Genomic DNA, 144,179 nt, shown 5'->3' with positions numbered 1-144,179 from the left:
ATCCTAGGTTGCATGAGAGCCAAGCTTCCTGTTGTAATCCTTTTAAAAGTTTATATGAGACATGTTTTGCACTGTAACTTTCAAGTCCCCCCGTTCCATTTCCCCCCCAGAAATGTTTCAAGCCTACCAAACTGATTGAGGCAGTAGGGTTGCCAGCTCCAGGTTGGGAAATACCTGGTGATTTTGGGGGTGGATCCTGAGGTGGGTAGGGTTTTGGGGGGGAGGGACCTCAGCAGGGTATAATGCCATAGAGTCCTCCTTCCAAAGTGGCCATTTTCTCCAGGTGAACTGATCTCTGTTGCCTGGAGATCAGTTGTAATAGCAGGAGATCTCCAGCCACCACCTGGAGGTTGACAACCCTGTTGAGGCAGTGATTTTAGGCATTCCAAAGAAGTGTCTTAGAAATATAGACTCCATAATGTAAGGTTGCTTAGCGCCTTCTGTGACATTGTATGGAGATTCTAGGGCATATCTGAGATCCTAACTAGCCCCCAGGCCCTGATTTCTCCTACTAGGGTGTGGGGTTCCAGCTGGGGTTGGCAATCCCTCCCCCTGCACTGTTTTTCTGAGCTAAAATGGTCCTGGGTAGTGCTATTTGGCCTATTAAGGAAATCCCCACAACTCACATCTACTGCAGGTGGGGGCTCTTGAAACAACCTGTGTACTCTGGAGGAGAAAGATGACGACGACGAAGAAGAGTTGGTTTTTATATGCTGACTTTCTCTACCACTTAAGGAAGAATAAAATTGGCTTACAATCACCTTCCCTTCCCCTCCCCACAACAGACACCCTGTGAGGTAGGTGGGGCTGAGAGAGTGTCACTAACCCAAGGGCACCCAGCTGGCTTCATGGGTAGGAGTGGGGAACCCAATCCAGTTCACCAGATTAGCCTCCGCCGCTCATGTGGAGGAGTGAGGAATCAGACCCAGTTCTCCAGATCAGACTCCACCGCTCTAAACCACCACTCTTAACCACTACACTATGCTGTAATGTGTCAATTGGACTCTAGCTTCAACTTGTATATGAAACCGGAACATTAAATCTATCGCATAGATATATCCTCAGAGTGTGCAGTGCCTTGGGGCAGCCTTGGGCAGATTTCAACTGGCTTTGAATTATTTTCAGGAAGGTGAAATTTTATGGTATATGTTGGAGCATTTTTTCCCCACAATATTGTTTTTTTCTCTCTCTCTAAATGGCAGTCTTCCCTAAACCTTACTAGCCATATGATGTTTAGATCTGAATACACAGATTTATAAATTCATTTTGGTTCTTGCAGACTGTTGCTTCACTGCCATCTCGCCAATCTTGTTTGTGCCCCCTTTGTGGACTGGTGGAAGATGTTTAAGAGGTTGGCCAAGCAGCTGATATAGGAGCTGGACTCCGAAAGGAAGCTAATTCCTCTGACTAGCCTGGCATATGCTGAGAACTTTCGGCCCCTCTCTTTGGTGACGAAAGATCCTTCCAAGTTGCCTTGGCATACTAGGAAATATTCCCCGACCCCTTTCAAGTTGGCAGACATACTCCAGGAAGGAGCAACGATGGAAATAGGTTGGTTGTTCACAAAACACCTTTGTGGGTTTGGGGTCAGGGTTGGGAAATTCCTGGAGATTGAGGGGAGGTGAATGGAAAGCATTGGGTTTGGGGAGGGACCTCTGCGGATATAACACCACCCAAAGGAGCTGTTTTGTCCAGGGGAACTGATAGCTGTAGTCTAGAGATCAGTTGTAATTCTGGGAGATCTCCAGGCCCCACTTAGAGGTTGATAACCCTAGGAAGTTCATGGCAACTCACTAGAAACAACGTGCATTCTGACTTTCAGGACAGATGCCCTTCTATTCAGCTAGCTGGTGGTATGGGAAAGCCAGGAGCCCCAGTAGGGTTGCCAGTTCTTGGTTTGGAAATACCTGGAGATTTGGGGGAGGGGGTGAACATGGGGAGGGTGGGCTCTGGGGAGGGACCTCAGCAGGATACAATTCCATAGAGTCCACTCTCCAAAGCAGCCATTTTCTCCAGGGCAACTGATCTTGAGCATCTGGAGATCAACTGTAATAGCAAGAGATCCCCAGGTGCCACCTGAAGGTTGACAACCTTAAGCCCAAAGCAAATCCACTCATTCTTAATTACAAGGATGAAGGGATGCCACTATGGAAAAATGGAGTAAGCACAGACAGTCCTATGGGGACAAACTAAGGGGTCCTACAGTAAGATCCACACAGGCATGAGCAACATGAAAAGAGTGCATAGAAAGAGTTTGTTCTAGCTCATTATGTCCACATGTATCAGGAGCCCAGCAATCGTGTAGATCCTCCTGATACACTCAGTCACCTTGCTGGCATAGATGGACCTCCAGTTTCATATATAAGCTGAAGCTAGATGGACCTTTGTTCTGATACAGCCTAAACATAGGGTTGCCACCAGGCCTGAAGAAAAATGTCCTGTCCCTTTAATAGGGGATTAATGGGATTTTAATTACCAGGTGATATTATTTACCTCCATGCTATGAAAAGCTTCAACTGCCAATTTCCACAAATTATCAGTATAGTAATAAGCAGATTTACTGAGAATCCTGCTGAAATCTACTCAATGGGGCTTACTTACAGGAAAGTGTTTTTAGGACTGCACTGTAAGCCTTTATTAAAGGGGTAGGGCATATTTCCCCAGACCTGTTGGCAACCCTACCTAGACAGTGGTGTGTTCTTGGCTGCAGAGAACCAGAGATACAAAACAACAACAACAACAACAAAACACATTTTACATTCATCCTTCACTGAGCACAGAACTGAAGAAATGGATCAGAACATCATAGAAGATTCATGAAACACACACATACACACCTGCTTTTGCAATCTCAGATGGGCAAGGTGGAAAGGAGCGTTATTTAGATCTTGGTGAGCCTTCTACATAGTTATATTTGGCTTGGTGAGTCATAGAAGGTCTCGGTTTTGCACACAAAAGATTCCCTGGTTCAGTCCTGAGCATCTCAATGGGTCTAGATTTGGGAAAGACCTGAGATCCTGAATAGCCACACCCAATCAGAGGTGATTATACTGAGTTAGATAGGCCAGAGATCTGACTTGGTGTAAGGTAGCTTCATTCCATTTGTACAGATCTGGTCCACGCACACCCCCCCACACACATAGGTCTTTTATGCTTGGCTGATTCCCTTGCAATCATCCCTCCGGTGACTTCAGGTCTTTGTTTGGATTATGCATGCCGTTTCTGACCATCAGAGGTCGCCTCGCTCTCCCCCTGCGTGTCCCCATGTTTTGCCCACGTTTTCAGAGACCTGTTTTATCTCAAATTTGAAAATGCGGGCAAAACGCAGGCAAACGCAGGGGGGAGAGCAAGGCGGCCTCTGACAGTCAGAAGTGGCATGTATAATCAGCACAAAGACCATACACATTTCCTGCTTTATTTCTCCCTACCTGGATATTTAAGCGGGCCTTAGTTGTCACTGGGATTTCATACGGATAAATCCAATGAAAGGGTTCTTGATTCTTGAATCTTGGAGTTGAGACATGGAAAGACACATTTTGAACAGGGATTTTATATTGCCTTCTGCTTTTGCAGAGTTGAAACATTCCAAGCCCCTACTATTTTCTGCAAACATGTGTAAAATGTCTGGAGCAAGTCTGGACCTTAAGATAAAATCTGCAGGCCTGGACATCGGTGGTTTGGGTGCCACTTGTTTATCTTCTTCGCCAGTTTTTGTGAGGAAAACCTACGTGGACACCGGAGACCTGTGGTGAGCATTGTTTCTTGTGTTGCTACCAAAGGCTGGGGGATGAGGGAACAGAATGCAAAGAGGATTCTTCTCCATGCTCTCTTGGGAACACTTGCAAAACAGGGCAAGGAACTGCCAACCTGGCTTCAAAGCTATGTGGAGTAATATTACAATATTAGCCCTCTTGAGGCATTCAAAGCATGGACATTTTGCATGCACAGAGAGGAATGGACCGCAACCACATAGCATGGCTGCCCTTGGACACTCATATATACGGTAGAAATGCTGAACATTTTTGCAGGGAATGTGTTTGATAGTTGAACTTACCATGCTCGACTGTGACAATCAGATATGAGCCGAACACCAGGTCCATTCAGTCTGTCACCAAACAACTCCAATACTTGCTGAACAGGTTTGTATCTATATATTTTTTTCATAACCATGCATGTGAAAAAATACTGCCAATCCAGATTGGCAGCTATTAATGTCAGTCAATGATTGGATATTTTTGTAAACCACAGCATTTATTTATGACTGATTTATATGATTTGTGACTACTTTGGGGAGGGCTATGGCTCAGTGGTAGAGAGCATCTGCTTGGCATGCAGAAGGTCCCAGGTTCAATCCCCGGCATCTCCAGTTAAAGGGACTAGGCAGGTAGGTGATGTGAAAGGCCCCTGCCTGAGACCCTGGAGAGCCGCTGCCGGTCTGAGTAGACAATACTAACTTTGATGGACCAAGAGTCTGATTCAGTATAAGGCAGCTTCATGTGTGTGTTCACTTTAACTGTCTATTTAAACAATTCTCTGCCAAGTGGAGCAGTACATAGGCAGGGGAGACAGAACTTTTGTGAGTGTATGTGTGAACATGCATGCACAAAGAGCCGATTGTGCTGTACTCATTGTTAGGAAATCTTATGGAGCAGCAGCCTGCCAAACAACCAGAAACAAGTTGGCAATAGAAAAACAGTCAGTCGAAAAATCAGGTCCCTGATCATAATTAGCAAGCAGTACATGAGCGAAGATGTGGTTATTCAAGCATCCCTAGTGTACAGCTGAATGTGGTTCCTCAACACATGTACAAGAGCTAAGTACATATTTGCTTGCTGCAAATGTTTGGCTGCTCACAACAATGCCTGGTGGTGAGGCCAGAATATCCTGCTCTGCTACACACGCTGTGTATGATCTGGGGTAACAACACAACTGTTGTATGATCTGGGGTAACAAAAGAGTTTAATGGGGACTAAATAAAAGAGGAATTAGACAGAGGTTACACAATCATAAACAGGGATTGGAAAGGAAATTTTCTCGTTCTTACAATATTACAACTCTGGTCCACCCAGTGAAATTGATTCACAAGAAGTTCGGGACTGAGGGCTTTTCCACATTCTCATTTTCCTCGGTTGTAAGTGGGACAGTGGTTAAGAACGGCGGACTTTAATCTGGAGAACCGGGTTCGATTCCCCACTCCTCCACATGAAGCCTGCTGGGTGACCTTGGGCCGGCCACAGTTCACAATTCTTTCAGCCCAGTCGGAGGCAGGCAATGGCAAACCACCTCCAAACGACTCTTGATCGCTATTGTTCTCCCCGTGCACACACACACACATACACACTGTGACTTTTTAAAAAGTCAAATTTCATGTCTGGGTTTCCACTCACGTATAGTCTGACTTCAAGTTGCTCCAGGGCTCCTGGGAACTAGGCTGGGGAGACCAATGGATTCTGCAGGTGGGTAGAGCCACTCTGCATCCTGGAAGGGCATCAGATCTATGCCACCCTGATTTGGCTCCTCATTATGGGCAACAGAACACAAAGTTCTGGAGGTTCATCATTCTGGTAGTAGGGGCTAACATTAGGGGCTAACATTATCATATAATGTTATATGATCTAAGATCATGTTATATGTTATATATATATATGTTATCTCTCTCAGATCATGTTATATGTTATCTATAACTTAGATCATGTTATATGATCTTTTAACATAGAAATCTAAGGCCTCTGTGTCTGACATAATGCCTTTTTTAATTAAGTGACACGGACCCCAAGGCTACATTGTCAGTGGCAAGATTTATTTCAGTCCTCCTATCCCTCAAACATTAGATTTAAAATCACGCTGCTCAAGATCAATGGCTCAAGTAGCTTCTAAGTGATAAAGGAAAGTAGCTGTCAGGAGCAAGCCATGAGAATGGTATGCGGTAGTGCGATTGTGCTGCTCCCAGGTGCTGTTGTGCTGTTCTGTCCAAGGCCAAGCTGTGCCCCGTGTTTAGTCTTCCTAAATTCCCATACTGTTGCCAAGTGCTCCTTCCTGCCTCTGGGAGGGGGGTTGCCTAGGTTACCAGTTATCTCTTTGTGCTTTTCCATAAATGCCATGTACCTTGCCTTTGCCCCTTACTAGTGTCCTTCTGAATATGGCTTCTGAAACCTGTCGATGATAACCAATAAAACTGCTTTCGTGGATTTGCTGTCTGCTGGAATCTGTTTATGGTTTGCTGCAGGGCTAGAGCTCAATGCTCCTAGGCAGAGGCATGCGGGCTAGGCAGGTGGATGGGAGTATGGTCTTGCAAGCTGGTGGAGGAAAGATATATAGCAGGTGGGGGCATGTGGGTGGGTGGGCCAGAAGGGTGATGATGTAACAAGAGATTCCCTCCTGCATCCTATTAGGGGATCAGAACTAAACAATTTTAAAGGCTTTGCCTGTGCAAAACGGTTTAGCAGCAGAATTCTCCAGGATTTATCAATTAAAGGCAATTTACAACCTTTAACTCTGATAATCCTGATGCGGGTATGTTAGATCTCAGAAGCTAAGCAGGGTCGGCCCTGGTTAGTATTTGGATGGGCAACCTCTAAGGAGCGTCAGGCAATGGCAAAACCACCTCTGAACATCTCTTGCCTTGAAAACCCTACAGGGTTGCCATAAGTCAGCTGTGACTCGATGCCGCACACACACGCAACTCTGATAATACAAAAGAGTAGGGAGTAGAGTTTGGTTGTCTGAACTATTAACCAGTAAACCAGACAGAACACCTGTGGAAATGTTTATCTTTTATTGAGAAAATAAAATATTCCTTTTATTGAGCAAGTCAGAAAAAAGTATAGGAATGAAAAAGTTAACCCTACAATTACTGTGAAGAGAAATGCTAAAATTATCAAAGTTCCTAGCATTGCTAAATGATATTCTAGCAAGTAATCATTTTTAAAGCTGCGACTTGATGGCACTTTACACACAAACAATAGTTTTTAAAAGCAACTCAGGTTTCAGCTTTTGTCTCACTGCTTTTAAGAATTATCAGAAATCCAAAATTGTCTCACTTATTCTTCTTCTGAAACTTCTATCCAGAGAAATCTGATTTGCTTGTCACAGGAGTGCATGGTTATCGAAAAATATAAATCTTATCTTTCTCTAAATCTGATAGATTATAATCATGTGATCATATCTAGATAACTGATTGGTTCACAAGTAATATCTGATAATCAACATAAGAGCAAATAAACCAATTAGCATGTGCATTTGAGTTACATCTGCTATAGCAAGATAAGAAGGCCAATCTCAACTCTTAACCTCTATCAAAAAGCAATGAATCTAATTTTTCTGTAACTGTTTCAACTAACTGTCCATGATGAAAGTAGCGACAGAGTTCATGGATAGTTGAAAAGTGCTTGAACTCTCCGTTAACTTGCAAATTCAGCAAGAAGAGTAGTGATGTCATTGCTACCGCTACAGTGTGAGTGGGGCAAATGTTGGTGGGCAGAGGAGAGTCCCTGACCCCTGTCTTCCCTTGGCCCCTCAAAATCTGGAACCGGTCCTGCAGCTATGGATCCTTTCCTTGATCCGTTCACAATTTGGTACAAGGAACTTTGCCGAACCCTTAACAATCTGTCCTCCAATCTCCAGGGCCTGGACACAAGAATAAAAAGGAAGTACCTGCAGATTCCCCGCGGCACAGTGGTGGCCTATGTGGTTGAGAAGCTCCACACCCCTGAGGAAGACTTATGTGAGTGAAAACTGTTGTGCACACATGTTGAAATGGGGGGGGGGCTTTCACAAGGGATATTAGGGTTGATAGGCGGCCACCCAGCTCCCCCAGGGGACAGGGCAAGAGGCAGACATGATGTTGCATGACATATCAACATCACGTCCGGGTGAAAACGTGATGCCAGAGCATCAGCAGATACTCTGGACTTCCCCCCAAACTCTGTGGAATTACCATAGGGTTTGGGAGACACTCCAGAGCATTGGCTGATGCGCTGACACCATGTTCAGGTTTCACCCAATGTGATGCCAATGTACTAAACAGTATCATTTCCACCACCGTCCTATTTTCCCCAGCAGCCCAGACCCAAGGACAGGTGGGAGGGCTGGACTGGCAAGGGATCTCTTGCCCAAAGCGGACACATGGCAAGGCTGAGGCATATGGTGAAAGAGAATTTCTCTCCCCTTAACCACCTTCTGTCCAAACTTGGAAGACTCACAGGGGTATTCTTCACGGAGATTTGCTGCTGTTTCGATGCTGATTTGCATCGGATGCAAATTTTGTTTATTCACTGCAGATCCGTGTTTTCCCCCACTGAGCAAAATAAGCTGGGTTAAAAGAGAGGCAATCCAAACCACTTCTGAGCCGTACTTTCCAGTAGAAGACGTTTTGTTGCTCGGATGCCCATGAAAAAATGTTTGCTTTGCTCCCCGGGACGTCTCCTTTCTCCTCCCCCAAGAACGTTGATTGGCTGGGGGAGTTGCATCGCACCGGCAGGAGGGAGACCCAAAGCAGACTGGCTGCCCCTCTTCAAAAGGGTGATGGGGGTTTTGGCTTGGATTTGCCGCTCTCAGGATACCCCCCCCCCCCAACACACACACAGGATCATGGGAAGAGTGGGCGGGATTAGGTGGATTTGGAGCGGTGAGTCATGAGCGGCAGCAGAGAAGTGCGCTGTTTCTCCCATGAAAAATTGAAAATGCCTCTGGATGGGGGGGAATCTGCTCTGCCATGAAAAAGCTATTTAAATCGGTTTATTGTTTGCTCTTATTCAAAACCGAAGCAAAATCCACCGTGAAAAATACCCCTGTGTGTTGGGGGGGGGGGTATCCTGAGAGCGGCAAATCCAAGCCAAAACCCCCATCACCCTTCTGAAGAGGGGCAGCCAGTCTGCTTTGGGTCTCCCTCCTGCCAATGCGATGCAGTTAGAGTGGCAACTCCCCCAGCCAATCACCGTTCTTGGGGGAGGAGAAAGGAGACGTCCCGGGGAGCGAAGCAAACATTTTTTCATGGGCATCCGAGCAACAAAACGTTCTTCTACTGGAAAGTATGGCTCAGAAGTGGTTTAAATTGCCTCTCTTTTAACCCGGCTTATTTTGCTCAGTGGGGGGAAAAACGGATCTGCAGTGAATAACCAAAATTTGCCTCCGACGCAAATCAGCATCGAAACAGCAGAAAATCTCCATGAAGAATAATAGAGAAATCCCAGCGCGGCTGCATGTCCTGCATCCGAATGCCAGCCACATAGGCCTAGAGGTTGAGCAGTGCTAAGGGGAGGCAGGGGAAATTCTCATAAATAAAGACAAGCCCTTCTTCTTCTGGAACTGTGACAAATCTCGAATGTTGATTACCTCTAAGTAGGGCAATATGTAGGTACTACATCCGAGTAGCAGAGCTCTGGTTTGTACTGAAAGCAAGGGTGAATAATCCACGGTGCACGTGTTGAGCAGCAGCCCAACAGACCATTGTGCCTGCCAGGGATGCTCCCTTTTCCCATCATAAAACCAGAGGTTTAGTCAAGCTGGGGAATGACAGGGTTTTTCAAACCAAAAAAGGTTGCTTATTCCTGACCTAGAAAGTAACAGGTTTAACCCCCCCGCCCCCTGGTTAAAAGATCCCTGGGCACAGAAAGAAACCTCTCTGCCTGGTATGCTGGAAAGCCATGGTCTTGTCACTCCGCCCAGTGGTGACCAAGCCCAGTCCTGCTTACCTTCCAAAGAATATGTGGAGCCAGAGAAAGGTGCCAACAGGGTCCCCTTATATCCATTTTCTCTGGTGAAAGCCAGAAGCTCCTCCCTTCACAGAGCTCTAGAAATGAACGCAGCAAAGGAGCCAGCGTGGTGTAGTGGCTTGGAGCAGTGGACTCTGATATGGAGAACCGGGTTTGATTCCCAGCTCCTCCACATGAATTGCGGAGGCTAATCTGGTGAACTGGATTTGTTTCCCCACTCCTCCACATGAAGACAGCTGGGTGACCTTGGGCAAGTCACAGCTCTTGCCCCACCCACCTCACAGGGTGTCTCCTTTGGGGAGGGGAAGGAGATTGTAAGCCGGTTTGAGTCTCCCTTAAGTGGTAGAGAAAGTGGGCATATAAAAACCAACTCTTCTTCTTCTACTACTTCTACCTCTGAGGTAAGCTCCTCAAGTCATACGTTTGGAAGCTAGGCAGGTCAGGTACTTGTATCCTGACTCATGTCCACGTATGTATTCAATATGGTATGACCATAAACAGAGAGGTGCCGACTCAAAATCAGGAACCACGCGCATCTTTGTCAGCCCCTCTCAGTGGGCAGATTAGAAGGAGATGGGCGGATTTCCCAAATAAAATTGGAAACCAAGTCACATGTGTCACGCTATCATTTTTATCTCTGTCTTGTTCCCATATTCTGCTTGAGCCAGGGTTGCCAAGCACGGCCTAGCATCTGGCAGGAGATGAGGGAGGCAGGGACTTATGGTTGGAGGGAGGCGATCGGTGTCCCTGCCACAATGACATCACTTCTGGCAGGACCCAGAAGTCAGGTCATTGCGCCGGGGATAATGCTCTAGCCTGAATGCGAGAGCATCACCTGTCATGATGATGTCACTTATGGGTCACACCAGAAAATGACTTCATCATGCTGGGGATGCTGATTGTCCCCAATTTACCTGGGAATTTCCTCCTGCCGTCCATCTGAGCAACGATGGGCAACCGCAGTGGGATATGCACCTTAAGACCCTGGACCCAACCTAGGGTTGCCAACCTCTAGGTGGTGGCTGGAGATCTCCTGCTATTACAACTGATCTCCAGGTGACAGAGATCAGTTCCCCTAGAGAACATGGCCACTTTGGCAATTGGACTCTATGGCATCGCAGTCCCTCTCCAGACTCCACACTAAAATCTACAGATATTTCCCAACCCGGAGCCGGCAGCCCTAACCCAACCTGTGTTCTCCATAGTGTGCAGATCAGCTGTTTGTCTGGGCAATGGCCTGACTCCAGTCCTGCTTTGCGGCTCCTCCTCCGCCTTGCCCCAAGGCGTCTTTCTGCCTGCCCACCTGTCCGCATCCTTGTTCCAGCTTCCCTTTTTGCACAATTATCTGAGCTTTGCCTTCAGCCTGCGTTGGATTTCTATTTCCAGATTGGTTCTCCGGTGTATGCAGTGGACACACCTCTGAGCCGGGAAGAGAGGTCATTAATCCTAACTTAGCACTGAAAGGGGCCTGCCAGAATTCCCCGATATTTCCTTCATAGAAAGTGCTGGTGAAAGAGGCGAGAATTGCAATTGCAATTGCAAATCTGTCCTGAAATCTGCCGCAGACAAGGCTGTTGTAATCAAAAATCCTCTCAAGGAGAATTTCTGACCAATTGGCCGAAGGAGGCATTGCTGCCAAGTGGTCCTCTCAGACCTCTCCCATCTTCAATCTCCGACAATATGTTTGGCGGCAGCAGTGGTGGCGGCGGTGGAGTATCGGGTGTCTCCCGAGCTGCTGCCTCCCTCTGCCAGCGGGAGCAGCAGAGGTTTTCCTACCAGAGGTTTAATTTCATATACCCAGCCAAGGAGGTGTTTTTCCCCAACCCCGCCGTGATGTCAAGCCAGATCAGGGAAGAGCCTGGAATATTTTATTTTTGGAAGACATTAAAATACGCTCTTGTTTCATGCCTTTTGAGCGTTCGAAGCACACTTCATGCATATAACCAGAACAATCCTTCCAAGAATCCTATACGGTAAGCCGGTATTAACCCCTATTGCGGGGTGGGGTGGGGTGGGGTGCGGCTCAGAAAACAGCAGCTCTCCTGCCCCAGGTCCTCCGCAGGAATTCAGGCCGAGTGAGATTTCAACCAGACAATTCCTAGCTCACCGGCCTGGGGCCAGCATTTAGTCGCTCAAAAATCTCACTGGTCATGTTTGGACAATAAGGTTATGACAGTAACAGATGATTTGGTATCACAAGTCACAACATGATTTAACGTCCTAACATTCTTGCTACACAGACACACTGCATTGGCAAAGGAAGATGTGGATTTTTTTTGGGGGGGGGGAATAACAACACTTTCTGCTGACAACTCTCCCCTTTTCCCTTTCAACTTTATTTAGCAAGATTTTGCTCCGTAGAATTTAATCCGGACGTTTGTACATTTCAGGCAAACCACGTGGTTGTTGGGGCTGTAGGTCCCTGGGTCACAGGCCACTGCAAAGCGAAAGGGCAAACAGACACCCGGTCAGGAAGAAAAATGGTTAAGCTTCACTGAGGCTGTAAGAGCTGAGAGGCAGAAGGAAAGAAGGACAGACATGTATTAATAGGAAGGCATACCAAGGCAGGACAAGGCCTTTGTCTTGGGCTGCCAGCTCCAGGTTGGGAAATACCTGGAGATTTGGGGGGATAGCCTGAAGAGGGGAGGGTTTGGGGAAGGGAAGGGACTTTATGGGGCATACACAGCACTCCCCCCCCATTCAGGTATCTTGGTGCTTAATGGCCTGATTGGGGGGTATATTTCTATTTATATATCTATCATTTTATCGGTAAAACGAATATGCTAGACAAAAAAAAAATTAACAGGCTTGTGTCCTGGGTGTGATTCTCTACTTTTAAAATGCTGCAATTGCTCAGTTAAAAATGAACCCCTGAGATTGGGAGAGAACACAGCTGGGCAGATCCCCCCCCCCCCACACACACACACACACACACACGTCCTCTTAAAGATATAAAACCCTTTTTCTCCCTGTTTGTGAGTGCTTGCTGATTCATTGAGCTAGCCTGAAACAAATTAGTTGGTGGTGTGTGTGTGTGGGGGGGTGTTTTTCCAGACCCAACTCTACTTTGGCTGTAAAATGACCACACAATTACAAATGCAAGAATCCCTCTGCAGGGCTGCCGGGGCTGGTAACATATTTCAAAGAACACACTACAGCCAATTCCAAAGCAGCATTGTCAGGGTGGAGGGACTCAGAAGCTCTGTATTTCACTGGGGATGAATCATTGAGAGCAAGATACTCCAGGAAGATCTTTGGGGCAAAAAGACCCCATGAATAACAGTTTTTAGAATTCGGATCAGAAAGCTGTGCGGCAAACCCAGCACAAATTTCCCCTGCATAAATGGTGTTGGGTATTAGAGAGCGAGCTTTGTTACATGTCAGACAGTTAAGGGGTTAATATTGTAACTAACCAAGTGGTCAGTTTTGGTGGCCATCGCGGCCGTGCCCGAGGGTCACGTATACAACTATTTTGCATGTTTAACTGCTTTTGATTTCTTTGTTAGAAGAGAAAGTAGTTGCACACTTTTGCTTCGACTGCTAAGCAGGCAGGATGGGAGGCTCTCCTTTCGCTAAGGATGCCTACTCATAAGTAAGCTTAGTGCCTTGCCAAAGGCTTTTGGCAAGTATAGGAAACATAGAATGTAGACAGGATTAATTATTTTGTATCCCAGTGATATTTTTCCCTACCCTGAGTTAGAGTAAAGATTGTTTAACACAAAGACAAATGCTTTGTGTCTTTTGTGCATGTGTGTGATCTCAATTCTCTATAGTTCAAGAGGAACGATCCAATCCCTCTGAATTGGTAGCAGAAAATTAAGCATCGGGGTTCCCTTTACAGGAACTGGGGCCCCGATCTCCCTAATAAATGGCCTAAGTGTTTTTTTAAGAGTTGCCATGTTGGGAAATTGGAGATTTGGGGTGGGTGGAGCCTGGGGAGGGCGAGGTTTGGGTGGGCAGGTTATAATGCCATAGAGCCCACCCTCCAAAGCAGCCATTTTCTCCAGAGGAACAGGTCTCTGTAGTCTGGACTTCAACTGGAATTCCGAGAAATCTCCAGTAACTCACCTACATCCTTGGCTGATAACCCTACATCCTATATATATTTTACCTTGAGGTCTTTTCCACAATGAAGTTTCTTGGAGTCCTGGCACAGTACAGAGGATTCTGGGACACCCTTTCCCTGTGTGGCTCACCGGACCAAGCCTATGGAACCTCACAGCCACCCAGAGCAAACTGAGAGTTTGCATCTAGAAGAGACACCCCCAACAGTCTCCTACAGCGCCCCACTGCAGAAGAGACTGGTAATGGAGGGTAAGGCTGGTTTTTAGGGGAGCACATCTGGCATTAACTGATATACTTCCAATAAACCTCAGAGTTCCCTGTACAGCTATGAAAATTACTATCCGATACCAGTTTACTATACCCAGTGCATATCTGTAGTGCAGCTACGGATATTTCAGCAACTGAAGATGCTGGAGATAAATTCTAGAAAATATTGGAGGTAACATTTAATCACAAATCTGGCTACGATAGTCCTTTGTGAAATTCTCCTGTCTTATCTAGCAGGCACAAAATGTTCAGTGCCGTCCTAAGCAGAGTCCGGCCCTTCTCAGCCCACTGACTTCAACAGAAGGGTGTTAACTCTCCTCGGGATAGCTTAGGAGGTGGCAGAAAGCGGCAAGCTCTTCTGGTGGCTTTAACGGGCAACCCAAGTGGAGACTTAAGGAAGTTCTGACCACTGGGTGACTTTGGACAAGTTGAACTCATGAACCACATGAAGCTGCCTTATACTGAATCAGACCCTGGGTCCATCAAAGTCAGTATTGTCTACTCAGACCAGCAGTGGCTCTCCAGGGTCTCAGGCAGAGGTCTTTCACATCCCCTACCTGTCTAGTCCCTTTAACTGGAGATGCCGGGGATTGAACCTGGGACCTTCTGCATGCCAAGCAGAGGCTCTACCACTGAGCCACGGCCCCTGCCCAGTTGTGCTGTCTCAACCTAACCTACCTCACAGGGTTGTGGTGAGGAAAGGGGGAGGGGAGAAACCATGCACCCTGCCCTGAGGAGAAGGGACAGGATAAAAATGGAACAAATACCACAGCAATTCGTGCAGTCGCTGTGGGTGACGTCGTTTTTCCCAAATCCTGGGTGACAGCTGTCGAGGCGAGTGACTTGGAAACTGTGGTCTATGTAATGAATGGCAGGGGTGTTCTGAAACTCAAGTTTCATGACGTACGACTGCTTGCGGAAAAACTCTTCAATGAGCCATCGGGCCTAAAACACACAAAGATATCACGATTCCTTATACGGAGTCAGGCCACTGCTCCCGATAGCTTAGTATTGTCTATTCTGACTGGCTGCTGCTCTGCAGAGCCTCAGGGGTCCTTCCCAAACCATCTACGTGAGAACCTTCTACATGAGAGCCAGCGTGGTATAGTGGATAAGAGCGGTGGTTTGGAGCAGTGGAGTCTGATCTGGAGAACCGGGTTTGATTCACCACTCCTCAACATGAGCAGCGGAGGCTAATCTGGTGAACTGGATTTGTTTCCCCACTCCTACACAGCTGGGTGACCTTGGGCTAGTCACATTCTCAGCCCCACTTACCTCACAGGGTGTTTGTTGTGGAAGGAGAAGGGAAGGTGGTTGCAAGCTGGTTTGATTCTCCCTTCAGTGGCAGAGAAAGACGGCATATAAAAACCAACTCTTCTTCTTCCTCTTCCTCTTCTAAATAGAGATGCCAAGGACTGAAACCCCCCCTCCCCCCTGAAATTGGCTGCACAGAGTTTTAACTTTTGCAGACCCTTGGGATGGAGCCGAACCCTGAAGAATGGTGATGCTAGCCACTCACTCTGACAAGTTTTCCCCCTCCCTTCAAATCATCTTCAAACAGCAAAAATAGGGACAGTGATTTACCAGGGACAGGGACCAAAAAAATAAGGCTATCCCTGGAAATAGGGACTGTTGGTAGCTGCGATATGGAATGTAAATTCCCTCCCCCCTCAAAAAAGGTGGAATATCCCAGTCGCGTAGGAGGCTGAAGTTGGTTCCTTATTCAGGAGGCTGAAGTTGGTTCCTTATTCCCAGTTCGTTCCCTATTCCCAGTTCCTTATTCACATTGCCTAGTTCCTGAATGATTTTGAGGACATTTCAAAAGCTCTGCACCCCAAGATATGGATTGGACCACCACATAGCATACACACCCACATTCAGGGGACTGTGCCCTTCGAGAAGGCGCAAGCTGGGTCCTGGTCCAAAGTCCCCTGAATGTGGGTGTGCATGATATGTGGGGGCCCAATCCATATCTTGGGGTGCAGAGCTTTTGAAATGTCCTCAAAATCATTCAGGAACTAGGAAATGTGAATAAGGAACTGGGAATAGGGAACGAACTGGGAATAAGGAACCAACTTCAGCCTCCTCAGTTGCGTTCAGTCCCTTTCAGGGCGACCACTGGCTTTCTGCTAGGATTGCCAACTCCAGCTTGGAAATCCCTGGAGGTTTGTAGGTAGTGCCGGATGAGGGCAGGATTTGAGGGGGGGGGGGCGCTCAGTATTGGTTTGTTTGTTGGATTTCTATGCCTACCATTCCTGACCAAGACATGGTCTGGACGGCTCACAGCCATTACAATACAATTACAAATAACCATAATTTACAATGAAAACGAGATACATAAATTTAAAAAAATGGGCACCCTCGACTATAAGCAGCATAAAACTATGACAGGAACCACATAACAACACAAAATAATCACCAGCAAGAAGGGAAAGGGAAGGGAGGTAGGCAGGCTGGAAACCGTCACTGTGCTCCACCATATGCCTGGTGGAACAGTTCAGTTTTACAGGCCCTGTGCAATGTGATGCCATCAAGTTCCCTGTCCCAAGCTGCCATTTCTTCCAGGGGGACCAGAGTCTGGAAATCCATTGTAATACCAGGAGAAGTCCAGGCCACACTTGGAGGTTGGCAGCCCTGCTGAGTCTCCCTGGCCCACCTCCCCCTTCCTTTTCCGGTTTGCACAACTGCCCTCCCTGTTGGGCAGATTTTCTTCAGCTGCCTGAGCTCCCCTCCCAACTCCCATCCTCCCTTCTAACATTCCACAGGTGAACATTGTACAGAATATTGTACAGAAATATTGTACAGAATATTGTACAGAAATATTGTACAGAAATATTGTACAGAATATTGTACAGAAATATGGCTAAAGAGGCACGGAAGAGGTGATGGTCATAGGGTGGCATGCTAGGGGGTGAGGGTTGCCCACCCAAAATACCAACACAGCAAGACAAGATTATGACTATTTCATGTGTACAGAAGAGTTCATGCTAGGAGGCAGGAGGGGAAATACTGTGTATTTTGCAAGCATGTGAAAATGTATCTCCCCCTTTTCCATCTAGGTAGCATTTTGGAGTGTGTAGTTGGACCCCTCTGCCCTGTTAAGGGCTTCTTGCTGGCAAGGCAGTCTCTAAGCCGGCATCAGAGCAGGGCACTGCTTGCCCAAAATGGATTACCCGCAGAGTTTGGGAACTGTTTTATTTCAAGCCTGGGCAGGAAGGGGTCGGCAGCTGACTGTCCGCCCCTTAGTCTAGAAGGTGTGCCTGGCTTAACAACAGCCCCCAGGGGGAGGAAGGGGGGACCCTCTTCCTCCAGCTCATCAGAAACTGACTGGGAACCTCGGCGTGCCAAGCGCAAAGGTCAACCCGATAACAAGAAAGGCAGGAGCAAGGTTACAAAAAAGGCGAGGGTAGCTGATTCCGATTCTGATTCCTCCACATCCGATGGTGAGACATCTTCCTCCAGTGATTCCTCTCAGGGCAATGGGGAGGATTATTGGCTAGCGGCGGCTGTGCCAGGCTTACCAGCTTGGTCCCTTAGGCGCAGGCGCCGTCATGCAAAAAGGCGTGGGGCCATGGAGGCTAGAGACGTGTGGGAGCCAGCACAGCTAGACAAGGGTTTCTTCCTCCCTCCCACGTTTCAGGATGAGGAAGACCCCCCAGGGATCCACCTTCCCAGGAGGTTAAGGGAAGACATTCTCAACTGGTACTACGTAGATGTACTGCGTCTCAGTAAGCTGGAGGTAGAGGAAGGGCGCAGATCCAGGCCTTCATCGAAGGATAAGAAAAAAGAGATGCAGGGAGCGATAGACAGGTCGTTCGACAGGTGGTTGGCCGGCTATAACATATTCGCAGGAGTGGTGGCCTCCGTCTACCCTGAGCGGGGGTGGCATCTTCTTAACCATCTGGGTAATGTTTTGAGAGCCAGAGCCTTGGCAGGCGATTCAGCCGCCATCGATTACGTTGAGTCATTCAGAAAGCGGGCCTTTCAGAATGAGAGAACCCGCTGGGACCTCATCAACGACAAGCTCTGGCTTGTTAAGGTGGGGCCTCACATTAAGGGGAGGACCAAGAGCTATAGGACCACCTGGGCAAACAGACCATGGCGTGACACCAATCGCCGTATATGTTGGGACTATGGTCTAGGAAAGTGCCAACGTAAGGCATGCAGGTTCGAGCACTGCTGCGAGACCTGCTCCGGCCCCCACCCTCGCTCGTCATACACTCGTGGCAATTCCAGTCAGCCTCCCTTTCGAGGAGGCAGGTCAGGCCCCGGCAATAACAAAAAAGATGGCGGTCCTTCCACCAACTCTTCCACATCCAACAAGTGAATGGGAAGCGTTAAGGGACCTGGCACTCCAATAAAAAATGACGCCTTACGATCATTACTGATCAGCTATCCTAATAAAGCTGCAGCACAATATTTGATGAATGTGTCGTGGTGCAGGTGAGGAGCGAGAGCTGTAAGCGTAGTCTGGGGAACAGTCCAAGGTCATTCACAGTGAAGGCAGAGTCCGAGATATCAATACAGGCAAGGGAAGCCCAAGGCGTTAGTCAGAGCCAGTCCAAGAAGTCAGGATACCAGGAATCCAAAGGATAGCAGGGAAACAAGGCCGGTACACAAGGAGGTTGGTGACAAGTTGCTTGCCCAACAGCCAAGCCTAATTGATGGCTTAAATCCCTTCCCCTGCTGCTGTAGCAGCCAGCTGATGCTGATGAGGCTGAGTTCCCAGGTGGAGCTTCAGCCCTGCTCTTCCTCATCACTGCTACTGGGGAGGTTCCTGTGTAAAGCCTTCAGTCTAGCACTCTGCCGTCTCGGCTGCATTGCCAGACGAACCTGTTTTCTTCACTGCTCCAGTGACCTTGGCGAGGCCTCTGGAGACACTGCATGTTGCAAGGTGTCAGGCCCAACTGGAGTCCTTGAGCTGGCAGGCTGCAGGCATGGTGAGTCATCTCCTGATTTTGGCTGATCCTCTATTCTGGCCTCTACTTCCTCTTCATCAGAGGAGGTCTCTGCAGGCTGACTCTCTGCAGGCTGACTCATGACAGAATGGCTTCATGGCCGGTTTTCGAATCCCCTTTTTTAATGCTCGAGTTCCCACGGAGGTGGGTAACTTGAAATCTGCCAAAGATATGCCAGAGGTTGTGGCCAAGAAAATCATGAAGGAGCTGGAGTTAGGCAGAATAGCAGACTCTTCTCACCACCTATCCCCAATTTAAGGATTTCCCCGCTGGGGGTAGTGCCAAAAAAGACGCCAGGTGAATACAGATTGATACACCACCTGCCTTATCCAAAAGGGGCTTCTGTCAATGATGGGATTCCAGCTGAACTCACTTCTGTGAGATATGCTTCTTTCGACCACGCCTTAAGTTTAGTTCGCACCTGCAGCCATGGCGCCCGGCTGGCAAAATGCGATATACAGTCAGCCTTCAGATTACTCCTGGTACACCCGGATGATTTTTGTTTATTGGGTTTTCAGTTTCAAGGGTCCTCATACTTCGACAAAGTGATGCCAATGGGGTGCTCTGTGTTTGAGGTGTTTAGCACTTTTCTGGAGTGGGCAATTCAACACCGAACGGGGGTTTCCACAGTCACCCATTACCTGGATGACTTTCTGTTTGCGGGGCCACAGAACAGCCCATTATGCGCCAACTTATTAACCTCCTTCAAGGAGTTGGCAGAGGAGCTGGGAGTGCCATTGGCCTCTGAGAAGACCGAGGGACCCACCCCGATTTTAACATTTCTGGGCATCGAGCTGGACACACTAGCAGGCACGTCCAGGTTGCCTGAAGAAAAGCTTTTGGCTCTTCGGGCCCTGCTTGCTTTGGTAGGCAACAGGGCAAAATGCACATTAAGGGAGATGCAATCCGTGATTGGCCACCTTAACTTCGCCTGTAGGGTGGTAGCCCCGGGCAGAGCCTTTTGTGCCCGTCTAAACGGTGCCACTCGGGGGGGGGGGGGTCACCTTTCCACACCATCGCATTACAGTGTCCAGAGGCATAAAGGAGGACATTAAAATTTGGTTACAGTTCCTGAAAAAATACAACGGTACCTCCCTCTGGCAGGGTTTCTTAGAAACAGGCTGTGACTTGCAAGTCCATTTCGATGCAGCCGGCAGCATCGGCTTCGGGGTATACTTCAACGGGCAGTGGTGCACCCAGCGGTGGCCTGACGGGTGGTGGGGGTCCGACATTTGTCGAGACTTGACCTTCCTGGAGCTATTCCCATTGGTTGTAGCCGTCTCTATTTGGGCTAGGGCTTTCTCGGATAAGAGGGTCCGTTTCTGGTGCGACAATCAAGCAGTGGTGAGAGTCGTTAACAGGCAAACATCAAGGTCTGAAAGAGTAATGCAATTAGTCCGGCACCTGGTATTAACATGTTTGTCACATAATAGCACCTTTGTAGCACAGCATGTACCTGGCTTGGACAACTGCTTAGCCGATGCGTTGTCTCGTTTTCAGCTCGACAAATTCCATAGTTTGGCACCAGAGGTGGATCGCCTTTCACTTCCCTGCCCGGATGAGCTGTGGGCTCTTGGGGACACGTTATCATGAGCAGCATTTGAAACTCAATTGCCCCTGCCACGGTCCGAGCATATGACAGAGCCGCTGCGCAATTTCAGGGTTTTCAGGGGGAATCAACACATGGTCAATCACAGAAACCATGGATCTGCAATATTTAGCGCATCTAAGAGAATCCGGGTACGCTGCCAGGACCATCGGAGTTCACATAGCAGCCATATCGTTCTTTTCTAAAGCCCACGGGTTTATCGACCCCTGTGAGTCTTTCCATGTGAGGCGAGCCGTGAGGGGCTGGCAGCGAAACACGCCAGCAGTCAGAGATGGCAGAAGACCTGTCACTATAGCCTTGCTGGCAGGAATTAACTCTTGTCTCCACAGGACATGCAGGTCACCTTACGAGTTCGTTCTGTTCAAGGCAGCATTCACCATCGCCTTCTTCGGGGTGCTCAGGGTCGGAGAACTAGTGGCCCAATCCCGCTATGATGGGTCTGGGAGGGCACTAAGGTTTGGAGATGCATGTATGTCAGCTAGGACATTAACCTTGGTGATAAGGAAGTCCAAAACGGACCAGGGCGGAAGAGGGGCATCGATTCAACTACATGCCACTGGAAAAGTGGGACCTTGCCCACACTGGGCTTTGCGCCAGTTTTTAGCTGTGTGCCCGAGGGGCGAGGGATACTTGTTTATCCATGCTGACAATACGCCATTGACAAGATATCAGTTTGTTAAAGTGTTTCGAACCATGTTAAGCAAGTTGGGTTTCCCTGCATCGGAATACGGGGGACATTCATTCCGCATTGGAGCAGCCACGTCAGCAGCCGGTGCTGGCATGGCAACGGAACGGATACAGGCCATAGGCCGCTGGCGGTCAGCGACATACAAGAATTATGTCCGGCCTGACCGGGCTTTCCTTTAATTGTGCTTATGAGCTTCAGGACGCTGTCGAACGGTGTGGATCGTGGGCCACAGTATCGTTTTTTGGTGTGGTCATTATGCTACAGCAGCTGGATGGGGATGACATTTGGGCCTGGAACATGATGTGCAGATCTTCTGGCTGGGCCAGCGAGGCATGTGTTGGCTTTCTTTCCTGCTGGTGATGCTACAGTGGGTACAGGAGTACGGGGCTCCTCAAGCCGTGGTTCTCCAATTGGGGGAGAATGACCTCTGCAGCTCGAGAGGTAAAGACCTGGAAAGGCAAGTAAGCAGGGATCTGGGAGCTTTGGCGAGAGCTTGCCCAGGCATGGTGATCTTCTGGTCGGATTGGCTGGAAAGGAGATCTTGGAGAGGTGCCCGCAATGTCAAGCGTATCGATGTGGCAAGGAGAAAGGTCACCAACGCAATTGGCAGAGCGGTGGCCAGATTGGGCAGAACGGTAATCCGACAATGGGACATTTCTTTCCGCTTGGCGGCATTGTACCGTTGGGACGGCGTGCACCTCACCAGCTGGGGCATGGATTTTTGGCTACAGAACATCGGGGCGGGGGGGCTGATGAATTGGCTTCAGCTGTGAGTGGTGGCAGAAGCTGCACCAGCCTGTGAGTTTGGGGGCCCAGCGCAGCTTTTTGGCGGATAGGCATGGAAATGTGTCAGTTGGGGGGAAAAGCGAACTGGAGGGGTCGCTTTCCTAACTCAGGCAAGCAACAGGTAAACACCCAGTGGCAATCGTCCTGGTGTTTTCTTGGTCCCCGCAAGGGTTGCCCACAGCGGGACCGCTGTGGGCTGGTTGGCACACCAGGCTGCATTGGGGTCGGCCTTGGTACCTGACACATTGTTCCTGCTGCGCCACATAGGGGTCGCAGCTTTTGCCAATTCCAAGTTGTGGCCTATTACCTTCCAAACTATCTATCAATCCTTTTATAATAAAGTATGATGTATGTTGTTGTTTAATAAAGTTGTGTTGCATTAAATTGCTCATTAATGTCTTCACTTATAACTCTAGCGCGTTGGCCTTCCCTCCCATTTACCCCTGGGTCTGCAAAGCTTTTTCCAGTTGAACACCAGCCTGGTTTATTTGGAGAGTTACACTGAGACAATCTCCATAAACGTTGGTCTTTCGATTTCAGTTACCTCCTCTCACACAATCTCTCACTCAGTCTCCAAATTAATTCCCCCAACTCTCAAGGAGACTACCTACTTAGGGTAACAAATGCCTAAGTTTGACCAACAAATATCTCTGACCTTTTGGACACGGCTGTTCGTCACATCTTCACAGTCAGGGCCGGTCTGTTGGCAAACAGCTTCCCAGCCGGGGGCAAAGGGGTTGACTGTAAGAGGCAAGGGAAGTGTTTTTCCAGATGAATATTCAGTTCCCTCTGAATTACACACCAAGTAATGAAAGAACCACAAAGAAGAAGTTAGGTCTATATTTGAACTGTAGTCCTAAACTTCGTTTCAGTTAAGTCCTGGCGAGTGGAAAGGGACTCCCAGGTAAGTCTGTGTAGGAAAGCAACAAGCCTCCCAGCGACACCATCTTTCTGGCCTGCAGGAGTATTGCTAGCAAAGGACTGTTGAGCCAAGAGATGTATAGGCTGTGTTGTAGCTCCATCTTTGGGCCAAAAAGGAGAAAAAATATCTAAATTTCGATGGGGAGGAGGGAAGCAAGTGAGGAATACAGAAACGTTCGGCTCCTATTTAACTATACTTGCACAGCATGAACTGAAGGCAATTTTTTTTGTCAATGCCCTGTGGTATGAGAGAACACCTCCTGTGCTGAAAAGGAACCCCTCTGTACTGTTTAGGATTCTGGAGCAGATGCTTTGGTGAAGGCTGCCTCCATGTGGTGAGGATTCTCCATTTTGCATTCATTACTACTTGCGAATGGAGAGGCATGCACACCGGCAACAGAGATTCCACATAGGAGTTTTCAGTGTATTTTCCTCCCTCAGCTGCAATTTTCCCTATGTCCCCCCCCCCAGCTTTTTGAGGGCTCCCCCCAAAAAAACAGTAACTTTTATGGAGCTATAATGATATAGCACTCTAGCAATTACCATTTTTAAAGCCCTCCAAAGGCCCGTGATGGGGAAAATAAAGGCCATGAAGGTTTGATGGAAGAAAGATAACTCCAAAAATATCACAGCAAAGCAGCTTTGAGCAAAAAGGGTACCAAAGACCCAGGGGGAAAGGAGATTAGAGCAAAACTTTGTGTGGGTGCTCCAAGAAAACAAACAACAAAAACCTTGACCCAGAAGAACCAGGTAACCAGGAAGGTTGACAAAAGGCCTAATAACAGAATGAATACTAATTGGTTACATATGATTAATTATCCAAAACAGATCATTAACCTGTCATGGGTCAGCCTGCTGAAGTTTCTGCCAGAGATCCGTCTGCTCAGGCTTCCTCAGGAGTAGAAGAGTTGGAAACTGCTGCCGGTGACAGGGAGGAACCACAGCAGGCAGAGCAGGCGCAGGCAGATGACTGTGCCCCATGCCTACAACCACCCAGGGCAGAGGACTCACCTGGACCCAGCAGCAGTCCCCCCACCACCACTACAGCAGCAATGCCAAAGGGGTAGAACCCTCCTCCTCTAGCGGAGGAGAAGTGCGAGACTGCAAGCTCGGCTGAGAACCATGTCAGCTGACAGCAATGAGGAGGATGAGCTCCCTCCAGAAAGGACTGCTGAGTCAGAGGAACCAGCAACAGCTGGGTCCTTTTCGGCTATTTAAACAAACCTTAGCAGGCCAACTGATATGGGAACAACTTGTGTTTTCACTCCATGCTACCTGTGAGTTACTCACCTGAAACCCTCCATGATTTCCCCCCTTTTAATATACAAATCCAATGCCTCTGTGACTGACATAATGCCTTTTTTACTAAGCGACAGGGACCCCAAGGCTACATTGTCAGTGGCAAGATTTGTTTCAGTCCTTATATCCCTCCAACACTAGACATATGCTGCTCAAGATCAATTGATCAAGGAGCTTCTAAGGGATAAAAGGAAAGGAAACCCTCCATGTATCTTTGACTGTTATCTTGCGCTGCGTTTATGTGCTTCTGACTCTCAGCTTTGAACTCAGACTTCTCTTGACCACCCTCCTGTGCCTCTGGCCCTGGGACCTGACATAACCATTTCTACCTTTGGGGAAGGCCTTGTGGCCAAAACGTGTTTGGTTTTCATGAACTATTTTTTTACTATTTGTGATGTGTTAAAGTTTTGGGTAATTTATCCTGCGTAACCCATTCGTATTCATTTTGTTGTTAGGCCTTTTGTCAACCTTCCCGGTGACCTGATAATCCAAGAAAAACAAAACGACACCTTCCCCTCTTGACAGCATGATAATGCATTCGGACTGCGCTCTTCCAAAAAAGGATCGTGGCAAAGCAGCTTTGGGTTTGGCCTCCCGAAGACAAGGAAAGGACACAATATCATGTGCATGCCCCCCCATTAAACACATTGGACACCAGAATGGAGGAAAACCTCAGGGAGGAAGCACAAGACCTCAATTCATGTTGGTCGATTCATGTTGTCTACATCATGTGGGGGCTTAAGCCTCCCCGCCTCCCCCGGTGCTGGTTTTCTGACTGGGGAGCCACTTTTTGCCTTGTTGGGGAAACTTCTGTGAGCTAATGGGCTTACGTGTAAGGTTCCCCTACATGGCAACAGTGTCTCTCTGGGGATCACAAGAAGTTGGGGAAATGATGTGGGGGGAAGGCAGCTTAAATCCCAGTCTCTGCCCAACACAGTCATGATATGAATCAGGCCCCCAAATGCCTAAGAGTCTAAGGCCATTTATGGAGGGTCGATTTTGATGCTAGCTCAAAGCTCTTTTTAAAAATGGGTCCTTTAAAATGCATATTCACGGTCCCAAAGCAAAAGGAGAAAATCCACCCCCCCACTCACCTGCTCCTTCATTCCTTCCATTAGCAACTGCCGTTTGCATAGCTAACACGTGGCTGTGATTTTGCATGCTTCCTTGAGGGGATTCTTTGAGGCGGGGGCGGAGCAAACACAAAAGGTCGTGTTAAACGATCTCTTAAGAAATGTGAAGCAGGTCTGTGCCTGTTCCACAGTCACTTCCTGAATGACCGTTCAGTGTGAAAAAAACAAAAAGAAATATGCTGGGCACTTCAGCCTGGAACGTGCTGCTAATTACCAAGCATAAATGGTGTATAAGTTTCAAGAGGGAACTTCCAGAGGAGGTCTGCTTGATCTGGGGGCATACCCATAAACAGTGTCATGTGTAGCTAACCCAGAGCTGCTGAAAGCACAGAGGCATCACTCGTGATATTTCCCCAACTGCTCTGCAGCTCCCTGTAGACACCTAGCATTATTTCATGATGATCTCTCACTCACACACACACACACACACACACACACAATCCATGCTGTTACCTTGAAAAGTAACAAACAGCTCATCCATCAGCATATGTTTGGGTATCTTGACGGAGTGACATTTGTACGATGAATCTATGACATGGCAGGTCAGGTGGGAAATCAACTGGTTTAGGACTTTCTCCAGCTCTTTGAAGAACTCTCCGTTGGCTACCAAACTGCAGTCCTTGGCGGCAAAGTGAACAGATACTTGATAGGTGTAATCAGGTTCCCTGTAAGCTTTTAAAAAACAAACAAAAAGAAAGCAAAGGTGTAGCTGGAAACATCGTATAATTTGTTTCTGTTGATGATATTAATCTGTAAAGCTCCTACAGTAAAGCAGGATTTAAAGTAGGATTTTAAAGTACTGCCAGTGTGGTGTCCGACAGGGGTCTGGGAGACCCATGTTCAAATCCCTACTCTGCCATGGAGGCTGGCTGGGTGACCTTGGGCCAGTCACACACCCTCAGCCTAGCCTACCTCGCAGGGTTGGTGTGAGGATAAAATAGAGCAGAAAAGAATGATGTAAGCTGCTTTGGGTCCCCACTGGGGAGAAAGGCAGGGTATAAATGAAGTAAATAACAATACATTTGTACATACAATAAAAGACACAGACCCTATGGGAATTTCAGTTTTTAGGCCAGACATCAATTATCTCAGGGTCTACAACAGTGGTTCCCAACCTTTTTTTGACCAGGGACCACTAGGACTTTTTTGTTCGGTGCAGGGACCCCAAGGTTCAAAATAAAAATTCTGAGAATTTGAAAATAAACTTTAATCATAACTGTTAGTTAAACATTAAACTTAGAATAATATTTGAATATATATATTTTATAATAGAGAACTTTTAATTGAAAATATTAATTTATTATGGGTTTATAACTTTGTTTCTCGGACCTTAATTTAGTTCTCGCGGACCCCTGGGGGTCCACGGACCCCTGGTTGGGAACCAGTGGTCTACAATGATACAAGGTGAGGTGGCGCCCTCAGGTGGCAAGGTTGGGGGATGGCAGCCCCACCTCACTACTCATGTCCACCATCCAGGAACAACTGAACTCCTTACCGTTTCGTTCCCCAAGGATGTTTAAAGAAAGAGTCGCCAGCTGTGGATGCCCAGCGCATGTGAGCTTGGGAATCCATACTGGACATGCACGGCTTGCCAGGTGCCCATGCTGCCTTTAGAGATTCCCCGGGGAACAAGGGGGTAATGAGCTGTTCTAAGTACCTGGAAGGGGACAGGAAGAGATGGAAAGGCAGGAAGAGGGGGGTCCAGTGTGGCACCAGGCAGTTTCCTGAGCTAAACTGTCACTCCTACTGCTACAGTTTTATTTTTAAATTATCCCTTTCCATTGCTGCATGTCGGGGGGAAAGCAGAGTGCAGAGGGACACCCCCATCCACCCACACACAATGCGGAGCACCCCCTGCTCCTGTGAGGTGGAGTAAAGCCAGGATTGGCTCTTTGGTTTGGGGAAAAAGGGAAATGGGCATCAGGAAACGGGCCGGCAAAAGCCATGTTAGAGCTCACTGGCGAAGAAGAAGAAGACGAAGAAGGAGGAGGAGGAGAGTTGGTTTTTATATGCTGACTTTCTCTACCTTTTAAGGGAGAATCAAACTGGCTTACAGTCACCTTCCCTTCCCCACAACAGACACCCTGTGAGGTAGGTGGGGCTGAGAGAGAGTGACTAGCCCAAGGTCACCCAGTTGGCTTCGTGTGTAGGAGTGGGGAAAGAAATCCAGTTCACCAGATTAGCCTCCTCTGCTCATGTGGAGGAGGGGGGGGAATCAAATCCAATTTTCCAGATCAGAATCCACTGCTCCAAACCACCGCTCTTAACCACCACACCACACTGGCCTAGAGCAAGGGGGGAGGGGAAAAGGACAAGGCAAGGACAGGATTAGTTTCTCTTACCATAAACCATAAATTTATATGCCTGGAGTTTTTCTTCTTCAACTTGCATCTCCCCTTGGACAACTCTGTAAGAAAGCGTGCAAGTATAAGATCCGGACATGCGCTCATTAAAATCGAGCAGCATCAACTTTCCGGTCTCTGTGAGATTCACGTAGCTTTGACCTGAAAAAGAAATGTGAAGCCAGGTCAACAGTTGTACTGTGTGGCCTTAGCCACCTCCATAGTGTAATGCCTGAAATCATTATATGCTATGGGAAATGTATTGGAAATGTATTCTCTGATTTGAAATATATTCTTTGTACTCAATAAAGTATATCTGCACTCATGAACATGCCACACTCAGCATATTAGAGGTGGCTTGTATAGTTACACCAAGCACTTGCATATGTTACAAGCCTCAAGTATAAGAGGCCCACTGTTGCTCCTTAGTTAGAAGCTAATTGAAGAATCCATAGATGGCTTTAGTATGCTTGCATAAGCTGGTTTTCCAGAGATAAGAACCAGCTAGGAACCCTCTTAGTTAGCCTTGGCAGCTGCCAGGGTCCAAGATAAGAAGAACTGCAGCAATTTAGGATCAAATAGAGAAGTACCTGGGAATATGGGTCTTCACTGCTCATTAGTGAGAATGAGATCACCATTTCTATATAACGCCTCCAAATCTCTAATAGGGTATTCAAATCCTTAAAATATCTATTATTGGTTCTATGTATTGACGCCATGTATTTCGTCTTTTGTACCTCCCATTACCAAAGATTATATCCGTGTTTGCACTCCTTTGATGTTTGTGTGAATTGTCCTGCGCATCTGGGCAATTTTCACCCGGTGTGTATATTGGGCCTAATAAACAAACTGCTTTGAACTATCAACCTCCTACTGTGTTATTGTCATTGGGAATTGATACAATAATACAGGCATATCATTTGTCACACCATAGCAAAGGATCTGGGTTCACCCCCAAGAAAAAGGGGGCTTGTGACATTGCCTTCTGGCCTAGGAGTAGGGTTGCCAACCTCCAGGTAGTAGCTGGAGATCTCCTGCTATTACAACTGATCTCCAGCCGATAGAGATCAGTTCCCCTGTAGAAAATGGCCACTTGGGCAATTGGACTCTATGGTATTGAAGTCCCTCCCCTCTCTAAACCCCACTCTCCTTAGGCTCCGCCCCAAAAACCTCCCGCCGGTGGCAAAGAGGGACCTGGCAACCTTACCTAGGAGACTGGCCGCCAGCGGAAGCTGAGCAGGCACCTTGTAAGCAGAGGCGAAAAGAATTCAGACTGCTTTTCGTTCAGCAAAAAGAAGGCTGAGGGCTTAATAACACATTAGGATTCTTCTGCAGTCATTTTAAACAACATTTCCCCCCTTTGAAAATGCAGCCTGGAAATACTTTATCCTGGAAGAGAATGATGGCAGGAACAAAAGAGCGGGAAACTATAGCACTTGCATCTCCTGCCACTGGAAAAAGCTACCACCTTTGCTACTTTCCCCCCCAGCTGGGGGGAAAATATAGATGCCTGTAAGTTTTCCCAAGCAGAAGTAAAAACAGCTTACGGGTGTAGTGGTTAAGAGCAGTGGTTTGGAGTGGTGGACTCTGATCTGGAGAACCAGGCTTGATTCCCCACTCCTACACATTAAACCCGCTGGGTGACATTGGGCTAGTCACAGCTCTTAGAGCTCTCTCAGCCTCCCCCTCCACCGCACAGGGTGTCTGTTGTGGGGAGGGAAGGCGACTGTAAGCTGGTTTGATTCTTCCTTAAGTGGTAGATAAAGTTGGCATATAAAAACCAACTCTTCTTCTTCTTCAAGAGGGGAAACAGCAGCGGAGGGAAGGCATCGTCATTTAAGCACAGAGGGAACTGGAAGGAGTGCAGTTCAGTCCATGGATGGGATATGAGATCACTCCAGTCTATAAATGTGTAAGAAGGACATTCAGGGGAGGGGGTCTAGCTACATAGCAGAGCGAAAAAAAGCAAAAAAGTCAACAGCTGTCAATTCGCCTTTTGCAAATCAAAGTAGGAAATCTGATGGTCCTGTTTCGAGACAGAGCCTGTGCCCTCTTTTTCTAGAAATCAACCCTAGTAGCTCTCAGTAGAATGTCTAGAACTGATGAGATGAAGTATCAACTCTGCTCTGGTTAGACCTCACCTAGAGTGTTGTGTTCAGTTTTGGACACTACAATTTAAGAAGGATGTAGACAAGCTGGAACATGTCCAGAGGAGGGCAACAAAGATGGTGAGGGGTCTGGAGACCAAGTCCTATGAGGAAAGGTTGAAGGAGCTGGGTATGTTTAGCCTGAAGAGGAGAAGACTGAGAGGGGATATGATAACCATCTTCAAGTACATGGAAGGGCTGTCATATAGAGGATGGTGCTGAGTTGTTTTCTGTTGCCCCAGAGGGTCGGACCAGAACCAACTTTCAATCAATGACAAGAAAACTAAAGTGATGGCCTTCGGCAGGCACAGAAGGGATTATACCTGGTCTATAGGCAGGAAAGGAATCGAGCAGGAAAAGGCCATTAAATATCTGGGGGTGTCCTTTCAGGAATCTGGACTATGTGTAGAACACCATAGGTCAGCAGCGAGTTTGGCTGAAAGATCCTCCAACAACATTACTGAAATTGGTTCTTGTAGGTTATCCGGGCTGTGTAACCGTGGTCTTGGAATTTTCTTTCCTGACGTTTCGCCAGCAACTGTGGCAGGCATCTTCAGAGTAGTAACACTGAAGGACAGTGTCTCTCAGTGTCAAGGGTGTAGGAAGAGTAATATATAGTCAGAAAGGGGTTGGGTTGAGCTGAGTATTGTCCTGCAGGTCCTTCAGTGTTACTACTCTGAAGATGCCTGCCACAGTTGCTGGCGAAACGTCAGGAAAGAAAATTCCAAGACCACGGTTACACAGCCCGGATAACCTACAAGAACCAATGAACTCTGACCGTGAAAGCCTTCGACAATATTACTGAAATTCTTTAGAACAAGGGAAGCATATTTGGTTCCGGCTGCCCTAAAATTATTTCAGGCGAAGTTGATTGCCCAGATGTTGTATGGAACCTTACTGGGGCCACCGTCATCCAGTTTTGTGCCATTGGAGAGAGTCCAATCTAAGTTTCTTAGGGCAATTTTCCAACTCCCCTGTTGCGTCTCAAACTCAAGGATTAGGCTAGAGGCAGGCACTCTGAAGGTGGAGGCCAGGATTGCTCTTTCTTCCATTCTCCTCTGGCTAAAAGTACATTGGGCCACAGAAAGGCTCTTTCCGCTACTCCGCAGTGACAACTTTAAATCCAGGTGGTGGCAGTCAACTGTAGGGAGAATCAACATCCTAGGCTTTGCCCTGTAAGTCTGCTGGAGCAGGGAGCAGGCAAAGCAGGAAATCAAGCAAAGGCTAGTTGACACTGAACGCCAGATAGACCTCTCGAACTCCCCAGCATTTATGGCACCTGACAGGTCTATATTTGTCCTAGCACCAGCGGAGTATTTATCCCTGCTAGAGGTGAATAAGTATAGGAGGGCCTTTACACTGGCAAGAAGCACAGCCCTACCTTCAGCGATTTTAGAAGGCAGATATAAGAAGGTACTGAGATCAGAGAGACTCTGTCCCTGAACGTTGGGAGAAATAGACAACAGTCGAACATGCTTTCCTTAAGTGTCCCTGTAATGAGGAAGCTAGACTAAAGTTCATAGTTCCCTCACTTAAAAAACTATTGCTAGCTCTGAAGAGGGGAAAACCAAGTACTTACTTTGGGAGGGGGATGCCTCAGTCACAAAGCAGGTTGCTAAATTTGTGCATTCATTTGTAAGATTCGCTCATAGAGTGGGCCTCGGAAACTTAAATGAATATTAATGTTTTAACTTCTCGCTGTGTAAGGAATTTTATATTGTGAGTATGCCAGGTGCCTTATAACTTTATATTTTATAAGGGTATATATTTATTGTTGTCTGGCTGGTGCGGTATCAATAATCATTTACATTTTAGAGCAGTTCTTCAGTGGAACAGGCTTCCTCAGGAGGTGGTAAGCGCTCCTTTCCTGGAGGTTTTTAAGAAGAAGCTAGATGGCCATCTGTCAGCAAAGCTGATTCTATGACCTTAGGCAGATGATGAGAGGGAGGGCATCCTGGCCATCTTCTGGGTATGGAGTAGGGGTCACTGGGTGTGTGTGAAGGTAGTTGTGAATTTCCTGTGTTGTGCAGAGGGTTGTGCAGACTAGATGACCCTGGTGGTCCCTTCCAACTCTATGATTCTATGAGATCTGCAGGAGGGTGCAGTACTGACCGCTTGGAAAGAGGTCAGACCTGGTCCCCCCTGGCCACCGGTGGGGAATGGAGGGGAAGGGTGGCCAGATCTAGGTTGAGAAACTCCTGGAGATTTGGGATGGCGCCTGGGGTGGACAGAGACCTCAATGGGGTACAATGCCATAGAGTCCATCCTACAAAGCAGCCATTTTCTCATGAGGGAATGATCTCTGTCGTCTCTGGAGGTGAGCTGTAATTCCGGGAGATTCCCCAGGCTCCAACTGGAGGCTGGAATGAGATTCCTCCTGAAGAAGGCATCCCTAGACCCAAATGTCCTAAACTACCATCACCTAGTGTCTAACATTCCATTCATGGGCAAGGGTCTTGAGCAGGAAGTAGCTATTCCAGGTGCTCTTGGAGGAGATGGATTACCTAAACCCATTTCAGTCTGAATTCAGGCCTGGCTTTGGGTTGGAAACAGCCTTGGTTGCCCTGACTAATGATCTCCACTGGGAGAGTGACAGGGAGAATGTGTCCCTGTTGATTCTCCTGGACCTCTTAGGGTAGGATTGCCTACCTATGTATGATGTACACCATCCTGAGCTCTTTGGATAAAGGGCAAGGGGGGATGTATTAAGTAAATACATGAATAAATGATGACAATAAACCTCAGCATGCTCTCACTTTGGGGTGGGTTTCAGGGGGAGGACTTACACTTAACTTCCAGGCCTGTCTGACTCTCAGTACCTTCTTTTTTTTTGAAATTCAATCCTGGTGCTGGAACTAGGGTTGCCAACCTCCAGGTGGTTGAACTCAAGCAAAATCAGCACAAGCACAAAGGCCAAAATATCTGGCACATAAACGCCACACTTGGAAGTATGCTGAATATCTGTATTGTCAAAAGACAACTATGCAACCACAGTTGACATAAAACAAGAATATGCATATAAGCTCATAGAATTTACATGGAACACAATGCATTTAAGATGTCAAGAAAAGCAACGGAGCATATACGACGCAATGGGCTTCCGGTAAATTACCCATTTCATAACGGCTTGGTCAAGCTTCAATTTCTTCCGTATGCTTGAAAATTCTGTGAAATATAATATAAAACTCAATACCATGCTCAATACCTGCTTCCTGAGCTGTAACTCCAAGGGATCCCCAGGTCCCACCTGGAGGCTGGCTTCCCTAGCTCTTGTCTCTTTCCATTTGTGATTTAATGCAATTCGAAGAGAAACTCACTTTCTAGATTCTGTCCCTCCGGCCCGATCCATAGGTAACTGGGGTCTATGACTTCACTTTGCGAAAGAGTCAAGTCCATGCAGACTAGAAAGGGGCTATCTCTGTGCATTTTCACATAGACATTTACTGGAAGACAAGAAGATGAAACAGAAACAAATGGTTGCTACAGGGGCCTAAGGAAAAGCAGGTGGACCCAGGGAGAAGGGACCCTAAACTTCTCCCCAACACGTTTATTTCTGCATGGAGAGAAATTCTTCTATTGCAGGAGTAGCCAATCTTGAAAGCCCTACCTGCTACCTGAGGGCCTAATTCCACTTTGCACCATTTCCCAGCCCACACCAATTTGTATCAAACCAGGCATTCTGAAACCTCGGCATACTCTATCAGTGTACAAGAATCCCCAGTAGGGCAAATACCACCCCCTTGGGGCCATTTTTCACTGGGAAAACGGTGTGTGGGGGAGAAAAGACTGGAGAACCCTCTCGTGTGCCATGGTACAAATCCAAATCAGGGTTGCATATGCCTAGGATTAAGTTCCCAGCACAGAACCCGGAATACATGTTTCATCACATGGGCCCAGGGAGGAAGAACAGCATTTATCATTCCATTAGGCCCATAGGGGAGTATTCCCCACCATGGCCCACGCCATGATCCTCCAAATGCAGCTGGATGGGGTGACCTCTGTCTTAACATTTCAGCATCCCTGGATTTCTTTCTCTTGCATTTGTGAACTGAGCTTTTGATTCCCTAGGCTTCTCCCCTTGGAGTTCAGGTGGCCAACTGTCTGGAGGGAAAAAAAGTCCTTTCCCTTTAATAGAGGAAAGTCACAGCTGACTTATGGTGACCCTGTAGGGTTTTCAAGACAAGAGATGTTCAGAGGTGGTTTGCCATTGCCTGCCTCCACATGGGCTGAGAGAGTTCTGCGAGAACTGTGACTGGCCCAAGGTCACCCAGCAGGCTTCACGTGGAGGAGTGGGGAATTGAACCCAGTTCTCAAGATAAGAGTCTGCCATTCCTAACCACTACACCATGCTGGCTCTCTAAAGGCATGCTGTGTGGGTGTGTGCGCCATCAAGTCATAGCTGACTTGATGGCGAAGCTGTAGGGTTTTCAAGGCAGGAGACATTCAGAGGTAGTTGGCTGCCTCTGCATCATGGCCCTGGTAGTCCTTGAGGTCACCCATCCAAATTCTTACCAGGGCTGACCCTGCTTAGCTTCTGAGATCTGACGAGATCAGGCTGGTCTGGGGCTAACCAGGTCAGGGGTACAGGGCTTACGGGATTTTATTTGTCAGGTGATGTTATTTATCTACCTGCCATGAAAAGCTCCCCTGCCATTTAGAATCATAGAGTTGGAAGGGGCCATACAGGCCATCTAGTCCAACCCCCTGCTTAACGCAGGAACAGCTTAGAGCATCCCTGACAAGTGCTTGCCCAGCCTCTGCTTAAAGACTGCCAGTGAGGGGGAGCTCACCACCTCCCTAGGTAGCTGATCCCACTGCCGAACAACTCTTACTGTACACATTTTTTTCCTACTATCCAGCTGGTACCTTTCCACTCGCAATTTAAACCCATTATTGCGAGTCCTATCCTCTGCTGCCAACAGGAAGAGCTCCCTGCCCTCCTCTAAGTGACAGCCCTTCTGATACTTCAAGAGAGCAATCCTGTCCCCCCTCAACCTCCTCTTCTCCAGACTGAACGTTCCCGAGTCCCTCAGCCTTTCCTCGTAGGGCTCGGTCTCCAGGCCCCTGATCATCCTTATCGCTCTCCTCTGCACCCACTCGACTCTGTCCGCATCCTTTTTGAAGTGAGGCCTTGAGAACAGCACACAATACTCCAGGTGCGGCCTGACCAATACAGTGTATGGCGGAACTATGACATCTTGCGATTTGGATGTTGGATTTCCAGACATGAAGCCTCTGCTAAGGCACAGGACATTTTTCTCCAGGCCTGTTGGCAACCCTCGGTAGCAGTGAAGAACTCTTTGCCCAGTAAGCAAAAAAAAAAAAAAAACCTGAAGAATGGCACCTAGCCAAGGGCTTGCATATGCCTAGGATTAAGGCAAGATTCAGATACCTGATGCATGCCATTGAAACACTTTTGAATCACACACCCAGGCAATGGTGAAGGATTGCTTCCCTCTCTGTATGGGTCAGATGCAGAAAAAGATTCCAAAAATATTCCCCGTAGACGTGGCGGATGAAATTTGCAGATTCTGCTTACATAGAATATCCCACATTCATTTGTCACTTTGAGGCCAGAAATGAGGGTGGGTTGGGTTGTAATTTTTAAAAATAATGTTTTTAAAAATAAAGGTGGATCTAGTTATGTTGTTGACCAGACTTTTAAAATGCCTCTTCTAAAATCTGGAGTTCTTCCATTGAACTTTTGTCAGGCTAGGAATGAGCTGTATTTTTTTCCTTTGGCGATTCACTGTTCATATATAAACACACACACACACACACACACACGTTGCATAGCCTTCATTCTTGAGATTAAACATAAAATGTTACCTTTATGTTCCGTGTTGCCATAAATATAATTCTTTGTAATGAACTTAACAGAATACGATTCCTCATCTGCTCCATTTTCTACTGCAGGGGAAATAACAAGCATTCACTCTCATATAACAATATGTATACCGAGCTGATGTGTGGATTATGCTTGGACTAGAGACCCTGGGGTCAAACCTTGACATACATTTACACGGAGCTCCCTGGAGAATTTAGGGCTATGACTGCTCAGTCTAAGCTAACTTACAGGCTATTACAAGGATCAAAACTCCTTCACGGAGCTCCTTGGAGCTCACGTTAGAAATGTGAGAAATTAACCCAATTAACCCGTTAGAAATGTGAGAAATTAAGAGGCGGGATAGGAGAGATCATTTAGTCCACAGGTGGTAAGGAAGGGAGGGACAGTTTCACTTCTGAATTCCATCTTGCACACTATTGGCATTAATGCATGAGCAGTCCAGGCACATCTGGAAATAGGGTTGCCAGCTCCAGGTTGGGAAATACCTAGAGATTTTGGGGGGTGGAGCCTGAGGAGAGTTGCTAAACCCAGTTGCTAAAGCAGCCATTTTCTCCAGGGGAATTGATCTGTATCACCTGGAGATCAATCATGATATTGGGAGATCTCCAGCCACCACCTGGAGGTTGGCAACCCTACCCAGACCACACCTTTAAACTACTGAAACATAGTTGTAGAAGTGTTTGCTGGTAACATGGACATTAAACGTTTTCAGGACGTTTCCAACATCAGAGGGAAAACAGTGCCAACACGAATAAATAAAACTTGCAGTCACTTCTGAAACCTGTCAGAGGTGGTCTTTGGTTTCTTCTGCACCGATGCCTGTGTTGCCTGTGTTGCCCATACTAGCCGTGCCGGAGCCGGCCCGTACAAGCGGTCAGGCTCTTGACATGAGTCAAGGCCCTGCGGGGTGTTTACATTGTTGCTCTACTGTTCTCACTCCCGGTTTCCCCCCGCCGTCTACCTTGGCCTTGAGCGGCTAACAAGCTGTAGTCTGTTTTGGGTTGCTTCGCTCTCCTCTCCACCAGACACTGTTATCATTCCCTGTCCTGTTATCAATCCCTTTCCCAAGCCTGTTAGTTTTCGCACCTGTGATGTAATCTTGTAACCATGCTTTAAGTATTATCCTGTAGCCTGGCCCGCCATTAGCAGCTTTGAAACCTGCAAGTTACCTTAGCTGTACCCGATGCTTCTACAATAAAGTGTTCCTGCTTCTGACTTGGCTGTCTGAGCGAGTGGCTTTTTGGGAATTGCCCAGGTTGGCTGGAGAACCTGACATTAAGCTGCTAATCCTCGCGCTCTGGATCTCACTCCCATCCTAACGTTGGGGTGGCTATGGCAGGAGACGGGGATGACAAAGCTGAAGGGGACAAGGTGACACCAGGTGAGACCGATCCTAACATCCCGAAGGAGAAGCCGGTGGGAGAAAAGCCGGTGGGTGAGAGGCCGGCCGGAGCGGGTACTGGGGCCAAACAGAAGGCGTCCCGTCTCAGTACCTGGCTGGACTCCCCTTCCCCCTGGGTCCCATTGGGGGTTACGACCACCCGACAGAGGCCAGCGATCTCCGGGTTGGAGGACCTGGAAGGTGATGCAGTACGACGGGAGTCTCTCTTACGGCATGAGTGGGAAGAGGAACGTCGGCATATGCAATACGAGAGACAGGAGATGTCTGACCGTATGGATGCTATGTACGCTGTGATGCAAGACATGGCACGGGAGCTCGATGATTTGCAGCGGAGGCCGCCACAGTCACAGCAGCCCCAACAGCCCGTAGGGGTAGGGCAGCCGGTTGTGCCGGTGCTGCCCCCGGGGGACCACCCCCCTCCAGCTCCGCCGCACGGACGGGACTTGAAAATAACGTTTGATGGGTCGAGTGACCTGCTGTCTTATTTTTTGATCCAAGTGGATGTGTTCATGCGAGCGCAGGGGGACACCTTTCCCTCCGATGAAAGCCGGGTTCAGTATGTTGCTTCGCTGCTTCAAGGTGAGGCTGCGGCGTGGATGGTACATCAATATGAACTCCGCTTCTGTATATTACGAAGTCTGGATGACTTCATGGTCGCTCTCCAAAAGCGCTATCTCCCATGGGAACGGCTCCTCATTAGAGGGGGGGCTGCCATGACCCGTTGTGACTAATACTTTCCCTTATAGGCCCAACACTGTGCTCCCAGTTTCCATTCGTGCCAATTTACCTGTTTGCTCTGTATACCTGTGGTGTACTAATAAATCAGCTCTCTTTTGGACTTCTCGTCTCTGGATGCTGTAAATGATCACAAAGTCTTCATTAAGCATGATGGGTGGGGGACGGCCGTTTCAAGAATATTTCTTCAGCCCCATTTCCAGTCAAGTATCCAAGCTTAATAAAATTCTATATTTCATGCGGTCAATTCACCAGTTCCCGTAGGATACTCCAAAGTGTAGGCAGCAGCTAAGCTTAGCTTAGCTAAGGAAATGGGGCTGAAGAAATATTCTTGAAACGGCCGTCCCCCACCCATCATGCTTAATGAAGACTTTGTGATCATTTGTACATGTACCTGATGGACTTTTTAAACTATTTTCCTACATATATATACTAAGAAGATTGTACTATTTATTGACTGCTTCAAACACGCCTTGTATATTTTGTATATATATTGTTCATTGTCACTTTTTGTAGTCCACTGTGCTTGTTGAATTGTTTTGAAACACAATACACGTTTTGTATCATTGTACTGTATTTTCTCCGTGCCCGTTTCCAAACCTTACGGTATTAGCACGGAGGTGCTCTTTTTTCTTCTTTTGCTAACCTCCAGGTGGAGGAAGGAAGCCACTGGCAGGTGTATCTTTCCGAAGTGAAACCCAAAATCAGAAATTCAAACAAAGAAGCTCATCTGGAGCCTTGTCTCCCGATAATAGAACCGTGTGCTGATGAAGCCGCTAACGCAGCGGTGAAAACGTTGAAGTTAATCCGGACTGCGTTTCACACAAACCGTTTTTTTCACCGTCCTTCTTATGGACTTTGCTTGTTGAAACCTTTTGGACCTTATTAAGAACTTCAGTGAAGATTGTTGAAGACTCTGTGAGACTCCTTGAGAGCTATGTATTCTTCCTGTTTGTAATGTCTGTTGTTTGTTCACTGTGCACTTTTTCACTGTACTAAACTTAGGTTGCATTTACGTTGTTTTGGTACTTATTTTCTCTCAACCTCCAGGTGGTGGCAGGAGATCTCCCGCTATTACAACTGATCTCCAGGCAACAGAGATCAGTTCACCTGGAGAAAATAGCCGCTTTGGAAGGTGGACTCTATGGCCTTTTATGCAGGGACGTTTCCCTGCAGTCACCCCCGCCGACTGCTTTGGGGCTTCCTTTTGATTATGCATGCCTTTTGATTATGCATTTTGCCCACATTTTCCAGGTTCTGGCTAAAACAGTATCCGGAAAACCACGGGCAAAACATGCAGGGAGAGCAATATGGTTGCCAGCCTCCAGATACTAGCTGGAGATCTCCCGCTATTACAACTGATCTCCAGCCTTTAGAGATCAGTTCACCTAGAGAAAATGGCCGCCTTGGTAATTGTACTCTATGGCATTGAAGTCCCTTCCCTGCCCAAACTCTGCCCTCCTCAAGCTCCACTCCAAGTGCCTCCCACCATTGGCAAAGAGGGACCTGGCAACCCTAGAGAGCCAAAGTGGTGTAGTGGTTAAGAACAGTGGTTTGGAGAAGTGGAGTCTGATCTGGAGAACCGGGTTTGATTCCCCACTCCTCCACATGATCGGAAGAGGCTAATCTGGATTTGTTTCCCCACTCCTACACACCAAGCCAGCTGGGTGACTTTGGGCTACTCACACTCTCTCAGCCCCACCTACCTCACAAGGTGTCTGTTGTGGGGAGGGGAAGGGAAGGTGATTGTAAGCTGGTTTGATTCTCCCTTAAGTGGTAGCGAACGTCGGCATATAAAAACCAACTCTTCTTCTTCTTCTTCTTCTTCTCCTCCTCCTCCTCCTCCTCCTCCTCCTCCTCCTCCTCCTCCTCCTCCTCCTCCTCCTCCTCGAGGCAACCTCTGATGGGCGGAAAAGGAAGCCTTGAATCAGTCGGCAGGGGTGACCACAGGGCAATGTCCCTGCATAAAAGGCCTATGTCATTATACCCATTGAAGTCCCTCCCCTCCCCAAACCCCACTTTCCTCAATATCCAGCTACTTCCCAACCCAGAGCTGGCAGCCTTAGCTAGAATGGTGTGTAGGGTTGCCAGCTCTGGGCTGGGAAATACTTGGAAATTTGGGGGGCTGGAGCCTGAGGAGGGTGGGGTTTGGGGAAGGGAAGGACATAGAAGGAGTATAATGCCATAGAATCCACCTTCCAGAGAGGCCATTTTCTCCAAGTGAACTGATCTCTGTTGTCTGGAGATCAGTTGTAATAGCAGGAGATCTCCACCCACCACCTGGAGGTTGGCAACCCTAACGGTGTGTGTATGAGTGTGTGTGAACCACGGGTGCTGAATTCGTCAAACAAATTTATTACCTTGGTCCAGGCCGGTGACAGGCTTCAGCAGGACTCCCACAGCAAGAAGGAGAAGTTGGGGGCTGATTTGCAGGGGAAGGGACAACCGACCTCTGCCCCCTTGCATGGTGCGAGAGAGGGCCCATCCTATCCTCCTACTGCAGGCCTTCTCAGCCTTCTGCCCATGGGGGGAAGGGGAGAAGAGCCTCCTTGACCCAGTCGCGGTTCCAACAGCTGCTCCAACAGTCTCCTTAGCGAACTCACCAGTAATCATGGCTACCTGCCCCCCTCCCATGGCTTTCAAGCAGGGCTTCATTCCAGAGAACCTCGGGTTTCCTTGGAGGCCATTATGCAGCAATAAAGGAATATCAGTGGGTTCTAGGGCAGCATTCACACATTGCTGGGTACAGTGTTTGCCATTGCACAAAAGCAATTGTTTGCCACTGGATAGTCTTGCTCCCACACATCAAACCTTGTGGTGAATCGTCACTTTTTTCTTTTTTTGCTGTCAAGCCACAGCTGACGTATGGCAACCCTGTAGGGTTTTCAACACAAGAGATGTTCAGAGGTGGGTTGCCAATGCCTGACTCCATGTCATGCCCCTGGTATTCCTTGGAGGTCTCCCATCCAAATACTTGCCAGGGTCGAGGCTGAGAGTGGCCATTAATGCATGGGCATGTGCGGATTTATTTGTCTCTTTGATACTGCACGCTTTCCCCCCGAAACTGCAAACATGGGGAAAAGGAGCGCCTTGCCTGAACCGCCGCTCTGCTCTCCTCCACCCCGCCGTCCCCGGGCAGAGGCGACATGAAGCCGGCAGGGTGGTGGAAGGAGCTGCCTCTGCCGGGTGGAGGTGAGAGGAGGCCGGCATCGGGTGGAGAGGGGGAGAGGGGGAAAGGGGGCCACGGGGTTGGGGGGTGCCGCTGCTCCTGCTGTCAGGCCTGCCAGGCTTCTTCCAGCAAGGGAGTCGACCAGGATGCTGAAACACTCCAGGAAGCTCTCATGGTTGCAGTAGACTTTAAATTAAAGTCGCTGCAAACCAGCCCTTTGCAGACCCGGGGAAGTTCCGGTATTGGGTGGGTTGATCACACAGGCCATGCATGTTGCCTCGTAAGATTTGTCACAAGCCAGGGAGTTTAGCAGGATAAACGCCCATGCGTTAATGGCCAGTGTGTGACGGGCCCAAGGTCACCCAGCAAGCTTCCATGGCAGAGTGCGGATCCCAAATTGGGCTTCCCAGATGCTAGTAGTCCAACACCTTAACCACTACACCCCACGGGCTCTCTTATGACAACAATAATTTGGTGTAGTGGTTAAGGTATGCGATTAGGATCTAAGAGAGCCAGGTTGGAACCCCCACTCTGCCGTGGAAGATGGCTGGGTGACCTTGGGCCAGTCACCCACTCTCGGCCTAACCTACCTCACAGAGCTGTTGGGAGGATAAAATGGAAGAGGGGAGAGTGACACACACAGCCCGGAGGCCCTTGGTGGAGGGGCAGGATGAAAATATATGGAACGAACAAATAATAGTGCAACGTCCAGCGATCACGCTCTCAGTTAGGGTTGCCAGCCCCAGGGTGGCAACTACCTAGAGATTTTGGGGGTTGAGCCAAGGGAGGGCAGAGTTTGGGGAGGGGAGGGTCTTCAATAGAGTATAATGCCATAGAGTCCACCTTTCAAAGCAGCCATTTTCTCCAGGCGAACTGATCTCTGTCGCCTGGAGAAGAGTTGTAATCATGGGAGATCTTCAGCCACCACCTGGAGTTTGCAAAAATAAACAGCAGGAGCTCGATTCTATTCAATGGCAATTCTATAAGATACAAGATTTATGTTATACAAACAAAGAGATCATGTGTAAACACCCATAAATGTGAACTAAACAAACGGTCAATAACAAAACATAGACAAACACTATATACATAATACACAACGTTCTTGTTGCAAGCAATAAAGCTACAAAATGCTAATCAAAGTTCATAAGCTGAGTGATGCAACGAGGACGGTATCTTCTTAATGCCTTACGGCTAGAGGTAAGTAAATGTGGCTTATCAAAGAAGTCTTCACAGCCAGAGGAAAGAAATATTCAGGGAACGTTTTCCGGATTAATTTCAAACGTTTTCGCCCACCGCTAGGGGGCTTCATCAGCCTTAAATCCTTGACTTGAGAAATGATTTAGCCCGTAGAGGCATCGCTGATTTTTCAAGCCCGATGAGGCAATGTGAGGTGATTATGCCATAGAATTTTGTTTGTATAACATAAATTTTGTATATTATAGAATTGCCATTGAATAGAATCGAGCTCCTGCTGTTTATTTTTGCTGGCTGCCTATTTTACAGCACAGGTGTTACCTTTCTGCCAGTACCACACCACCTGGAGTTTGGCAACCCTACTCTCAGTTCACAAGGAAAACTGTAGGACACATGCAGGTTATCATCCTCTCTTGAAAGTAAAAGTTCTTGTTATCACCATCCAACCATACCTATTTGGAAGTCTCAATTTCCCTATAACAGAAAGTTGATGAAAGATGGCTGGAGTCCCTTCCTCTGCGAATGAGTAATAAAAATAATTATGCCTCTTGAGTGCTTAGGGTTGCACTAGATCAGCCACCTTCCCCCACCACCTGGGGACGCTCTGCTCCTACACAATACACACCCATTTCCTGTTCTTGTCCAGCCCTGAATGTTACTATTACAATCACCCCGACCCCTTTTTGAAGCAGAAGCATTTCTGGTTGGGAATCTTCCTTTCTTTCTGAAAGCCAGGCACATCGGAGAACCTAGAAAAGGAGCAGCTATTGCTGAGCATGATGGAAGGTGAGATTTTGCTGGAATTCTGGCGGGGTTTAGTTTAGTGAGACATCCTTAGATTGTTTTAATTTGCAAGCAATGCTTTGATAACTCCTCTCCCCATTTCTGATGGTTAACTTTGTTTCAAAGTGTTGCCTTTCTCTCATGTCTATCCCTGCTAATAAAAGTAAATTCCATCAGGTGAAATTTGCCGAGAAAAAAATTCAAAAACAAACAAAAAACAAGGGATGCAGGCAGCTATTTCTGAACTAACACCATATCCCACTCTGTGGAAATTATGGGGAAATCCATTCTGTTGTCTGATTTTTCATAATTTGCTTATGTTCCCCCCCCCACCCCACACACACACTTCTAGGATTATTGCAACCGCCTATATAAATAAGAAAAAACTGTAAACCTTCTTGGATTACATGCAAAAGATAGATCACGATGGGTAGCCGTGTTAGTCTGTCAGTAGAAAAGAGCAAGAGTCCCGTAGCACCTTAAAGACGAACAAAATTTCTGAAGAAGTGAGCTGTGGTTCACAAAAGCACATACCCTGCCAGAATATTTGTTAGTCTTTACGATGCTACTGGAGGCTCTTATGCTACTGGAGGCTCTTACGAGGCTCTTATGCAAAAGATAAAAATTCTGAAATAGCCAGGTTTTAAAAAGTCATCCTCTGTCACCTAGATAGATGCTAGCTTATTCCTGGTTATTAAAATGGGGTGAATTTCTGGGGTAAGAAGGTAATATATAAAATGTATAAAAAGCCTTCCTTCAAAATACTTAAGGAGGCAAAGTTCTGGCTCTGTTAGCTGTACAAAATGCAAATTAAAATGGCAAAACAGGTTGATCACTGGCTACAGTTTGGAAATTTACTTTCTCCTTTACCATTTTTTTTTTTAGTAATCAAATGTGGGTTCATTTCTATTTGTATTTAAACCCACACACAGAGAGACAGACATGTGCATGGAGATCCAGCAAAACCCCCAATTTTTACAGACCAAAACTGTCACATCAGGTTAACTGGTATATAGCACACATTACAATTATAATTCTCTACACACTTGCTTGGGGAAAAATCTGACTGACATCAGACACAGGATTTACACTCAAGTAAACATACCCAGAATTGGTCTGCAGTAATAGTTCTCATTCTCCTTTAATTAAAAAAATGTTTGTTCCCGTATCCATGAGCACTGCTGAATTGAAGGTTTTAATTAATATTTCTTCTTTCAAATTCAAAATTTCAGGAAAGCCCTTTGGTTTTCAAAATTTTTGGCAGCTATATTTTTGTTCAGTGTTCAGCCATCTGCCCAATTGGTTTCAACAGATAAAGTGTGTTTAGATTAGAGCAACCCCGGGAATAGTTTGGATTTCCAAAAAATTTGTCACACTGTGAAAAGCACAGGTAGTTACCAAAATCCTGGTATCAAGTGCATATAACCCCATAATGGCTGAGCTTTATTTAAGGCATCCTACCTCCTGAGTAGAAATGACTAGATCTTGTTTGTTTACTTCATTTATACTCTGTTTTTATTCCCAGTGGGGACCCAACGTAGTTTATATTGTTTCATCTCCTCTATTTTAATCCTCACAACAGCCCTGTGAGGTAGGTTAGGTTGATCTCATCTTTGCGTTGTCTTGATTTGACCAATGACATTTTTCTTGATCATGAACTGTTCCGCTGAGGACCCATGGCTCCATCCACACATCATTGGATGTTGCATTATTGTACATCGTGGCAATCATTTGCAACTGAATTGGCTTGTCTGCACAGGATAATCCACTTGCAAAGGGTCACACAATCCATTGATATATGAATGCACCCTGAATATCTATAGCACATAATCTTCATTTGCCTCATCAGTGATCCATCCTTTCTTTCTGAAATCTGGTAGGGTGGTAAAATAGCATTGTCAAGTTTTTCTGATTTTTTTTTAATGTCAAAAGCAAGGGAATTTGTAAAAGTTGCATTCCTTTGCATTCAGCCATGTGGACATCTTTCTTTCTTTCTTTCTTTCTTTCTGTCTTTCTTTCTTTCTTTCTTTCTTTCTTTCTTTCTTTCTTTCTTTCTTTCTCATTTACACTCTGGCTTTCAGATCTGATTCTAAGTGGTGTTGTTATAGAGAAATTAGAAGGGGCCTGTGTGTTGTGGGTTTGTGTGTCAAAAGGCAGCTGGGCCTGTCTTTGCAACATCACTCGTTGTAAAATCTGCTTTTAAAACAGACGCCCATTTTGCAGTTGGATCCTGGCCGGTCGTCATCCCTTGCCATGGCTGCCCTCCCTGCAACGCTCTCAGTTCTTCCATTCCCCACCACTGGCTGAAAAACGAAATGGCGGCCCCTGCCATTTGCGCCGTATTTCTTCTCCTGCGAGCGCGACAGCCGCAAATGGTGACGATGGTGAGGCGTGAACACCTCACCATCTGTATCATGAAGCTCCGACCAATTCTTACTTTGAAGAAAAGCAGACTTGGGGAAGCTGTGATTTTGAACAGAGGGGCGGTCTTATGGGGGGAAATGGGATCTTAGCTCTTTCCCCATCACCTGGTTTTTAGGGTTGCCAGCCTCCAGGTGGGGACTGGAGATCTCTAGGATCTACACCTGATCTCCAGATGACAGAGATCAGTTTCCCTGGGGAAGATGGCTACTTTGGAAGATGGGCTGTTTGGCATGGCCCTGATGAGATCCCTCTTCTCCTCAAACCCTGCCCTTCTCAGAATCCACCTCTACATGTCCAGGCATTTCCCAACTCAGAGTTGGCAAGCCTAGTTTTCACACAAAATTGGTTCCAAGCTGCTTTTCGCCACTGTGGCGTTCCAGTCCCCATGGAACTCAACGGATCATCCCCCCCCCGCGAAGGGCAGAAGTACAGCTGTAATTTCATGGTGGGGAATTTTTTAGTAAGAGGGCAGGGCAATTTTTGTCAAGCAGGAGGGATGGAAAAGCCTACCTTCCCATTCCCTCCTGCTATACCCTTTACTCAAAATGGCAACCTTGCTCTGCTGATTTTTAGATGTGGTTCTCAGACCTCAAGACAAAGATCTAGTGTGGCATTTTTTATAGAGGCATCTCAGAGAGTTGCCAAGCTCCAGGTGGGACCTGGAGGTCTCCTGGAATTATAACTGATCTCCAGACTACAGAAATCAGTTTCTTTGGAGAAAACGGCTGCTTTGAAGGGCCGGCACTATGGCATTATACCTGGCTGAGGTCCCTCCCCAAACCCTGCCCTTCCCAGGCTTCACTCTCCCCAAATCGCCTGGGATTTCCCAACCTGCAGTTGGCAATCTTATGAGATATAGCGTAAGCCTTTCTGTTCTGTGGCTTGGCTTTTGTACCTTCATGGCTCTGTGACGGACAGTTAATATTTAGTAACATAGAGGGGTTTCCATCATCTTATGTCCATCCCTCGGAAAAGCTGTACCTGCTGGGTGTCTGCCTGATAGCTGTTAAAAGCACAGGAACCATGCAAAAATAAATAAATAAATATTGCAAAGACCTGAGAAACAAGGGTGTTTTTTTTTTTAAAGGGGGGAGGTTTATAGCATTTAAAGTGGTTTGCTTAAGTGCAGAGAGTTGCTTTATTTTGTGGTTGCCCAAGTTTCAACTATACATGTTCTGAAGATATGTCCTCTTTCCGTGCACTGCTTATGAAGGTGAGGATGGATGAAAGTGAGAAATGCTCCCTCTCTTTGTTGATTTTTCTCATAAGTTCTAACATTAGTGGACAGTGGCTGAAACGTCCAAGAATAATATGTTGTCTACCTCTGAAACAAGCTTGCTAGATTTCCGTGCAGGAGTCCGAGGCCTGGCTCACACGTGCAGGAAAACCAGGGGATAGAATGAACTTCAGTCTGCAGCTAGGGGGAAATTCCAGTTTTCAATATTCTCCCCCCCCCAAAAAAAACACACACACACAAATTCGTTGCATATAGAAAAATAACACATCAGGGAGAAAAGTTCTACCCACTCTACTCGCTTGCTGAGCTGATTTTCTATTTTTGAGAGGTTTTTTTAAAGCCTAGGAGAGGTTTCCAAAATGTTTCCACCTGCAGCTTGATGCGGTACAATCCTTTCTACCACCTCTGCTCTTTGCCACCCATTTATCACCTTCAGCCCCTCTCCATGGGCTTCAAAAGTTACATCTTTGAGGAGGAGGATTGCCAACCTCCAGGTGGTGGCTGGAGATCTCCTGGAATTACAACTGATCTCCAGGCGATAGAGATCAGTTCAACTGGAGAAAACGGCCGCTTTGGAAGGTGGACTCTATTCCCTATTGAAGTCCCTCCCCTCCCCAAACCCCACCCTCCTCAGTAGGGTTGCCAACCACCAGATACTAGCTGGAGATCTCCTGCTATTACAACTGATCTCTAGGTGACAGAGATCAGTTCCCCTGGAGAAAATGGCCACCTTGGCAATTGGGCTCTATGGCATTGAAGTCCCTCCCCTCCCCAAACCCCGCCCTCCTCAGGCTCCACCCCAAAAACCTCCCACCAGTGGCGAAGAGGGACCTGGCAACCCTACTCCTCAGACTCCATCCCCAAAATCTCCAGGTATTTCCCAATCCTGAGCTGGCCACCCTACTGAGGAGAGGGGAAAACATCTTCCACATGTGAGGATGCCAGCAACCTCCAGGTGGGACTTGGGGATCCCCCCAGAATTACAGCTCATCTCCAGACTATAGAGATCAGTTCCCCTGGAGAAAAGGGCTGCTTTGGAGGGTGGACTCTATGGCATCGTACCCCACTGAGGTCCCTGTCCTCCCCAGGCTCCATCCCCAAATCTCCAGGTGTTTCCCAACCTGGATCTGGCAACCCTACACTCCACCACCACCCCACTGTTGGCCTGGGGGGACCTGTCAACCCTATCCACATGTGCTGACATGAAACACCTTTTCATTTCTTCTTTACTATCCCAATGTCCCACCCCTTTAATGGCCTATCCAGATTGTAAATGGTTGCTGAATCTCAGTTGATCTACTATAATCAGGTCTACTGTGAGATTAAACATTCGTATTTTCTTTCATTAAATGGTTCTTGTCAGTTTAATAACAATGACCTGACAGAGAGAGAGAGAGAGAGAGAGAGAGATGGTGGTCAGGTAGTGAGAATAGGAACGTTTCCATTTAGATACATAAAACTATCTACATGGAAGAAAAAGGTAGGTAGCAACTGATCCCCCCCCCCCATCAAATGCTCCTAGTCTCTACCTCCCTTCTTTAAAACAGCTTGGTTGTATTGAGACAACATTAAATTTTTCAAATGACTAAAAACAAGAAAGAAAGAAAATATTACAATAAGTCTTGGTGCTGGGGGGTCAAGAATGTTCAGAAACTGCACCCTCTGATGTATTGGGGAGGGGGTCGTGGCTCAGTGGTAGAGCATCTGCTTGGCATGCAGAAGGTCCCCGGTTCAATCCCCAGCATCTCCATTTAAGGGGACTAGGCAAGTAGGTGATGCGAAAGACCTCTGCCTGAGACCCTGGAGAGCCTCTGCCGGTCTGAGTAGACAATACTGACTTTGATGGACCGAGGGTCTGATTCAGTAGAAGGCAGCTTCATGTGTTCATTAATTTCTTTTCAAAATATTTACATCCTTCCCTTTCACATGCTTTCCATTAGAATTAAGCAATAGAACGCCATCAGTAAAACCACCATTGCCAGCATTACAGGCCCCGTCAGCAGCAAAGTATTCCCCATGGCACATGCACAGCCAAAGAGAAACTGAAACACTCTGCAGGATGCTCGGCCAGGGAAAGCTTGCTTAGAATGCTTCCTTGACCTCAAGGGCTGCATTCACATGGCGAGGATCTTCTGTTTCCCACTCCCCACTGCAGCAAATGCAGAAGCATTCATACAGGCAACAGAGCACCCACTCAGGACAGCCAGCATGGCATAGTGGTTAAGAGTGGCAGACTCTTATCTGGAGAACCGGGTTTGATTCCCCGCTCCTCCACATGCAGCTAGCTGGGTGATCTTGGGCTAGTCACAGTTCTCTCCAAACTTTCTCAGTCCCACCTACGTCACAAAGTGTCTGTTGTGGGAAGGAGAAGGGAAGGTGATTGTAAGCTGCTTTGAGACTCCTTAATAAAAACAGAGAAAGCAGGGTATAAAAACCAACTAATCCTCATTCTCATCCTCTTCTTCTTTTTCTTTTATGCACACCTTTCCTATTATTTTCCCTGCAGTTGTCTCCATCACACCACTGCTAGGCTTTACGAGGGCTTTACATCAAAAATCAGTAATTGCCACTGCAGAAAAGGAATTACGATGCAACAGTGGCCATTTATGCATGGTCGATTTTGATGCTCGCTGAAAGCTCTTTTTTAAAATGCGACTTTTAAAATGCTTATTCACGGTCCTGACACAAAAGGAGAAATTCCACCCCCCACTCGCCTGCTCCTTCGTTCCTGTTTGCATACCCATTAGCATGTGCATAGCTAACGCCTCGCTGTTATTTTGTATGGTTCGTTCAGGGGTTTCTTCGCGGCAGGGGCAAAGCAAACACCAAAGATCACATTAAAGGGGCTCTTAAGTAATGCAAAGCAGGTATGCGTCAGCTTCGCAGTCACTTCCAGAATGATGGTTAAGCGTGAAAAATTCAAAAAAATATGTGGGGCAATTCAGCCAGGAACGCGCTGCTAATTACCATGCAAAAATGGCCAGTGGGAACATTTATGGTCAAAATCAATAAAATTGACTGTCAGTTATAATGTGAGAGAGAACTGGTATAAAAAGTTCTTCAGATGGTGTATAATTCCATTGGACATTTAAAAAGATGAATAAGAATGCTGATGGTCAATGCTGGAAATGCAAAACAATGGATGGGACCTACTTTAATACCTGGTGGTCATGTAAGAAAGTTAAGAAATTCTGGATAGACATTCATCAAGAAATGTGGGAGATTTTACAAATAGACTTTCCTTTAGACCCAGAGACAATGCTGCTAAGAATATTGCCAACAGAATTGTTCAACTATATGATAACAGCAGCCAGAGTAGTCTTAGCGTCAATGTGGAAGCGAGATGAAATCCCAGAGATTGAAAGATGGCAAGAGAAAATGGCAGAATATGCGGCGATGGCCAAGTTGACGCACTTGAATAAAAGACCATTGGGGGAATTGCAAAGAAAATGTGAACGTTATTATGATTAAGTAAAATAGCTATTAGGACAAAGTATAACATCAATATGGAGAAATTCATATTAAGATAGACACGTTATTGCATCTTAATAGTATTTGTATTGTATTGATGAGGTAGACATTTAAATATAGCAATTTTATTAATGAGCAATTTTCAATTTAGAATGCTACTTTTAAAATATTGTCGAAGGCTTTCACGGTCAGAGTTCATTGGTTCTCGTAGGTTATTCGGGCTGCGTAACCGTGGTCTTGGTATTTTCTTTCCTGACGTTTCGCCAGCAGCTGTGGCCGGCATCTTCAGAGGAGTAACACTGAAGGACAGTGTCTCTCTGTGTCGAGTGTGTAGGAAGAGTAATATATAGTCAGAAAGGGGTTGGGTTGAGCTGAATCATTGTCCTGCAAAAAGTATCAACGGTAATGTGCTAACCATTGTCCTGTAAGTATCCAGATAATGTGCTAATGAGGGTGTGGTATGTTAATATGGAACCGTTGTATCCTGAAGTGATCTGTTAATGTGTGAAATCCAAGGCTAATCTGCATGGCTATTGTGGACTGTAGTCTTTGTTAGTCTGGAGGTTTTCAGGACAGGCTTGGCTTCCTCCCACCTGTGGCAACCCTACGCTATAGGGATCAGTTCCCTTGGAGGAAATGGCAGCTTCTGAGGGTGCACTGTGTGGCATCATCTCCTGCTAAGATCTTCCCTTCTCCAAATCCTGCCACCCCAGGCTCTGCCCCCAAATTTCTAGGAATCTCCCAACCCGGAGCAGGCAACCCTACCTCTTGTATTATAATATTTCTCCCATCTTTCTCAGCTAGGTTTGTCAGCTGTGAACATCTTGGGGAATGGGAGCTGCTGTCAGCGCGACAGAGTAACATCCTGTTTGGGAATACCTAGAAGTGAAGTCAGTCCGCTCTATGAGTCGCTAGAAGCACCGTTTTACCATAGAATGTCTGGCTATTCCTAAGGCAGTCAGTCATAAATGTTCCCACTGGCCATTTTTGCATGTAACACTATTGTGCTGATGGTGATTTTTAATTGGGTTTTTTTTCCTGCCACTGGCTGCCAGAGTGACAGCAGGAAACAGGAGCTGGGGGCAAAAGATCCCCTGTCCCTAATGGGAACTAGAATCTCTAGGTCATTTCCTTCAAAAGCTGTTTTGTGGTCATTGGTTTGTCTCTAATGCAGTGTGGGCCTGCAAGGGGCTGTTTTCTCATCTGTTTGCAGCGGTGAGCAAAACTGCTGCTGTCCCAGCATGCCTGAAACTTCCCCGATTTTTGGGGACTCTTCCTAAACTCCACCATGACAAGGCAGAGGCAGAGTTCGTCCCGGCAAACCTTTCAGTTCCGTGAGAACAACGGCAAGGGGGCACTTCCACCCCTCCACATCCTAAAATGTACTGATGTTGCCAACACCAGCTTGGGAAGTTCCTGGAGATTTGGGGTGGAGCCTGGGGAGGACAGAGTTTTGGCAGAAGATGGAGTTTGGCGGGGTATAATGCCACACAATCCACCCTCCAAACTGCCATTTCCTCCAGATAGGGATGCCCAGCCTCCAGGTGGAACCTGGGGATCTCCCAGAATTGCAGCTCATCTCCAGACTGCAGTGATCAGTTCCCCTGGAGAAAATGGATGCATTGAAGGGCATTATACCCCTCTCAGGTCCCTGTCCTCCCCAGTTTCCATCCCCAAATCTCAAAAGTTTCCTAACCTGGATCTGGCAACCCTATCTTCCCACCCCCTTCCGGTGGACAGGGGAGACCTGGGAGACCTGACAAACCTACCTCCAGGGCAACTGATCTCTGTAGTCTGGACATCAAGTTGTAATTCTGGAAAATCTCCAAACTCACCTAGAGCTTGGTTACCCAACCTGACACCTGCACACTTCCAGCTGGTCAGCAAGAGGTCTAGAGTGATCTCCTCCCCCCAATTTTTTTTACAGATGCCCTTGTGCACTCCTGTGGATTTATACCATTTCACTAATTCTTTTTTTAAAAAATAACTTTAGTTTGAACACATGAACACATGATGCTGCCTTATACTGAACCAGATCCTTGGTCCATCAAAGTCAGTATTGTCTACTCAGACTGGCAGCAGCTCTCCAGGGTCTCAGGCAGGGGTCTTTCATATCACCTACCTGCCTAGTCCCTTTAACTGGAGATGCTGGGGATTGAACCTGGGACCTTCTGCATGCCATGCAGATGCTGTACCATTGAGCCACAGCAGATGCTCTACTACTGAGCCACTGCTCATTTCTAGTGGTGGAGAGTATGTCTGCAGTGCTTTAGTGAAAAGCAGAAGATAGGAGGGAAGCAGAGCAGGGATCCGTTTCCTACACCACCACCATCATGGCAAACTCCCAAAATTCTGGTGCCTTGATGGAACATAATGGAACATAATGGAGGCAGTCAGGGCTGGCGTGCCAGCCTCCAGGTGGGACCTGGGGATCCCTTCCCCGTTACTACTACCAGAAGCAAAATACATCAAGCCAAATAAGTCAACTGACAGAAATGCACATTTTGCACCTGGGTGCCGGGCCTCAGGCGTCAACGTGAAGCCGCAGGGCTTTCAGCTTCTTCATTTTCTCCAGGTAGGGATGCCAGCCTCCAGGAGAGACCTGGGATCCCCCAGAATTACAGCTCATCTCTAGACTCCAGAGTTCCCCTGGAGAAAATCGATGCTTTTGGGGGTGGACTGTAATTGTATCCCACTGAGGTCCCTGTCCTCCCCAGGCTCCATCCCCAAATCTCCAGGAGTTTCCCTGCCTAAATATGGCCGGGGGCCCTGGCAACCCTTGTCAGGAGCAGAATCTTGTCCATTCTGGGGGCCAAGCACAGGTGTTTCTAGCAACTCCAGATGCATCCTTTCCCTTACTTTTCCAGTTGCTGATGGGGTGGGGGAGCTCAATTAGAGACTTGCAAGGCTAACCTGCCACTATCCCTCCCCCAACACGGCTAGCTTTTTGCATGGGGACAGGATATCGTGTTATTAATGCACGATCCATGAAAGCAAAACTGAGAGTGGGGGAATAAATGGCTTGATGGTGGTTTAGAAAGGTCTTCAGTTACCAAACCTCTTGTGCTCAGATGTTACAGAGGCCCCAGCTATGTTCCATAAACCTTAGTGGTGAAGCGAGTGTAGCGGTTACCACTTCCCCGCTGCTGCATGTGAGCGGAGCTTTGCAGTTATGTAACAGCTAGGAGCAAGGGTTTCATTTCTTAGTCAACAAACAGACGAAAGAGGCAATTTTCTCCAGATGAACTGATCTCTATCGGCTGGAGATCTCCAGCTAGTTAGTTGGCAACCCTAACAATGGCTGAGCTCAATTCACAATGGTTCACAAGAAGTAGGGTTGTCAGCTTTGGGTTGAGAAATACCTGGAAATATTGGGGGGGGGGGTGGAGCCTCAAGAGGGGAGGGTTTGGGGAGGGGAGGGACTTTAATGGGATATAATGCCATACAGTCCACCTTCAAAAGTGGTCATTTTCTCCGGCTGAACGGATCTCTGTTGCTTGGAGATCACTTGTAATAGTGGGAGATCTCCAGCCACCACCTGGAGGGTGGCAACCCTATTCACAAGGCATATCAGATTGAAGTCAAATTGGGTCATTATTAGAGTTGCAAACCTCTGGGTGGCATCTGGCAATCTCCTGCTATTGCAATTGATCTCCAGGCGACTAAGATCAGTTCCCCTGGAGAAAATGGCTGCTTTGGAAGGTGGACTCTATGGCATTATATCCTGCTGAAGTTCCTCTCCTCCCCAAACCCCACCCTCCGTCCTGCCCTTCCCAGGCTTCAGCCCCCAAATCTCCAGAACTAGCAACCCTAGTCATTATTAACTTGTGTCAACAGTCTTTTCCCAGGTAATAACTGTCCCATTGATCTCTCTTTCTTGGCTGAAATAAATTAAGTATTCATAAAGTTGGAAAAGGTTGTACACTGCCATATAGGCCCACACAGAATCCAGAAGAAGAAACAAGGTCCATATAATACCTTTTATTAGGCCAACCAAAACGACATTTTTGGAAATCGAAACATTTGAAGTGCTGAGAATTTGCTCCAGGGGCTCTCTTTATTCTAGAGAAGTGGTCTTCCTATCCTTCAGGAGAACTTTGGGAAATGTTCCTCAAGGAGAAGATCAGTCCTGGCAGAACACCTTCCTGGGAAGATTTACTGGGGAGACTGTGAACATCTCTGCTGTTGGGGGGTGGGGACTAGATCTCACAGTCTTATGTTACAAGGAGAGAAGATTTCAGTTGAACATTAGGAGAAGTTTGCTATTGATGTGCCCCCTCCTTAACGTAGGGTCCAACGGAGCAATGAAGGCAAGAAGGCTGGTGTGAGCTTACGGCTTGCTTTATTGGCCAAGGAATCATAACCGGGTGATCCAGGACACAGACAATGAGCTCTGCAGTCCTGTCACACCGAGGGAGGGGCGATGCAAGAGGTTTTATTGACATTTGACATTCCAGTAACATTCGATGTTGGCTTGTCAATGCAACGTCATTAGTTTCTACAGCGCCTGCGTGAGCATTGCTACATCACTGAATAGAACTCTATTGTCCCCTTGCACGGTGAAGCGAAACTTAAAGGAGGAATAGGTGGGAGGAAGGCTGTTCTCTTATGTGAAAGATTCCAGCCTTTGGCATGTGTGTGTGTGTGCCTACTTGCTGAAGGAAAGGGTGGGGGGCACTGACAAGCGGCTTCTGTGGGTATGCGTGTAGCTTGCGTGTCTGAATGTGGTTAGGTCGGCACAACACTATCATCGAGTGTACTTTAGGAACAGAGGCAATAACCTAGAATGGTGGCAAACTCTTTTACTGGCTGCTGTGAAGCAGAAGCTGAACCTCTGTCCGGGATTCTCTGGCTGCGGTTTCCTGCATAGAGCAGAGGGTTGAACTCGGGGCAGGAGCTGCTCATCTTTTCTTGCTCCTGGGTGATTTTAACCTCCTAACCCGCCCCTGTTTCCAGGCCCAGCAGGCCCAGGATAAATCAAGTTACCTAAGGGCACAAGAGACCTTTCTCTGTCCTATGACTGAAAAGCAAAGGACATGTGCAGGGCATGTCAAAACATAACTAAGGGCAGGAAAAATGTCCAAGAAGAGCTTTTCAAGTGGTAACATGTGCATAATGCAGAAACAGGGTTGCCAGGTCCCTCTTTGCCACCGGTGGGAGGTTTTTGGGAGGGAGCCTGAGGAGGGCGGGGTTTGGGGAGGGGAGGGACTTCAATGCCATAGAGTCCAATTGCCAAAGCGGCCATTTTCTCCAGTGGAACTGATCTCTATCAGCTGGAGATCAGTTGTAATAGCAGGAGATTTCCAGCTAGTATCTGGAGGTTGGCAACCTTATGCATAAAGGAGTGTCATGGCAGATTTTACAAATTAGAGATATTCCCTTATATTTCATTAGCTATCACATACAAAGCCCTTCATGGCCTTGGGCCCCCATATCCACGAAACCACCTCTCACCTTATACTCTGCCTTGACACCTTCACTCATTGGAGCAGGGACTTCTGCAGGTGCCAACCTGCCAATGGGCAAAATCAACAACTGCCCGTACACATGTGCCTTCTCTGTGGTGGCCCCCACCTTGTGAAACAGCCTGCCTGAGGAGGTCAGGAAGGCTCCCGCTCTCCTGGCTTTCCGCAAACTATTCAAAACTGAATTATTCAAGAGGGCTTTTCTATGCAGGCAATAGAGTTGAACTGAACTAAATGGTTCACAAAGTTACTTGGTTAAATCAGTAGGGACTGTGGTCTATGCACTGTGTATAGCTTGCTGAAAGTAGGATCCTACTATGGAATTTTGCATCGTTTAACGTGTCATGTTTGTTTCGGTTCTGTTTTTAGACTGCTGGTTGGTCCAAGTAACCAATCTAGGGGGATTTGTATGTTTTTATAAAAATGATTTTATAGTAAACTTTACTATATAATACCTGCATACTTTATATCATGATTTTACTGTAAACTCCACTGTACGTTTCCCCTTTTAATGCCAATAAAGGCTTTCGTATTCGTAAAAGACTTATGGTTGGTTCTACAACCCTAATCCTATTGCATTGTTTATTGAATGTCCCATCCATCGATTGTATTCACTCAGTGGTCTTTCATGCATGGCTGTTTCACTCAGTGTCACTCCTCTGACAACTCTATGTCTTTGTTTGGATTATGCATGCCGTCTCTGACCATCAGAGATCACCTTGCTCTCCCCCTGCATTTCCCCATGTTTTGCCCGTGTTTTCAGGGACCGGTTTATCTCGAATTTGAAAACATGGGCAAAACTCAGGGAAACACAGCAGGAGAGCAAGGTGACCTCTGATGGTCAGAAATGGCATACATTTGGCAAAAAAGACCCAAAATCGCAAACAAAGAAATGGTAAACAAAGACCAGAAGTCGTCAGAGGGGTGATGGCGAGGGAAACAGTTTCAATAGCAGGAGCTCTCCAGCTAGTACCTGGAGGTTAGCAACCCTAATTCCATCACAGAATTGTCATTGATCCTTGGACAATTTGTGGAGGCTGAAATTTTTTTGGGTGGTTCTTTCCAGGATCACCAGTTGGCATGGACCTCAGCCGTTCCCGGGAACAGTCGGAGGCTACAGGTATTGTACCTTTCTAGGGTCACCAGCTCTGGACTGGGAAATTCCCCCACAAAGTATTTTTCCCCTAGCCTGCCTGCTTGCATCTATTGAGGTAACTCTTCTTTCTTTCTTTCTTTCTTTCTTTCTTTCTTTCTTTCTTTCTTTCTTTCTTTCTTTCTTTCTTTCTTTCTTTCTTTCTTTCTTTCTTTCTTTCTTTCTTTCTTTCTTTCTTTCTTTCTTTCTTTCTCTCCTGCCTGGTCATCTGGAGGTGGTGCTTTAGAAACTAGATCTAAATAAAGTTGGATGTATCTGTGCCTCCCTGCACAGGGCTGATGCTTTTGATAGCTTCTAATAATGTGATGCTGGTGCCAACCTTAAAGCACTTTTAAAATGTTGCTTAAATGAATCCGTTTTTTAAAAATCTATTATGTTATTCTTTAAAAAATAAAATTACAACCTGCTTCCAGAAGTCCAGGATGTTTTGGGTGATGGCAATTCCAACACATCCCATGAAATGGAAAACATGGACAGTGCTGAAGATGCAAAGGAATATCATCTGACTAACGGAGGAGGGAGAGATGGTAAGTAATGTGATAAAATAGCATGTATTAGTTAGGGCTACAGCTTTTAATTAATTAATCTACATGATTAATCAATAAAATATGTTCCAAACAGTTACAGAAGTGCCCCTAATTAATCAGGTATGATTTTAGATAAGGAAGTCTCTCTCTCTCTCTCTCTTGTCTGTCTCTCAATTAGCACCTGACTTTTCTCTTCCTCTCTATTCCCCCCCCCCCAAAAAAAGTATCTAGAAGGAAGGGTTGCCAGCTCTAGGTTGGGCAATTCCTGAAGATTTTGGGGGTGGAGCCTAGGGAGGGCAGGATTTGGGAATGGGAGGGGCTTCAGCAGGGTATAATGCCATACAGTCCACCCTCCAAAGCAGGCATTTTCTCCAGGGGAACTGATCGCTGTAGTCTGGAGATCAATTGATCACTTGCATTAGCGGGAGATCTCCAGGTGGCACCTGGAGATTGGCTACCCTACTAGATAGGGAAAAGAAGTTCAATGGCGACCAAGAGTTCTCTTCCATACATGGCATCTTTGCTGACTTTTTGGGTGAATCTGGCAAGCAATAAGGAGAGTTAGGCAGCAATCATAAGCACTATGCTGGCCAACTCCAGCCTGGGAAATTCCTGGAGATATGTGGGAGGATAGAATTTGCGGAGGGATTTCACCTAGAATGCATGGCATACCATAGAGTTTGCTCTCCAGAGCTGCCACTTTCTCCAGGGGAACTGATCTCTGTAGTCTGAGGGTCACTTTTCCAGTTTCACTTCCAGTGCAAAAAGAGCTCCTGTATGCAGGCTGTTAAGTAATAAACTACAGATAGCGTAACAGCCTTGTCTTTAAGGATCACTTTTAATTCCAGGAGGACCCCAGGACCTACCTAGAAGTTTGCAACACTAATAAGAACACTTTCCTGGAAGTCAGCCCCAATGACTAACATAAGACTTACTTCTGAATGGACCTGCTTAGGATTGCCCCCATAGCCTGCTCTGTCACCATGGCGAGATATTACTCGGGGAGTTTCCAAGCAGCCTACAATTCTGCAAATTTCCTTGTAAATCCCATTGAAATGAGTCGGACCTACTTCCAAGCAACCCAATTCGGAAAGCTTTTCTTCAGAGCTACCCGTTTTATGCAGACTTATGCAATCGCATGCCAATTTCATTGATTAAACAAAAGCTCTCATAGTGGACAGCTCCTATTTCAGCCCTTTTAAAATATTTGATTTGGCTGGCAGTCCATCCAATTCGACTAGGGCTGTCAACTCTGGGTATGGAAATACCTGGAGATCAGAGGGTGGATCCTAGAATTATGGGCTTTTAGGCAGAGGAGGGACCTCAGTAGGGTGTAATGCCAAACAGAACAGTCTACCTTCCAAAGCAGCCATTTGCTCCAGGAGAAGTGGAATGTGTGTATGTCTGTGTGTAAAGTGCTGTCAAGTTGCAGTTGACTTATGGCAACCCCAGCAAGGGACTTTCAAGGCAAGTGAGAAGCAGAGGTGGTTTGCCATTGCCTTCTTCTGCAGTCTTCTTTGGTGGCCTCCCATGCAAGAATCGACCGTGCTTAGCTTCTGACATGGCAAGCTCAGCAAGGGGCTTTCAAGGCAAGTGAGAAGCAGAGGTGGTTTGCCATTGCCTTCCTTGGCAGAGTCTTCCTTGGTGATCTCCCTTCCAAGTACTGACACTGCTTAGCATCTGATATCTCACAAGATCGGGCTATACTGTGTTGCCTTCTTTCCCCAAAGCGGAATACGTGTTTTAAATAAATAAATAACATAAATAAGCTATGTTAGTCGGGAAAGCAGTTTAATTCTAGGGGATCTCCATCCCCCCACCTGCAGTCTGGCAACCCTAAGTTAGACTCATTATAAAAAGAGCATCTCTAGTGGTTGGAAGACTCAGCAGCGCATATTCAGGGAAGCCCGTGTGCTGTTGGACTAGAATCCTGGTCTGCAGATATCAGGGAAACCTGGGCTCCATAGGGCACCAAGCCGTGGAGATGAGATTAGAAAGCTGCCACCATTGAATTTAGCCCAGCTGAAATGTGAAGGAAGATATAAGCGTGTTTGAGCAATCTCAGCAGTTACCTCATCTGTATTGCAGCCCAGATTCAGTTTGCCTGCAAACTAACACTGCAGCAAGTTGAGTGCTGAATAAACCTGGATAACCATTTCCTTTTTTAAATTTATTTTTATTTTTAACTTTATTACATACATAAAATTACATACAGACATAAAATTGGGGGAAAGAAAAGGAAAAAAAATATCAATCAAAATTACATACTGTTACTGATAAAAGTAGTAGTAGTAACAACAACAATAACAACAAGAACAATAATAGATAACAAACTCAGCTACACATATTAAAGCCAGCAAAAACATTACTCATCTTCCTCTCCACATTCTAGATTTTTGAAAGTTTTTTCCATTCTGGAGATTATTGGGATCCAGACAGCATCTAGATCTTCCATATCTTTATCATTTTTATAATAAATCAGTTTAATTAATACATAAGTTTGTTTAACCTTATCTATCTAGTTATTTATATCCGGGAATTTGTTTCCTTTCCAATATCTTGCGAAGTTAATTCTAGCTCTTGTAATCATATGAAGGAATATGTCTCATAGAACTTTTTGTATATCTGGTATATACTTTAGTAAAAAGGTCTCAGGATTTGCTGGAATATTTATTTTGAGACTGTTAGATATAATTTGGGTCACTTTCTTCCAGTATGCCTTAGCTCTTCTACAACCCCACCACATGTGTAGGAAATCGGCTTCGGCAAGGTAACCATTTCCATTCCTCTTTTTGCCAAAAATAAGTCTGCGATCTGGCATTCAGTTGGCAGCAGTTTGGGGGAAGATGTAAGTACCCATAGGCATAAACTATGTGAGGGCTCAGGGGCTCAACCCCCCCCCCCGAACTTGGCCGGGGGGGGGCTGAGCCCCCCCCCAGGCAAGCAGTGCCCACATGAGGAGCTCAGTTACAATGGCAGCTGAAGCACAGTCCTGTCCTACCTTCCTGTTGTATCATATTACAATTTCCATGATTCCTTGGGGCTTTGTTCCTGTTTGCTAGTATGCATTTATGTGTTTATTAAGAATTTATACACTGCCTTGAAAGACTATGGCCCAAACAAAGGCTCTTGCCAATAAACTCTGCAGGTTTGTTCTTACCCACAACTGCTTCAGGTTTGGTGAGGAGTTAGACCTTCAAATCAGTGGCACAGCTGTGGGCACCCCCATGGCTCCACAGTTTGCCAACGTGTTCATGGCGTATCTAGAACAGTTTCTGAACTCCTACCCATTGGATTGTGACACTTCCCTCTTCAGAGAAGAGAGCTTCTAATGTGAAGCAAAAGCCAGGCTGAGCGTACCAAGGTACTTGGAAAAGAACCTATGAATGGCTCTCTTATGATGTGGCAATAGAAAAAGCATATTGTGACATCTGTCGCTCACTAGCAAATGACAGGAATGTTCCTCTTCCAAACACATCAAGAGACAAGGATGCACATGAAACTTTTGTTCTCAAACTGGAAGAAGTCACTGTTTAGATTTCAAACCCATTCGAATTCTAACTTGCACCGTGCAGCTGTCCAAGCTAAAGCCTCTGTTAAAACAGGAGTAAATGAACAGAGCAAGTTTTCAGAAGGCCAGCAGAAGCAAATGAGAGATGCTAGAAAGGCACTGCTGACAATTTTAGCAACAGTAAAGTACCTTGCCTTTCAGGGCATCGCGATATGCAGCCATGACAAGGAAGAGTCAAACCTGAAACAGCTCTTGCTGCTACCTGCTGCAGATGTTTCACAGCTGAAATCGTGGTTGAATTGTACAAGCTACAAATGGATTTCACCTACCATTGTGAATGAAATGCTTGAGATCATGGCTCACAATGTCCTATGTACACTAGTGAGAGAGATTAACGGCGCATTCCTGAAAGGAATGCCTGCGCCGGGCTTAGGAGGCAAACTGGCGGCGTTGCCTCCTAAGAAGGTTTCTGCACCGCCAAAACCTTTGCCCGGCGCAAAAAAATCGTATACAAACCTCATAGGTTGACAAAAACAAAAAAGGGCGTTCCCCATCCGAAACAGTTCGGGAGGCACCGGAATGCCTCCCAGCTCGCCGTCACGGCCTGTGCCAGCGGCCAGAGGCCGGCAGCAGGCTGCGGTGGCGGCCGGGGACCGGTGTCCAGGCCTGCATGCCGGTGCTGGGGCCACTCACACCGGCGTGTGCCTTCCGGTCACCGGAGGTGTGGGCCCCTGCACCGGCGGAGGCCTTCGTCGGCCTCCTAAGGCCTTTGGGTCGGGCCGCCGGTGCATTTCAGGAATGCGCTGTAAAGCAGCTGTTTATTACAATGTAATTGTTGATGAGAAACATTCAGTGTCATAGAATCATAGAGTTGGAAGGGACCACCAGGGTCATCTAGTCCAACCCCCTGCACAATGCAGGAAATTCACAACTACCTCCCCACAACACCCCCAGTGACCCCTAATCCATGCCCAGTTAAAAGTTAAAGTTGTATTTCAGCTGTCTGATCCATCACTTGTTGAAGCCCCCCTAAATTTCTGGGAAGCCCCCCTAAATTTCTGGGGAGCCCCTTCCTAAATCCTCCATGGCCCTGCCTCCATAGATAGTGACAATGGAGGCCCCTCCCTGTGATGACACTGGCTCCTCCCTATGATGCCATAGTAATGTCTCTGGTCCAGCCCCCCCCCCCGGGAAATTGGAAAGTCTATACCCCTGTAAGTACCAGTGGTGGCATGGAGAAAGGCAGTGTGGTACAGTAGTTAGAGTGTCAGATTTGGTTCTAGCAGACCCAGGTTCAAATCTCCACTCTGCTGTGGAAGCTTGCTGGATGACCTTGGGCCAGTCCCCCTCTCTCAGCCTAACCTACCTTACAGGGTGGTTGTGAGAATAAAATGAAGAATGATGTTGTTAGTTACTTTGGGCCCCCATTGGGGAGAAAAGTGGAATATAGGTAAATAAAAATAACAAAAAAAAGGCTCTGTGGATTGGCTGACCCAAGGCAAAGGAGCTGAAAGCAGGAGCAATAGTACAAACATTTGGGAACACCCTTGGGTGGCAAAGAATGGTGAAGGGGCAGGCAGACTGGGGGACCCAAGGACTGTATCCAGCCTGCCACTTGCACAGTTCCCATTCATTTCAGTGAGGCCTGTGGAGAAGAACTTTTCAGGGGATATTACCCCAAGTTGGTTATGGGGGTAGTGTTGCCAGCTCTGGGTTGGGAAATACTTGGACATTTAGGGGGTGGATCCTGGGGATGGTAGGGTTTTGAGGAGGGGAGGGACCTCAGCAAAGGCCATGGCTCAGTGGTAGAGCCTGTGCTTGGCCTGCAGAAGGTCCCAGGTTCAATCCCCGTCATCTCCAGTTAAAGGGACTAGGCAAGTAGATGATGCGAAAGACCTCTGCCTGAGACCCTGGAGAGCTGCTGCCAGTCTGAGTAGACAGAACCGGCTTTGATGGACCAAGGGTCTGATTCAGCATAAGGCAGCTTAATGTGTACAGTCCTTCCTCCAAAGCGGACATTTTCTCTAGGGGAACTGATCTTCGTCATCTGGAGATCAGTTGTAATAGTGGGATATCTCCAGGTGCCATCTGGAGGTTGGCAGCCCTATGTAGTGGGGTGGGATCACCAGCCCTGAGACTGGGACCAATATCTCATCAAGAAGGAGGCTGTTTCCCTTAGGCTGAAGCACCTACAGACGGTACAGAGGCGGGCGAATGGTGGAATGAACCTCCATACAAAACAATTCCTTCTTCATAGAATGGCAGATATCCTGCAGATGGATTCTAGCCTAGAAAATATACTGAATTTCTATGGGCAAGGAATATTTTGTTATGAAAGAGCACTCTGGCTTCTTAGCTGCCCCCTCCTTCATCTAGGATGACAAGTCGTCTGCTTTTTCAGAAAACGGTCCCCGTTTTTGAAGCCTGTCCTCTGAAATGTCTGGCTTCTGCTGCTCTCCTGTGGTACAGACTGAACTGGCTTTGGAGGATCAATCCCCGAGAAGCTCCTGAGTTTGGTGCAGGTAGAAGGGCTGTTTGGGGTGAGTTAAGGATAGGGTTGCCTGCCAACCTCCAAGTGGCACCTGGAGATCTCCTGCTACTACAACTATTCTCCAGACAATAAAGTTCCCCTGGAGGAAATGGCTGCTTTAGAAGGTGGACTGTATATCCACAGTACACTTCTGAGGTCCCTCCCTTCCCCAAACTCCACCCTCAAAATCTCCAGGTATTTCCCAACCCAGAGCTGGCAACCCTAGTTAAAGAGGACAAGCCAGAAGAAGGGAAAGCAGGGAGGGTCCATACAAAGCCCCACACCAACAGTTAGCACCTGGACTGTAGATAGAGCTAGCACAACTGTGAATTGCATTTCTAGTTAAATTATAGAAATATGTTTAAATCTCCATTTATGAATGTCAATTAGCTTGTGCAAATCTTGTCCCCTCTTTTTTCAGTCATCCATAGATGGCCATTCTACCCCTACTTGCCGCTGGAAGTGCTGAAGCCCAATTTAGGGTTGTCAGGTCCCCCCTGGGCACTGGCAGGGGATGGGGGTGGCGGCGTTGCCAGATCCAGGTTGGGAAACTCCTGGAGATTTGGGTATGAATCCTGGGGAGGACAGGGACCTCAGTGGGGTACAATGCTAAAAGCCCACCCTCCAAAGCATCCATTGTCTCCAGGAGAGCTTATCTCTGTAGTGTGGAGATGAGCTGTAATTCCAGGGGATCCCCAGGTCCCATCTGGAGGCTGGCATCCATAGCCTAATCACAGGGTTGACACCTTCTCGAGAACTAGCCCTAGGGTTTCTGGTCTTTCACTAGTCCTCTAAAAGTCCTTCCACCTGCCAGAACTCTGTGCCCCACTTGGCTCTCCAACCTCCTTGCCATCTTAATTGAAAAGGCGGGCTGAGATCTGCCTGCCTGTGCTGCTGTCTTGGCCCCTTATCACTTCCCAGTGCCAGCCAGTCCCTTTCTTGCCTCACCAGAAGTCTGTATGGAAATGTCAATTTTATCTCTTGTATCTGTGGAGGCAACAGGACACCAACTGTCTGTGCTGAGAGAAAAGATAAGGGGCTAAGCAGATAACGGGGAGGCCATGAACTTCTCTTTCCCCTTCCCCTAAGCAGTGGTTCAGAGTGACATGACTGACTTATAGACATAAGACTCCCCTGAGAAGTCAAACAGTGCTGTTGACTTTCACAAAAGAGGAATAAGGACCAGTCCATGTATTACTATAAATAGGGCCCAACGTTAGGGTTGCCAGCTCCAGGTTGGGAAATACCTGGAGATTTTGTGGGTGGAGCCTGAGGAGGGGAGGGTTTGGGGAGGGGAGGTACCTCAATGCGGTATAATGCCATAGAGTCCACCTTCCAAAGTGGCCATTTTCTTCAGGGAAACTGATCTCTGTCACCTGGAGATCAGTTGTAATAGAGCTTAGTTCCCCTGGAGAAAATAGCTGCTTTGGAGGGTGGACTCTATAGCATTATACTAGAGTTGCCAGATGGTGGCTGGAGATCTCCCACTATTATAGCTGATCTACAGGAAAAAGAGGTCAGTTCCCCTGGAGAAAATGGCCACTTTGAAGGGTGGACTCCATGGCATTAGACCCTGCTGAAGTTCCTCCCCTCCCCAACCCTCCTCAGACTCCATCCCCAAAATCTCCAGGTATTTCCCAACCCTGAGCCGGCCACCTTAGTAACATGTGAACAGGGCTTGTATGATCCTGGTTTTAGGGAGAAATCTTAAAATATTCTGTTTTCAAACTTCTCTCAAAGCTAAGGTGCCATGCTATGCGTGTATACTACATTTAAGCTTTCTCTGTGTTGCGGGTATCCCTTAACAATTTTGGTGCTCTTCTAAGAAAGAAGGGCATCTAACTTAGGCAAGTGATAAATTGCTGCCTGCTGCCTGTTCATAAGCCACTTAGTCATTGTCTGAGCTGCTGTGGGGTCTTGCCATTGTTCAAAGATATTCTCTTAGGCAGGGAACGTTGGAAATTGGTGAGGGAGCTATGTCTGAAGTAGACCATTGGTTTGGTCCAGTGAGTAAGTGTGTATGTGTGTGTGATCTAGGGTGGCCAAGTCCCTCTTGGCCACCAGCGGGAGGTTTTAGGGGCAGAGCCTGAGGAGGGTGGGGTTTGGGGAGGGACTTTAATGCCATAGAGTCCAATTGCCAAAGCGTCCATTTTCTCCAGGGGAACTGATCTCTATCAGCTGGAGATCTGTTGTAATAGCAGGAGATCTCCAGCTAGTATCTGGAGGTTGGCAACCCTAGTGTGATCTCACTGATATGCTAAAAGGCACTTGTGAGAGAGGGAAGGCTGTGATCTGAGGAGTCTCGGAACAAGGGGGGAGTGGAGTAAAATGGGAAAGAAATGGATCTGGTTCCAGGTTTTTATGCAGACAATAGTAAAGTCAGAGGGGGCATGGTTATTTTCAATAATCTGTATAGCCAGTAGGGCACTTATTCCCTTCAATTTAGCATTACTTCTAGGTTCTGTAATACTTCTCTTTATGTTTACTAGTTTTACTAACACTGTTTTTTCGCAAGGACATTTGATAATATAAATAACCACTGTATAATTACATGTTGCAAAGTCCTTTACTACATTTTTCCTTATTCAAAGGATTGATCAAGATTTCATATTATATGTAAATTTGCAATAGATTCAATTTATATAAGTAAAGTGTCCCGAGGGAAGGTTAGCACCCAGTAAAACCCTTTGACGAGTCACACATTTCTAAGTATTGCTATGAACCAAATGTTTTTTCAAGTTCTGAATTCTCCCAAAAGCAATCAGTGGTAATTTATTACATGAAGGAATATTCTCTAGTAAATGCCAGTTTTTGTAGATGCTGTCCTTAAGAATCACACTTACATGGTTGAAAGGACTGCCTACAATTCTATCGCATTCTATTTTCTCCTTGTTTGTAAGTGGTTTTCTTTCATTAGAAGCCAAAACTTAGAGTAAGCAGATTGTAATGTGTGATTTGGATAACCTCTATAAGTCAAATGGCGCCCAAGACTGCTAGTTTCCCTTTTAAAATCATAAATCCGTGAACAGCTTCTTCGGAGTCGTAAAAATCTGGCCAAATGGCAAGTTATTTCTTATATCTTTGGGCTGATGACCGTCAGATCTCAAGAGGGAGTTTTAGTCTGTTGGTTTTTTATGTAGGGCTTTCCTGAATGCTCAGCTTACTCCTGATTTTGTTGACAGTCGATCTACAAGTGTTGGAATCAGGTGGGGCGCAGTTCTTCTACACGTCTGCCCTCCCTCTGCATTTTCACTGTTGTGGAGTCAGTTTATTTCCTTCCGCATGTGCCTTAAATAATCAGGATTTTCCTCATTGGCGGCATCACAGCATTCCCCCCCCCATTTTTTGTGCATGCTTATATCAATATATCACTATACCGTTGTAATGAGAGATTAAGCGGGTTCTCTGAATCCCCAGCTTGTCCTGTTCTTTTTTGACCATAACATCTAGAAAATTAATTGATCGTCCATATTTAAAGTCAAATGTAATATTGCCATCCTGTATATCTAACCAGTCATGGAAATCTGACCGACTTCTTTCCATATTTTTTTCCAAACATTTTCTATCTGAACAGTAAAGATTGTTCTTTGCACCACTGGCTCTTTTGCCTATTTTTAGCTTTACGATTGGTGCGGTCCTTCTGTTTCTTCTTCCTCAACAAGACTGTACAATTCACTTCCCAAACACTGAATGGATTACTGTGCTGTGGGGTTTCCTGGCGGCTAATTGGCCCATTTGTGCATTTAAGAATGGAAAAGAAGGATAGTTAAGCGGGAGGAATGTGCCAAACTATTGCTCAAGCGCATGGCTGAGGTTGCAGCCGCCACTGCCTGAGAAGAGCTGTGGCTGAGCTTGGGAAGGAAGTGCTGCTTTTTTTATCAGAATATTCTATCTCTCGTGTCTGCTAGTGGGACAAAGTGGGGGGGTTATCTTGTAACCTCAGCAGTACTTTTCTTCAGAGGCTCACTTAACAGGAGATTTCGTAAAGAATTTGAAAAACAGAACACATTAAAAATGCTGCGGCACTTGAACTGTGAGTCCCTTTCATCGTGGCTTCTGATCTGAAAGTCACAGCCAGGGCCGTATTCTCTTCTCTTCTCTCCCCCCACACCCGGTCTGTGTGTGTGTTTACCCAAATTCTGTACCAAGGAAACCCAAACTGTGCCCGGAAAAGCAAAATAGTGACATGCACAAAATCACACAATTTTTAAATATGTATTCATGTGGTGTTATCTGTTTGCATGACACTTTATGGAGTAGCATGAGCCAAACAAGAACGTTCCTCATCTCCAAAGAATTTAACAGCGGGGATTTAGGCTTGGTGCAGCTAGAAATTCCAGAACAGCATATAGGCTCCAAATTTATTCAATATATAACAATTTAGTTTATTAAATTCATAAACCATGTATAGGAAATCTTACTCTAATTCTAATCTAATCTATTCTATATACAATTCATTCAAGTGTACATTCACCATGTGCATAACAGGAAGCACAGATCTTGCTGAGTGCAACATAGACAACGTAACTAAACAATAATGAAAATATGCAAGAAGAGAGTCCCAAAAGAGTATGCGCCCTCTACATCCTGGCTGCGTTTCGTAGAAGCCTTCTTCAGCTCATTAATATTTGTTGCTTAGTAGTCCAAGAATTTGCATGCTCAGTAGTCCAAGAATTTGTATTAGAACTTATATCCCGATAGGTGTCTTGATATTTTTTGATATTTAAGGCAAATTGCCAAAATAACTACATGTGTTTCTCCACAATTCAAACATTCCTTCCGACCTCAGAGGGTTCCAAAATGTAAGTCAATCAGTGGGTCCAGGTGCAGCCTGGAGTTATCCCAGAATTACAGTTGATCTCCAGACTACTCAGTTCCCCTGGAGGAAATGGCAGCTTTGGAGAGAAGACTGTATAGTATACCATAGAGTCTAGAGCAGTGGTTCCCAACCTTTTTTTGACCAGGGACCACTAGGACTTTTTTGTTCGGTGCAGGGACCCCAAGGTTCAAAATAAAAATTCCGAGAATTTGAAAATAAACTTTAATCATAACTGTTAGTTAAACATTAAACTTAGAATAATATTTGAATATATGTTTTTATAATAGAGAACTTTTAATTGAAAATATTAATTTATTATGGGTTTATAACTTTGTTTCGCGGACCTTAATTTAGTTCTCGCGGACCCCTGGGGGCCCATGGACCCCCGGTTGGGAACCAGTGGTCTAGAGGAAATGAAAGTCCTAGAGTGATATCACATTCCCACTGAGTTTCCACCCCTTCCCATACTTGCCCTGTCCAGGCACTGCCTCCAAATCTCCAGGTATTTCCCAAGCTGGAGTTGGCAACCCTAGAGGAGTGGGAAGTCAACATGGCAACATATTTTCTTACTTTGTACAATTTTGTTTTGCATTCCATGTGAACTGGTATGTGATCTAACATTCTACCCAGAATCTTCTGCAACATGTCTGGGTTCCTCAGTAGCAAATTCACAGAGAAGGGTTGCTTGAAGCTAGACCCTTTAAAAGTTTCTTACAGCGCAATCCTAAAGAGAATTACTCCAGTCTAAACCATTCATTTCAATGGGCGTAGACTGGAGTAACTCTGTTTAGAAATACACTGTTCATGTAGTATTTACAGCCCATTCCTGAGGGGGGGCAGTCTTCTTTGGAGGCTGGGGGACCTCGCCGCCAGCGTAAGTGCGTGTAATCACGCGATTACACTCACTTATGCTGGCGAGGAGGGCAGTTCCGCCGGCGCCCAAGCACCGTGGAGCTGCACCATGCCCCGCCGCCAGCGCGGCCTCTCTGTGGCGCAGGCCACGGCATAGAATGGCTACGCCTGCGCAGGGGGCGTTCCGGGGGTGGGGGAAGGAGTCGTCAGTGAGGCGGCTTCCTATCCCCGTTCGGCCTGTTACACCGGCACCGGGAACGGCGGTGCTGCGCCTGCTTTTTAGCAGGTTCAGCTTCGCTGTTTTCAATGGGGCTTTTAGCCCCTTTGGATTTTTAAAAAGCCTTCTCAAGGCTTTTTTCGTTCTCGCAGCGTGTGCAAAACGGCTTAGGAGGAGTTGCGGCTGCACCTCTTCCCCACCGTCTCCACACGCTGCCAGCTCAGGAATGGGCTGTTAATCCCGTTACGTCAGTTGCCTTTGAGATGTTGCACAGCACAGTTGTAAATGCTCAGTGGTTGAAAATATTTTCCTGGTTCTTTCTACAATCTGCCTTGTTTGTTTGTTTTGTTACCTGAGGGGCTCAGGGAGGGGAAACCAGTCGGCTAAGCATTTGTGCTCAACAAGGAATTCAGAAAACTTTGGTGCTATTTTTAGTATGTGAAAATTTCCACCAGGTGCTGTCAACTGTCTGTTTGGGTTCACTGAGGCGTCACCCTAGAAATGAGTCGTTTCAACCAAACCCAAGAGGAGATCAAAATCTCCCCCCACTCCATCCCAGTGTACCAGGGTACTGGGAGCTTAGAGCGTGGGAGGAGGTGCAGGAAACACAGTTCAGAATGAGGCTGGATTGGCAGGCTGGTGGACCCAGCTGGTATTAATGGTATTAATGTGGTATTAATGTGGAGTGCGGGGGCTAGGAGCTGTGGAGCTGTGGCTCATCCCCTTGCTGAGGCGGTGCACAAAAGATCTGGCTGCGGGAGATCAGTTGTAATAGCAGGAGATCGCCAGCCACCACCTGGAGGTTGGCAACCCTACCCTTACAGCACTTTCCCCTAAGAACCTAAGAACATAAGAAAGGCCCTGCTGGATCAGACCAAGGCCCATCAAGTCCAGCAGTCTGTTCACACAGTGGCCAACCAGGGGCCTCTAGGAAGCCCCCAAACAAGACGACTGCAGCAGCATTATCCTGCCTAATGTAATAGACATGCTCCTCTGATCCTGGAGAGAATAGGTATGCATCATGACTAGTATTCATTTTGACTAGTAGCCATGGATACCCCTCTCCTCCATGAACGTGTCCACTCCCCTCTTAAAGCCTTCCAAGTTGGCAGCCAGCACCACATCCTGGGGCAGGGAGTTCCACAATTTAACTATGTATTGTGTGTAGAAATACTTCCTTTTATCTGTTTGGAATCCCTCACCCTCCAGCTTCAGCAGATGACCCCGCATTCTAGTATTATGGGACAGGGAGAAAAGCTTCTCCCTGTCCACTCTCTCTATACCATGCATAATTTTATAAACCTCTATCATGTCTCCCCTTAATCACCTTCTTTCCAAGCTAAACAGCCCTAAGTGTTTAGCTTGGAAACCCCCTCTGAACATCTCTTGCCTTGAAAACCCTTACATCTAATTAACTGCTGTCAAAATATTGTTAAACCATTTAGGCAGTCTCACAATTTTCTTAATTGGATAGTTAGGAAACAACAATGCACAAATAAAGTTACTATCTATATCATATACGTTTGGGAGAAGATCGTCTGTCTGACTGAACATCTGCGAGGATAAGGTCTCTTTATCTCTGAATTGGTCTTGCAAATCAGATATGTCGTTAACTTGTTACGTTACGATGTTTAAATTCCTTTCTTATCTAGATGGCCTTATTTTTATTCTTTTTAAAATATAATGTCACATATAAGCACAGGGTTCTGCAACTGGGATTAACTAGAGTTAACAAGCATGCTGTGTCCCCTGGAGGCTGATGGACCCTGATGGTTTCTGGAAAGCCCACAGAGGAGTTTCCCACTAATGTGGCTGGCATTCCTGCTAAAGCCCTGGTTGACGTCTGGAAGATGGAGGTGACCTAGATGTTGGGATGCCAGCCTCCAAGTGGGACCTGGAGATCCCCCGGAATTATAGCTCATCTCCAGGCTACAGATATCAGTTAACCTGGATAAAATGGCTGCTTTAGAGGGTGGCCTTTATGGCATTGCACCCCACTGAGGTCCCTCTCCTCCCCAGGCTCCACTCCCAAATCTCCAGGAGTTTTCTGGATCTGGCAACCTGGATCTGGCAACCTTACCTAGATGGTAGATAAGAATGGCTGCTCAATGTCTAGGGTCCCTCTTTGCCAGTGGTGGGAGGTTTTTGGGGCGAAGCCTGAAGAGTGTGGGTTTGGGGAGGGGACTTCAATGCCATAGAGTCCAATTGCCAAGGCAGCCGTTTTCTCCAGGTGGACTGATCTCTATCAGCTGGAGATCAGTTGTAATAGCAGGAGATTTCCAGCTAGTATCTGGAGGTTGGCAACCCTATCAGTGTCTTCTGTTGGGACGAGCTTGCTTAACTCCCTAGGTCACAGGGCAGCCGGAGCTCAAGGGAAGGGCTACAACACAAGAGGAGGGAAACTCAGAGGAAACGCAGCATAACCCACTCTAGAACAGGAGTGAGCAGTCTTTTATGGGTTAAGAACCAAACAACTTCAAAAATTCATAGCAAGAGATCAACCAAGAGGCTCAGTAAGAAAGCCTATATGCATAAATGAAAATATAAAACTTAGCATTGCTGACATGAAATAAATAGGAGTCCAGTGACACCTTAAAGACCAGCAAAGTTTATGCTAGCGTAACCATGATGTTGATTAATAATCCACAAAGGGTCCGCAACCCAAACACTGTTTGTTACAAGTCTTTTATTACAAAGTGGCTGGCACTAGGTCTCACAATAAGTAAGAAATGTACACAGGAGCACCTGTAAGGTCTGAGTTCACCTGTTAAATCCCAATCACCAAACGTCCAAACAGAGTATTCTGAGAAGCTGGTTTATTTGGGAAGCAGGAGGTGAGTAGCAGAAACTTACAGGGGAAGGTAGGAAACTAATGGGGGGGGGGGAAACGAGCAGGTTGGAATATATACAGAAAACCAAAGGCACGCTTGGATCCCAGGCCAAGCCTGGTTCCCATGGTAGATTACAGTTATCACGCAAACGGAGAGCAACACAACCTTGGAGGCCAGGTTGCCTGGAGCTCACAGCACTCATAGTGCATAGAGCTCATAGTGCTGTGAGCTCTATGCCTGGAGCTCACAGCACCCTGCACAACTGTTTTTAGTGCAGAGACATAAACCCGTGCATGGTTCACCCTTGGATTCCTGGAAATTCTTTACCCTTCCATCATTTTCCAAGGACTGGCCCAACCATATAGGCAAACTAGGCAGTTGCCTAGGGTGCCAGGCTTTAAGGGTTGCCAAATCAGACAGAAGTACATGTCTTTTCTCTATTATTCACACAGACACACGCACAAGTTGGGGACCCACAAGGACTTGCAGAGGGCATCTCATTTCCCCCTGTATACCCCATCTCTGTGTTTCTTCTGAGACAGCAAGGTAGACTTCCTCTGAATGTGGGGGAAGTCTGCTGCAGTACAAGACAGCTCTGTGTGTTGAGTCAGTGGGGGGGAAAGTCATGGTGAATGATAAAGGGAACTGGATAGAACTGCTATGCTCTGGTGCTCCCGAGCATGTGAAGCTACCAGATAAGCACCAAATGGTGACGTGTCATGTCGTAGCCTGGAATCAGGATAAAAGTTCATTCCCCAGTACAATCGAGGCTCAGTCTTTTATGCTTGTTAAGGCGGCTGGGCCACAGCTGTAATAAAACTGTTTTCTTGACTAACGGTCTCGGGTCTCTCTCCTCCACGAACCTCCGTTTTCCCGCAACACTTCTTTCCCTCCCCTGGTAGCCCCCATAGCCTCTCCCCTTTTCCTGTTTCCTTTTCTCCTTCCCACCCACTAGCCAACCTACCATTATCCTCCCACCACCACCCCACCCCGTCTTCAGCTTTCCCTCCTTGCCTTGTTCTAGCAACCCCTCCAGAGGAAAGGTGTGACCAAGTTGCCAAAGTCACACCGCAGCTGCCAGGCCTGGCCACTCCTCCTCCATCAGGAGACATGACAGGGGAGGGTGGTGGCACCTTTTCTGGTGCTGCTTTCACCTCCCAGCCCACCCCCGCTCTCCCTGGCTTTACAGAAACTAAGGCTTGGGTGGCTTGGCAATGTTGTTGGGGTTGCCAAGCAATCTCCGAAATGGCCACTGAGAGCTCAGTGGAAATTCCTTTCTTAAAGCTACAGCTGTTGTTTCTATTGTTATGGGGAGTTGTAATCCCCCAATGTAGTCTGGTTTTTTTTTAGATTTCTGTGTTGTTGTTTTTTGCAAACCTGAGACTTCCTTTAACTTTGTAGAGAAATCCCCACTGTTTGTCCCCTAGCTCTATTTTGCAGCTCTAGTGATTGTATCATCTATGGCCTGGTTCAGAATCAGATACAACAAGCCGGACTCATGGTGGGGGATCCCATACTCCTTCATTTAGATCTCTCACCCCTCCAACATTGGGTTCCAACTCCTCCCCCTTCAGAATCTAAGGGAGAGGAAGAATCTTGCATATACCCTTCACTCTGCTTTCCTATCCCCTCCCCACTGCTCTGCTTTCCTATCCCCTCCCCACTGCTCTGCCTGCCCACCTCCTTGCCCTCACCCATCTTCCGGCCTGCTGCTCTGGCCTCCCACCCCTTCCTAATTACTTTGCCCACCCTCCCACCTGCTCTCCCACCAGTTTGCCTGACAATCCCCTTCCACCACCTCCTGCCTGCCACTGTGCCCACCTGGCCATCCCCCTCTCTCCACTGCTCTGTGGTGGGTGGTGGGGTTTTCAGCTGCCTTGGTGGCAGAGGTCCCACTATTCCTCCATGCCTACAGTGCTGCTGCCTACTTGTAACCCTGCTGTCTCCTCCACCTATCTGGTTGAAGCAGCAGGGGCTTCCCGTCACCTCTCATCTCCTACATGCACCTGCCATGGACTACAGTGGGCTCAAGGAGCCACATTCCTCTCCTGTCTTTTGGAGGAATTTATCCCCCCCCCCAATTTTGTATAACTTTTCAGATTTTTTCTGCAAACGTGGGAGGATCCCTCAACTTTGTTGAAAAATGTCTACGTAGCCCCAATCTGTGGATTTAAGTATCTACAGATGAGGCCAAGTTGAGAATTAGTATCTATATGTGGCACCGATTTGTGGATTTCTGTACCTACAGATGAGGCCAAGTTGAGAATAAAATATATCTGTGGATATATCTGTGGATACTTAAATCTGTGGATTTAAGTATCAACAGATGGGACCAAGCTGAGAATTAGATAGATCAATATATATATATATATATATATATATATATATATATATATATATATATATATATATATATATATATATAATATTGAATATGGGAGGCAAAGTCACAGTTTGCCTCAAGCGTAAAAACCCTTGAAATGGCTCTGCATTTCCCTTTCTGTAAAGCATGTCTAAGGAGCCCTTTGGTGGTGTACAAATTTCTTCCTGTCATTCCCTTCACATCCTGGTTATTCTAGTATTCTGCCTATCCCTCCAATATGGTGGTGGAAAGTACCGTCAAGTCACAGCTGGTTTATGGGGGGGGGGGCTGTAAAGATTTCAAGGCAAGAGGTGCAGAGGCAGTTTACCATTGCCTGACTCTTCACAGCAACCCGGGACTTCCTTGGTGGTCTCCCATCCAAGTACCAACCAGGGCTGATCCTGCTTACCTTCCGAGAGCTGATGAGATCAGGCTAGCCTTCTGTTTGAAAGAGTCACATTTCAGTGCAGAACCAAATGTGCAGAACAACAACAACAACATTTGAACAACACTTTGAACATGGTTATGTGTGTGTGTTAAGTAAGGAGCTAGCCAAGTAAGTAAGGAGGCAGCCATGAAGGAGCTAGAAAAGATTCTTAAGTGTAAAGATGTGTCATTGGCTACCAAGATCAAGTTAATTCATGCCATAGAATCATAGAGTTGGAAGGGACCACCAGGGTCATCTAGTCCAACCCCCTGCACAATGCAGGAAATTCACATCTACTTTCCCCACACACACACACCCGGTGACCCGTACATGCCCAGAAGATGACGAAGATGCCCTCCCTCTCATGATCTGCCTGAGGTCATAGAATCAGCATTGCTGACAGATGGCCATCTAGCCTCTGCTTCAAAACCTCCAGGGAAGGAATGCTCACCACCTCCCATAGTATTCCCCATTATTACGTATGGGTGTGAAAGCTGGACAATGAAGAAAGCTGACAGGAAGAAAATGGATTCCTTTGAAACATGGTGTTGGGTGAGAGTTTTACGGATTCCATGGTCTCCCAAAAAGACAACGTAATGGGTTCTAGTTCAAATCAAGCCTGAATTCTCCCTAAAAGCTAAAATGACTAAACTGAGGCTGTTGTACTTTGGTCACATTATGAGAAGACAAGAGTCACTGGAAAATACAATAATGCTAGGAAACTTTGAAGGTTATACAAACGTTTATTATTGTCGTCAAGAAGCTGAGCAGAACCTTGATTTTGCCCATTTCTGAATCCATGCAAAATGTTGTCTCTAGGGTCAATCTGTAGGACAAGACTCCTGCCCCCATTCCACTTTCCCACCCTCCTCTCTGTAAACATGGTGTTTCCCGAAGCTTTTAATTATTTTTTGGTGCAAACAGTAATTAAAGTTCCTCCCACAGAGTGCTCGAGTCGGGCTTATAGGCCATCTAGTCCCATGGCTGGGCCACACCAATGCAAGAACACTCTTCTAGCTTAGCTGAGAGCAGATTTTGTTTAGTTTGCCATTTTTCAAGCAGGCGGTGTGCTCTTGAGCCTTTAGCACTAGGAAGAGCCTTATTATAAACTCTGTGGGTGAATATTAGTGTGTTAAGTTCTAAATTTGTGCCAGGGCTCAGCTTGGGCGTCAGTTTTCAATGCCAAGGCTGGAACATACCAAGGGGGGAAAAAACAGATGAAGTAACAAAAAGAGGTCCAGAATGCTTTTCCCTCACCTCTGAGTCACAGGGTTGCCACCCTCCAGGTAGCACATGGAGATCTCCCACTATTACAATTGATCTCCAGACAACCAAAATCAGTTCCCCTGGAGAAAGTGGCTGCTTTGGAGGATGGACTCTATGGCATTATACCTGCTGAGGACCCTCCCCTCCCCAATCCCCACCCTCCCTTGGCTCCACCCCCCAAAATTTCCAGGTATTTCCCAACCCAGAGCTGGCAACCCTGCTGAGTCAGGACAGCCCCCCACACCTCAGGCCTTGATTGTAACCCCACCATCTGAGATAGGGTTGCCAGGTCCCTCTTCACCATCGACGGGAGGTTTTTGGGGTGGAGCCTGAGGTGAGAGGAGTTTGGGGAGGGATTTCAATGCCATAGAGCCCAATTGCCAAAGCCGCCATTTTCTCCAGGTGAACTGATCTCTAACAGCTGGAGATCAGTTGTAACAGCAGGAGATCTCCAGCTAGTACCTGGAGGTTGGCAACCCTAAGCTGAGAGCTGAGCCCGTGGAGCTTTCTGGGGGCTTCCTTGCCCACAAGCAGAGGAAAGGTAGAGGGGATAGGAGTCATGCACGCAACGCAGGAGTGGGTTTGTCGCTGACTGCCTATCTCCTCTTCATCGCCCCTTATCGCTCTTCTGAGCAACGCTTTCCTTAGGAGCTGGGAGGGGGAGGAGGAGGCAGGGAAATTAGCTTCTCAGAAGATAAGGGAAGGGAGATACTGAAAGAAAACCAAGCCAGCCCTCTGTATGTGCCTGAGCTGAGTGTGCAATTTCTATCTCCTCCACCTTCCTCTGCCCAGAGTCAGGGGAGCCAACCATGGTTGTGGTGTGGTGAGCATCGCATGCAGCATAGGCAGGCTCTAAGGGGAAGGCTTCCCAGTCAGAGGCATTGCTTCCAGATGAAGTGCCTATAAACTTCATTTATTGGAAAACATATATTCTTTCATATGTATCAACATTCATAGGTTCATGAGGTGCTATGCTCAAGAATAGAGCAGAGCATCAGGCAGATATATTCTACCCACACATGGAGACTTTGGGAACGTTGGCATCCATAACTATAAAAGGCCAACAGAACACATTGCCTGGTACAGGCTTTCCCCTGTAGAGAAAAACAGTGTCTTACCTTCACTGTTAGGGATGTGAATCACAAGACCAAGTGCTTGCTTAGAGACAGCTTCTACCAGTCTCTATATACTATGTTAATTAAAGAAAGGCAGACAACCAATGTTTAGTAAGTCAACGTAATTGGAACATCCCTAACCAGAAGTTATAACTGGGGTAGCAATCCTTTGTTCTGTATGAAGACTGTCCTGCGCATTAGGGCAGTTTCATCCGGTATGCATATTGAGCTCAATAAACTACTGCTTTGAACTATCAACCTCCCACTGTGTTATATTAATTCGAAAATTAATATTATAACACAGGCATAGCACAGATAGGATTGCCAGCTCTGGGTTGGGAAATTCCTGGAGATTTGGGGGATGGAGCCTGGGGAAGGTGGGGTTTGGGGAGGGGAGGGAGCAAAGTGTAATGCCATCGAGGCCAACTTTCAAAGCAGACATTTTCTCCAGGGGACCTGATATCTGTTTGCTGGAGACCATCGGTAAAAGCTCGGTGGCCATCTGTCAGCAATGCTGATTCTGTGAACTGAGTCAGATCATGAGAGGGAAGACAGGGAGGGTTGCATCAGTATTTGGCTCTTGTGGCCCTCTCTGCCACGGGGTCACGTCGGCTCCTTAACTGACTTCCCCCCCCTTCAGGATTGCACTGTTAGTGCAGGCAGCTGCTACAGGTTTTTTCTTGAATTTCTGCTTGCACAAAAGTTCTAGCACCTGCAGAGATTTTGTGCTGGATACACCATGTTGTCTCAAAATTTGCCATTCCAATATTTTATACTTGCTGGTATTTCTTTGTTTCTATTTAAGAAGGCTTGAAATAAAAAAAACCCCGAAGTGGCTGTCAAAGACTAAATACTATTGTCCTTTATCAGATGCTGTTGGATTTTTTGTACCTCAGCTATCAAATGTAGTCTATATTAAACAGTATTCTGTGCCAGCTATCAGTTATCAATGTTTAAACATCAAGCAATCACTGGATGTCAAATAGGGTTGCCCGGTCCCTCTTGGCTACTGATGCGGGGTGAGGGATAGGGTTGCCATCTCCTGGTTGGGGAACTCCTAGAGATTTGGGGGGTAGAGCCTGGGGAAGGCAGGGACCTCGGTGTGGTACAATGCCACCCTCCAAAGCAGCCATTTTTTCCAGGGTAACTGATGTCTGGAATCTGGAGATGAGCTGTAATTCCAGGCAATCCCCAAGTCCCACCTGGTGGCTGGCATTCTTAATGTCAAATATTCTGCAAATGGTCAGATAGCTGGGGACTCGCAGCTTATGCAGAGAATATCATGAAAATCTGCAGGAGAAAATTGTAAGGAGGATTTTTGAGAGTAACCGGATAGTTTAAAAAGGATCTCCCAGATGTTACATGGACCCTTTCGGTCTATCCAACAAGCAAAAAAACATAATTTGCCTTTGAGTCATCACTCACATTGCTGACTCATATGCCAACTGAGATTTACTTATTACCCCTGGATACTTGTCTATGATGTTTGACCCAAGCCACATTTCCCCTGTATTTTGTATCTGCCCGTTCAAGTTCTTATCCTGCCCATCTGGATACATCAGGACAGTAACAAAACATTACGTTTTGGTAGCAGATGCTTTTCAACAAAACCAGATAGGAAGAGAGCATGGCCAGCTTAAGTTTTTTGGTGCCCTAGATGAACAACGACTTTGCCCCCCCCCCCAACCACCTACCCCCGCCAATTCAACAGAGAGGAAAGTGGGGTCTAGAATGAATGTTTTACTGATTGGGGCATTCAAAACGAACAATGTAAAAATAAAATAGATAAGCTCTTCCAAAGCCCTCCATGTACCACCAGGGCAGTTATAGAAGACCAGAGTCGACAGATATGGAGATTCTAGAAGCCAGTTTACGCCAGGCTTCCCTTCACACCAGTAGAGGTAGCTTCTCTTGCCTTTTTGATACCCTTGAAGACATGAACACATGATGCTGCCTCATACTGAATCAGATCCTTGGTCCATCGAAGTCAGTATTGTCTACTCAGACCAGCAGCAGCTCTCCAGGGTCTCAGGCAGAGGTCCTTTCCCATCACCTACCTGCCTAGTCCCTTTAACTGGAGACGCCGGGGATTGAACCTGGGACCCTCTGCATGCCAAGCAGATGCTCTACCACTGAGCCAAAGCCCCCTGACCCTTCAGAATCTGGTGCTCTGGGCATTCGCCTAGGTTTGCCTAGTGGTTGGGCCGGCCCTGAAAAGGGCACACCAATAAATCTGGGGGAAAAAAGTTAGAATGGTTTTAAATCATAGAGTCATAGCGTTGGAAGGGACCACCAGGGTCATTTAGTCCAACGCCCTGCACAACGCAGGAAAGTCACAACTATCTCCCCCCCCCACTTACCCCCAGTGATTACCACTCCATGCCCAGAAGTTTCCATTTGCAATGGGAAAATAGTGTGGCCATCTTCCTTCCGCACCTTGGCTTTTGCCTGCCCCATTTCTTTCTTTTTTCACACGTCTTCCTTCTTCCTGCCCCCATCTCCAGTCAAGGGTGAATATGTTGAAAAGGAAGACTGCAGTTTGAATCCAGAGATGGTGGAAACCCGAGAAGATCCTGGGATCCTTTATAACTGCCCGCAAGATTATGGAGAATATGAAAACATTAAGCTAGAGAGACATTCCGGGCCGTACGACCTCGTCAGGCCAACTAGCGGAAAGCTGAGTTGCGACATCTGCGGACTGGCCTGCGTCAGCATTAATGTTCTGATGGTTCACAAACGAAGCCACACTGGTAATTGCTTTTAGGCTTTTCCCAAGCAGGAGCGAGGTCAAAAGCATTGGATCAGAGGACATTCCAGTAGCCAGCCATAGTCTTTTCCATGCAAGTTATTTGCCCTGGAAACTGATGTGGTTGGGAAGCTGGGCATTGGGGGGGGGGGCTTCTTTTTGGGAGGACCTGCTGCTAATGTGCATCACAGCTCCTGTTTCTGTTTGCCTATGTGATGAGAGGAGCAACAGGATTAGGAATGCCAGGTCCCTCTTTGCCACCGGCGAGAGGTTTTTTGGGTGGAGCCTGAGGAGGGTGTGGTTTGGGGAGGGACTTCAATGCCATAGAGTCCCTGCCGTTGGCCGGGGGGGGGGGTCCTGGCAACCCTAGTGCCCATCAGATTTGCCCAAGCCCTTCTGCCCCACTACCCCCTGATCAATCTTTGTTGCCTTCCCTGGCTCTGCCTTGCTGCATCCTGCAAAAACCGACACTATCATATCAGCAGAAAGGTGAAAGAAGTAGGGTTGTCGGGTCCCTCTTTGCCAACAGTGGGAAATTTGGGGGGCGGAGCCTGAGGAGGGTGGGGTTTGGAGAGGGGAGGGACTTCAATGCCGTAGAGTCCAATTGCCAAAGTGGCCATTTTCTCCAGATGAACTGATCTTTATCGGCTGGAGATCAGTTGTAACAGCAGAAGATCTCCAGCTACTACCTGGAGGTTAAAGAAGGAGAAAACAGACACCTCTGTACACGTATCAAGAGGATGAGAAAATCAGTACAGGAGCATAGCTGTTAACAATGCAAAATGTATTGTAGCTATATTTTTCACAGTATGTGGTAATAAATCCACCAATAACACATATATACACTACAACAAAGAGATGTGTGTTTTTATATTATTGTGAAGTATCCAAACAGGTAAGTCTCAATGAGTTCCTCTGTCAGGTAAGTATTGAAACACAGTTCATTGAAAAGACGAACTGTGCTTCAGTACTTACCTGACAGAGGAACTTATTGAGACTTACCTGTTTGGATACTTCACAATAATATAAAAACACACATCTCTTTGTTGTAGTGTATATATATGTGTGTTATTGGTGGATTTATTACCACATACTGTGAAAAATATAGCTACAATACATTTTGCATTGTTAACAGCTATGCTCCTGTACTGATTTTCACTACCTGGAGGTTGGCAACCCGAAGCAGGATGGCGAGTAAAGACCATAGAGACAGCCTAGAGCGTCACCCAGAAGTGACATCATGTCCTCCCCAAACTCTACCCTCCACAGGCACTCCCTCCCCACAGATCTCCTGGCATTTGCTAAGGCAGTGTTGGGAACCCTAATGAAGGCCACTGTTAGTTGCCAATTGTCAGTAAGGTTTCTAGACCCCCGGCGGGAGCAGAGGATCCCTGCTTTGTGGCCCCTTCCCCGGGTGCCATTCAGCTGGCCAGTGGGGGGCTTACGATCAGCAAACTGAGGCCATCCCTCTGTCACTGGCAACATGGCGATGTCACTTCTATCGAACACTGGATGTGACATTATCAGGTTTTTGATGACCACATGGATGCTCTGGTACTGGGCAAAACTCTGGTAAAAACAGCTTCTACCATAAAGGTTTTGCCCAAACACTAGACTGTCCCCACAGTGCCAGTGGCGTGATGACATCACTTAGGGGGCTCACTGGAAGTGACGTCCCCACGTTGCCGACCACAGAGGCCTCAGTTCCCCACCCCTACTACCCACCACCCTCTGGTGTCCAGGGGGTACCTGGCAACCCTCATTGTCAGACACATCCCTACCAAGTTGGTGAGAGCAAATATAAGTAAATCAAACACGAAGGACTAGTGGCCTATTCACAGAGAACAGCTGCAGTATCACCTTGTCAAATTCAGGAGGGAAATTGGCTCTGGAAGATTTTATAGGGCTGAAGCAGTCCCACATGACCTTCTCTGGCCTTTCACTATTAAGACACTTCTGTTGCTGTAGGGTTGCCACCACTGGCGGGAGGTGTTTGGGGTGGAGCCTGAGGAGGGCGGGGCTTGGGGAGGGGAAGGACTTCAATGCCATAGAGTCCAATTGCCAAAGTGGCCATTTTCTCCAGGTGAACTGATCTCTATTGGCTGGAGATCAGTTGTAATAGCAAAAAACCTCCAGCTACTACCTGGAGGTTGGGGGAGAAACAGGCACCTCTATACTAATACCAAAGGTTAGGAAAACAGTATTGGAGCGAAAAACATTTACAAACAAGGTGCAATTTTTATATAAGCTACCGAGGTTCCTATAAACATACAATGTACAAATACAAGTAACCACACTGTAACCAACACATAGTATGTACAAAATATACAGTAAAGGAGCAAAAAATCTTTCAAAGGTCTCAGCAGAGTACCAAGTATGTATAAGTTCAAGTTTGTACGTACTATGTGTTGGTTATAGTCTGGTTACTGTATTTGTACATTGTATGTTTATAGGAATCTCAGTAGCTTATATAAAAATTGCACCTTGTTTGTAAATGTTTTTCGCTACTATCTGGAGGTTGGCAACCCTAGTTGCTGGTCTGTCACGAAGCCTGGTCCCAGTACAGTTTGACTGGCAATTCTGGTATCAAATCCCATTCTGCTATTTGGGAGGTGACCTGCGCCAGGCAAATCAGGTTTGAGTCCACCAGAGTAGAATCACACCCCCTGTCTGGATCAGGATCCTGCTGTTTCAATGCACTTTTTTCAATTAAGACCAGACATTCTGGGCTGTGTATCACTATAGTCCAGTAATCTGCCAAACTACATGCTGGGACATACTGGGACTCCTGCGAGAAAACGGCACATACGTTACAAGGAATATATTAAATGCAGGTTTCTGTGAGCTTCAAGTCACTTATTGCAGAGAACCCTCCCTGCTGCATCTCTGCATGACTCACTGCTTTTGTTTGGATCCTTCCGGTCAATCTCCACTATGGTGTTTTCTGCATGGGGACAGATATGTGTAGTTTCCCATGTTTGCTTCCATGGCTGCACATGGCAGGTTTTTCCATAGTTTTCCTTGCAGTAGCCCCCCCACACACACCACCGGAGCTAGTTTGTTTGTTTTAATCTGCATTTGACTATTGTGTAACAGGTGCTCTGAATTCACAGCTTTCTTTCTTTTTTTAAGTAAGTCTCTATCCTCTTTTGTTGAGAAAATATGCCTTTCCCCTTATAGCCCTGCAACAGAAGGGGCTAGACTCGAGACTTAATTTTTAAAAAAAACAAAGCTGGGAATTCAGAGAACCTGTTGCACATATTGTTATAATGTTATAGCAGCATAACACTGTTCAATTGATATTTAAAAACAGAGGTGGGAAGTGGAAATGGCTGCCATGTGAGCGAGATTGGAGAAATCCAGACTTTCCTGCCCAGAAAGTAGCCATCAGGATTCGCTGCAATATTTCCCCAAAACTCACAGTAAAGCAGGATTGGGAAAGACTGGGGGAAAGCCATGAAATGCCCAGGAGGCACGTGAGCTTACCATGATGATTTGAGTAAGCGGGGTGGAGGGTGGGGGGACCACTTTCCCAACAGCATCAAACGTGGTGTAAATAACCTGTGTGGAAATGGCCTAGGAGTGGGTGATACACTGAATGAGACTGGCTCAGGTCAGTCAGTGACTCCCCAGTTAAGAAATGTAGCAGAACGACTGAATTCCTCAGCCAATGCTGTACATTGTGTCTCTGCATGAGTCCTGCTGGGGCTTTCCTTTATGCAGGCATGTATCAGACAGGGAATCAGGCTCCTTTTAGGATAGATAGTTCTTCCTCTTACAGCTGGTAAAAGTAAACTTTGCATATACAAGAGTGAAGTTTTCCACCAATTTTAATTCAGAAAAAAAGGTGCCCCAGCAATCAGAACTCTGGGAACTCTCTAATCCTTTCCCTTAGCTTTTTGAGGTCTCATTTCATCAGACAGAGCTTGGTCCTGTCACACAAATTGATAGTTCAATCCTATATTGAGTTACTCCAATCTAAGCCTATTCATTTCAGTTGGCTTAGACTGGCCTAACTCCACAATAGCACTGCCAATTTCCTAGCCTAATATCCTTTAGGGCAGAATTGGGTGTGGGGTGGCAAAGAGGTTGGAGTCTCAAGCTAGGATCCAGGAGATCCGGGTTTAACTCCCCAACTCTGCCATGCAACATAGAAACCTAGATCTGGAAGGGACCTCATCTAGTCCAACCCCTGCACAATGCAGGAAGTTCAGAACTACCTCTCCCCCACTCCCCCAGTAACCCCTGCTCTATGCCCAGAGGAAGGCAAAAACCCTCCAGGATCCCTGGCCAATTTGGCCTGGAGGAAAATTGCTTCCTGACGCCAAAGTGGCAATTGGCATTGCCCTGAGCATGTAAGAAAGGACCACAAGAGCCAAGCACTGACTTATCCCTTCCTGCCCTCTTACGATCTGCCTAAGTTCACAGAATCAGCCTTGCTGACAGATGGCCATCTAGCCTCTGCTTAAAAACCTCCTAAGAAGGAGAGCCCACCACCTCCCGAGGAAGTCTATTCCACTGAGGAACCATTCCAACCGTCAGTAATTCTTCCTAATGTTTAGCCGAAAACTCTCTTGATTTTATTTCAACAAGTTGGTTCTGGTCCATCCTTCTGGGGCAACAGAACATAAGAAAGGCCATGTTGGATCAGACCAAGGTTCATTAAGTCCACCAGCAGTCTGTTCACACAGTGGCCAACCAGGTGCCTCTAGGAAGCCTACAAGCAAGACGACTGCAGCGGCATTGTCCTGCCTGTGTTCCTGCCTATGCTCCAAATAATATAATAGGCATGCTCCTCTGATCCTGGAGAGAATTAGTCTGCATCATGACTAGTATCCATTTTGACTAGTAGCCATGGATAGCCCTCTCCTCCATGAACATGTCCACTCCCCTCTTCAAGCCTTCCAAGTTGGCAGCCATCACCACATCCTGGGGCAGGGAGTTCCACGGAAAACTACTCCGCTCCATAGACCTTGGGCTAGTCGCTCTTTCTCAGCCTAGCCTACTTCACAGGGTTGATAAAGATGAAGTGGGGCAGGGAGAACCAGATGCGCCTACCTGAGCTCCTTGGAGAAAGGGCAGGGCAAAAGGTATGCGAGCAAAAGGAATGTGTTGCTCTCCCGCTAACCAGTAAATGCTTTCTCCTCTCTCTTGCACATGTCGTTTTTAAGGCGAGCGCCCCTTCCAGTGCAACCAGTGTGGAGCCTCATTTACCCAAAAGGGCAATCTCCTCCGCCATGTTAAGCTTCACACTGGGGAGAAGCCATTCAAATGCCATCTGTGCAGTTATGCCTGCCAAAGGAGAGATGCCCTCACTGGTCACTTGAGGACCCATTCTGGTAAGTGACTTCAAAAATGCCTTCTTCCCCCTGCAAGCTGAGTGGATCCACTTCCCTCTGTGGATCCACTTCCCTCTGTGGATCCACTTCCTCCAGCCCCTTTTTATATGTTTTGTATCCCAGAACCTTTAAAAGGTTTATGAGAAAGCATCCAGGTATTTGTCACTGGAGATTAACACCCTGAGAGCCAGCGTGGTGTAGCGGTTAAGAGAGGTGGACTCTAATCTGGGGAACCAGGTTTGATTCCCCACTCCTCCATGTGGAGCCAGCTGGGTGACTTTGGGCTAGTCACAGTTCTCTGAGCTTTCTCAGCCCCACCTACCTCACAACGTGTCTGTTGTGGGGAAAGGAAGGGAAGGAGATTGTAAGTCAATTTAATTCTCCTTAAAAGGCAGAGAAAAATTGGCATATAAAAACAGCTCTTCCTCCTCTTCCTCCTCCTCCTCCTCCTCCTCTTCTTCTTCTTCTTCTTCTTCTTCTTCTTCTTCTTCTTCTTCTTCTTCTTCTTCTTCTTCTTCTTCTTCTTCTAGAGGCCCCTCATTGAGGTCCTAAACCAGGTATCCCCAGCATGGTACTCATGGGCGCCATGAGTCCCCATGTTTTTAGGAAGTGGGTGGGGCAAGGTAGGGCTTTTGCCCAGTGTCAGCTCTCACCTGTTCTCCCGTGGTTTGCTCCGTGGCGCACACTCCCCTTTTACCTCCAACTCCTACTTATCGTGTCCAGTCCCCTTTCTTCCCGGTTCCTCTGTCACTCTCTCCCTCTGCTTAGCCTCAGACGTCCGAGTTATAGAGACCGCTCGCCTCTCTTCGTCACTCGTGGCCTCTTGGGAGATAGACTGCTAAACGCTCGCGTCCATCTCCTATGCCCATCTCCTCCTCGGCCAGCAAAACCCTTTCCTTTTCAACCTTTCCCCTGTAACACCTGTCCCAACCACCAATTAACGTCTGTTCCCTTTCTAGCCCTCTGCAGGTGTTGTTTCATCACCCCTGCCTGGGTCTTCTCTTCCCCCTGTCTCTTCTGTCCCTCCCTATTAACCTCCTGTGATCTCTCCCTTTTCTCTAAGTGTACCCTCTCTTCCTTACTGGCGATCTTCTCCCCTTCTAGCGAGACCTCGTCTTCCCCTCCAGCTACTGTCCTCCCATCCCTGTCCCTCCCAGGACTTTGCTTCCCAGAGTGATTCCGGCAAGCGAGGGCGACTATGCCCGCTGGGCATAGTGCTGGGTGCGGCACACCCAGTAAAACATTTGATTGAATATTGGAGATTTGATTGGCTGTGCAGATCTGTTTTAATGTTGCTTTAGCACTAGATGCCACCTGAGCACAAGTCTCTGCACTGTGTGACTGAAGTCAAGCTGTGTCTGGCTCCGCCTCCTGCGGCAGCCATTTTGTTGCTGTGCCCACCATGCCATGTCGGAATTTGCCCCCAGGCTCAAAAAGGTTGGGAACCCCTGTCCTAAACTGTATTTCACTTGTACGTAAATTTGGCTCTGTCCAAGTGATTGGTGCTGATGTGTTCAACTTGCATGGGACCCAATGAGGCTGGAAAAACCATTATCTCTGAAGAAGAAGAAGAGTTAGTTTTTATATACCGACTTTCTCTACCACTTAAGGGAGACTCAAACCGGCTTACAATCACCTTCCCTTCCCACAACAGACACCCTGTGAGTTGGTGGGGCTGAGAGAGCTCTAAGAGAGCTGTGACTAGCCCAAGGTCACCCAGCTGGCTTCGTGTGTAGGAGCGGGGAAACAAATCCAGTTCACCAGATTAGCCTCCGCTGCTCATGTGGAGGAGTGGGGAATCAAACCCGGTTCTCCAGAGCAGTGTCCACTGCTCCAAACCACCACTCTTAACCACTACACAGAATCATGGCTACGGATAATCTATATTGTATTATGCTTGTGGAGCTGAATTCTCTGATGCCAACTAGCTGAACTGCTGTGCTCAAATGCAATGATGATAAATTATTTTTATCAGTAGAGCCATCAGTGAACATTCCAGTCCTGCAGGGAGCACAGTGCATGCTTGCAGTCCAGCCTGTGGGACAGAAGCGAAAGTTGTCAGTCTGCCTGGGACTAAAACTTCACACATGCTACAGGGACAGCCATAGATTTGTAATGCCCACTTAGGACATGGAAGAGATCCCAGAAAGCAGAGAAGCTGAAGGCAGAATTAGATGCAACGTCGATTTCTGTGAACATTTTAAAAGGCTTCCCCACCCCCCTTTTCCAAATGCTGAAGCAGGAGCTGCTTTTCCCAGAGGCTCTTGAACCCATTTCTGTCCTGCTGTTTCCCCACAGAAAACTGCTCCTCCAAGTTGCTTTTACCCCCACTGAGGAAAATAATATTTTCCCCCCTAGGAGAGGAAAAACAACTTGGAGGGGGCAGCATTTTTAAATCGGTCAACAGCTGAGGAGGACAGGGTTTAAGGAACCCTCTTCTCCCCACACACACGCACACACCCTGTTCTCCCCCAAAAAAGAAGATTCAGCAGCTGTAGGAAGGGACGCAGAGCAATTCTTTTTCCCATGGAGAAAGGAATCTAGAAAGAAGGTGACGCATGGAAGCATGCAGAGCATACAATGGACTATGAAAGAGGAGCCCAAGGGAAAGGTCTGAGGGTAAGAAAGTGTAAGGAAATACACCGAGAAGACAGGAAATAGATAGACCCTAACTGCGTGATACACTGTTCCTGGGTTTAACGTAAAATGGCTCTTTGGGGAAAACTACATGTCTTGATGGGCTGTCCATGTACCAATGGGTAAGGTTGCCAGCTCTGGGTTGGGAAATACCTGGAGTTTGGGGGGTAGAGCCTGGGGAGGGCGGGGTTTAGGGAGGGGAGGGACCTCAGCCGGGTATAAAGCCATAGAGCCCACCTTCCAGAGCAGCCCTTTTCTCTGGGAATGCATCTTGGTCATCGGGAGATCCACTGTAATAGCAGGAAATTCAAATCAACTTACAAATTACAAAAATACAATTGAAGCAAGTGTGACTGTGAGTGTGAAGTGCCATCAAGTTGCTTCCAACTCACGGTGACCCTATGAATCAATGTCCTCCAAAGTGTCCTATCCTTAACAGCCTTGCTCAGGGTCTTGCAAACTGAGGGCCGTGGCTTCCTTTACAGAGTCAATCCATCTCATGTTGGGTCTTCCTCTTTTCCTGCTGCCTTCAACTTTTCCTAGCATGATTGTCTTTTCCAGTGACTCTTGTCTTCTCATAATGTGACCAAAATACAATAGCCCCGTTTTAGTCATTTAAGCTTCTAGGGACAGTTCCAGCTTGATTTGATCTAGAGCTCACTTATTCGATGTTTTGGCGGTCCACACCAAATATACGTGCAAGAAAATGCAATCTGATGCCCTGGGCTGAGGCTGGCTCTGCTAGCCCCAGCTGCAAGCCACAGAACATAAGAACTTAAGAAAGGCCATGCTGGATCAGACCATCAAATCCAGCAGTCTGTTCACACAGTGGCCAACCAGGTGCCTCTAGGAAGCCCACAAACAAGACTACTGCAGCAGCATTATCCTGCCTGTGTTCCACAGCACCTAATATAATAGGTATGCTCCTTTGATCCTGGAAATAATAGGTATGCATCATGGCTAGTATTCATTTTGACTAGTAGCCATGAATAGCTGTCTCCTCCATGAACATGTCCACTCCCTTCTTAAAACCTTCCCAGTTGGCACCCATCACCACATCCTGGGGCAGGGAGTGCCACAATTTAAACTATGTGTTGGGTAAAGAAATACTTCCTTTTATCTGTTAGTTGGCAGATGCCATGGCACCCACAAACACAACATTTGCGATCCCCACACTAGATCTTCTCCCAAAGGGCAGGAAACCAAGAGACTCAATGCTTTGCTTCAGAGACATGTTCCGACTAACAGCCAACAGCCCAGAACTGTCCAAGTCTCACTCCTCTGGCCACGCTCAGGCTTTAGGAGAGAGAAACAGATCAGGTTTTCGACAGCAATCTTCTTACCCTTCCTCTGAGGAGCTGAGTGATGGTATACACAGTGCCCCCCCACCCCCCACACACACTGTAGCCCAGGAAACCACTTATGCCACACATTGGGGAAGGGCTGTGGCTCAGTGGTAGAGCATCTGCTTGATCTTGACATGCAGAAAACAGCAGGGAGACAAAGAACCAGTGTGATGTAGTGGCTGGACGTGGATTTGGGAGGCTTGGATTCTAATCCATGCTCAGGCCATGAAGTTCACAGGACCACCTTGGGACCAACATGAACACATGAAGCTTCCTTATACTGAATCAGACTGTTGGTCCCTCAAGGTCAGTGTTGTCTACTCAGACTGGCAGCAGCTCTCCAGGGTCTCAGGCAGAGAAGAAGAGTTGGTTTTTATATGCTGACTTTCTCCACCACTTAAGGAAGAATCAAACCAGCTTAAAATCGCCTTCCCTTCCCAGCTTAAAATCGCCCCATAACAGACACCACGTGAGGCAGGTGGGGAGAGCTCTAAGAGCTGTGACTAGCCCAAGGTCACCCAGCTGGCTTCATGTGTAGGAGTGGGGAAACAAATCCAGTTCACCAGATTAGCATCTACCGCTCATGTGGAGGAGTGGGGGATCAAACTCGGTTCTCCAAATCAGAGTCCACTGATCTTAACCAGCACACCTCGCTGGCTCTCAGTCTTTCACATCACCTACTACCTGATCTGTTTAACTGGAGATGCCAGGGAATGAACCTGGGACTTTTTGCCTGCCAACTAATGCTCTGCCACTGAGCCACAGCCCTTCCCCAAGTATTACTGACTTCTTTCTCTCCCAGCTGTTTAAATTTCCTGCTCAAACAGGACCAAAGGGTAAAATGTCCATAAAGGGGTGGGTGTCAACAGAAGCAGAGGCTGTAATAGAATCACTGCAAGCACAATTCCTGTGCCTCTTGTGATACGCATGGAAGTGTGTGTGTGTGTGTGTGTGAGAGAGAGAGAGAGTGAGAGAGAGAGAGAGAGAGATTGCATTTTCCCATCCATAAAAAATGTGCAGTTCAAATGCAGGGGAAAATGCAATTCCTCCACAAAAGGAGCACAGCTTTGAAGAAAAGGTATCGAAACAATCCAAAGAAAATGGTGGTACTGTTTTTAAGAGAGATGGTTGGGTCTCCTGCACGCACTGGGTAACAGCTTTATGTCGCTTGTGCCCCCAAAAAAGAAAAGGTTACGGTCGTACAGAAAGGTCTTGGTTGAGGGGAAAGGAAGTGGTAAGGGGGTGGGTATGCAGAACACAGATGTTGGGTTGGATCCAGACTACATTTTCCATCAGCTGAATGGAACTTTCCTGTCCTTCCCGCCCCTCACTGCAGCCCACTGATCTCCTTGAAATGCAACTCCTGGGGGTAGGGGGCACTGAGGAATGACATTAGGGGGTCAGCAACAGAAAGGGGAGCTCGAGAGAAAATTGCCAAATTTAGTCAGGATCCAACCTGTAGTATGGAAAAATAATTGCAGCTTGAATTTACCGTATGTACTTCAGATCTTGACAAAGAGGAGTTATCAGAGCAATGTTCGTGGTGACTAGGTCATTTCTTTCTCTGCCTCAGTTTTTTCCATCTGCAAAATGGGTATAGTTGAGGGGGATGTTCTTAATTCCTCATTGCTACCAATATTTAGGCTCATTAGACAACTGGGCACCTGGCATTTTCCCCATGCTTTGGTTTAATATTGAGGGAACTTGATGGGCAGTCCTGAGAATGAACATGGTTAAGATGTTAAGTACTTCTTCATTTTGAAAGTAGGATATGAAATGATAAGGAATATAATGCCCCCTTTGTTTACCCGTTTATCCTTTCTAGTGGAGAAACCATTCAAGTGTGAATTCTGTGGACGGAGTTATAAGCAAAGGAGCTCACTGGAAGAACATAAAGAGAGATGCCGGACCTATCTGCAGAACGTCGGTCTCAATGAACCTAGTGAGAACCTCAAAATTAATTAATGTTAACTGGATCCAGAAAATTCGGAATTAAACTATAATGCTAACAGGAAGGGTATGGAATGGAGGAATTGTCTCCCTGATGAAGGGAGGTTTGGGGTCCCCTTTTGGTTGCTGCTGGGGGAATCAAAGAATCATAGGCATGTAGGGTTAGGGTTGCCAGGTGGGTGGTTTCAGCAGGCAATTGCCTGCCAATTCAACTGGCTACTCCAGAGTGGCAATCGTGTACGCTTGTGCACAGCAGCATGTATGCAATTACCCCCACCCCCTAAAACCTCCTGCTGATCGAGAGAAGGGACCTGCCAATCCTATGTAGGGTACATTTTATGCATGAGTGATGGAATCTGTTGGCTTGGGGACAACACTTATGCAGCCTGGTGCCAGTCTCAGAGGGCACATTCAAGCACATGAGTGTCATACCCTAATATAGAGGTAACCCTTTAAATTCCCTGGGGAAATTTGGTTAATATAGCAGAGTTTTGCCCAATCAAAGAAGCGTGATATTGAGTGCAGTAAATAATCCTCCCCAGAAGTACTTACATTTATTCAAGTAGATTCTGTTCACAGTAAGGTTGCAGGCGAATGGAAGAAAGTAGCAGAATCTAAAGAGTATTTTCCCTATCACAAGCGGCCAGCTGATCCGGCATCATGTGTATGGAAGTATGAGGCATGGTTTCTACAGGAGAGACCTGTAGAGACCTGTGACTCCATGAAGAGCCAAGGGGAGAGTGGGAAGAACAAAGGAGACACAGAGAGAGGAGGGGTCAGAGGTTAAGACAAAAAGAGTGACATCCCATTCAAGAAGATAGCACTTATACACACTTAGAGTGATGTAGCCCCCCACCTCCAATGTCCAGGTATGCTGTCACTCACTCCAATGGGGAAATATTTGATGAAACAGAAGAAATTTACTGCTTCTTTTTAGATCACTGGAATGGCTTAGCCTCAGTTTTTGCTGCCCATATGACAGCCATCTTAAACCATACGAAGCTCATCTTCTGCATTTGATATAATTTAAATAGATAACAAAATACACAATATTTGATTGTATTTGGTGCACTTCTTAACAATGGTATTTACAGTGCACTCCAAAGAGCATTTTCCAGGAGAATGCCCCATTGAATGGAATTCAGTGAGATTTTTAGAAGGCCTACCTAAGATTGCTCTCTTAGTGTTTGACAGTGTACTTGGTGGCATTCAGCTAATTACACGGGGATGCTTCTCTAAATCAAAACTATCAAAAGGTTCCCCACAAGCTTAAGCACTAGGGTTGCCAGGACCTCCCTGGCCACCGGCAGGAGGTGTGGGGGTAGGGTTTCCATCTTCAGCTTGGAAAACTCCTGGAGATTTGGGGTTGGAGCCTGGGGAGGAAAAGGAGCTGAGTGGGGTGCAATGCCATAGAGTCCACCCTCCAAAGCATCCATTTTATCCAGGGGAACTGATCTCTGTAGTCTGGAGATGAGCTGTAATTCTGGGGGCTCCCTGGGCCCCACCCAGAGGCGGGCGTCCCTATTAAGTACCCATTGTCAAATTTTAATGTTCCAATAAACAGTTCCAATTTCACCTGTGAACTTGGTACAAAAATGGAAAAATTCAGGGGTGAATTACATAGGGTTTGAGCCAACCAGTTTTTTTCCACTGCTGAAAGAGGGACTCCAGAGATCAGTTCCCGTGGAGGAAATGGGTGCTTTGGAGGGTGGGCTCTATCTCCCAACAGAAGCCCCTTCCCCAAGCACTGCCCCTAAATCTCTAGAAATGTCCCAAGCTGGATTCGGCAGCCCTGCCTCCCATTCAAATTCCAGATTACAATTTAGTAATCATGTCTGAAAGAATGAAATGGCAAATTTAACTATAAGAACTTTTGTGTATTCAGTTTGGTTACTGAAAGGCAGAGGGATCCATCCTGGTGACCATGAACAGGGTATATAATTATACATAACCGAGCTTGACTACTAGGTATTTTGAATTGTACTTGTTTCCTCTGCGGCGACTCAGTGTTCACTGCTTTAAACCACCCCTCTGGAATTCATTATTGATGAAAAAGTTGACATTTGCACAACCACATGGCTGGGAAGGGGGGGAAATGCTTGCTGCTGTGACTCTGGTGCTCAATCAGAGATGCTTATCGGGCCATTGACTTGTTCTTTTTTGTTCCATGCACTATCCCTTACTGACCACATCGTTTGGTGTGACAGGATGCAATGCCTCTAGTTTGGGTCTCACTTAGCACTTTGAGGTTTTAGTAACCAGACCTGCTCGCTCTGAAAAATGTGAAATTGTGGTCTTAATGGTGACAGAAGTCACACGTTGGGAACCACTTGAACTGCCTCCTAAGAACACACACTTTCCACTCTGGCATTGCTAGAATGGAGGGCCAAAGGTTACAGAGAGAAACGGAAACATAAAATAAAAGTCCAAAAGTGGGGAAGTAGAGGCTGGGCTTTTCCCAGCCGCTTCCTTGGCTCTCCTGCAGCTTATCGTTCCTCCTGATATCTCTCCTTCCAGCCAAAAACCAAACTTTCACTTCCCTCACATCAACTGTACTTATTGTTAATATTCTATGTCTGCCCCAGTGAATAGCTGGGGAGATGCGGGGAGCATTTTGTAAGATAATGTCATACTTAAAAAACGACAACACAAGGCTGCAAAGTTTAATTGGAGACTAAATGTTAGTTGCTTAATTGGTACGATCTTTTTGGTGGGGCTGAGAGATAAGGATACTTTATCCTGTGCTTTCCCCACTCCGGTCGGGAATGGGCAGGATAAAAATCAAATAAATAAATGTATATTGGCTTACTGTTAGAGGCTCTTTTGTTTCTGGTGTGCCTCTGTAAAAAGAAATTAAAAGGAAAACCTTAAAAGCCGACTTTCCTTATAACAACATGTGCTATTTATAACATTCTTTGTTACATCTTACTTCTTCCTTTGGTATCTCAAAAAGACATCTTTAATGAGTGAAGTGCCTGGTTGTCTTATATAGTCCAATGATAGACAACAAGGAGGAGGTTAAAAGCAACAGTTCTTTATTTAGCTAAACACAGACCTGGGGTGAAATAACCAAAGATAAGATGCAGGGTTATTCACCAGAGAACAAAGGAAGCTTAGTATCATTTATGCATTCGGATGGGGCAGGCCTATAGCTGCTAACAAGCAGATTGATACACAAAAGCACCAATACACATTAGGTGTCTACTTCACATTAATTAGCATAGCCTATAGATATTGCCCGAAGGCATCTCTAAGCAAGTGCTAGGTCTTGTGATCTAGGAAGTAGAAAACACATTCCTGAGGTTTGAGATAATTCAGAGCTCTCTACTGGTGAAAGGCCGTACCAGGCAAGCAATGTAATCTGTTGGCCTCTTATAGTTGAGGATGCCAACGTTCCCAAAGCTTCCATGTGTGTGTGTATGAATACATAGTGTTCTATACCAGCCCTTATATCTGGGCATTACATGAGGTGTCAGCATTGTACAGGTATATTAATATTTCATCAATTCATTGGTTGATGAATTATCTACCCCTTCAACTAAAATTCATTCAAAAAATGTTCCTGTAAAGCAGAGGGTCTCCAATGTGGTGCCTATGGGCACCATGGCACCCACCGACACCTTTTCTGGTGCCCGCCAAGGGAATGAGCTGTTACCTCCCACCCCCTGCCAGCTGAGACACCGGAGTGGCCGCCTGTTTCTTTGGAAGAAGTAGTTGAGTTAATTCAACACATAAAACTGAGGAAAGCCCCCGGCCCGGATGCTCTGGGCCCTGAAGTACTTAAAGCAGATCCCAATTGGTGGGCCCCTGTATTGGCTCAACTGTTTACCTGGGTGGATAGAACTGGTATTATGCCAGAGGCATGGACTAAAGCAATATTGGTGCCCATACATAAAAATGGAGACTATACAATTCCAGCTAACTTTAGACCCATCAGTCTCCTCTCGATTGTAGGGAAACTCTACGCCAAACATCTATTGAATAAACTCTTAGCTTGGATGGCAGAACATAAGATTCTAGGCCCTGAACAAGTGGGTTGCTACCAGGGGAAATCCACTTTAGACCACTGCATTGTACTTGCACATCTAGTTAACAAGTACGCTAGGAAAACCAACACCGAGTTATACTCAGCCTGTCTGGACCTTAAAGGAGCATTTGATTCCATCCCAAGAAACCTTCTATGGGGTAAGTTAATGAGCATGAACATCGACAAGAGATTAGTATTCCTAATCAGAAGGTTGTATACCAACACAAGTTGTCAAGTCAAGTGCACACCGCTGGGCAAACTATCCCCTAAAATCAATTTCAATAAAGGAGTTAAGCAGGGCTGCATCCTGGCCCCGACTCTTTTCAACCTCTTCCTAAATGATCTGGCTACTGCGTTAAGAGACGGCCATTGTCCCAAACTCAGCTCCGTACATACTCCTCTGTTACTTTACTCTGACAATGCTGTGCTATTGTCATGTTCAAGGATTGGCTTAAAGAGATTACTAAACCGGTGTAGTATTGTACTGCAAATGTTCTGGTGTGGAACTATGCAAAATCTAAGGTCCTGGTATTCTCAAAGTCCTGGAAACCACTTAAATGGATAATTGGTGGCAACTCACTTGAGCAGGTCAAATATTTTAAATATTTAGGCATTTATTTTCATCATAATGCATCTTGGAAAACCCATTATCAATTTGCAACTAAATCAGCAGAACTTAGCTCATTAGCAAATATTTGGGTTTTTTTCAATAGAGGTTTTTAACGCCAGAGTCAATGCACAATTACTGTATGGTATTCCTGTCTGGATTAGTGCACTAGGTTATCCACTGGAACGCACCCAAGCCAAATTCCTTAGAAAAATAATGGGAATGCCCTGTTGTGTCCCATATGCTGCATTGTGCTTGGAAACTGGCCAGATGCTACTTGAAACAAGAGCATGGCTCATGACTGTAAAATTCTGGTTACACATCCACTTTAAGGCAGATTCCTCTTCCCTTATCTATTATATGCTCATGGAGTCACATGCTTCTTCAACATATTGAGAGCAAAATTAAATCTGTTGGCTTTAACTTTGACTCCTTGCTTATGCTTACTGAGGCAGAAGCTTTTCAAAGGATAAAATGCAGACTCTTAGATATAGGACTTCAAGACCTAAATAGCGCTACTAATAAAACATGCTCCCCTTCAAATTTAGGGGTATATTTTGACTTTTATCAGCCCTCCCCATACTTATCTCACCTGTGTGATCCTTCTCAACGTAGAGCCATTTCTCTGGCCAGATTTAATGTTTTGCCATCTGCGCGACTAGAAGGCAGATTTCGGAAAATCCCTCTGTCTGCCAGGCAACAGTTGTATTGAAACGGTTGCTCGTGTCTTATTTTATTGTAGTTTCTACCCAGAATCTCGCAATGAACTTTTAAGCCCCCTGTTGGTTAATAGACCGAAAGTCTCAGATTCTTTTAACGTTTCCTATTTATTGAACAATCGTTCGCCCCATATAATGGAGATGGTGGCACAGTTTTTAAAGCTTGTTTTAAAAGCCCGCCAAACTGTTAATTAGACGGCAGTATCAACAAACAGCGTTATTCGATGTAACTGTCTTTTAACTATGCCGTAAAGGGCACTTTTTAATATCTCCATTCCTTTTGTACCCTTCTGTATTATGTTTTTATGCCAATAAAGGGATGATGATGATGATGATGGTGATGATGATATATTGATGATATATATATATTGGTGCCCGCCAAGTGTTTTAAAAAAGTTGGTGGGGCCAAGTGGGGCTTTTGCATATCAAGGCTTCTGGTTGAGCACTGGAGATTTGATTGGCTCTGCAGATTTTTAAATATGTTGCAGAATTGCAAATGTGCCTGCAGGCTCAAAAAGGTTGGGGACCCCTGCTGTAAAGTGTGGCCCTGGTTGTCAGCCAACAAGAATGTTGTGTTTCTGTTGCAATATTCTTCATTGCTGAACAAATTTGGAGGAATTTTATGGGATGTGTTTGTGTGCGATTCACAAGCCACTCATTAGCATCAGAATAACAGCCATTGTAGCAGTGGAGTCAATATTTGCATAGGGATGCATTTGACTCAGGACTTCTATAGGTCACCAAGTGGTGTATCTCTTTCCATTGCATCTGAGGTAAGAGTAAATTTTGCCAGAATCAGCTTTATTAGCTTCTATTAGCAAGGTTGGTATCCAGGATATTTAACTACTGTTCCAATGGGCAGATCTGACTTGCAAACAGCTAGAAGAAGAAGTGTTTGTTTTTATATGCTGACTTTCTCTACCATTTAAGGAAGAATCAAACCATCTTACAATCCCCTTCCCCTCCCCACAACAGACACCCTGTGAGGTAGGTGAGGCTGAGAGAGTTCAGCGAGAACTGTGACTAGCCCAAGGTCACCCAGCTGCCTTCATGTGGAGGAGTGGGGGAAACCAACCCAGTTCACCAGATTAGCCTCCTCTGTGTGAGAGATCCCCCTCCCTGAGTTTGCTTCTCCAAATCAGTTGCTCAGACGTTGATACAGAAACAATAGATTTATTGAAGCCTTCAGGAGATGAGACAGGCACAGGTAGAAAGTTGCAAGTGAGGGGCTATGCGGGTTTACAGAATATATTGACTCCAGGGCACTGGGGCACTGGGGTTCACACTTATTGTTATGGGAAGTTACAAGCTTGGCATAATACAAAACATCAGACGGATCCCAGGAAGTCTGGTGCGGCTATCACACTTCCAAGGCCGCACCGGCCAGAGGGAGTACTGGCAGGAAGAACAGCGGGGGGGAAGATACATGGGCCATCAGGCCTGGCGCCTGAGACCAGAAGGTGTGAACTGCTTTTACGAGTTCACTGATAACACCGCAGGTGATGGAAAGCAGAGACACAAAGACAGAGACCCTCACATTCTGCCCCCCTTAAGGCCCCCCTCCGGGAGGACGAGGCTTATCGGGATAAGCGAGGTGGAATTCTCGGACCAAGCGAGGAGCTGCCATGTGGGGTGCGGCCACCCATTCGTCATGAGCGGAGCCAAGGTTTTTCCAGCGAACAAAGTAAAACAGTTTCCCTTTCTTCCATTTGGAATCTAAAACCTTGGATATTTCCAAATGGGTATCCCCTCCTACTACGGTAGGAATCTCATGAGCGGGAGGGGGGTGGAATTGGGGAGCTGCTACATAAGGTTTGAGGAGGCTTATATGGAAGACTGGATGAACTCCCTTGAGAGTCTTAGGGAGACTCAGTTCCACGGTAACCTCGTTGATTACTCTGGTAATGGGGAAAGGTCCTACATAACGGTCGCTCAGTTTTTTGCAGGGGCGAAGAGAGCGAAGGTTTTTGGTGGACAGATAGACTTGCTCCCCCACCTTGAGTTCCCATCCCGGAGACCGGTGTTTGTCTGCTTGTTCCTTGTACTTGCTTTTTGCCCTTTCCAGATTTTTGAGCAACCATGGCCAGGTGGATTTAACCACCTGAATCCACTCCTGAAGATCAGGGGTAGACTGGAGCTCTGGCGAGACGGGGGCAGAACCGAAAGGGCCAAAATCCGTCCCGTATATAACTTGGAAGGGACTAAAGCCGGTAGAGGAATGAGGCGCATTGTTGTACGCATATTCGGCAAATGGCAGCAGGTCGACCCAGTCGTCCTGGTGGAAATTTACATAGCAACGCAAATAACATTCTACTACCGCATTTACTCGTTCCGTTTGACCATCCGTTTGGGGGTGATAGGCGGACGAAAGGCCCTGTTCCTCCACTCCCATTAACTTTAGGAAAGCCCGCCAGAATTTGGCAACAAACTGGACCCCCCGGTCGGAGAGGACCTTCCTCGGGATCGAGTGTAGCCTGAGGACGTGCGTGATGAACAGTTTAGCTAAGCCCTGGGCTGAAGGAAGACCTGCACATGGAACGAAATGAACCTGTTTGGAAAAGAGGTCTGTGATAACCCAGAGAACCGTTTTCCCCCGACTTGGAGGTAGGTCGGTGATAAAATCCATGGCGATGACTTCCCAGGGACGGGAGGGGTTCTCAAGCGGTTTGAGAAGCCCCGGGGGTTTTCCCATCCGTTTCTTGGCTGTGGCGCAGGTGGGGCAGCTGCGCACATACAACTCTACATCAGATCTCATACCGGGCCACCAGAATTGCCTTCGAACCAGGTGAAGCGTTTTTATGAAACCAAAATGACCCGCTAGCCTGGCCCCATGTACAAGTCCCAATACTTCTTTGCGAAGGGAAGATGGGACATATAGTTTCCCCCCCTGCACCCACCAAGTGTTGGTTCGTTCCAAGCCAGTGGGGAGGAGATGGTGCTCCTCCTCCTGTAAGGAGGCGTCCCGGAGTCGCTGTTGGAATGCTTCCGGGATACCTTTGAGTGTAGGGGGGGTCTCCGGTTGGCGGGCTTGAGATCGGGTGGTGACGGCCAAGCCAGGGACTTCCCCTCGCTGTTCGGGAGTGAACAGGGAGTCGACGGGGCGATCGAAATCGTTGCGATACTGGGGAAGTCGTGACAAAGCATCAGCTAGGGCATTTTCTTTGCCAGGGACATGTTTGAGGGTGAACCGGAATTTTGCAAAAAATTGGGCCCACCGAATCTGTTTGGCATTGAGTTTTCTAGCTCCCTTGAGAGCCTCAAGATTCTTGTGATCTGTGCACACCTCAAACGGCAGCTCGGCCCCCTCCAAGAAGTGTCTCCATATGGTAAGGGCATGTTTGACCGCTGCTGCCTCCTTCTCCCAAATGGCCCAGTTGATTTCGGACTGGGAAAACTTCTTGGAGAAGTAGGCGCATGGCCTCAACCGTCCCCCCTCATCCCTCTGCAATAGGGCCCCGCCCATGGCTACATCCGAGGCATCCACCTGCACCACGAAGGGCTTGGTGCAATCCGGGTGAGCTAAAACGGGTTCGGATGAAAAAAGTAGCTTTAAACGTTCAAAAGCTTGCTGGCATTGGGGAGACCATTGCAGACGGGCTGAGGGGAGTGCGGCGCTAGCCCCCCTGTCCTTGGTACGCAACAGGGCAGTGAGGGGAAGCGCAACTTGGGCAAAGTTGGGAATGAAATTCCGGTAAAAGTTGGCAAACCCCAAAAACTGTTGAAGTTGGCGGCGGGTAGTGGGGGTTTCCCAGTCCCGCACCGCCTGGACCTTGGTGGGGTCCATTTCCAACCCTTGGTGGGAAATCACATACCCCAGAAATGTAATAGAAGGTTGGTGGAATTCACACTTGGACACCTTAGCATACAGTTTGTGCTCCCGCAGCCGCTGGAGCACTTCTCGCACTAGGCGCACATGTTCTTCCATGGTCTCAGAGTAAATAAGAATGTCATCGAGAAATACCACCACCCCCCGAAACAGTAAATCATGCAAAACTTCATTAATTAATTGCATAAAGACACTCGGAGCCCCCGAAAGTCCGAACGGCATGACCAGGTACTCAAACATCCCAAAACAACTGGAAAAGGCCGTTTTGGGTTCGTCTCCTTCTTTGATGCGAATGCGGTGGTAGGCTTCTACCAAGTCCAGTTTGGTGAAGATTCGGCCCTCCTTTAATTGTGCTAGAAGGTCAGGAATAAGAGGGAGGGGGTAAGCATTAGACTGGGTGACTGCGTTCAGTCTGCGAAAGTCAATACACAGTCTTAAATCTCCCGTCTTTTTCTTTACAAAGAAAGCTGGGGCTGAATAAGGAGCCTTGGAGGGGCGTATGAAACCCCTCGCCAGATTGACATCCAGATAGTCTCGCAACACAGTCTTTTCACTAGGGCTCATGGGGTAAACCTTTCCCTTGGACAGTTTGCCTTCCCCTACAATCTCGATGGCACAGTCCGTTTCTCTGTGGGGAGGCAGTTCGTCGCACTCTCTAACATCGAAAACATCAGTAAACTGCGAGTACTCAGAGGGTAATTGAGGAGAGACTGGGGCGGGGGACCCTACCAGTGCGGCGGCTGGAGTTCTGAGTACCCGTTCCTTGTCATGCAACCCACAGGGGTTTTCGGGGAAGGAAAGCACCCGTTTAACCCAATCAATGGAGGGATTGTGTCCCCTTAACCAGTTCATCCCCAACACCACAGGGGTTACAATAGGGGCGATGGTGAAATACAACCGTTCCCAATGTTCCCCCACGGACATAATCACGGCTGCAGTTCTGTGGGTCACAGGGCCCCGTTTAAAGTCACTCCCGTCCATTTGGGAAAAACGGAGGGGCCCCGGAAGCCGTTTGCGCCGGACACCCAACTTCTGGGCAGTTTCCTCATTTATCATGGTGCGGGCACACCCCGAGTCGACCAACGCGGGGACCTCTAACGGGGGACCCCCTTTGGGTAGGGACAGATGAACACGCACAAATACATTGTCCTCTTGGGCGCTTACCATCGGTGGAGCTCCTTGCACAACGATAGGGACGGTCTGCTGCGGAGCCCCCTCTACAGCAGACCGACGGCGTTTTTTGCCGGCTGTTCCCACTCTTCCTCCTCGCTGGAAGAGGGGGACGGGGTGGTGGCTTCCGGGGAGCCGTCCGAATCAAAGACGGTATTTGTAATCCGGGACCCCGATGGGACCGTAGAGTCGGATGCCCCATCCTGGGGGCGCGCGTGGAGAGCGGAGGGTGCGCCGGAGCGCCGGCTCAGTGGTCCACTTCTGCGGCGAGGCTGGCTGTCGGCGGCCGGTTTCGTCGGCTCGGCCTGGGTTTGGCGGGGGGGGGTCGGACGGCCGGAGCGAGAGGGGCATTGCGATGCAAAGTGACCCTTTCCCCCGCAGATCAGGCAGACGCCGGCCTCGAACCGCTTGCGGCGTTCCGCGGCCGAGAGACCCCCGCCACCCCCTTGCCGGAGTTCCCGGCCCCGGTCACCTCGGGGCCTGGGGTCTCGCCCAAGCCGTTGCTTGGACAAGTTCAGGAGTTGTTTGCGATTCTCGATGTCAGCAGCATGGCGAACCCAACCTTCCACATCCGGGGGGTTCCCTTGCATGAAAGCCCAATGTTGGAGGTCTGGGTTGAGACCCTCCCTGAAACATTGTACCAAGGTAGCTTCACTCCAGTCCAGAATTCGGCTGGCCAGTGACTGGAACTCACTTGCATACTGCGCCACCGACTTAGTCCCTTGGCGCAGTTGCATCAGGGAGGCTTTAGCCCGCTCACCCAGAGTCGGGTCCTCAAAACGGTTTCGGAGCGCTACCATGAACTCGTCCAGGGTTCGCAGCACCGGCGAGCGGAGTTCATACTGCAACACCATCCAGGCAGCCGCCTCCCCTTGCAGTAAGGAAGCCACGTACTGCACCCGGGACTCCTCAGAAACGAAGGTTCGGCCTTGTTCCCGCATAAAAATGTCTACTTGGACCATAAAAAAGGTCAACTGGTCTCCCGACCCGTCATACGTGACTTTCAGGTCCCGACGGGCCGGGGGGGCAGGGGTTGCGGGCGGAACTACCGGCGCCCCGTCTGGGGGAGCACCGGCTGGAGGTTGCAACTTCAGCGCATCTAGGGCCGTGGCCATCTCACCCATTACGCGTTGCATGGTCTCCATCTGCTCCTGCATAGCCCGGCGGTCTTCCTGCCACTGCTTTCGTTCTTCCTCCATGAGGGCCTCTTTGCGGGCCGGGTCCCCTTCGAGTCCCGTGCTGGGGAAGGCCAACCGGCGATCCTTCGCCGCAGTCCGCGAGAGCGACCAGCCCTTGGGGGAGTCCAGCCAATAAGTAAGCCCCCGGGGACGTTCGTCCCGATCTTGGTCGGGGGCGCGACCCTTCGGTTTCTTTGGCTTGGCTCCCTCCTCCTTCGGGTCCGGCTTCTCCGGCTCGTCCGGTTCCTTGGGGGCATCGGGGTTAGGGGTGGTGTCCTCGTCGGCTGACATTCTGTCCAAAGCGGTACAGCTGCAGTCCGGGAGGCAAAGACTTGCAACTTAATGTGAGAGATCCCCCTCCCTGAGTTTGCTTCTCCAAATCAGTTGCTCAGACGTTGATACAGAAACAATAGATTTATTGAAGCCTTCAGGAGATGAGACAGGCACAGGTAGAAAGTTGCAAGTGAGGGGCTATGCGGGTTTACAGAATATATTGACTCCAGGGCACTGGGGCACTGGGGTTCACACTTATTGTTATGGGAAGTTACAAGCTTGGCATAATACAAAACATCAGACGGATCCCAGGAAGTCTGGTGCGGCTATCACACTTCCAAGGCCGCACCGGCCAGAGGGAGTACTGGCAGGAAGAACAGCGGGGGGGAAGATACATGGGCCATCAGGCCTGGCGCCTGAGACCAGAAGGTGTGAACTGCTTTTACGAGTTCACTGATAACACCGCAGGTGATGGAAAGCAGAGACACAAAGACAGAGACCCTCACACTCTGCTTGTGTGGAGGAGTGGGGAATCAAACCCGGTTCTCCAGATCAGAGTCCACCACTCTGAACCACCGCTCTTAACCACTACACTACGCTGGCTCTCTATTGGCCTGATCCAATGCAATAAGCATGAAAATCACCTGGACAGCCAGACAAGGAATTTTTTGTAAACTGGAAGAAAATAGCTTTAAAAAAAAGGCTATCAATGTGCCACAAATTATGAATTCTAGAGGGGTACTGCGCTGCAGCAAAAATGAACAGGAGTCGTGTGGCACTTTAAAGAATAGAGCACTTTCATGGAATAGAGCACTTTATGCCATGGAAGTTTAAGGGGGTAACCACACTTTGTATTCCCAGGGAAGAGTTTGAAAATGTTATAAAAAACATCGCTTTTAAAAGGTTTTTTGGATACCACGGCTTATAAATGGTTGGAAGACTTCACAGCTAAAGGGGCGAAACAAAGGGTGTTACCGCACTTTGTATTCCCAGCAATGTATTAAGGGTTTGAAAATGTTATAAAAAACATCGCTTTAAAAGGGTTTTTGGATACCACGGCTTATAAATGGTTGGAAGACATCTTCACAGCTAAAGGGGCCAAACAAAGTGCGAACAGTATTTTTTTATAACGTTTTCAAACTCTTAATACATTGGTGGGAATACATAGAAAGTGCGAACAGTACTTTTAATAACATTTTCAAACTTTTAATACATCACTGGGAATACAAGTGCGGTAACCCCCAAAGTGCGAACAGTATTTTTTATAACGTTTTCAAACTCTTAATACATCGGTGGGAATACAAGTGCGGTAACAGCCTACGTTGGAATAAAAAAAAATGGTTAGTCTTTGAAGTGCCACAAGACTCCTGCTCACACATTATTAACAAAGGTATGGGTGGGCAGGCGTATGTTAGTTCCCTGGGTGTATTTCCTCAATTCCTGTTGGCTTTAGAACATGGTGACCAAATTCTCATGAGCACAGCTAGGTGAACTCATGAAAATGGTTTATACTGGGGGTCGGACCCTTGGTCTGTCAAAGCCAGTATTGTCTACTGTGGGAGGGGCTGTGGCTCAGAGGTAGAGCATCTGCTTGGCATGCAGAAGGTCCCAGGTTCAGTCCCCAGCATCTCCAGTTAAAAGGGACTAGGCAGGTAGGTGTTGTGAAAGACCTCTACCTGAGACCCTGGAGGGCCGCTGCCAGTCTGAGTAGACAATACTGACTTTGATGGACCAAGGGTCTGATTCAGTAGAAGGCAGCTTCATGTGTTCATGTGTCCAGCCGTGCTTCTCCAGGGTCTCAGGATAGGGTTGCCAGCTCCAGGTTGGGAAATACCTGGAGATTTTGGGGGCGGAGCCTGAGAAGGGCGTGGTTTGGAGAGGGGAGGGACTTCAATGCCATAGAGTCTAATTGTCAAAGCGCTTATTTCTCCAGGTGAACCGATCTCTATCGGCTGGAAATCAGTTGTAATAGTAGGAGATCTCTAGCACCACCTGGAGGTTGGCAATCCTATCTCAGGAAGAAGTCTTTCATATCACCTGTTACCTGATCCTTTTAGCTACAGACGCCAGGGATTCAACCTGGGACTATCTGCATGCAAAGTAGATTCTGCCACTATTAGGGTTGCCAGCCTCCAGTGGCACCTGGAGATCTTCTGCCATTACAATAGATCAAGATCAGTGTCAGCTCTGGGCTCACCAGATAAATCCCACAAACAGACTTCCAGGCAGGTCTTCCTACGAAAGCTGGTTTATTAGGAAATATACAGTGAGTTACAGAAATTGACTTGAAACTTTGACAAGGATACTAATGGAAGGGAAACCAAAGGTACGGGTGATATAAAGGCGAAAGTAAACTTTCAGGATGACTACTAGTTGCTAGGGCAACCCCCTAGATAACATTCGTTCCCAGGAGCGATCAAAGACTAAACTGAATAGGGCTGAATAACAGTGAGACCTTGAAACGCCACCTGGCCTGACCACTGGGCGCCTTTCCCAGGCCGGTGCCTGACATTACTACTGGGAGGGCTTGTCCGGGTATGACGTATGGAACTGGTGGGTTAGCCGGGGGGCTGAAACATGGTGACGAGCAACCCATTCATTGTAAGCAGGACCAAAATGTTTCCAACGAACTAAGTACTGCTTAGTTCTCCCGACATGGGAGGAGGGAGGCCTGAGGGGGGCATAAATACAAGATTCAGGCAGATAAACATTGTTCACCTGGTTGGGAATTCAAGGTGGGGGATCTGGTGTACCTGTCCACCAAAAAACTGCGATCCCTCTGCCCTTGTAAAAAACTCCGTGAAAAGTATGTAGGACCTTAACGAAGTAACTGTGGAACTCTGTCTCCCCAAATCACTGAGGAGGATCCATCCAGTTTTCCATATTAGTCTTTTAAAGCAACATGTGCCCTCGCCCAGATGGCATCCAGAACCCCCCCCCCAGGAGGTGCCTGGGATGGTGGGGGGGGGGAGAGCACTTCAAGGTTTCCAAAATCCTCGATTCCCGCATCCACCGGGGGGTAATGCAGTATTTAGTTTGTTGGAAACATTTTGGTCCAGCTTACGATGAATGGGTTGCTCGTCACCATGTTTCAGCCCCCCGGCTAACCCACCAGTTCCATACGTCATACCCGGACAAGCCCTCCCCATTGTAATGTCAGGCACCGGCCTGGGAAAGGCGCCCAGTGGTCAGGCCAGGTGGCGTTTCAAGGTCTCACTGTTATTCAGCCCTATTCAGTTTAGTCTTTGATCGCTCCCGGGAACGAATGTTATCTAGGGGGTTGCCCTAGCAACCAGAAGTCATCCTGAAAGTTAACTTTCACCTTTATACCACCCGTACCTTTGGTTTCCCTTCCATTAGTATCCTTGTCAAAGTTTCAAGTCAATTTCTGTAACTCGCGGTATATTTCCTAATAAACCAGCTTTCGTAGGAAGACCTGCCTGGAAGTCTGTTTGTGGGATTTATCTGGTGAGCCCAGAGCTGACATTTGAATAACAGTGAGACCATGAAACGCCACCTGGCCTGACCATTGGGTGCCTTTCCCAGGCCGGTGCCTGACAATCAGTTCCTCTGGAGAAGATGGCTGCTTCGGAGGGTGGACTCTGTGGCATTATACCCTGCTGAGGTCCCTCCCCTCTGCAAACCCCATCCTCCCCAGGCTCCACCCCCACAAATCTCCAGGCATTTCCCAACCCAGAGCTAGTAACCCTAGTCACTGAGCCATTTGCCCTCCCAAAAAGGCAATGTGTGTACATCTTAAGTGCCATCAAGTCACTTCTGACTCATGGCGACCCTGTGAATCAATGTCCTCTGAAATGTCCTATCGTTAACAGCCTTGAGGGCTGTGGCTTCCTTTAATCTATCTCATGTCAATCTATCTCATGTTGGGTCTTCCTATTTTCCAAATGCTTGTATGCGGAGGCAGTTCTCCATGGAAAGCCTCTATTATCTGTCTTTTGTGTGTACAGGGTAGGGTGTCTAGGGTATTTTCACAGGATTATACTGTCCATTGCTTCCGTTAGCTTGGTATTTTATTGCCATGAAGTCACAGCTGAATTATGGCAACCCCATGGGGCTTTCAAGGCAAGAGACATTCAGAGGTGGTTTGCCATTGCCTGCCTCCATGTCATGACACTGGTATTCTTTGGTGTTCTCCCTTCCAAATAATGGCCAGGGCCAACCCTGCTTAGCTTCTGAGATCTGACAAGATCGGGCTAGCCTGAGCTATCCAGGTCAGTTTGGTAATACAAATGTGAAAGCTGCTGTTCACCAGAATCCCAAATGCCTTCCCACTTCCCCTTTCTGTGTCAGACTTTGGCAGAAGAGGCTCAAAGGTGAGTTGAACTCACATCTTAAATTGCTTTAGAATGTAGACAATGTTAGTTACCATGTTTAGTTTTGTTTTAATATATTTTTTATTGCATTGGAGGTCATTTTACATCTCCATACCTTTATAATTACAATTTACACTTTCCTTCTTCCAATACAAATTCCCCCCCCCTTTCCCTTCCCCCACGGACCAATCCATAATATCATATTTTCAGCCATGAGCATAGCCCTTTTAGTTTTACTAGTCTCTATGTTGGCTTCTCCTCTTTTCACCCAGTTAATGTATGGGTTCCACTTAGTCTTTATTTCCATTTCTTCTGTTTCTCCCATCGTCTGTTGTTTTAAGTATCCCAATACATCTGTTTGCACATATTCGAACACATAATTATTCCACCTGTCCATAGTCCACTTTGTTTTATCTTTCCATCCAAAAGCTATAACTGCGTGAGCCCCTAATATCATCGCTTTCAACATCTCTTGTTCACTCTTTTCTACCTTCTCACACCCCATTATTCCCATAAACATCGGGTCTACAGTTACTTGAAGTCTAATCTTAAACAATTCTCTAATTTTACTAACTATTTTGTTCCAAAATTCTATTACCCTTGGGCACTCCCACCACAAATGTGAGAACCACCCCTCTTTTGCGTTACAATGCCAACAATTCGGTCTCATTCCTTTGATCATATGTGCTATTTGGGCCAGTGTTCTGTACCACTTCAGCATTATTTTCCTTTCCAACTCTTTATATCTATCCATCTTCAACATTTTAATACCCTTCATCAATTTATTCACCATTTGTGTTGATATTGTAGTTTCTTGTGCCCATTTTGCCTGTATTATTCTAATCATGAATTCTTTCTCTTATCATCATTCTGTATATTTTCCCTACTAATCCTTTTCTAATATATGCTTCACTCTTTATTAACTCTTCCAATTCATTGTCCTCTCTTTTCATACATTCTCCCCATCTTCCTTGTTTTACTGCTTCATGTAGTCCCCTCAGTCCCAGCCAATGTCTTTGGCCCACTTCATCTAATACTCTCTGAAAAGGTTTCAAATTTCCTTGGTGATCTAATATGTCCTTCACTCTTTAATAACTCTTATTTTTCATTTTTAACCCTGTTACCATCTATGACCCTTTCCTTCACTCAGACTATTGGAGTCAATCTTGATTGTTTGTTCATCCACTTCATTTTCCATTTCTTCCAAACACTCAATACTGCCCGTCTCGGGCCCTTAGTTAATTGTAAAGCTTTAAATTTTCTGTAAATATCCCATATTTTCCCATACCTTGATTTAATTCATTCTCTACTCTTATCCATTTCATATTTTCAGCTCCCTCAATCTCCATCAATGCTTTTAAATGAAATTCTTCATAATACTGTTGTAATTGTGGGAGACCCCATTCCAATTCCTCCTGAGGCGCATAAATAATTTTCTTCATTACTCTTGCCTTCTTTCCTCCATATACCCATTTCCTAATAGCTTCATCCCACGCACCCACTTGCCGTGAATCTAGTTCCACCGGGAGAGTCTGAAACAAGTACATCATTTTTGATATTATAAACGTTTTGGCTGCCCTAATTTTATTTAATATACTCAAGCTTTTATTCTTCCATTCCTCCATCTTCTTACTCATCTTTTTCCATATCTCCTTATAATTAATATTTATCATTCTTATTATATATTCTTTGGTAACTGTACTCCCAAGTATTTAATCTTTTTAATGCCTGTTTTCATTCCTGTATATTTCCTGACTTCCTCTTTTTCCTTTTTCGTTCCATTGAACCACATAATTTCTGATTTTTTTATGTTTACTCCCAGCCCTGAAATATTCTTGAAATCATGCAAAATAATCATTAGCTCTTTAAGACCTGCCAATGGTTGTTCCATTATCAATAATATATCATCTGCGAACAGATTAATTTTCACCTCCTCTTTTCCTATCTTATATCCCTGTATTCTTACACTGTTACAAATTCTATCAGCCAATGGTTCCATTGCCAGTGCAAACAGCATAGGTGACAATGGATCTTGTTTGACCCCTCTTTGTATAGGGATCTCTTCCGAGTGCCCCTCATTTACCCTAATTATTGCTTTCCCTCCTCTATAGATTTCTTCTATTACTCTCAAAAAAGGACCTCTGAATCCCATCTTTCCCATTACCTATATTAAATAATCATGGTTAAATGTATTGAATGCTTTGTAAATATCCAATTTTACTATTGCAAAGTTCCTCCTGTCCTTATAAGTCAGTATATTAATTACATTTCTAATAGGGTGCCCTATATACCTTCCTTTGACAAATCCATATTGGTCTTCTTTAATCAAATTTGGCAAAATCTTTTCCAAGCGGTTCGCTAATACTTTTGCAAATATTTTGTAGTCCTGATTCATTAAACTAATTGGCCGATAAGAGCCTAACTCTAATGGGTCTTTCAGGTCTTTTAGTATAGTGACTATCTCTGCGCTTTTCCAAGATTCAGGGGTATTTCCCCCTTTCCATATATTATTACATAAATTGCATAGCTCAGGAGCAATTAGTTCTTTCATTTCTTTATAAAATTCAGCTGTGTACCCGTCAAGTCCTGGCGATTTTCCATTCTTCAAACCTACTATTACATCTAATATTTCCTGTACTGTAATTTCTTCATTTAACCCTTCATTCTCTTCCTCCTTCAATCTTTTGTTTACTATTTCTCCAAATTCTGCTCCCTCCTCTGCTTTATATAAATTTTGATAAAATTTAGCCAAAGCCTCTCTTATTTTTTTATTTATATATACCTGTTTTTTTCACTCTCCTATAATACTTCCCACATTATGCCTTTCTTTTCTTTTCTTCAGATAGTTTGCTAATCTTTTCATTGTGTTTACATTGTTTCTATGAAACTCATTTTTAATTAGGGTATCCCTCTTCCATAAGAATAGTTCATCCTGTTCATCCATCCTTTTCTGCATCTCTCTAATTTTTTTCCTGGATGCTACTATCATATCTCTTTCGTAACTCCTGTTGCAATTCATTAATTTCTTTCAAACTTTGGTTCCTATTTTTGTTTATCTCCTTTCTACGTCTACTTTCTTTAGATATACAAATGCCCCTCATAGTTGCTTTGAAAGCATCCCAAACAACTTGCTCCTTAGCTGTATTTTTGTTCTCCTTAAAAAAATATCTTATATCTCTCTTCATATCCATTCTATCTATTTCCCTCCTTAATATATTATTTTTAAATCTCCACATTCTCCTTTTCTGCTCTTCCCCTATTTTAACCTCCATTGTAATTGGTGCATGGTCAGACACCCAAATTATTCCCGTTTCTACCTTTATTACTTCTAGCTCACCCATGTCCTTAACAAGCACATAATCTATTTGGGTAAATTTTTTAAATAAGCTTGAAATTGTTAAACAAGAAATGGAACGTATGGACATTTCAGTCCTGGGAATAAGTGAATTAAAGTGGACTGGATTAGGACATTTTCAATCAGAAAATTACAAAGTGTTTTATTCAGGGAATGACAAAAAGAGAAGAAACGGAGTTGCTTTAATAGTGAGGCAAGATGTAGCAAAGGCAGTCAGGAGCTATAATGCAAAGTCTGACCGAATAATATCAATCAGACTTCAGGGAAAGCCTATCAACATAAGCATCCTTCAAGTTTATGCCCCAACTACAGATGTTGATGAGGAAGAAATTGAAAGTTTTTATGCCAGTGTTCAGGAAGAAATTGATCACACACCTAAACAAGATATGCTGATAATCATAGGTGATTGGAACGCAAAAGTAGGAAACAAAGCAGAATCAAATGTTGTTGGCAGATTTGGGCTAGGAGCACGGAATGAAGCAGGAGAACGCCTCGTAGAATTCTGTGAAGACAACAATCTGTTCATTGCAAACACATGTTTCAGGCAACCAAATAGACGATTGTATACATGGACATCACCAGACGGCCAGTATAGAAATCAAATAGATTATATAATTGGAAGCAGAAGATGGAGAAGCTCTATTCTCTCGGCCAAAACAAGACCAGGAGCCGACTGCGGTACAGATCATGAATTGCTAATATCGAAAATAAAGATAAAGCTTAAGAAAAACACCAAAACATTCATAGCACCAAAATACAATCTAAGCAATATTCCGGAAGAGTTTAAAGACCATGTAAGGAACAGATTTGCATTACTAAGTTCAAGTGAATGTAAACCTGAAGAACTATGGGTGGAAACTAGAGATATTATCAAGGAAGAATGTGCAAAGACTATTCCTGTAGCCAAAAGAAAAGAAAAACCTCGATGGATGTCTGAGGAGACTCTTAAAATTGCCAGAGATAGACGAGAAGCAAAAGTAGAAGGTGACAGAAATAGAATCAAAAGTCTAAGTGCAACGTTCCAGCGACTAGCACGTAGAGACAAAGAGACCTATTATAATAACCAGTGTCAAGAAATAGAAGAGAACAACAAAAAAGGAAGAACAAGAGATCTGTTCCACAAGATCCAAGAAATCAAAGGGAAATTTAAAGCTCGGTTAGGCATGCTGAAAGATCAGCATGGAAATACATTAACTGAACAGGACAAAATAAAGAAAAGATGGGAACAATACACTGAAGAACTATATAGAAGAGATGAAAGGATAAAAGATTCTTTCCAAGAAGAATCTTTTGAAGAAGAACCTACAGTTTTAGAAAGTGAAGTGAAAGCTGCATTGAGAGCAATCGGGAGAAACAAATCACCAGGAGCAGATGGGATATCAATAGAGCTATTCCAAGCCACAGAAACGGAGTCCATCAAAATCTTGACAAGAATATGTCAACAGATATGGAAAACAAAACAATGGCCCACAGACTGGAAACAATCCATTTACATTCCAATTCCCAAGAAAGGAGACATCAAAGATTGCAACAACTATCGGACCATTGCATTAATTTCTCATGCAAGTAAAGTGATGCTCAAAATCTTACAGCAAAGGCTGTTACCATATATGGAACGAGAAATGCCTGATGTTCAAGCTGGTTTCAGAAAAGGAAGAGGCACTAGAGATCATATTGCAAATATACGCTGGTTACTGGAGCGTACGAGAGAATTTCAGAAGAAAATCAGCTTGTGTTTCATAGATTACAACAAAGCTTTTGACTGTGTGGATCATGAAAAGCTATGGCTGGTTTTAAAGGAAATGGGTGTGCCACTACATCTGATCGTTTTGAGGCGCAACCTGTACTCTGGACAAGAGGCCTCAGTTAGAACAGAATATGGAGAAACGGAATGGTTTCCAATTGGCAAAGGTGTCAGACAAGGATGTATTTTATCTCCCTATCTCTTCAATCTATATGCAGAACATATAATTAGGAAAGCTGGATTAGATTTAGATGAAGGTGGTGTGAAAATTGGAGGGAGGAACATTAATAATTTGAGATATGCTGATGACACTACATTATTGGCAGAAAATAGTGAAGATTTGAAACAACTATTGCTGAAAGTTAAAAGAGAAAGTGCCAAAGCAGGACTACAGCTGAACATCAAGAAAACAAAAGTAATGACTACAGGAGAATTACACAACTTTAAGGTTGACAATGAGGAAATTGAAATTGTTGAAGACTTCCTATTCCTTGGCTCCACCATCAACCAAAAGGGAGACTGCAGCAAAGAAATTAGAAGGAGATTGAGACTGGGAAGGGCAGCCATGAAGGAGCTAGAAAAGATTTTGAAGTGTAAGGATGTGACTCTGGCCACCAAGACTAGATTAATTCATGCCATCATATTCCCTATTACTATGTATGGGTGTGAAAGCTGGACAGTGAAGAAAGCTGATAGGAAGAAAATAGATTCCTTTGAAATGTGGTGTTGGAGGAGAGCGTTACGGATTCCGTGGACTGCCAAAAAAACAAATCAGTGGGTTATAGATCAAATCAAGCCTGAACTGTCCCTAGAAGCTAAAATGACTAAACTGAGGCTGTCGTATTTTGGTCACGTCATGAGACGACAAGAGTCACTGGAAAAGACTGTCATGATAGGAAAAGTTGAGGGCAGCAGGAAAAGAGGAAGACCCAACAAGAGATGGACTGACTCAATAAAGGTAACCACAGCCTTCAATTTGCAAGATCTGAGCAAGGCTGTCAAAGATAGGACATTTTGGAGGACTTTCATTCATAGGGTCGCCATGAGTCGGAAGCGACTTGACGGCACTTAACACAAACACACAATTTTTTATGCCTTTTAGAGAAGTATGTGGGCTGACAGTCTCCCCCAACCACTTTGAAAACATCCTGTATTTTCCAATTATTTAAATTTATTTTATTACATTGATGTAGGTCCAGATTAAAGTCTCCTGCTAAGATTAAGTGTCCTTCTTGAAATTTCTGTAGTTTTCTAAAAATTCCTTCAATAAACTTTCTCTGTCCTTTATTTGGTGCGTATATATTTACTATTGTAAACTTTTCTCTATTCATTTTAAATTTCAAGAATACATATCTACCTTCCCTATCAATTATCTGCTCCATTATCTCTATACTCATACTGTCATGAGTTAGTATTGCCACTCCTCTGGATTTCCTCGTCCTCCTTTCCTCCACTGTGGTCTGCCATCTGGGTATATTTAACAAAGGTTTTGCATCCTTTTTATCTTTATGTGTTTCCTGGATACATAATATGTTTATCCCTTGTTTCTGTAGTATATTTTTCAATCTATACCTTTTTACATTTGAGGCCAAGCCATTTTCATTCAAAGAAAGTAACTTAATTGACTCTACCATTCCTTATTAGTTTTAAAATTAAGGTGTGCCCATGGCCCCTTTTTTTCCCCTTTGTTGGTCCTCCCCCCTTCCCCTCTCCCTCCCTCCCTCCTACCCCTCCCCTTCCCCCCTCCCCACCCCCCTTCCCTCAGAAGATGTTGAAAATACCAGGGGTTTTCACCCCTTCCCATCTTCTTTCTCAATGGAGATCTGCGTTCCCCCCTTATGCCCCCCTTAACAACATTTTACCATTCTTGTTAAGCCCCCTGTAATTGCTTGTCAAAAGGTCAACAATTAATTTCACTTAAACAGTTTAATATCTTCCTTCTTCTTCTTCTTTATTCTTCTTCGGCTTATCTCTGTTGCACTCCATAGTTCCAATTTATCATTTGGCTCTTTTTTCCAAACATACTTGTACTTCAAGCCGTTTTTTTGCCTTGTCTGGGTCTCTTGGCTCTGCTTTGAGTCTGGCTGGGTCCTGGTTCCTCCTCCTCCTCCTCCTCTTCTTCATCTTCTTCCTCCTCACTCTGTAGTTCCATCGATTCCCTGGACTCCTGTTCCAAGTTGCCTGCATTTATGCCAAACTTCCCCAGCATTTTTAAAGCCTCTGTTGGGTTCTTTGCTCGGTGCATCTTTGCTCCATCTTTATACACCAGAATCACTGCTGGAAAGGTCCAGGACAGCATTATTCCATTATCAAACAGCTTTTGGGCATATGGTTTCATTACTGCTCTCAGCTACAATGTCTCCATTGAAAAGTCCTGTCAAACTACAATTTTATTCTCTTTGAATTTCAGGTCTTTGATTTTTCTCAAGGCTTTATGCACATACTCCTGCATTTTTTCCTGGCAAAGGCAATTATTACTTCATGTGGGTTTGCTCCCACTGGGGGGCATGGTCTCAATGCCCTGTGAATTCTTTCCAAATAGGCTGAATTTGCACCCCCAGATCCTGGAGCCAAGTTACGAACGTTTGTTGTTACCATGTTAAATAATATTTCTGCTTCTACAGGAAGCGTTTGTTTCTTTCTCTTCTGTTTCCCTTTTTTATATATTGGGGGGGGTGTCTCCCTTTGAGAACCATTGTTCTAGTCTAAGGAGCACAATCTATATTCTGCATGGGCAGAAGCTCTGTGTGTCCAGGTGGGAAACACCATTCCTAGCAATGCAGCAAGATACACATAACTCCCCAGGCAGCATAAATTTACTTGCTAGGCCCTGTGTATTCACATGCACACATACTTGGACAGTTCCTGTTATCTTCTACATTATCTAAGCTGTTCATGCTTGATGATGATGATGATGATGATAATGATGATGATGATGATGATGATGATGATGATAATAATAATAATAATAATAATAATAATAATAATAATAATAATAATAATAATAATAATAATAATAATAAAAAGAAGAGTTATGTACCCAGGCAACCCAAATATGAATTATGAGACCTGTAAATTATGCAAATAGAACTGATGTGCACAACGCTCTTCTTTTTCTTCTCCCTCCCAACCCCGTAATTTCTTCTGGCTTTGGTTTTTACAAAAGGGGTTAAGGGCATTGAAGCCAATTACTCCAATTACTAAAAATGTTACTCTGGCTTCTGAGATGTCAGCCCTTATTCAGTCTTATTTTCTCTGCCATAAGAACTATGAGCTTCCTTTTAAAACTGACGGCTGAGATTCTCTGGGTGCCGAATACTTCACTCCCTTACCTATTCTGCACTTGTTATGAACTCCAGCAGAGGTTTGTGTGTGTGTGTGTTTGTGTGCTTTCAATCAGGGGAAGGTCCTGAAAGCGAAAGAGCCATCACGCCGTGATTCAACCCGTCCCCTTCCCCTCATCCCTTCTGACTCATTTTCTGAGCGAGATTTGGGAGAGGCGCGCTTTGATGGCCCTTGGCCCACAGTTTCAAAATGTGGTGTGAAGTGCAAGCCAGCAAATTAAGTAATCTGCTGCGGGCCCTTTCTGTGACTCATTTCAGGGCTGATTCAAAGAGGTCTGAAGCAGGCTTAACCTTGAGTTGCCAAAACAAGCAAAGGGTTAACTTTGCAGTTCTCAGTATTCTGCTTGGGTTGGAGAGGCTGTTTTTTTTCTGCCAAGCTCAGGGCTTCTGTCTTTAGCCTTGCTTCCATTTACAGCCCTCTTCACCCGTTCATCACTTTCCTCTGGTTCAAGATGCTTCTTGCCCTGACCTGGATGGCCCAGGCTAGCCTGATCTTCCGAGATCTTGGCTGCTAAGCAGGATCAGCTCTGGTTTGTACTTGGACAGGAGACCACCAAAGGAGTCCAGGGTTGTCGAAGGCCTTGAAAACCCTACCTTCAGTTGGCTCTGACTTGACATCACTTTCCACCACCAAAGTGCTGTCCAGTTCATTACAATTGGTCTTGCATTGGGGGGACCTTAGCTGTGTTAGTGTCCTTCTGCAGAAAAAGTAGAAGGACACTTTTGCCAACCTCCAACTGGACCTTAGCTGTGTTAGTGTCCTTCTGCAGAAAACTTTTGCCAACCTCCAACTGGTGGCTGAAGATCTCCTGGGATTTCAACTGATCTCCACGCAACAGAGATCAGCTGACCTGAAGAAAATGGCCACTTTGGAAGGTGGACTATGGACTTATACCCCATTTCAAAGGAATCTACTTTCTTCCTATCAGCTTTCTTCATTGTCCAGCTTTCACACCCATACATAGTTATCGGAAATATGATGGCATATATCTGTGGTGTTGGAGGAGAGTGTTAGGGATACCGTGGACTGCCAAAAAAAACAAAAACAAATCAGTGGGTTATAGATCAAATCAAGCCTGAACTGACCCTAGAAGCTAAAATTACTAAACTGAGGCTATCGTACTTTGGTCACATTATGAGGAGGGCAGGGTTTGAGGAGGGGGGACTTAATTTTATATCTTGTCCTCTAACATATGCTATATCCTATCCCAAGGGTCGGCAAACCACGGCTCCCGAGCCACATGCGGCTCTTTGGCCCCTTGAGTACGGCTCTGCCCACGTGCAGGCGCCCGGAGGAGGAAGCCCCGTGCAGCGCCTTTCTCTCTTGAGGCTGCCCGCAGCTCAGAGGGGAGGGGGAGGCAGAGAGCGAGCTGCCCCGGCGGCCGCCACCTCCCCCTCCCTGCCATGCGGGCCCTCCTTCCTCCGGGGCTGGCAAGGGGAGCGCCAGAGCGCAGCGCTCCCTGCAGTGGAGAGGGGGGCTTGCCGACGACGGAGGGGCCTAAGCCCCGAGGTGCCCTCCCTGGCACCGCATAAGGCCCCGACAGGAGCAAGAGGCGGGAAGGGGCCCACCCCGGCGCTCAGTGGCTTGACCTTTGGGGAACTCTGAAGGAGAGGGGGCGAGTTCTTAGCCAGTGTGTCCTCATTTCTTCCATGCAGGAGCAACTCCGGCGTGTGGCTGGATGGCTACGCCCGGCTGGTGCAACAGACCATCCTGTGCCACCAGGTGGGCGAGTGTGCCACCGGTTGGATGCCTGCCTGCTTGCCCATGTCAGGGGGGTCATCTGGGGCAGCTGCCCGCTTGGGGCTTGGTCAGCTAATTTTTAAGTTGATAATTTTGTATGGCCCGCGAATGATGTTATAAATATCCAAATGGCCCTTGGCGGAAAAAAAGGTTCCCCACCCCTGGTGTAGAAGAAGAAGAGTTGGTTTTTATATGCCAACTTTCTCTACCACTTAAGGAAGAATCAATCCGGCTGAGAGAGCTGTGACTGGCCCAAGGTCACCCAGCTGGCTTCATGTGGAGGAGCAGGGAATCAAACCCAGTTCTCCAGATCAGAGTCCACCGCTCCAAACCACCGCTCTTAACCACTACACCACGCTGGTGAATACCTCAATATCAATAACCAGTCAGCCATTGCTTCACACCAGGAGGAGGTCAAAGTTTCGTTCATGAGTTTTTCTCTGAGCACACAAGAGTGACTACCATCTGAGGGCTGAATGTTTCCCCTTTGCCTGACTGTCTGCCTTTGCTGTATCTGGCCTGTCTGCAGGTGTCTTGCAGTCTTACTCAAAATCAAGTGGAAAATTGAGCGGGAGGGGTGGGGGAGGGCTGAGGTCTCCATCTGCACTGCACAAGCTACCAGGTCCAGGCTGTTCATTAGCAAGGGGACATGGACAGTTAAGACACGGATTTTGTGAGGTTCTTCTTAACTCGGAGCTTTGCAAGGTTTGTGTGTGTGCTGACCACAGAGGGAGGGGGGAATGTCCAGTACAGCAATGTCCATTCCGCTGTCCTGGTGAAGCCACCGCGGGTAGTAACATGTTTGTCTCCCCTTTGACATTTCCTTCTCTGTGTTTTCTTTTTCATCTGATTCCCCTCCTCCTCTTTTCCCAATGTAGAAGGCGTGGAAGGAAGGCACGGCAAAATCGAGATGGGCACTGAGCGGGCCCTGGTGCTGGATCGCTTAGCGAGCAACGTGGCCAAACGTAAAAGTTCCATGCCCCAGAAATTTATTGGTAAGAATGTTTTCTGTACAGACTTGTGTGCACGCCCACTGGAAGGTGTGGAAAGGTGGGTAATTTCGAATGGTTCTTCAGCAAAGCTTGATTCAGAAGCTCGTATTTAACAGGCGCAAGAATCCATCCTCCATTGTATGCAGGAAATCGGGTTTGTTCATTACCACAGTGGTCATGGGAGATTTTAATTACCCAGATATCTGTTGGAAGTCCAACTCTGCTAAAAATGCAAGATCCAATACATTCCTGACTTATCTTGCTGACAACTTCATATTCCAGAAAGTGGAGAGAGAAACAAGGGGATCTCACCAACAGGGAAGAACTGGTTGATGAGGTTAAAGTAGTAGGCACCCTGGGTAGTAGTGACCTTGTAATCTTGGAATTTACAATATTTGCGAAAGGGAAAACTGTATGTAGTCAGACATATAGGTTGGACTTTAGGAGAGCAAATTTTAACAAACTTAAACTTCCGCTAGGTAGAATCCCATGGTAAGAAATACTTAAGGAGAAGGGAGTTCAAGAAGGGTGGGAGTTTCTCAAAGATGAAATACTGAAGATGCAATCAAAAAACATTCTTATGAGAAGGAAAAATGGGAAGAGCCTAAAGGGGCCAGGGTGGCTCCATAAACTGCTTTTTAAAGATTTGAGAAATAAAAAAAGACTCATTTAGGTAGGGAGAGTGTTAGGAAAGCTAAGGCTCAGAATGAGCTTAGGCTAGCGGGAGATGCTAAACACAACAAAAATGGGTTCTTTTCCTATGTACAGAGTAAGAATAAGAATATGATAAGCCCATTGCGGGGACGAGAAATTGAAATTGTAACAGGAGATGAAGAGAGGGCAGAACTGCTCAATTCCTACTTTTCCGCAGTCTTTTCTTGTGAGGGAAACAGTGCTCAATACGGCATAAACAGAACACATGATGAGGAAAGGGAGTTGCAGCCTAGGGTTGGCGTTGGGGTAGTGCACAAACATCTAGTTTCTTTAAATAAAACAAAGTCCTCAGGCCCAGATGAATTGCATCCAAGGGCGGTTGCTCAGTGGAACAGGCTTCTTTGGGAGGTGGTAAGCGCTCCTTCCCTGGAAGTTTTTAAGCAGAGGCTAGATGGCCAATTGTCAGCAATGCTGATGGATTCTATGACCTTAGGCAGATCATGAGAGGGAGGGCATCTTGGCCATCTTCTGGGCATGGAGTAGGGGTCACTGGGGGTGTGGGGGGAAGGTAGTTGTGAATTTCCTGCATTGTGCCGGGGATTGGACTAGATGACCCTGGTGGTCCCTTCCAGCTGTATGATTCTATGATTCTATATCCAGAGTCTTGTGTAGTTCATGAAATGTGCACGGTAACTTTTTTGTCTCTGCAGTCTTTACCATGGAGCAAGTGGCTTCATGTGCTTTCTTTTCACATTGCAGAACTTTTCGTACTGTTGAAATGAATGGTAAAGCTCTTGAAAGTAAGAGGGAAAGGTGTTCTCACTCTGAGTGCCCCCCCCTAGCCTGCAGGGGTCATTAGGTGGATTTCTATTGAAGTCAGTGGCGGTTTTCCAAGTAAACAGCCCACTTCCAGAGAAGCGGATTCTGGAATGCCCATGGACCATTGGATGATGCGTTTGAGATTCAGGCCACTCCTTAGAGGGCAGCGCATACAATTCTGAACCCATCATTCCATTGCTGGATCCGGTCTTAGTTTCCACATGCACTTTTCCCTCCTGGTAATCTGTTTTTGATGAGGCTGTCCGTCGATTTAAAGACTTTTTATTTCTACCTGTTAGCTGGTGAATCGGTTTAGTTGATCAGCTTTGAATAAATTAGCCGATTTCCAAAATATGCTTTTGAAATATGGAAGCAAGTGTGAAGCAGCTTATAGTTTAATAAGATAAATTTCATGGTGAGAAGATGAGGTCGGCTTTACTATTTTCTTGGCCATTCCCTGTTGCAGTCGGGTACCAGAGCCGGAATAATGTTGGGGGAAAAAGTAATTGTCTCATTTATTCACAGCTCCTAGGACTCCAGTAATTAAAATTTATGCTTGCTGAGCACAAAGAGCACCCTACAAATTAATCAACCAAATCTTGAGGTGAATAATCTTTTAGTTAAAGCAATTCAAGTTTGCAGTCCTAGCATTTTTTTGCAGACAGGTTTCTGGATTGGGGCAATTTTCTGTAGTCATATTTGTGGTTTTGAGAGAGAGAGAGAGAGAGAGAGAGAGAGAGAGAGAGAGAGAGAGAGAGAGAGAGAGAGAGAGAGAGAGAGAGAGAGAGAGAGTAAAATGTGTGCTTTTTATTTGCTTTCAGTTCTGATGTTTATAGCGTGTTCTTAATATGAACTATTAACTGAGAACATCCTTAGAATGGATAAGCTCAGTTACAGAAGCTATTGCTGATCAATTAACAGCTGATCAATTATTGTGCCAAGTTATCCCATGATTTTTTTTAGTATTAGTGCTATCATGTATAATAAAATATTGGCATTGTCAGTATTAGTGCTAACAGCGTTTGTAGTATTTTCCATATCATTTACATTTACTGTTGTTTGTATCGTTACAATAGGATTGTTAGGTGATGTTCTGCTAGCAAAATGTTTTCACAACTCGCAGCCAAACTAGAAGTAGTCTTTGGAGATTCATGAATAGATCCTCTGCTTTTTAATAAGTATAAATAAAAGCTGCAGGAAAGGCCCTGATTCAGATTAGAGCGCAGCATGGAAGGGGGGGATTAACCCTTTCCTTCATGCCCTCTTTCCCATGCAAATCATAAATGGTTCCTGTATGTTTTACCATGCATGGCAAATAGGGGAGGGGGAGTTGGGAAATTGGCTGCAGCCACAATCCAAATCCCCAGTCTGCTACTATTTATACTTACAACCTCTCAAGAAACCCACTTACAGATCTCTTTACATCACATTTAGGGATGTACAAACATGCCATTGTTCGTTTCCTTTTGCTACGCGCATAACTTCTTATGTTTTTGTCCTGCCTAGTTTTCCATTTTGTTTCTTTTAATGACATCTTTATGTTCTGAACCGTTTTATGACATCTGAATGGCATTTAAATGCAAGATTAGCCTTTAAACACTGGTTTTACTGCTGAATTTCATTATTTTGGTAAAGAAAAAGACTGCAGTAGTTTCATCCTGGACATTCAGATACCATGAAAGCAACTCCCACTTTCAAATTGAACCAGAATAGCAACAATATTCAGTAACATTCCTGGTTTCCTTTATCCCTTCGATGGTAGTTTAAGAGCTAAACAAGACATCTTGGAAAGGTTAGCTGGAAAATACTAGTCCACTGTTCAAAGGTTGTAGTGATCTGTATTTCCATATTATCAAAACCAGTTTTTGAAAAAATTGGAAGAACAATTCAATTTAATCAACAAAAGTTACTACTCACTGTTAGAAGGAAAGTTTGTGTTCAACATTTTCTTTTTCATGCCCAATGGAAGTAGCTCTCCCAATCCAAAATAGCCTCAAACAAAAGGGACAAATTCTCCACCATGCCATTGTATTTTGCTCCATTTTTACAGCAATTCTATTTTGCTCCATTTTTAAAGCAATTCAAGGTTTTCAAATGATCTCTGCCTTCTAGAGTGGGTGGACGGGTTAACATTAGTAAATAATCACATCTCTCCCCGAGCAGCGAAAAGCTTTGCTGTCATATTTCTACACACCTCTGCTGTTAGGTCAAGCCCAGATTTTTCTGGTCAATTGGAAACACTACTGAAAGTTTGACGCCCTCATAAAACCCAGCCTTAATGAATCAGTAGGAGCCAGCATGGTGTAGTGGTTAAGAGCGGCAAACTCTAATCTGGAAAAATGGGTTGGATTCCCGGCTCCTTTGCATGAAGCCTACTGGGTGACCTTAGGCCAGGTCACAATTCTCTCCAAACTCTCAGCCCACGGGGAGGCAGGCAATGGCAAACCACCTCCGAACGTCTCTTGTCTTGAAAACCCTATGGGGTCGCCATAAGTCTGCTGTGACTTGACGGCACACACACGTACACAATGAATCAGTGCCCAAACTCCCAAGACTGTCTTCCCGTGAGACGTTATTGTACTTTTGAGAACCAGCCTGCAGTCAGCTACGCATTTCTGGAGGGGGGAAAATGAGTTTCAGTCCAGAGCAGGCAGATTTCTTGATTTTTTTGCATCTGGTGTTTGAACAGCCATCACTATTGTACAACCCAGTTTCTGGGTGCTGCATTTTTATCTGATCTTGCTGCAGAGTCCTCTGACTAACTGACATTACCTCTCCTCCTACTTTGAATGCCTCAAACAAAAATAAAACTGACCTTAAAAAAAAAAATTCCCAGCCTTTGCAAAAGCAGGGAGCAAGGGACACAATTGTTCACTGTTTTGGATGTTGACTAGCCAAGAGGTTGCCAGGGCCTGTACAACATGAGATGGGGGTGTTGTGTGTAGTTTAAGCTTTTTATGCATGGGTAGTTTCCACTGGATATGCTGCTGTCTCGATGGACGGTATTTGAACGCTGAAGTTTCCCTGACAAAATTCCCAAAGTACTTGGGGTTAAATTTATGCATCACCAGGGAAAATGCAGATCTTCTTGCATTCTCGCTAGTCGCAAACAAAAAAAACCTGTTCAATCAGGCTGAGGTCTGAAACTGATGACACTCGCTGTGAAACTGACCAAATAAGCAGCTGCATAGGTAGTTTGTGATTATTTCAGCGTTCTTGCTAGTCGCAAACAAAAACTGTTTGATCAGGCTGAGGTCTGAAACTGACCAACACTTTCTGTGAAACTGACCAAATAAGCAGCCTCATAGTATTCCAGCTTGAGGGGAGGGGGTTGGATGAGGGGAAAGACACGTGGGAGGGAGAAGCAAGAGTGGGATTGGGGAGAAAACCCCAAATTGACACGTGTGCACCGGACCAGCTTTCAATGTGGGATCAAGGCAGACATTAAATGGGGTAAAACAGCATCCACAAAATGTGGGGAAAACAAGAGGGGAGAGCGAAGTGACTTCTAACGCTCAAGAAATACATGCACAATGAAAACAAAGCCCCAAAGTTCTCAGGCCCTTGACAGCGATGGAAACAACCTGTGCATAAAAAGCCTTATTTATAGATTGCCCTTTAACTAAAAGTCCTGAAGGCAGTTTACAACACAATAAAATACAAGAAAATGGAAAAGCCCAGTAAGAGACAATAAATACAGAATTAAAACACATTAAAGTCAATAAAAACAATAAAAAACAATTGATTTAATAAAATGCAGTATTCTCAAATATCTGTCTCACTTCTTGATTATAACACTTGAAGATTCTACAGATAAATAAGAAGGAAATAAATAACTAACAAGGAAATTGTATCTACAGCCTGCACAATTTTGCAGCCAAACTTTTGGGTTGTATCGCTTCTGCTATTAAACTCCCCAACCCTGTATTTCTCCATAATATGGAGAAATAATTTTAATAATTTTACACGGTGATCACTTTTACAGTTCATTCCTAAGGAGAGTTACTCCAGTCTAAGCCCATTGAAATGAATGGGCTTAGACTGGAGTAACTCTCCTTAGGAATGCACTGTTAGATTATATGTTAGCTCGAATATTTTTTTCCCTCTTTAATAACTAGAACAAGTATATGATCATAATGCAGAAAAGCAGAGCAATGTAGTCTGACTGACCTATATTTGTATGTTGGATATCTTCATTTTTTACCCTATCCCTTTTTCCTTCTGTACCCTTCTTTATAAAACAATAAAACAATTAAAAAAAAACAAAAAACAAAAAACAACAACTCCCCAACCTTGTCCAGCAGCTCCACCTCCCCACCCTGGCTACCTGCAACAGATGGGCTCTGCCCCACTACGGGAGGCCCATTTATTTCATTTATGCATTTTGTAATGTTATTTCGTATATTTCTGTACACTCTCCCGCAGAGTTCTCAAAGACTGTTTCCTACAAATAAAATACGTTCAACCCATCAAAGTCAAAGAATAGGCAGATGATGAGAGGGAGGGCATCTTGGCCATCTTCTGGTCACTGGGAGTGTGTGGTGGGGGAGGTAGTTGTGAATTTCCTGCATTGTGCAGGGGGTTGGACTTGATGACCCTGGTGGTCCCTTCCAACTGTATGATTCTATGATTCTAATAATGAAAAAGTCCCATGCGGCCCTTTTGCAAACTGAAAAAAACTGAAAATGACAGCCGTAAAAGTAGTTCTCATAGCAATTAACAGCAACAAGGAAACCACCCAAAGAAGCAGGGAAACATGGCCTAAATAGTGAAAATAAACCAGGGCTCAGAGGCTGTTTCCCCATAGTGTTTTTGCTGCATTTCAGGTTCTTAAAAGACCGGGTTTTCTCCATAGGACTGTGCATCAATTTCCCCCCTAGTATTTTTCGGATTTGGGTTTATTGGACCTGAAATTTTTTGGAAAAGCTGAACAAAGCCAAATACCCATACCCAAATGGGTATTTTTGGCTTTTTTCTGGTTATCCGGAAATTTTTGGCTCCATTAAAGTCTATAGGGAATTTTTTCAAGACTCTGGGGGGGTCTGTTTTTTAAGGTAGAGGCACCAAATTTGCAGCATAGCTGCAGGTGATTATCCTTAGAAGAACCTCCAAGTTTGGTGATGTGTGGGTCAGAGAGGGTCCAGTTTTGTGGGATCCAAAAGGGGATGTTCTCATCTATCCAGGTAGAGGCACCAAATGTACGGCACTGCTTCACATGACTCTCCTCAGAAGAACCCCCCAAGTTTGGTGAAGTTTGGGTCAGGGGTTCCAATTCGATGGGCATCCAGTTTTCCTCCATTTCTTCCATATCCCTGACTTAGCAGAAAATAATCGATGTAAGTCAGGGGTGGCACATTTTGGTGTGTGAAAGAGTTGGCTACTGTGGTGTAGTTATCAGAATGGAAATCGCATTCCCCTGCCGGTCCTACCTGTGCTGGCTCAATTTTCTCCCTGGCTCCATCTCTGCTTCCCCCACCCCACCCACTCAGGCTCTTTCTACCCTCAACTCTACTTCCCTCCACCCTCAGCTTCTCAGCATCATCTTCCTCCATCTTGAATGACCAGGGCTATCTGATAAGCCATCCATGCACTGTGAGGTTTTCTTCTATGGAGAGCCAGCATGGTGTAGTGGTTTGGAGCGGTGGACTCTGATCTGGAGAACCGGGTTTGATTCCCCACTCCTCCACATGAGCGGCAGATGCTAATCTGGTGAACCAGGTTGGTTTCCCCACTGCTACACATGAAGCCAGCTGGGTAACCTTGGGTTAGTCACAGTTCTCTTTGAACTCTCTCAGCCTCAATTACCTCACAAGGTGTCTGTTGTGGGGAGAGGAAGATAAGGTAAGCTGGTTTGATTCTACTTAAAAGGTAGAGAAAGTCAGCATATAAAGACCAACTCTTCTTCTTCTTCTATGTCAGTGCATGCGCGGACATCAATTTTAACATTTAAAAAATATAATTTAGATTTTTCCAGGGTTTTCCCCCAGGCTTTATGGACCTGTCAATTCTAGCCAAGGCTAGACCTATTTTGTGGATTTATTTTTTTTATTTTTTTATTTTTCTCCATATGGGTCTCAGCGCCTTGGCTGTTAGACATAAGGATGGGAAAGAGAACTATAGATGGGAACTATAGATGAGAAAGAAAACTATAGAGGTTTGGGCAATGTGGACTTTAAGCTTTCACAGTGCATGTCAGTGCATGTGCGGACATCAATTTTGACATTTAAAAAATATAATTTGGATTTTTTCGGGGGGGGGGGGGCGTTCCCAGGATTTGTGGACCTGTCAATTGTAGCCAAGGCTAGACCTATTTTGTGGATTTATTTATTTATTTTGCTCCATATTGGGGCCCAGCACCTTGGCTGTTAGACATAAGGATGGGAAAGTGGACTATAGAGGTTTGGGCAGTGTGGCCTTCCCTGCCATCCTCAGCTCTGCTTTACCTTGGTCTCAGATCATGAGACCCACTCGGGCGCTTAACAGTGAAGCTGACAGAAATCTGACTATAGGAGAAGGGAACATGCCTATGAACTAAGACAATTCCCTGAGGCCCTGCTCTATGGAGGCTACAGTTGCCAGCCTCCAGGTGGGGCCTGGGGATCCCCTGGAATTACAGCTCACCTCCAGACTACAGAGATCAATTCCCCTGGAGAAAATGGATGCTTTGGAGGGGGGACTCTATGGTATTGTACCCCATGAGATCCCTGTCCTCCCCAGGCTCCATCCCCAAATCTCCAGGAGTTTCCCAACCTGGATCTGGCAACCCTATCCTGCCATCCTTGGCTGGTGGCCACAAGGGACCTGGCAACCCTACTGGAATGTGTTGCAAAAACTCATATTTGCAAACACACTCAATAAAGAGCCATTGGCCAGCATACAAAATCCAATACATCCATAATTTAAAAAGCGATCGCACTATATTTCCCCCCTTTTAATATACAAATCCAATGCCTCTGTGACTGACATAATGCCTTTTTTACTAAGCGATAGGTACATTGTCAGTGGCAAGATTTGTTTCAATCCTTATATCCCTCCAACACTAGATATATGCTGCTCAAGATCAATTGATCAAGGAGCTTCTAAGGGATAAAAGGAAGGATAATTTAAAAAGAAGCAGGAAAAGGGTATCAAGGCATTATTACATTAATTCAGTAACATTTGCAGACTACATAATCTAGACATTCTAATATTTGTTACAAGATCGGCACCCTACAATTGAGGTTCAGTCCTAAATGATATGCAGTTAATTTGGTTTCTCATTAAGTGATTAAACTCCCTTCTTCCTGAGTACAGCGCGGCAGAACTTTGCTACCATGAGGGAAACAGTAGAGTTCCTGTCTTCCAACAGAAATTTTACCAGTGAATCACTACCATGATTAGAGCTACAATCATATCAGATCTCTGGAGAGGCAGGATATACATTTTCAAAAACAAGAAATAGGTTCAGCAGCCTGATCTGCAATGGGGCTGGTTGGTTAGGGCAACAGGAGTTATAGGGCTTTGTGGTGTGCCCTTTCCACGCAGTGTGGATGCTTGCAGAGTGAGTGGGACAGGGAGACATCCGGGGTGTCTTAGCAAGGCTGTTCTCCGAAATCTTTTCTTCTTTTTTTGGATGTTGTGGTAATCATGTGTAAGATGTGCTTTTTTAAAAAAAAGTGTGACTCACTCTCCCTCTTTGATCCTTCATCATGTGCCTCCACCGGCCCCCTGTCTGACCTTAAATGCTGATGTGAAAAGATGGGCTGGAGGGGAAGGTTTTCTTAGGAAAGGCTCTTTACGCATGGAGGAAGAGATTAGACACCATGATGTGGGCGGAACAGCCAAAGCTTCCTGCAACCTTGGCTCAGGGGTAGAACATGATGGGCCATTACTGAGGCACAGCAGATAATTGAGATGTTGGACGTCCTTCACCTGCAGACTCTGGTAGACCACAGGTTTTAGCAAAACAGAAATCCGGGAGAAAAGATCAAGCCCATCCCATCTTCTTCCCTGTAGTGCTAGTTTTCAGCTTGTGGTGAGCTTGATACGTGGAAGAGCATAAAAAATGTGATTTCCCCCACCTGCAACCTGAATCAGTATGGTCCTTTTTTTTAACCTTTGGACTCTACCATATCAGGGCCAACAGAGATACCTCCTAAATACAATTTGTGGTGCATAGGGTTTTAGGGGGGGAAATCAGTAAATTTCAGGTTCAGGTTTTTTCAGCCTGATTTTTTTCAGTAAACCTGAAATAAGCCGAATACCCATACTGGTAAATATGGGTATTTGGCTTATTTTCGGGTTTACTGAAAAATCCAAAGCTCCTGGGTGTGTGTGTATTTTTGGAGGTAGAGTCCCCAAATTTGCAGTGTGGCTGCAAGGGACTCTCCTTCGATAGTCACCAAAGTTTGGTGAACTATGGGACAGCGGGTCCAATTTTATGGGCCCACAAATAGGTCACCCCATTACCCAGGCAGATTGCAGATGGGAAAATCACATTTTTTAACTTTCCCTATGTACAAAAATCTTCTCCTTGCAGGTAGAAAACTAAGCAAGCAAGAAATGTGCTGGGCTAGAACTTTTCTCCCAAATATGCTAGTTTTTTAAAAAAAAATTGCAAGGAGGGTTGTTTTTTATGTGGGGGATTATTTAAAAATGGTGTCTGCAGGCCTGTTTATAGTTACTCTGCACATTGTTCAGAATGAGGCAGGTGGTAGTTTGAAGTGGTTCCATTTCATGATGTAGCAGGGGAGGTCTTTTTTTTAGTTGATTTAAAAAACTCTTCTCATGCTGAGTCCATCAGAACAAAAAGAGGAAGATAAATCCCGTCCCCCCGCACTACCATATTGGATAAATAGATGGGGGGCGGGGGAAACAAATTGCTCTGAACCAGCCCAGTCCAATCTCAAATAAACATTAGCCGGGGGGGGGGGGGATAAACGTGTCATAAAAATGTCCAGAACCGCCCCTCCTGCAATAATTTCACACACCACACATGTGCACAATTCTATTCTCTCTCTTTTTTTTTAAATGCTCTTGTTTGCAGTTGAAATGGTACCCAGGTTTTCTGGGTCATCTTGTGGTGTGCCACCTGGGATAAATATACATAGGTATGTGCAGCTGCTGTGACCCAATTAAATAGATCCGACTGGGTACAAGGGAACAGGTGGAAACTGGTCTTCCCGTTGTCTCCTGTTTTTCACTGACTCAACCTTTCCAGTTTGGGGTTTGCCTTTGTGGGGGAAGGCTTTCAAGTTTCCATGCTGCCAGAATTTCTGTGAACGCACCAGATATGGGGCCTTTTCTTGCTTGGTGTTGCTTTTCAGAGACTTTTCCAGGGCAGAGAATGGCAGAACCAGCACCCGGGGTGCCCACTATCCCTCCCCGAGTTTTCCCCTCTATTCTAGTGAAATGGGTGAGATAAACATTCTCTCCATGGGAAAGGAACGCTTTATTCAAAGTTGCCCTAACCGTGGTGCTTCATATTTGAACAAGGGCAGTGCTAAATGTCATACCTGTCATGTTGTTTGAACTGCAAGCATACTTCTGAATATTTGAGTATTCAAGAGTAATATTTTCCCCTCCAACAGCCCTCAAACAAAGCAGTTTCAAAGGAAATTGCACATGAACAATCCAGCCCTGTTCACATGTTACAGTGAACAGACATGCATCTTATTAGTAGGGTTGCCAACCTCCAGGTGGTGGCTGGAGATCGCCTGGGATTACAATTGATCTCCATGTGACAGAGATCAGTTCCCCTGGAGAAAATGGCCACTTTGGAAGGTGGACTCTATGGTATTATACCCCACTGAAGTCCCTCCCTCCCCAAACCCCATCCTCCTCAGGCTCTACCCCCAAAATCTTCAGATATTTCCCTAACCAGAGCTGGCAACCCTACCTATTAGCTAGAAAGAGCCAACACGTGTTCACTTAAATGAAACCAGAGCCTGGTGACTAGATAGGGTTAGGGTCGTGCAAAAAAAATTCAGTAAATTTTGGGTTTGGGTTTATTGGGCCCAATTTTTTTGGGTAAATCCAGAATAAGCCAAATACCCATGCCAGTAAGGGGGAATTTTGGCTTTATTTCCAGGTTTACCAAAAAAAAATTCAGGTCCATTATAGTATATGGGGATTTTTTTCAAAGCTCCTGTGGAAGCATTTTTGGAGGTAGAGTCACCAAATTTGCAGCGTGGCTACAAGGGACTCTCCTTAGATGGTCACCAAAGTTTGGTGAACTTCGGAACAGGGGGTCCAATTTTATGGGCCAGCAAAGGGGTCGCCCCATCCTCGAGGGATTTGCGAGCTGAGCTGTCCATCAGTTTTCAGGTTCAGAAGTTCAGCATTGCTGAGGACTGGTGGAAAGAGGCGATTGGCAGGCTGGCACCTCAAAGTCTGAGGCTTCCTTCATATCCAGGGCGCATAGCATGATGTCCATGCAAATCAGCTTCAAAACTGAGGAAAAAGGCTTAAAGGCAAGAAAAATAAGGCATGGAAAACATTTCTTTTGGTGGCAAATGACATCCTGTGAACAGTCCTTTACTATGGTCATCCCTACGGTCATCCCTATTCTCCCCCCTTCTGTTATATTATTAATGTCAACTGAGGGGTAACCTGCTACAAATATCCGGCAACACAAGTAGTGTTTAGGCGCCATCTGCAATTTTGTAGTTTTTAAGTTTTAAATTGGGATTTTATTGTTTTAAATTTAGATTTTGTGATTAATTTGATTATTGATGTATTAATGCTTTTGTATGATGTTACCCGCCCTGAGCTGGCTTCGGCCAGGGAGGCAGGGCTATAAGTCACAAAGTAAATAAATATATAAAATTTTAAAAATCTGATTTCGAGAGATGGTCACGGGGCGGGGAAATGAAGCCACTACTTCTTTTTGAAACCCGGTTTTCAGGGGAAGGTGATATCGGAGCCAGCTGAAGTCTCGACCACGAGGGCTGTTCTGAAGGAGCCTGCTCATCTGTGCGGGTGAGGAAGTCTCCTTCGGAAGCTTGGTGGTGTGAGCAGCTATCAAAGCTAGTTCTTTTTAGTTGGAGGGTGTATCCCTCCCGACGGGACTGGGTGAGCCCAGTCTTTTTAAAAACCCTTATGCTTCATCTAGATTAACCCACTGAATGGTTGGTCAGACCAAGTTGGCTGCAATTACACGACCCCTACTTCAAAAGGATCCCAACTAATGGGCCCTAACAAAACCAGTCAAAGATAGAAAAATGGGAGAAAGTACAGAGCTGTGCATCTGAGCAAAGGCGAATAGCCGAACCCAAAAAATCAGGAATCACCTTGTCGGCTTTGGGCAGATTCCCAAGTTTTGGTATTTGGTCTACCTAAAACCCGAATATTGCCAAAACGGCTTATTTCAGGTTTATTTTTGGTTCGGGTATATCGATATGCACAACCCTAGTGGGAGTTTGAATCACACATTCAGCTGGACATGCATTGAATGTGATATGAGAATTACTCAAAGCACATATAAAGAAAAATCCATATGCCCTATACATGCAAGGTACGTGCTTTCCTTGTAACTTGTGAACAGGGCTTCCATGTACAGTGTATGCTTGATTTTTCTTTATGCATAATTCTTGTGTTATGCTCATTACATGTATAACTTATTGTGTCATTTAAACCCAGTTTTATACAGGTGCTGGTCTCCGGTGTGATTTTGTAAAGTGAACGTACATTGGGCCTTTCTTGCGAACAGATGTATGCATGCACATCTAGGATGCATGTGCATTCACTGCACCGTGTGAACAGAGCTAGTGATAAGAGTCCCTGCAGGAAGACGCAGTACATCTTCCAGCACAGAGATACAGCACTCCATTCCAGTACACAAGCACTCTTTTGTGTGTGCCCTGCCCATCAGAACAATGCTAGTTAATCTGCAGCTGCAATTTCAAAACAAAGCAAAACAAAATGAGAACGCTTAGCATCCCTTGAAGTCCTTGCCGAAGAATTTTCTTGAATTTGTCTTTTGTAGAAGTGGCGTTATGAGTCACAGAGAAATGTCATGCCAAGGGGGATTTTTTTTTTTCGTTTTGCAATTCCTTTTAGCTATCTGATGGAGCCCAAGATTTGCAGCTCTATCTCAAGCAAGTTACTGCAGAAACGTGAGCAGATGGTTTCACTTCTATCCACAGCACTGTCTGACGAATTTCATGGTCCTTGACTCATAGAACTGACAGCGATAACTATCTCAAGGGTTTGACATTCAAATTTTTATCAGCTTGGAGGATATGAATGCTTGCATGCGCTGTTATGTTTTGCACAAGAAAACAGCTGACCGTGTCAGCAGAATTCCATTTTCTTGGGACCAAGGCTAAGTTCATTTGGTGATTCTGTGACTGCAATCACCAAAATGCAGAACTCCATATTGGGTATGGTACTGAAGATCGTGACATTCCCGTTTACATTTTATTGCCAAGTTTTTAGTCCTTAAGAAGATATGTTCAGGCAATACTGGGAGGCTGAGTAGAATTTTTAGCGGTCAGCAGTGGAGTTTCAGTGTTCTTACAATATTTCTTTCCTGATGAATAAGAGCACAGCCCAGTCCCATGCAAAAGACCCTCCTTCTCAGCCAACAGGTTGTTACAGGGATATGAGAGGTGTGTGAGCAGTGGAGTGGAGTGTTGGATTAGGAATCTGGGAGACTCAGGTATCAATCCCTGCTCAGCCATGGAAGCTGGCTGGGTGACCTTGGGTCAGTTGCACACTCTCAGCCTAACCTACCTTACAAGATTGTCATAAAGACAAAAAAGAGAAGAGAATGTTGTATGCTACTTTGGGTCCCAGTTGGGGAGAAAAGAGAAAAGAAATATACATGAAGGAAATAAATGAATCTCTCTTCATCCCTTTCTTGTTCTGTGTATTACACCGTATTCATATTCTAGAGCTGGGATCCCCAACATGGTACCCGTGGGTGCTATGGCACCTTCCCTGGTGCCCACCAAGTGTTTTTAGAAAGTGGGTGGGCTATTATCTAGCAGGACTTCTGAATGGCCACTGAAGATCCCATTGGCTGTGCAGTTTGAAATAGCATTGTTTCAGTGGCAGTTGGCCCCACAGGACTGGTTTTATTCTCTCTCACTCCTCTGTCCCAGTGTATTTTTAAAAACCATCCCTCCTCGCCCCCCGTGCTTGGGCTTTCCCCTGTGTGGTTGGTGCCGCCTCCTGCAGCAGCCATTTTGTGATTGTGCCCACTATCCTGAGTATTCTCAAAGTGCTCCAGGCACAAAAAGTTTGGGGAGCTCCGCTCTAGAGCATTAAGAACATAAGAAAAGCCCTGCTGGATCAGACCAAGGCCCATCAAGTCCAGCAGGGAGAGGATAGGGACACAAGAGAGGCTCGCACACTTCCAGGTAAGGTGAGAAGGAGGAAAAGCTCTGTGGAGCCTCTGGGAATCTCAGTTCATGGGTGCTACTGTGCCTGTGATTGGATTCAATCACCTTAATTGGCACACAATATTCAGTCTGTAACACTACATTCAGGTTGTTGAATTCACCTTTTCTAACTGCAGACTTTAGTGTTACTCTGATGAAGATCTGCCTTTTTAAAAAAAAAAAAAGGGTGAGGGTCTACAGAGACCTGCTCACAACTTGGTATAAATGCATGCATGTTTTGTGTGTGTGTACATCCAAATGTGGAGTGCACAAGCAGCCTTCCCTTTCTGCATGCACAGTTGGCTGTGCTCTTGGACTGTAATCCAGTGACTCAGATTCATGCACGGTGCACATCGTGCACAGGGTGTGTTAACTGCTGCTGCTGTGAACACAACCACACTGCTCATACCCAATAGGAAACCCTCATGCATATGCAGGCTTTTCCTTTCACACAGGAGGGTAGGGCATGCTTGCATTGGAGATTTGGATTGGTAAGAACTGCTCTTCTAAGAGGTAGGGTTCATGGCTCAGTGGCAGAGCATCTGCTTTGTGTGCAGAAGGTCCCAAGTTCAATTCCTGGCATCTCCACCTGAAAGCATCCAATAGTAGGTGATGTGAAAGACCTCCACCTGAGACCTTGGAGAACTGCTACCAGTCAGAATAGACAAGACTGATTCTGATAGACCAAGAGTATGGGCCTTTTATGCAGGGACGTTTTCCCCGCAGTCACCCTGCCAACTGCTTTGGGGCTTCCCTTTGATTATTCATGGCTTTTCCTCCCTTCAGGAAAAACCTCGCTCTCCCCGCACGTTTTGCCCACATTTTCCAGATTTGGGCTAAAACAGCATCTGGAAAATGCGGGCAAAACACACGGGGAGACCGAGGCTACCTCTGAAGGGCGGAAAAGGCATGAATAATCAAAGGGAAGCTCCAAAGCAGTCGGCAGGGTGACAGCAGGGAAAACGTCCCTGCATAAAAGGCCTATGACTCAGCACAAGGGAGCATTATTTGTGGAGTGGCACAGTGGTGGAGTTATCTGCTTTGCAGGCAGAAAGTCCCAGGTGCAACCCCTGCCGTCTTCAGGTAAAAGGATCAGGCAATAAGTGCTGTGAAAGCCCTCCACCTGAGACCCTGGAGAGCCACTGCTAGTCAGAATAGGGAAGACTGACCGGGATGGACCAGTGGTCTGACTCAGAAGGAAGCTTCGTGTGGTTCTCAACTGGTGGCACTTGTACCATTGATAGGATGCAGACGTTTTCTAGACAGGATGCAAAATTTTAATAACAATTACTATGAATTCGCTCTCCCTCAATCCCCATGTCCACCTGCAAGTGGACAGCCCTTCAAGTACTTGAAGGGCTGTCATATAGGGGAGGGTGCCGAGTTGTTTTCTGTTGCTCAAGAAGGTCGGACCAGAACCAATGGGTTGAAATTAAATCAAAAAAATTTCCGTCTAGACATTAGGAAGAATTTTCTAACAGTTAGAGCGGTTCCTCAGTGGAACAGGCTTCCTCGGGAGGTGGTAAGCTCTCCTTCCCTGGAGGTTTTTAAGAAGAGGTTAGATGGCCATCTGTCAGTAATGCTGATTCTGTGACCTTAGACAGATGATGAGAGGGAGGGCATCTTGGCCATCTTCTGGTCACTAGGGGTGTGGAGGGGGAAAGTAGTTGTGAATTTCCTGCATTGTGCAGGGGGTTGGACTTGATGGCCCTGGTGGTCCCTTCCAACTCTATGATTCTAAGTGTGATGCAACATTTCCTGCCAACCCTGCCTGCCTTGGATTAACCATCTGGGACCTTTCGGCATGCTAGTGGTCACCTTGGACATTTGGTGTTTCTGCTAATCCCATGTCCTCCAGGCCCACCAGCAAGTGTCTTTGATTGGCCGCTTTCTGCTGACTATCCATTGTGCTTCTGTAATTTTTTTATGCCCTGAAATTTTATGGTAAATGACAGACGTAAGAAACGGCATGCCTGTAAACGGTATGCCACTTCTTGGGAAAAGTGGGCTTTTTGTTAATGTTTTGGTGCGACCTAAGGCGATTGATGGGATGTAAGATATGAAAAGCTGAGAACCACTTAGGTCGGTTATGCATGGTTGATTTGTCTTGCGATTCTCCCGCGAATGTCCCAATTCTTTGCGGGGATTATACATGACGTTCCTCTCCCTCGGGGCTCAGCTTGCTTCCATCCGTGATTTCCCCAGGTTTTCCAATCCCTGTTTTCCCTCCAAAATAAGTTTACTTATCTCAGATGTGAGTAGGTGCATAGTTCAGCTGCGGGTTGATCTTCCCATGTCACGACACTGTTTGGGGGGAAATGCAGTGACACAGAAGGTGGAAAATTACAGAACAAAGCTGTATAGAAGCTTCCCCCCCCCACTCCCCCCCAAAAAAATAGCCCTGAAATGTTGAAGAGGTACTATTAGAGTTGTATATAGCCTCGCTCCCTGACATTTTATGATTGGCTCCACCTCCCATGGCAGCCATTTTGTGATTGTGCCCACCGCCCTGTGTCACAAAAAGGTTGGGGACCCCTGTTTTAGAACCTCGTGTAACTGCTCGAGTGTACTTCTCTTTGTTGCAGGTGAAAAACGGCCCAGCTTTGAGATGAATTACAGCCCCAGCTTCATGTACGAGAAGGAGAGGGACCCTGTGCTGCAAGGATGCATGGTGGATCAAGCCATCGGCTACCTCAGTGCAGATGCACTGCGCCCTCTCGTGCAGACTCCAACGGCCCCAACCTCCGAGATGGTGCCTGTGATCAGCAGCCTGTACCCCCTTGCGCTCACCCGCAACGAAGTGCCCAACGGCAGCCCACAGGACGTGGAGAAGGGCCACGCCCAGCTGAGGGACAAGACCGTACCTTCCGAAAGGGATCTCTCTCCAAACAACAGTGGCCAAGATTCCACAGACTCGGACAGCAACCAAGAAGAACACCAGAGCCATGCCTATCACCCAGGCCAGCCTGGTCCTCCTCCTACCCTGCAGAGTCATAACGGTCTTCTGTCCTTCAAGGAGCATGTGAGGGTATATGACCTCTTCAGGCCACCTCCGGTCTGTCCCCGCGATGTCTTGAAGGTCTTCAACAAGGAAGGCGAACCCATTGGGGTCTATCGATGTGACCACTGCCGAGTCCTCTTCTTGGATTATGTGATGTTCACCATCCACATGGGGTGCCACGGCTTCCGTGACCCTTTCGAGTGTAATGTGTGTGGCCACAGAAGCCACAACAAATACGAGTTCTCCTCCCACATAGTCCGTGGCGAGCACAGAATCGGACTCAGATGAAACTCCTCCGTCATTTTTTTTTTTTTTTGGCAGAAGCCAAGTGAACGTGTCTACACCACAAACTTAAAACCTGTCTGAAGCTCATTTAAGCATTGTGGCTTCTCTCACTATCACCCTGGGAATCATGGTTTTGCGAGGCTGTTGTGGATATTTTATTAACATCCTAACAGTGCGATCCTAAACAGAATTATGCCCTTCTAAATCCATTGAAGCCAGTGAGCTTAGAATGGCATGATTCCATTTAGGAATATACTCCATATTTCATTAGGATATTAACAGTGCAATCTTAAACAGAGTCATGCCCTTCTAAAGTCCCTAGGTCCATTGAAACTAATGGGCTTAGAAGGGCATAATTCTGTTTAGGGGTGCACTGCTAATCTTTGGAGAACTATAGTCCCCAGGATCCTTGACCAAGGGCCAGGAGAGTTAAATCAGTTTGACATTTGTAGTGTAGACACATCTTAAACGACCTTTCTTTTTAAACTTGTCTCAACAATAGTGTATTCAGTATTTTTTCTATATCATTTATAATGTAATGGTTCTGCTGCGTCTGCATACTGTGCTGAAATAGGCTCTCCTTGCCTCCACAGTGTGTCATGTCTTGATCTAACAAGAACAGTGTCAAAGTTCACAGTTGAGTATTAGGTATTTGGGGGTGGCTGGGCATATTATCTGATGATGGGAAAGTACTTTGTACATGCTCAGAGATGCTGCTGTGTTAACAGTTTATCATATATTCCAAGACCTAGGACCAATTTACACAATCAGCAGAAGGAGGTAGCAAATCTTTCCCAGTCTTGTTAGTGCTATCCTAAGTAGAGTTATACCCTTCTAACTCCATTAAAGTCAGTAAAGTTAGAAGGGTGTAACTCTGTTTAGGACTGCTGTGTTATGTTACACGTGTCCAAGGGCTCAGAGATAAAAACTTTAATGATACTGTTCATATGGCCAATTCAGCCCTGAACAATGTCACACTTAGACCAAAATAAAAAGGGGGGAAAGGAACTATCTGAATAGCCCATAAGGAAATTAGTATTTTTTTAATCTTAATTGACTGGGAAAGAAATTTGGCAACTGCCAATGTAGTATTAAAATCCACCCCTGCTAAAAGAACCCTCAGATTATCAAGTTTAGAGACATATTCCTGAATAAAAGGCTTTATCCATTTCTAGCCTGGGCTCAAAGACAAGACATCTGTCAGGCTCCATTTCTGGAAAGACCCTCCATCTGACATCCTGGAGAGCTGCTGCCTGTCAGAGTAGACAATACTTTTAGCTTGATAGGCTGATAGTCTGAGTAGCTTCATTTAGGCAGGGGCTGTGGCTCAGTGGTAGGGTCTCTTAAAGGGGCATGAAGGTTTGCACAGCCCTGATTCACATGCTTGGCATGCAGAAGGTCTTAGGTTCAAACTCCAGTTTTCAGAAAGAATCAGGTTGAAAGTGATGTGAAGGACATTCACCTGAGACCTTGGAGAGCTGCTGCCAGTCAGAGTAGATAGATCAAGAGTCTGACTCGTTGTAAGGAAGCTTCATGTGTTCCCTGACGTGGAAAAAAAAGTCCCCGCTTATGGAATAATGGCATGTATGAGAAAATACTACCCATTTCCATGGCTTGCTGCTTTTTTGTGTGTGGGGAACTTTTTGATGTGGTGGAGCATTCTGTTGTATTATGTATTTCATGTGCTGTCAAATGTGGTACAGTCCACGGAAAGCTCTTCGACTTCATTCTGATGACTGCACAAGCTGGCCTTGGAAGATGAATAAGAAGAAGAGTTGGTTTTTATATGCCGACTTTCTCTACTACTTAAGGGAGACTCAGACCGGTTTACAATCACCTTCCCTTCCCCTCCCCACAACAGACACCCTGGGAGGTAGGTGGGGCTGAGAGAGCTCTAAGAGAGCTGTGACTAGCCCAAGGTCACCCAGCTGGCTTCGTGTGTAGGATTGGGGAAACAAATCCAGTTCACCAGATTAGCGTCTGCCGCTCATGTGGAGGAGTGGGAAATCAAACCTGGTTCACCAGATTAAAGTCCACCGCTCCAAATCATTGCTGTTAACCACTACATCACGCTGGCTCCCAAAAAGATGGCGTCAAAAAGAGATTCCAGGGCTGGGAATCCCCCTTGTCAACCCCCATCCCCACCCAAATGATCTCTGGCTCCAGCCCATTTTTTTCTGTATACTGTGAATTCTCATGTTGCTGTTCCCAATGTTCTGGGGGGGGTGTGCATATGGGGTCAGTCCCATTACACATTAAACAGCTTCTTTGTAGACTTGAGTTTCCCTGTCAGCATCAAGGATGCAAAAAATGGCACTTCTAGCATTGATAAAGCTTGTATAAATGTCGCCAACAATGGCAGTTTTTGGCCTTGGTATCCCAACCTGGGCACGTGTGTGCCTGTGCGGGAATTCACCCAAATGGTTTCAAATCACATGTGGTTATTTTAATAGGGGCACTTCTCTTTCTGGCCTGCTCACAACCTCCACATATATATGGTTGCTGGGTTCTGACTTCTAAAAAGGCTGACCCCTTTGACAGGATCAGTAGGCAGGGCTGAGGCAGAATGTGGCAAATCAGGAGCAGAGTATGGTGATGGCAGAGCTTGGTCAGTCTTTTAAAGGCACACGAAGGCTTGCACGGCCCTGATTCACATGGGGGTTCTACAAGAAGAGGAGAGGGGCCTTCAGCCATTCATGCTTGCATGGTTTCACTATTGAAAACTGGGGATCCTGTCCCCATGAGACTTTATAGGGGGAGAGTGGGTGCTTGAGGGACCTGCTGATTGGGTTGCCACCCTCCAGGTAGCACCTGGAGATCTCCCACTATTACAATTGCTCTCCAGGCAACCAAGATTAGTTCCCCTGGAGAAAATGGCTGCTTTGGAGGGTGGATTCTATGGAATTATAACCCTACTGAGGTACCTCCCCTCCCCAAACCCTGCCCTCCCCAGGCTCCACCCAACCCCCCAAATCTCCAGGTATTTCCCAACCCAGAGCTGGGAGCCCTACCTGCTGATATTTCCCCTTTAGATTGCTATAGCAACTTAGGGAGCCAGGTTTGGATTTGCAAGACTTTGCAAGGTTGACATATTTAACCTCTTCTTTCCCTCCCTCCCTGTGTGGCCCCAATCCAAACTGGGAGCCACATGCAGCTGAAACTGCAACTTGAATAGTGGTGGTGAAACAGAAATCACACCTCTACACCTAATAATGCTGTACAAAATCAGTATAGGTTAAGGAATATGTCACTTTTAACAAAATACGCAGCAAAATAAATTCCAGTACAATAGCATATAGTGCACAGTGTTTCCAATAATGAATTACACCGGAATAACAAAACAATGTGGGAAACCTCAAAACAGCAAACCATGAATGGCAAAAGTCCCACAATAACTGGAAACAAGAGGAGTCATCCAAGGTCTTGAATGCAAGGTGCAACAAATTGGAGAGAGCTCCGTGTGTCCAGTCGGTCAAGTTCCGTGTCAATTTCACAATGGAAATAGAAGCATGTAGCATCACAAATAAGATTGTTTTCAGCTACAGTGAAGTGCACAAAGGGCTTTCCCTGATATCAGGCCGTTTCATTCTCATGAATTTCATCAGTGTGCACAGAAATAAGTATACAAATCACAATAAATTTCAATATTCAAATTAAAACCTTGCACAATATACAGATAACACATATTGTCTACATTTCAAATTGCATACGTATTTTTCCTCTTATACAAGTTGCTTACCTATCATATACTTGCAATATCTTACACTTAATTGTGTGTCACACACACACTGTGTTTTTTATCTCAAGGTAGTTGCCACTTGTGTGTCATTCTCCCCCTCCCCCACAATTAGGATATAGATAAACTGCCTCCCCTCCCGCCAAATCCTTCCTATCTTCCAAGTCAAGTTTATTGATATGGTCTATTTGACTGGGAAGATGACTGGGGAAGGCACTGGCAAACCACCCCGCAAACAAAGTCTGCCTTGGAAACGTCGGGATGTGACATCACCCCATGGGTCAGGAATGACCCGGTGCTTGCACAGGGGACCTTTACCTTTTTTACCTATTTGACCAGCCAGAAGTTAGTACATCAAATTGTCTAACTTGATAAGACTGTAAAACTGATACAAAGTACAAAAATTAATAAAACTCTGATATTAATAAAATATAAAATATTAGTGCAGAACACAAAAGTAGACTTACCATCTTTAAATTACTAAAAGTATTTAACATTTTTTCCCACCCTGTTTTTGCGTATTTTAATTGCGATGGTGCAAAATTTGGCAGTATGGAGCGAAAGATGAGGAGTCTCCCCCATCAGAAGCTTCTTACACAGGAATTCAACTGACTTGTCTGGGAATCCGCTGATCAGGGGAGCAATAATACGAGCCCCATGGTAAAATGGACAGCTGAACAATACACGCTTGATAGTTTCAATGTCATCTGTCCTACAAGGGCACAGCCTTTCAGATCTTGGGATCCTTCCTATCTTCCAATCATTGATTGTGTTGGACATGATTATATTTGAAACTGGCCTGATAGAGCCAGCATGGCATGCATTGTACCCCGTCATTTTAGCAAATGTCATTGTCAGTTTGTTTGAGCAAAGGGTTGGATCCAGCCAGCTCTTTCACTCAGTCTTGCCCAGTTCTCCTGGTAACTACAATCCCATGTGGCTTTTGCCAACCCCTTAGGACCCCCAGTGCTGCCATTTGGGTGGCCAAAGAGGACTTCCTACTTATTTTTCCCCTGCCAGGAAAACAGGTTGGATCCAACCCAATGAACTTAAATTTGTAACTCCAGTTTCCAACTCTCAAGGCAAACTTGGAGGTTCCTGCTTAGGCAGAAAATTTGAGCAATTTTGAATGAAACAAGAAGAGTTTTGATAAGGCTCATGAAATTTTTCAGAATTATGTGTAGGGGGGAGTGGAGTTGAGATTCCACACATCGTGAAATTGCCACCCGCTGTGGCCCTAAAGTGACATTTCAGGCTGAATTGGAAGGTTTCTGGGCAAAACAAATGAAGGAATCTGAAGACAGCACAACCATCTTCTTATCGAAGTTGCAGAATTTCTGAGTTGGGAGGGAGGGGCAAGACAGCCTGTGGATCTCTGCTTGGAAACCTCTTGTGGGAATTCCTCTTGCATCAGATTTTCAGAACCACAGTCAAGATGAAGTCTTTGCAAGAGGCAAACATCGACAGTCGGCATTCTGAGATGCCAGAGCTGCAAATTCTGTTCTGCTGACTGCAGTTCTGCTTACAAATATAGCTTGGTGTGAACTTTTCCAAACAGCTGTTCAAAATGGTTTTTCTTAGACCAGTGGGATGGGCTGTCTCTGTTTTGAATGAGACTTTTTGGAACTGTAGTTCTATTTTCTCATTGGATGATGAGAATTTGATATTTCTGGGTGTGGTTTGATTGTTTTATAATGCTTTTCTATAGTGTAAAGTGATGGATTTATTTTTAATACAAGTGTTTTTCAGAATGCATGGCTCTGTGATTCAATTTCGGGGGGGGGGGGTTTCCCCCAGGCAGATAATAAAGGGTGTAAATTTGGGACAGAAAACCCCGTGACATCCTGAACTGGCACGAGTAATTTCTGTGCCTATGGATATATTGCAAAAGCATTGGGTGGGGGGGGGTTTGCTTCTGTAAGGCAGCCTAGCAAGAATTTTATGAACAGATTGATGGAGTAGCTATGGGAAGTCCACTCAGTCCAGTAATAGCAAACTTTTACATGGAATATTTTGAAAAGACAGTATTAGAATCAGCACCTTACAAACCTACAGTCTGGTTCAGGTTTGTAGATGATACATTTACCATTTGGAGCCATGGTGAAGAAAAATTAATGGACTTTCTAAACCATCTTAATAATATCCATCCAAACATTCAGTTTACCATGGAAAAGGAAATTGAGGGTAAACTCCCATTTCTTGATACCCTTGTCATCCGTAAATCAAACCTTCAGTTAGGTCACAAGGTCTACCGGAAACCAACTCACACAGATCGCTACTTACACAAAAACTCCAACCACCACCCCCGACAGAAAAGAGGAATAATCAAAACATTAATGGACCGTGCAAGACGGATCTGTGAACCACAGTTTCTCAAGGAAGAAACTAATCATCTAAATCACGCACTGCTAGCAAACGGCTACTCCAAGAATGAAATCAGAAGGGCCATTAAACCAAACAAAAATCAGAAAACTCAAGAAAAACAGTCTCCCATAGGAAAGGTATTCTTGCCATTTATTAAAGGAGTCACTGATAGGATGGAGAAACTTTTGAAAAAACATAACCTACAAACAGTGTTTAAACCCACCAAGAAAATACAACAAATGCTACGATCAGCAAAAGACAAAAGAGACCCCCTCACCTCTGCAGGAGTATATCGTATACCTTGCAGCTGTGGAGAAGTTTACATCGGGACCACAAAACGCAGCATACAAACAAGGATAAAAGAACATGAAAGATACTGCAGACTTGGCCAACCTGAGAAATCAGCAGTGGCTGAACATGGACTGACACAAACAGGACACAGGGTCTTATTCGAAGACACTGAAAGACTGGACAATTCTACCAACTATTTTGTCAGATTGCACAGAGAAGCCATTGAAATTCATAAACATCAGCACAACTTTAACAGAAAAGAGGAGAGTTTAAGAATGAATAAGGCTTGGCTTCCTGCCCTGAAAAACCTCCAGACAAAGACAACATTCAACAATAGCCATACAGATTAGCTTTGGATTACACACATTAACAGATCACTTCAGGATACAATGGTTCCATATTAACATACCATACCCTCATTAGCACATTATCTTGATACTTACAGGACAATACTTTTGCAGGACAATACTCAGCTCAAACCCAACCCCTTTCTGACTATATATTACTCTTCCTACACCCTTGACACTGAGAGACACTGTCCTTCAGTGTTACTACTCTGAAGATGCCTGCCACAGTTGCTGGCGAAACGTCAGGAAAGAAAATTCCAAGACCACGGTTACACAGCCCGGATAACCTACAAGAACCAATGAACTCTGACCGTGAAAGCCTTCGACAATATTTTGCAGCCTAGTAAGTTTAGGACTGATGTGAAACTGGACCTTTTCATTTTTGGCTCACCCATAGGCAGTATATTCCCAGTGCCGTCCTAAGCAGAATCGCACCCTTCTAAGCCCATTGACTTCAATAGACTGAGAAGGGTATCACTGCCTGGAACTGATTTCACTGTGCTCCAACTCTTCAATGCCTGTATGGAATACACATTCTCCCACCACTCAGCTTGCATAGATTGTCACCCCACACCAGCAACTGTATCTCAGGATGCTCCATAACATAAGTTGTTTCCTTCCTATGACTCCATAAGGTCTGGACCACTCCGCTTGAAAGTCTTTTTTCACATAAGTCCATTAAAAATGCAGAATATAGGGCAGGATTGATTTGTTTATTTAG

The 144,179-nt window shown here is 46.0% G+C and overlaps 2 protein-coding genes and 1 pseudogene across 2 annotated transcripts; 2 read left to right on the top strand and 1 right to left on the bottom strand.

The window, feature by feature from the left end:
- Window positions 1-1,340: 1,340 nt before the first annotated feature.
- Window positions 1,341-7,731, top strand: LOC130490888 (gasdermin-E-like; annotated as a pseudogene).
- A 4,321-nt stretch (window positions 7,732-12,052) lies between these two features.
- Window positions 12,053-40,379, bottom strand: ZPBP2 (zona pellucida binding protein 2). The gene is made up of 8 exons (XM_056863917.1): window positions 40,274-40,379; window positions 35,758-35,838; window positions 33,246-33,371; window positions 27,782-27,943; window positions 25,893-26,111; window positions 22,742-22,827; window positions 14,813-14,990; window positions 12,053-12,150 (listed from the first exon to the last, which is right to left on the bottom strand). The coding sequence occupies exons 1-8, from the start codon at window positions 40,377-40,379 to the stop codon at window positions 12,053-12,055; spliced, it is 1,056 nt and encodes a 351-aa protein (XP_056719895.1).
- Window positions 40,380-79,927: 39,548 nt separating this feature from the next.
- Window positions 79,928-136,723, top strand: IKZF3 (IKAROS family zinc finger 3). The gene is made up of 5 exons (XM_056863380.1): window positions 79,928-80,019; window positions 85,187-85,354; window positions 91,163-91,279; window positions 118,484-118,570; window positions 136,020-136,723. Exons 1-5 carry the CDS (start codon window positions 79,995-79,997, stop codon window positions 136,721-136,723), a joined length of 1,101 nt encoding a protein of 366 aa, XP_056719358.1. The 5' UTR covers window positions 79,928-79,994.
- Window positions 136,724-144,179: the final 7,456 nt, after the last annotated feature.

This window comes from Euleptes europaea, chromosome 18 (assembly GCF_029931775.1).
Source record: "Euleptes europaea isolate rEulEur1 chromosome 18, rEulEur1.hap1, whole genome shotgun sequence".
NCBI lineage: Eukaryota > Metazoa > Chordata > Lepidosauria > Squamata > Sphaerodactylidae > Euleptes > Euleptes europaea.
Note: the sequence above shows the minus strand (reverse complement) of the source record. Positions and strands in the feature narration are given on the sequence as shown.

What these genes read in the sequence shown, in the direction of transcription:
- ZPBP2 (XM_056863917.1), bottom strand. Translation starts at nt 40,379, where the DNA reads ATGCAAGGGGGCAGAGGTCGGTTGTCCCTTCCCCTGCAAATCAGCCCC. An exon ending in GGAGGGACAGAATCTAGAAA is followed by an intron (nt 27,944 to 33,245) that starts GTGAGTTTCTCT and finishes TTTCTTTTTCAG; the next exon opens with GTCAAAGCTACGTGAATCTC. An exon ending in ATATAAATTTATGGTTTATG is followed by an intron (nt 26,112 to 27,781) that starts GTAAGAGAAACT and finishes GTTTTTTAAAAG; the next exon opens with CTTACAGGGAACCTGATTAC.
- IKZF3 (XM_056863380.1), top strand. Translation starts at nt 79,995, where the DNA reads ATGGTTCACAAACGAAGCCACACTG. An exon ending in CGTCGGTCTCAATGAACCTA is followed by an intron (nt 91,280 to 118,483) that starts GTGAGAACCTCA and finishes TTCCCAATGTAG; the next exon opens with AAGGCGTGGAAGGAAGGCAC. An exon ending in AGCGAGCAACGTGGCCAAAC is followed by an intron (nt 118,571 to 136,019) that starts GTAAAAGTTCCA and finishes TCTTTGTTGCAG; the next exon opens with GTGAAAAACGGCCCAGCTTT.